A 144,179-nucleotide genomic window follows, 5' to 3' on the forward strand; every position below is an offset into this window, starting at 1 on the left:
CTTCCCACCCTGATCTGCAGCACCATCCACCCTCCCCACCCTGATCTGCAGCACCATGCACACTCCCCACCCTGATCTGCAGCACCATCCACCCTCCCCACCCTGATCTGCAGCACCATCCACACTCCCCACCCTGATCTGCAGCACCATCCACCCTCCCCACCCTGATCTGCAGCACCATCCACACTCCCCACCCTGATCTGCAACACCATCCACACTCGCCACTCTGATCTACAGCACCATCCACACTCCCCGCCCTGATCTCCAGCCCCATCCACCCTCCCCACCCTGATCTCCAACACCATCCACACTCCCCACCCTGATCTGCAGCACCATCCACACTCCCCACCCTGATCTGCAGCACCATCTACACTCCCCGCCCTGATCTCCAGTACCATCCACACTCCCCAACCTGAGCTCCAGCCCCATCCACACTCCCCACCCTGATCTGCTGCACCATCCACACTCCCCACCCTGATCTGGAGCACCATCCACACTCCCCACCCTGATCTGGAGCACCATCCTCACTCTCCACCCTGATCTGCAGCACCATCCACACTCCCCACCCTGATCTGCAGCACCATCCACACTCCCCAACCTGATCTGCAGCACCATCCACACTTCCCGGCCTGATCTCCAGCCCCATCCACACTCCCCACCCTGATCCCCAGCACCATCCACACTCCCCACCCTGATCTGCAGCACCATCCACCCTCCCCACCCTGATCTGCAGCACCATCCACCCTCCCCACCCTGATCTGCAGCACCATCCACCCTCCCCACCCTGATCTGCAGCACCATCCACACTCCCCACCCTGATCTGCAGCACCATCCACCCTCCCCACCCTGATCTGCAGCACCATCCACCCTCCCCACCCTGATCTGCAGCACCATCCACCCTCCCCACCCTGATCTGCAGCAACATCCACCCTCCCCACCCTGATCTGCAGCACCATGCACACTCCCCACCCTGATCTGCAGCACCATCCACCCTCCCCACCCTGATCTGCAGCACCATCCACACTCCCCACCCTGATCTGCAGCACCATCCACCCTCCCCACCCTGATCTGCAGCACCATCTACACTCCCCACCCTGATCTGCAGCACCATCCACCCTCCCCACCCTGATCTGCAGCACCATCCACCCTCCCCACCCTGATCTCCAACACCATCCACACTCCCCGCCCTGATCTCCAGGACCATCCACACTCCCCACCCTGATTTGCTGCACCATCCACCCTCCCCACCCTGATCTGCAGCACCATGCACACTCCCCACCCTGATCTGCAGCACCATCCACCCTCCCCACCCTGATCTGCAGCACCATCCACACTCCCCACCCTGATCTGCAGCACCATCCACCCTCCCCACCCTGATCTGCAGCACCATCCACCCTCCCCACCCTGATCTGCAGCACCATCCACACTCCCCACCCTGATCTGCAACACCATCCACACTCGCCACTCTGATCTACAGCACCATTCACACTCCCCGCCCTGATCTCCAGCCCCATCCACCCTCCCCACCCTGATCTCCAACACCATCCACACTCCCCACCCTGATCTGCAGCACCATCCACACTCCCCACCCTGATCTGGAGCACCATCCACACTCCCCACCCTGATCTGCAGCACCATCCACACTCCCCACCCTGATCTGGAGCACCATCCACACTCCCCACCCTGATCTGCAGCACCATCCACCCTCCCCAGCCTGATCTGCAGCACAATCCACCCTCCCCAGCCTGATCAGCAGCACCATCCACACTCCCCACCCTGATCTGCAGCACCATCCACCCTCCCCACCCTGATCTGCAGCACCATCCACACTCCCCACCCTGATCTGCAGCACCATCCACACTCCCCACCCTGATCTGCTGCACCATCCACACTCCCCACCCTGATCTGGAGCACCATCCACACTCCCCACCCTGATCTGGAGCACCATCCTCACTCTCCACCCTGATCTGCAGCACCATCCACCCTCCCCACCCTGATCTGCAGCACCATCCACACTCCCCACCCTGATCTGCAGCACCATCCACCCTCCCCACCCTGATCTGCAGCACCATCCACCCTCCCCACCCTGATCTGCAGCACCATCCACACTCCCCACCCTGATCTGCAACACCATCCACACTCGCCACTCTGATCTACAGCACCATTCACACTCCCCGCCCTGATCTCCAGCCCCATCCACCCTCCCCACCCTGATCTCCAACACCATCCACACTCCCCACCCTGATCTGCAGCACCATCCACACTCCCCACCCTGATCTGGAGCACCATCCACACTCCCCACCCTGATCTGGAGCACCATCCACACTCCCCGCCCTGATCTCCAGCCCCATCCACCCTCCCCACCCTGATCTCCAACACCATCCACACTCCCCACCCTGATCTGGAGCACCATCCACACTCCCCACCCTGATCTGCAGCACCATCCACACTCCCCACCCTGATCTGGAGCACCATCCACACTCCCCACCCTGATCTGCAGCACCATCCACCCTCCCCAGCCTGATCTGCAGCACAATCCACCCTCCCCAGCCTGATCAGCAGCACCATCCACACTCCCCACCCTGATCTGCAGCACCATCCACCCTCCCCACCCTGATCTGCAGCACCATCCACACTCCCCACCCTGATCTGCAGCACCATCCACACTCCCCACCCTGATCTGCTGCACCATCCACACTCCCCACCCTGATCTGGAGCACCATCCACACTCCCCACCCTGATCTGGAGCACCATCCTCACTCTCCACCCTGATCTGCAGCACCATCCACACTCCCCACCCTGATCCGCAGCACCATCCACACTCCCCACCCTGATCTGCAGCACCATCCACACTCCCCACCCTGATCTGCAGCACCATCCACACTTCCCGCCCTGATCTCCAGCCCCATCCACACTCCCCACCCTGATCCCCAGCACCATCCACACTCCCCACCCTGATCTGCAGCACCATCCACACTCCCCACCCTGATCTGCTGCACCATCCACACTCCCCACCCTGATCTGGAGCACCATCCACACTCCCCACCCTGATCTGGAGCACCATCCTCACTCCCCACCCTGATCTGCAGCACCATCCACACTCCCCACCCTGATCTGCAGCACCATCCACACTCCCCACCCTGATCTGCAGCACCATCCACACTCCCCACCCTGATCTGGAGCACCATCCACACTCCCCACCCTGATCTGCAGCACCATCCACCCTCCCCAGCCTGATCTGCAGCACCATCCACACTCCCCACCCTGATCTGCAGCACCATCCACCCTCCCCAGCCTGATCTGCAGCACCATCCACCCTCCCCACCCTGATCTGCAGCACCATCCACCCTCCCCACCCTGATCTGCAGCACCATCCACACTCCCCACCCTGATCTGCACACCATCCACCCTCCCCACCCTGATCTGCAGCACCATCCACACTCCCCACCCTGATCTGCAGCACCATCCACCCTCCCCACCCTGATCTGCAGCACCATCCACACTCCCCACTCTGATCTGCAGCAACATCCACACTCCCCACCCTGATCTGCAGCACCATCCACCCTCCCCACCCTGATCTGCAGCACCATCCACACTCCCCACCCTGATCTGCAGCACCATCCACCCTCCCCACCCTGATCTGCAGCAACATCCACACTCCCCACTCTGATCTGCAGCAACATCCACACTCCCCACCCTGATCTGCAGCACCATCCACACTCCCCACTCTGATCTGCAGCAACATCCACACTCCCCACCCTGATCTCCAACACCATCCACACTCCCCACCCTGATCTGCAGCACCATCCACACTCCCCACCCTGATCTGCAGCACCATCCACACTCCCCACCCTGATCTGCAGCACCATCCACCCTCCCCACCCTGATCTGCAGCACCATGCACACTCCCCACCCTGATCTGCAGCACCATCCACCCTCCCCACCCTGATCTGCAGCACCATCCACACTCCCCACCCTGATCTGCAGCACCATCCACCCTCCCCACCCTGATCTGCAGCACCATCCACACTCCCCACCCTGATCTGCAACACCATCCACACTCGCCACTCTGATCTACAGCACCATCCACACTCCCCGCCCTGATCTCCAGCCCCATCCACCCTCCCCACCCTGATCTCCAACACCATCCACACTCCCCACCCTGATCTGCAGCACCATCCACACTCCCCACCCTGATCTGCAGCACCATCTACACTCCCCGCCCTGATCTCCAGTACCATCCACACTCCCCAACCTGAGCTCCAGCCCCATCCACACTCCCCACCCTGATCTGCTGCACCATCCACACTCCCCACCCTGATCTGGAGCACCATCCACACTCCCCACCCTGATCTGGAGCACCATCCTCACTCTCCACCCTGATCTGCAGCACCATCCACACTCCCCACCCTGATCTGCAGCACCATCCACACTCCCCACCCTGATCTGCAGCACCATCCACACTTCCCGCCCTGATCTCCAGCCCCATCCACACTCCCCACCCTGATCCCCAGCACCATCCACACTCCCCACCCTGATCTGCAGCACCATCCACCCTCCCCACCCTGATCTGCAGCACCATCCACACTCCCCACCCTGATCTGCAGCACCATCCACCCTCCCCACCCTGATCTGCAGCACCATCCACACTCCCCACCCTGATCTGCAGCACCATCCACCCTCCCCACCCTGATCTGCAGCACCATCCACCCTCCCCACCCTGATCTGCAGCACCATCCACCCTCCCCACCCTGATCTGCAGCACCATCCACCCTCCCCACCCTGATCTGCAGCACCATGCACACTCCCCACCCTGATCTGCAGCACCATCCACCCTCCCCACCCTGATCTGCAGCACCATCCACACTCCCCACCCTGATCTGCAGCACCATCCACCCTCCCCACCCTGATCTGCAGCACCATCTACACTCCCCACCCTGATCTGCAGCACCATCCACCCTCCCCACCCTGATCTGCAGCACCATCCACCCTCCCCACCCTGATCTCCAACACCATCCACACTCCCCGCCCTGATCTCCAGGACCATCCACACTCCCCACCCTGATTTGCTGCACCATCCACCCTCCCCACCCTGATCTGCAGCACCATGCACACTCCCCACCCTGATCTGCAGCACCATCCACCCTCCCCACCCTGATCTGCAGCACCATCCACACTCCCCACCCTGATCTGCAGCACCATCCACCCTCCCCACCCTGATCTGCAGCACCATCCACCCTCCCCACCCTGATCTGCAGCACCATCCACACTCCCCACCCTGATCTGCAACACCATCCACACTCGCCACTCTGATCTACAGCACCATTCACACTCCCCGCCCTGATCTCCAGCCCCATCCACCCTCCCCACCCTGATCTCCAACACCATCCACACTCCCCACCCTGATCTGCAGCACCATCCACACTCCCCACCCTGATCTGGAGCACCATCCACACTCCCCACCCTGATCTGCAGCACCATCCACACTCCCCACCCTGATCTGGAGCACCATCCACACTCCCCACCCTGATCTGCAGCACCATCCACCCTCCCCAGCCTGATCTGCAGCACAATCCACCCTCCCCAGCCTGATCAGCAGCACCATCCACACTCCCCACCCTGATCTGCAGCACCATCCACCCTCCCCACCCTGATCTGCAGCACCATCCACACTCCCCACCCTGATCTGCAGCACCATCCACACTCCCCACCCTGATCTGCTGCACCATCCACACTCCCCACCCTGATCTGGAGCACCATCCACACTCCCCACCCTGATCTGCAGCACCATCCACCCTCCCCACCCTGATCTGCAGCACCATCCACCCTCCCCACCCTGATCTGCAGCACCATCCACACTCCCCACCCTGATCTGCAACACCATCCACACTCGCCACTCTGATCTACAGCACCATTCACACTCCCCGCCCTGATCTCCAGCCCCATCCACCCTCCCCACCCTGATCTCCAACACCATCCACACTCCCCACCCTGATCTGCAGCACCATCCACACTCCCCACCCTGATCTGGAGCACCATCCACACTGCCCACCCTGATCTGCAGCACCATCCACACTCCCCACCCTGATCTGGAGCACCATCCACACTCCCCACCCTGATCTGCAGCACCATCCACCCTCCCCAGCCTGATCTGCAGCACAATCCACCCTCCCCAGCCTGATCAGCAGCACCATCCACACTCCCCACCCTGATCTGCAGCACCATCCACCCTCCCCACCCTGATCTGCAGCACCATCCACACTCCCCACCCTGATCTGCAGCACCATCCACACTCCCCACCCTGATCTGCTGCACCATCCACACTCCCCACCCTGATCTGGAGCACCATCCACACTCCCCACCCTGATCTGGAGCACCATCCTCACTCTCCACCCTGATCTGCAGCACCATCCACACTCCCCACCCTGATCCGCAGCACCATCCACACTCCCCACCCTGATCTGCAGCACCATCCACACTCCCCACCCTGATCTGCAGCACCATCCACACTTCCCGCCCTGATCTCCAGCCCCATCCACACTCCCCACCCTGATCCCCAGCACCATCCACACTCCCCACCCTGATCTGCAGCACCATCCACACTCCCCACCCTGATCTGCTGCACCATCCACACTCCCCACCCTGATCTGGAGCACCATCCACACTCCCCACCCTGATCTGGAGCACCATCCTCACTCCCCACCCTGATCTGCAGCACCATCCACACTCCCCACCCTGATCTGCAGCACCATCCACACTCCCCACCCTGATCTGCAGCACCATCCACACTCCCCACCCTGATCTGCAGCACCATCCACACTCCCCACCCTGATCTGGAGCACCATCCACACTCCCCACCCTGATCTGCAGCACCATCCACCCTCCCCAGCCTGATCTGCAGCACCATCCACACTCCCCACCCTGATCTGCAGCACCATCCACCCTCCCCAGCCTGATCTGCAGCACCATCCACCCTCCCCACCCTGATCTGCAGCACCATCCACCCTCCCCACCCTGATCTGCAGCACCATCCACACTCCCCACCCTGATCTGCACACCATCCACCCTCCCCACCCTGATCTGCAGCACCATCCACACTCCCCACTCTGATCTGCAGCAACATCCACACTCCCCACCCTGATCTGCAGCACCATCCACCCTCCCCACCCTGATCTGCAGCACCATCCACACTCCCCACCCTGATCTGCAGCACCATCCACCCTCCCCACCCTGATCTGCAGCAACATCCACACTCCCCACTCTGATCTGCACTCTGATGGGCGGCACGGTGGCACAGTTGTTAGCACTGCTGCCTCACAGCGCCGGAGACCCGGGTTCAATTCCCGCCTCAGGCGACTGACTGTGTGGAGTTTGCACGTTCTCCCCGTGTCTGCGTGGGTTTCCTCCGGGTGCTCCGGTTTCCTCCCACGTTCCAAAGATGTGCAGGCCAGGTGAATTGGCCATGCTAAATTGCCCGTAGTGTTAGGTAAGGGGTAGATGTAGATGTAGATGTAGATGTAGATGTAGGGGTATGGGTGGGTTACGCTTCGGCGGGGCGGTGTGGACTTGTTGGGCCGAAGGGCCTGTTTCCACACTGTAAGTAATCTATCTATCTATCTATCTATCTAACATCCACACTCCCCACCCTGATCTGCAGCACCATCCACACTCCCCACTCTGATCTGCAGCAACATCCACACTCCCCACCCTGATCTCCAACACCATCCACACTCCCCACCCTGATCTGCAGCACCATCCACACTCCCCACCCTGATCTGCAGCACCATCCACACTCCCCACCCTGATCTGCAGCACCATCCACCCTCCCCACCCTGATCTGCAGCACCATGCACACTCCCCACCCTGATCTGCAGCACCATCCACCCTCCCCACCCTGATCTGCAGCACCATCCACACTCCCCACCCTGATCTGCAGCACCATCCACCCTCCCCACCCTGATCTGCAGCACCATCCACACTCCCCACCCTGATCTGCAACACCATCCACACTCGCCACTCTGATCTACAGCACCATCCACACTCCCCGCCCTGATCTCCAGCCCCATCCACCCTCCCCACCCTGATCTCCAACACCATCCACACTCCCCACCCTGATCTGCAGCACCATCCACACTCCCCACCCTGATCTGCAGCACCATCTACACTCCCCGCCCTGATCTCCAGTACCATCCACACTCCCCAACCTGAGCTCCAGCCCCATCCACACTCCCCACCCTGATCTGCTGCACCATCCACACTCCCCACCCTGATCTGGAGCACCATCCACACTCCCCACCCTGATCTGGAGCACCATCCTCACTCTCCACCCTGATCTGCAGCACCATCCACACTCCCCACCCTGATCTGCAGCACCATCCACACTCCCCACCCTGATCTGCAGCACCATCCACACTTCCCGCCCTGATCTCCAGCCCCATCCACACTCCCCACCCTGATCCCCAGCACCATCCACACTCCCCACCCTGATCTGCAGCACCATCCACCCTCCCCACCCTGATCTGCAGCACCATCCACCCTCCCCACCCTGATCTGCAGCACCATCCACACTCCCCACCCTGATCTGCAGCACCATCCACCCTCCCCACCCTGATCTGCAGCACCATCCACCCTCCCCACCCTGATCTGCAGCACCATCCACCCTCCCCACCCTGATCTGCAGCACCATCCACCCTCCCCACCCTGATCTGCAGCACCATGCACACTCCCCACCCTGATCTGCAGCACCATCCACCCTCCCCACCCTGATCTGCAGCACCATCCACACTCCCCACCCTGATCTGCAGCACCATCCACCCTCCCCACCCTGATCTGCAGCACCATCTACACTCCCCACCCTGATCTGCAGCACCATCCACCCTCCCCACCCTGATCTCCAACACCATCCACCCTCCCCACCCTGATCTGCAGCACCATCCACACTCCCCACCCTGATTTGCTGCACCATCCACCCTCCCCACCCTGATCTGCAGCACCATGCACACTCCCCACCCTGATCTGCAGCACCATCCACCCTCCCCACCCTGATCTGCAGCACCATCCACACTCCCCACCCTGATCTGCAGCACCATCCACCCTCCCCACCCTGATCTGCAGCACCATCCACCCTCCCCACCCTGATCTGCAGCACCATCCACACTCCCCACCCTGATCTGCAACACCATCCACACTCGCCACTCTGATCTACAGCACCATTCACACTCCCCGCCCTGATCTCCAGCCCCATCCACCCTCCCCACCCTGATCTCCAACACCATCCACACTCCCCACCCTGATCTGCAGCACCATCCACACTCCCCACCCTGATCTGGAGCACCATCCACACTCCCCACCCTGATCTGCAGCACCATCCACACTCCCCACCCTGATCTGGAGCACCATCCACACTCCCCACCCTGATCTGCAGCACCATCCACCCTCCCCAGCCTGATCTGCAGCACAATCCACCCTCCCCAGCCTGATCAGCAGCACCATCCACACTCCCCACCCTGATCTGCAGCACCATCCACCCTCCCCACCCTGATCTGCAGCACCATCCACACTCCCCACCCTGATCTGCAGCACCATCCACCCTCCCCACCCTGATCTGCAGCACCATCCACACTCCCCACCCTGATCTGCAACACCATCCACACTCGCCACTCTGATCTACAGCACCATCCACACTCCCCGCCCTGATCTCCAGCCCCATCCACCCTCCCCACCCTGATCTCCAACACCATCCACACTCCCCACCCTGATCTGCAGCACCATCCACACTCCCCACCCTGATCTGCAGCACCATCTACACTCCCCGCCCTGATCTCCAGTACCATCCACACTCCCCAACCTGAGCTCCAGCCCCATCCACACTCCCCACCCTGATCTGCTGCACCATCCACACTCCCCACCCTGATCTGGAGCACCATCCACACTCCCCACCCTGATCTGGAGCACCATCCTCACTCTCCACCCTGATCTGCAGCACCATCCACACTCCCCACCCTGATCCGCAGCACCATCCACACTCCCCACCCTGATCTGCAGCACCATCCACACTCCCCACCCTGATCTGCAGCACCATCCACACTTCCCGCCCTGATCTCCAGCCCCATCCACACTCCCCACCCTGATCCCCAGCACCATCCACACTCCCCACCCTGATCTGCAGCACCATCCACCCTCCCCACCCTGATCTGCAGCACCATCCACCCTCCCCACCCTGATCTGCAGCACCATCCACACTCCTCACCCTGATCTGCAGCACCATCCACCCTCCCCACCCTGATCTGCAGCACCATCCACACTCCCCACCCTGATCTGGAGCAGCATCCACACTCCCCACCCTGATCTGGAGCACCATCCTCACTCTCCACCCTGATCTGCAGCACCATCCACACTCCCCACCCTGATCTGCTGCACCATCCACACTCCCCACCCTGATCTGGAGCACCATCCACACTCCCCACCCTGATCTGGAGCACCATCCTCACTCTCCACCCTGATCTGCAGCACCATCCACACTCCCCACCCTGATCTGCAGCACCATCCACACTCCCCACCCTGATCTGCAGCACCATCCACCCTCCCCACCCTGATCTGCAGCACCATCTACACTCCCCACCCTGATCTGCAGCACCATCCACCCTCCCCACCCTGATCTGCAGCACCATCCACCCTCCCCACCCTGATTTGCTGCACCATCCACCCTCCCCACCCTGATCTGCAGCACCATCCACCCTCCCCACCCTGATCTGCAGCACCATCCACCCTCCCCACCCTGATCTGCAGCACCATCCACACTCCCCACCCTGATCTGCAGCACCATCCACCCTCCCCACCCTGATCTGCAGCACCATCCACCCTCCCCACCCTGATCTGCAGCACCATCCACACTCCCCACCCTGATCTGCAACACCATCCACACTCGCCACCCTGATCTGCAACACCATTCACACTCCCCGCCCTGATCTCCAGCCCCATCCACCCTCCCCACCCTGATCTCCAACACCATCCACACTCCCCACCCTGATCTGCAGCACCATCCACACTCCCCACCCTGATCTGGAGCACCATCCACACTCCCCACCCTGATCTGCAGCACCATCCACACTCCCCACCCTGATCTGGAGCACCATCCACACTCCCCACCCTGATCTGCAGCACCATCCACCCTCCCCAGCCTGATCTGCAGCACAATCCACCCTCCCCAGCCTGATCAGCAGCACCATCCACACTCCCCACCCTGATCTGCAGCACCATCCACCCTCCCCACCCTGATCTGCAGCACCATCCACACTCCCCACCCTGATCTGCAGCACCATCCACCCTCCCCACCCTGATCTGCAGCACCATCCACACTCCCCACCCTGATCTGCAACACCATCCACACTCGCCACTCTGATCTACAGCACCATCCACACTCCCCGCCCTGATCTCCAGCCCCATCCACCCTCCCCACCCTGATCTCCAACACCATCCACACTCCCCACCCTGATCTGCAGCACCATCTACACTCCCCGCCCTGATCTCCAGTACCATCCACACTCCCCAACCTGAGCTCCAGCCCCATCCACACTCCCCACCCTGATCTGCTGCACCATCCACCCTCCCCACCCTGATCTGCAGCACCATGCACACTCCCCACCCTGATCTGCAGCACCATCCACCCTCCCCACCCTGATCTGCAGCACCATGCACACTCCCCACCCTGATCTGCAGCACCATCCACCCTCCCCACCCTGATCTGCAGCACCATCCACACTCCCCACCCTGATCTGCAGCACCATCCACCCTCCCCACCCTGATCTGCAGCACCATCCACACTCCCCACCCTGATCTGCAACACCATCCACACTCGCCACTCTGATCTACAGCACCATCCACACTCCCCGCCCTGATCTCCAGCCCCATCCACCCTCCCCACCCTGATCTCCAACACCATGCACACTCCCCACCCTGATCTCCAGCACCATCCACACTCCCCGCCCTGATCCCCAGCACCATCCACCCTCCCCACCCTGATCCCCAGCACCATCCACACTCCCCGCCCTGATCCCCAGCACCATCCACACTCCCCGCCCTGATCCCCAGCACCATCCACACTCCCCGCCCTGATCCCCAGCACCATCCACACTCCCCGCCCTGATCCCCAGCACCATCCACACTCCCCGCCCTGATCTGCAGCACCATCCACTCTCCCCACCCTGATCTGCAACACCATCCACACTCGCCACTCTGATCTACAGCACCATGCACACTCCCCACCCTGATCCCCAGCACCATCCACACTCCCCACCCTGATCTGCAGCACCATCCACCCTCCCCGCCCTGATCCCCAGCACCATCCACACTCCCCACCCTGATCCCCAGCCCCATCCACACTCCCCACCCTGATCTGCAGCACCATCCACACTCCCCACCCTGATCCCCAGCACCATCCACTCTCCCCGCCCTGATCCCCAGCACCATCCACACTCCCCACCCTGATCCCCAGCACCATCCACACTCCCCACCCTGATCCCCAGCACCATCCACACTCCCCGCCCTGATCCCCAGCACCATCCACACTCCCCACCCTGATCCCCAGCACCATCCACACTCCCCACCCTGATCTCCAGCACCATCCACACTCCCCGCCCTGATCCCCAGCACCATCCACACTCCCCGCCCTGATCCCCAGCACCATCCACACTCCCCGCCCTGATCCCCAGCACCATCTACACTCCCTGCCCTGATCCCCAGCCCCATCCACACTCCCCGCCCTGATCTGCAGCAACATCCACACTCCCCACCCTGATCTGCAGCACCATCCACCCTCCCCGCCCTGATCCCCAGCCCCATCCACCCTCCCCGCCCTGATCCCCAGCCCCATCCACCCTCCCCGCCCTGATCCCCAGCCCCATCCACCCTCCCCGCCCTGATCTGCAGCAACATCCACACTCCCCACCCTGATCTGCAGCACCATCCACCCTCCCCGCCCTGATCCCCAGCCCCATCCACCCTCCCCGCCCTGATCCCCAGCCCCATCCACCCTCCCCGCCCTGATCCCCAGCCCCATCCACCCTCCCCACCCTGATCTGCAGCACCATCCACCCTCCCCGCCCTGATCCCCAGCCCCATCCACCCTCCCCGCCCTGATCCCCAGCCCCATCCACCCTCCCCACCCTGATCTGCAGCACCATCCACCCTCCCCGCCCTGATCCCCAGCCCCATCCACCCTCCCCGCCCTGATCCCCAGCACCATCCACCCTCCCCGCCCTGATCCCCAGCCCCATCCACCCTCCCCGCCCTGATCTGCAGCAACATCCACACTCCCCGCCCTGATCACGGTCTCCTACTGTCTGGGAGGGTCCGCCTGTTGTGGGCGGGACTTTCTCCACGCGCTGCCACAGGCCCTCTCACCGATTGGACAGACCGGGCGATGGGGGCCGTTCCTGATTGGGTTGATGACCATCCTTGCCTCCCATTGGTCGACGATCTGTCAATCAGCAGGTCAAGGCCTGGAGTCCGGACATGGAGCGGGGAGCCGGGCGCCTTCTCTCGGACAACTCATACAAGGTAGGCCTCAGCTCGGGCAGGGGGCTAGGGTAGGTTTGACCCACCACCCCCTCTCCATTGTCCCTGTCTCTCCCCCCGCACCACCACCTTCACCCCTTTCCCTCCCCTCCCCCTTCCCCTGGGGCAAACGTCCCAACTTCATATACTCGGGGTTTTTTCTGCCCGTTTCCCCTGATGTATTTACTGAACAAAAATAAAATCTCTATATCAGATTTAAAACTAACAACTGATCTCAATTTAACTGCTGTTTGTGGAAGACAGCTCCAAACCTAGACTACCCCTTGTGTGTTGATGTGCTCCCTCAATAGTCTGGCCCTAATTCTCAATAAACTCCCTAGTTCTAGAATCCTCACCTGGGAGAAATAGATTATCTACCCTGCCTCTTCCTCTCAATGTACTGGAGACTTTAATCAGGTCATCGTTTTATCTTTCTAAGTTGTAGAGGAAAAGAAATCCTAATTTATATAACCTCTCTTTACATGCTTTGCAAGTTAAGTTCAAAGTTAACTCTGCAATGCCCCTGCTAAATGCTCAGGGCGGGTACAATACAGGTTTAGATACAGTAAATTTCTGCCAACATTGCTCCCATCAAACACCCCCATGGTAGATGTAAAACTTTCTCACTGACCAAGATGTTCTTGAACTTTTTGCCACTTCTTCCTATAGCAGTTGACTGACTCTCATTCCCATTCTCTTCCCATGACCCCTTTTTGTACACCCCATTTCTCCATGAGTTAGTGTAGTGACATAGGATAAAGCTGTTTTTGCCCTAGCTGCTTCCTTCAAAACTTTGATCAATCAGCTTGTAGTGGAAGATTTGTTTCTCTGACATGGACTAACAAAGTCCCTGTTCTCTATACTTTGCTGTGTCAAGAATATGCCTTCATTCTCAGCATGCAAATGACCCATCATCTGCATTAACGTAGAACTGTACAGCACAGGAACAGGCCCTTTGGTCCATGGTGTTGCAATGAACATGATGCCAAATGAAACTAATCCTTTCTGCCTGCCCTTGGTCCATATCCCTCCATCCTTTGCGTATTCATGTGCTTATCTAAAGCTCTTAAATGCCCTTGTTTTATCTCCTTCCACCACCACTGCTGGACTTCCAATACTCTGTATGTAAAGAAAACTTGCCCCTCACATCTCCTTTGAACTCTACCCCTCTAACCTTAAATTCATGCCTGTATTCGATTCCAGCCTCTGGTGACTGTCTGTGTGGGTTTCCTCTGGGTGGTCTGGTTTCCCCCTGCAATCCAAAAATGTGTAGGTTAAGTGAATTGGCTATGCTATATTGCCCATAGTGTTCAAGGATGTGTAGGTTGCATGCATTAGTCAGGAGTAAATGTGGAGTAATGGGCAATGAGTTTAGGAAAGACCATAAGAAATAAGAGTGGAAGTAAGGCCATTCGGCCCGTTGAGTCCACTCTGCCATTCAATCATGGCTGATGGGCATTTCAACGCCACTTACCTGCACTCTCCCCGTATCCCTGTGAGATTAAGAATTTATCAATCTCTGCCTTGAAGACATTTTCACTGCGTTCCGTGGCAATGAATTCCAGAAGCCCACCACACTCTGGCTGAAGAAATGCCTCCTCATTTCCGTTTTAAATTGACCCCCTCTAGGGTAGGATACTCTTTGGAGAGTCAGTGTGAACTTATTGGGCTGAAGGGCCTGTTTCCACACTAGAGATTCTATGATTCTACTATTAGATATTTCAACTCTGGGAAAAAGATTTTGACTGTCAACACTATCTCTGCATCTTAATTTTATAGACTTCTATCTAGAGCAAATTATACGGTAAATGGAAAAGCCCTGGGGCAAATTGATGTACAGAGATCGATCTGGATGTCCAGGTCCATTGTACCCTGAAGATGGTAACGCAGATCGATAGTGGTCAAGAAGGCATACGGCATGCTTTCCTTCATTGGACAGGCTATTGAGTGCAAGAGTTGGCAGGTCATGTTACAGTTGTGTAAGACTTTGGTTTTGGTTTGACCATATTTGAAATATTGCATACATTTCTGGTCGCCAGATCACCAGAAGAATGTGGATGCTCTACGGAGAGGGTGCAGAGGAGGTTCACCATCTTGTTACCTGGTGGTTGAGTAGGTTAGGATTATTTTCATTAGAAAGGTGGAGGTTGATGGGGGATTTGATTGAGGTCTACAAAATTATGAGAGGTATAGACATGGTGGATAGCAAGAAGCTTTTTCCCAGAGTTGGGGACTCAATTACTAGGGGTCGCAAGTTCAAGGTGAGCGGGGAAAGGTTTAAGGGAAATATGCGTCGAAAGTTCCTTACGCAGAGAGTGGTGGGTACCTGGAACATGTTGCCAGCTGAGGTGGTAGAGCCAGGCACGATAGCATCATTGAAGATGTATCTAGATAGATACATGAATGGGCAGGGAGCAGAGGGATAAGATCCTTGGAAAATAGGTGACAGGTTTACGTAGAGGATCTGAATCAGTACAGGCTTGGAGGGCCGAAGGACCTGTTCCTGACCTGTAATTTTCTTTTTTCTTTGTTCTGTCAAGTCTCCCCTAAACCTCTGCTGTTCAACAGAAAACAACCTGAGTTTTTCTAGCCTCTTTATACATCTCATACCCTCTAATCCAGGCAGCATCCTGGTAAACCTCCTCTGCACTCTCTCCAAAGCTTCCACATCCTTCCTATAACGTGGTGACCAGAATTGAATACAATGTTCTAAGTGTGGCCTAACCAAAGTCTTATAAAGCTGAATATCTTATATCCTCCATCTTCTCCTTCAATCTCCATTGTGTATCTATCTTCTCTCACAGTACTTCATGCACACAGTCCTGTGAGAGCTGCAGTTTCCTCCAGTTCAATTTTGTGTTGTCCAAAACCACTATCATGACTCTCCCCCTCCATTAGACACAGCAAATTTCCTTACATTTAAAGCGAATATTAATGTGATTTAAGTGAATTGATACCTCTGAAGGGGTAAGAGCTCTACTTGTCAAAAATAATGACCCTGAACAACTAAAGAGACAATAAATACAATAAATCCAAAGCTAAAGTGTACAAAAACAGTTAGAAAGTGTTTGGTATGCTTGCCTTTATTGGTCAGAGCATTGAGTGTAGGAGTTGGGAGGTCATGAGGCCACGTTTGGAATACTGTGTGCAACTCTGCCTGCTATCGGAAGGATATTGTGAAACTTGAAAGGGTTCAGAAAAGATTTATAAGGGTGTTGCCAGGGCTAGAGGGTTTTTGTCGTACCGAGAGGCTGAATAGGCTGTGGCTGTTTACTTGGAGTGTCAGAGGCTGAGGGGTGACTTTATAGTGGCTTATGAAATTGAGGGCCTAAGGGGCAGTTTATTTCATGCAGATGGTGGTAAGTGTATGGAATGAGCTGCCAGTGGAAGTGGTGGAGGTGGGTACAATTGCAACATTTAAAAGGCATTTGGATGGGTATATGAATAAGAAGCTTTTAGAAGGATGAAGGACTTTTGCCTGAAACGTCGATTTCAAAGCTACTTGGATGCTGCCTGAACTGCTGTGCTCTTCCAGCACCACTAATCCAGAATTGGGTTTCCAGCATCTGCAGTTATTGTTTTTACCTGGGTAAATAAAAGTGTACTGAAACAAAATAAATCCTTGGGCACAGTGGTTAGCACTGCTGCCTCAGCGCCAGAGACCCGGGTTCAATTCCTGCCTCAGGCAACTGACTGTGTGGAGTTTGCGCATTCTCCCCGTGTCTGCGTGGGTTTCCTCCCACAGTCCAAAAATGTGCAGGTTAGGTGAATTGGCCATGCTAAATTGCCCGTAGTGTTAGGGAATGGGTCTGGGTGGGTGCACTTCGGCGGGTCGGTGTGGACTTGTTGGGCCGAAGGGCCTGTTTCCACACTGTAAGTAATCTAAGTAAATCTAATCTTGCATCTGCAGTGGTGATATTGTCATTGAAAATAAGGAAATGATATGCATGTTGTGACATTAGTTGCTGAAAATGTGTTGCTGGAAAAGCGCAGCAGGTCAGGCAGCATCCAAAGAACAGGAGAATCGACGTTTCGGGCATAAGCCCTTCTTCGGGACATTAGTTGGTCTTGTTTACAGAGGAAGTGGTCAACATGTCATACAGTCCAGTCCTGTTTGGCAGAGAGTTTGATTTTGATCCAGCAGAAGTGAAAGATCAGTTATGTAGTTCGAAGTTCAAAAACGTTTGGCTTGGAGGATAACTTGCAGGTAGTGTTCTCCTGAGTCAGTTTCCTGGCAGATTGTTCCATTGAATTTTGTGTGGTACACAAGTGCTGCCAGTCTGTGCTGGTAAAATTGCAGTACCTAGGCAAGCAGGATTGTTCCATCACTGTCCTGATTTGTGGATAGTGGATAGGCTTTGGGGAGTCAGGTGGTGAGCTGGTAAGTCCCCAGAATATTGATGGAGGATTTCAGTGATCGTAGCACCGTTTATTGTCAAGGGGCACTGGTTACATTCTCTCGTCAGCCCAAACCTGAATATTGTCAAGGGCTTATTGCAGAGCCGATAAAGTGTGGACTCTGACTTTCCAAAGACTCTGATTTTGGACAGTTCCCCCTCTCCAAAATCTTACTGCAGTTTGACATGGTATCTTTAGTTGCAAATAGTACTGAACATTGTGTAATCATCAGTGAATGTTCCACTGCTAATGATATGTTGGAAGAAAAGTCATTTCTGAAACAGCTGAAGATAGGTAGGACTAGGACAGTACCAAAAGGAACTGAAAGGGTTGTTGTGGTACTGTGGTAATGTCTGTACATCTGATCCAGAAGGCCTTGATTCATGACCTCACTGTTCCAGAGGTGTGTAAAAACAATTCTAAATAGATTGATTAGAAAATATCAATCATGAGGAACTGAGGGGTTTCTAGTTGTGCTGTGATAGTGTCCCTACCTCTGAGCCAGAAGACTGTCTTCAAAACCTGCCACCTCAGGGGGTGTGTAATAATAAATTTATTAGAAAATATCTCAATTTCTCTTTCGACTGTTATGGTACAACGGGAGTGTTCCTACCTCTGAGTCTGGAAGCAGGGCTTCAAGCCCCACCTGCTCCAAAGGTATGCCATAACACAACTTGATTAGGAAATAAATGTCCTGACATCATATACTACAGAGATGTTCCAGAATTGAGATCTCTGATCTCTTAAAAACCACATTTTTTAATTGTACTAGCTATGACCCAGCCAGGGTTCCTTGATGCAACACTTGGTCAAATGCAGACTTGACCTCAGGGGCTGTCACTCTCACTTCACCTCTGGACCTCTGCTCTTTTGTCTATGTTTAAACCAAGGCTGTCATAATAAGATCAGGAGTTGAGTGGCCTTGGTATAATACAAACTTGAATGCTAGTGAACAAACAATTGCTCAGCAAGTGCTGCTTGATAACACTTTTTTTGATTACCCTTTCCAACTTTTCTCTGATGGGGTAGTAATAAGCCAGGTTTGATTTGTCTTGTTCTTTGTGGTCAAGATATACCTGGGCAATTTTTCACATTGTAGGGTAGATGCCAATGTTGTAGCTGCATTGAAACAACTTGGCTGGGTGTGGCATTTTTTTGGATCACTAGTCTTTAGTACTATTGCTGAAATGTTGTCAGCGCACATAGGCTTATCCAGTGTCCTCCAGCCATTTCTTGATATCTCATGAAGTCAATCAAATTGACTTATGTGTGATGTTTCTCTTGTAGTTTAGGGTTGAATACAATTCAGCTGCTGCATTTAGCCTAAAGCACCTCATGCAAGCCCAATCTTGAAAAGGGAGATCCTGGTCTATCCATTTGGATCATTACAACATGCAAGTTTCGTTCTAAGCTCTGTACTAACCAGGCTTGGAGAAATATCACTGTTTCTTTACTGTCATTTGAGTAAAAATCTGATAATCATTAGGAAAAGAACGGAGAGTATATGTACACAATATTGTTATGGACCAGACTAAACCCCCTCAAAATATATTGAGAAGATAGCCTTGACACCATCATTTACTTGTTTTTAAAGGCAAGCCTGAAGTGTTATGCTCCATGAGCAATTTGATTGGTCAAACTACTGGGCTTGAAGCACAACATACTTTATTCTTACACAATAGTTGGAAAATATAAACAAATGAAAGAAGAATTGGAACAACTCAACTCTGTTGGAAAAATTAACAAATAATATATTTTTAAAACTACTAAACAGCAACTGTTCCAATACAGTAACATCCCATATACACATCTTTGGCAAAGGCAAATTGCCGACAGCTCTCTTCCCCAACCCGAGACCTCCATCCAAGGCCCCAAAGGTTCCTTCCACATCTGACCAGATTCACCTGTACTTCCACACACGTCACCTACTGTGTCTGTTGCTCTCGATGTGGTCACCTCTACATCGGGGAGACGGGACGTCAACTTGCAGATCATTTCAGAGAGTGTCTCTGGGACATCCGAACCAAACAACCCCACCGCCCTGTGGCTGAACACTTTAACTCCAGGCCCCCCCCTCTCCAACTCCTCCACAGGCATGCAGGTCCTGGGCCGCCTCCACATCCAAATGCTAACCACCCGATGCCTGGCGGAGGAATGACTCATCTTCCACCTTTGCACCCTCCAACCATATGGAATCAATGTAGATTTGACCAGTTTCCTCATTTCCCCCCCCCCCCCCCCCCCCCCACCTTATCTCAGGTCCAACCTTCCAACTCGGCACTGTCCTACCTGTCCATCTTTGTTATCACCTATCTGCTCCACCCTCCCCTCTGACCTATCACCTTCACCCCCACTTTCATCTACCTGTCACATTCCCAGCTACCAGGCCCCCATTTATCTCTCCCTTTAGGCCACTAACATCATCCCTTCGTTCCTGATGAAGGGCCTATGCTTGAAACATCAACTCTCTTGCTTCTTGGATTCTACCTGACCGGTGTTGCTTTTCCAGCACTATTCGACAAAGGCAAATTCAGTAAAATAGATTGTGTCTCATCAGGAGGGAAGAATGCCAAGGGAAAACTCTGTACATGACAGATTGCAAGTATTTTGCTGTAGCAGGGAGATATGTGCAGCAGCTTCCAAACCCTAACAGCTACTGAAAGTAAAACTAAAGTCATGTTCTGTGGGAGCTTGATCCCACCTCATCATGCTGTTTCTAAGGGAATTTAGGATGGGCAGTATGTGCTGGGCCAACTTGTGATGCCCACAACTCATGAAGAATGAAAACAATTAAGCACAGTGGTTGTGCCACACAACACTATATGGTGTCTTCATTGTGAAGATGGGATGTAGTTTCCATAAGGACTCTGTGGATGTCACTCCACCTCATACTAAATTGCAGATTCTCCTGAAGTGATGAGGATGATGCCAGGTAAACCTCGTGTTAGGTTTCAATCTAGCAATTGCAGCTTTTTGCTGGGTCATTAATGGTGCAGTTGAGCCATTCTTGGTGATGGACATTGAGGTCCTCCACATAGACTGTGCTCTGTACCCTTGCTACCTTCAGTACTTCCTTCAAGTGGTGGTCAATGCAATGAGGTACAGATTCATCAACCAAGGGAGTAAGGTGAGGTTGCTGTAGATGGTAATTAGCAGTTTCTTAATCAGTGTTTGATCTGAGGCTGGGAGATTCCAAAGGGTCTGGAGTCAATATTGAGGGGTTCTATTGCAATTCCTTCCTGTCTATGTTTTCTGGTGGGTCTATCCTGCAGGGCATCGGCAGAAATATGTCTAGGACATTGACTGCAATGTATGATCCCATGAGTATCACAATGACAGACTGTTTCTTGACTTATCTGTGTGAGAGCTTTTCTAATATTGGCACAAGCCCCAGATGTTAGTAAGGACGTTTTTGAGTTTCAGACAGGTTTTTTGTTGTTTCTGGTGCCTTAATCATTGACCATGAGATGGAGGAGCAGAATTAGGCCATTTGGCCTATCGCATCTGCTGTCCTTTGGATCATGACTGAAACATTTCTCAATACTATTTTGTGCCTATTCCCTGTAACTCTTCATCTCCTTACTAATCAAGAGCCTATCTATCTCAGCTTTAAATAGACTCAATGACTTCGTCTCCACAGCCTTCTGCATCAATGAGTTCCACTGATTCACCATCCACTGATTGAAGGAATTCCTCCTTATCTCAATTCTAGAGGTTTGTCCCTTCACTCTGAGGCTGTGCCTATGGGTTCTAGATTCCCCTGGATAGGTCATGGCCTAGACCCAGCTCAGGTTCTGGGGATCTGAGTTAGAATCATACCATGGCACGTGTGGAATTTGAATTCAGTAAGAAAAAAAATTCTGGAATTAAGAATCTACTGATCATCATGATATCATTGTCGATTGTTGGAAAAACCTATCTGGTTCATAAATGTCCTTCAGGGAAGGAAATCTGCGATCCTTACCTGGTCTGGCCTGCATGTGATTCCAGACCCACAGCAATGTGATTAACTCTGATATGCCCTCTGAAGTGGCTGATCAAGCCATTCAGTTGTACCAACCACTACAAAGTCTCAAAGAAATCAAACCGGAAGAATCACCTGGCATTGACCTAGGCACCAGAAAAGGTAACGGCAGAACCAGCCTTGTTGACCTTACAAAGTCCTCCTCTCTAACATTTGGGGAGTAGTGCCAAAATTGGGAGACCTGTCTCTCAGATGAGTCAAGCAACAACCTGACATAGTTATACTCATGGAATCACACCTTATAGACAATGTCCCAGACACCACCACCACCACCGCCATCCCTGGATATGTACTATCTTAACAGCAGGATAGACACAGCACAGGGGGATGCTCTGGGAATCCTCAACATTGACTCCAGACATGATGAAGTCTTATGGCTTCAGGTTAACACTGGCAAGGGAACCTCCTGTTGATTTACTATGTACCGCCATCCCTCAGATGGTGAATTGGTGTTGAACAATACTTAGAGGAAGCACTGAGGATGGCAAAGGCACAAAATGTACACTGGAGGATTTCAGTGTCCATTAGCAAGGGTGGCTCGGCAGCAGCAATACAGGTCGAGCTGTTTGGGTTCTAAAGGATACAGCTGCTAGACAGGGTCTGTGACAGGGAACTGACTAGGGAAAAATATACTTGATGGCATCGATACTAATCTGCCAGCTGTAGTATCAGTAACGGTGACCACTGCACAGTCCTTGTGGAGATGAAGCCTCACCTTTACATTGTGAATGACATCCATCATGTCATGTGGCAGTCTCATTGTGCTAAATGAGACAGACTTTGACTAGGTTTAACAACTCAAGACGTGGCATCCATGAGGCGCTGTGAGCGGAACTGTACTCCAGCACAATCTGTAACCTCATAGCCTGGAATATCCCCACTCAACCATTACCATCAAGCCAGGGGATCAACTCTGGTTCAATGGAGAGTGTAGGAGGCCATATCAGGAGCAGCACCAGGCATACCTGAAAGTGAGGTGTCAGCGTGATGAAGCCATTGTTATGGGGAAAATCACCAGTCTCTGAGTCAGAGTAGGAGTTTGATGACAGAGTTTATTGTACAAGGAAATACCGGAGCTCTGGGGAGAGAAAGACGCCCAGTGGTCAGCTGTGATTCCCCTCTCAATCCAGAACACATGTCAAAATACCTTTATACATCTTGTGATACAACAGGTCAGTGATGAGGTTATTGTCTTTGTAACATGATTTGTTTATGCTGGTGTTAGACTGGGGTGTACAAAGTTAAAAATCACAACACCAGGTTATAGTCCAACAGGTTTATTTGGAAGCACTAGCTTTGAGTGCTGCTCCTTCATCCACCTGACAACCACCTGATGAAGGAGTGGCGCTCCGAAAGCTTGTGCTTCCAATTAAACCTGTTGGACCACAACCTGGTGTTGTGATTTTTAATTTGTTTATTGTAATCATTGCAGACTCATAGTTTCGATACAGTCATTGTCAGTTCCAGCGCAGCCTTTGTTAATTTCAGCGCGATTTGTTGTTAGTTTCAATGCAGACTTCAGTTTCAATGTCTGCGTGGAAGTCCATTGCTGTAGTAATGAGTGCTATCACCCTTCCTGAGAAGGACAGTTACTGCGGCCCTGGCTATTATCACTTTATATTGAGTCTATATCAAGCTGTTAGCATTTCTATCAAAGGTGTTGGCTGTACCCAGACACTTCAACAGGCAGTTGAAATGTCAGCGGATAATGCGATGTACACTGAAATTGGTGGGGTGGAAGGTGAGGACCAGGGGTTCTGTCCTTGTGGTTGGAGGGGTGGGGTTCAAGGGCAGAGGTGCGGGATGTGGATGAGGTGTGTTGGAGGGCATCTTCAACCATATGGGAGGGGAAATTGCGGTCTTTAAGGAAGGAGGCCATCTGATGTGTTCTGTGGTGGAACTGGTCCTCCTGAGAATGGGGATAGTATTTTGCAGGATGCAGGTGTGAGGAGGTGTAATTCAGGTAGCTGTGGGAGTCGGTGGGTTTGTAGAAAATGTCTGTGTTGAGTTGGCCACCATTGATGGAGATGGAGAGCTTCAGGAAGGGGAGGGGGGTGTCAGAGATGGTCCAGGTGAACTTAAGGTCAGGGTGGAATGTGTTAGTGAACTTGCTGAACTACTCAACCTCCTCGCAGGAGCACGAGGTGGTGCCAATGCAGTCATCAATGTAGCAGAGGAAAAGGTGGAGAGTGGTGCCAGCGTAAATCCGGAAGATAGACTGTTCTACATAGCCGACAAAGAGGCAGGCATAGCTGGGGCCCATGTAGGTGCCCATGGCTACCCCTTTCATCTGGAGGAAGTGAGAGTATTCAAAGGAGAAATTATTGAGGATGTGGAACAATTCAACCAAACGAATAAGTGTGTCAGTGGAAGGGTACTGGTGGGGATATCGAGAGAGTAAGAAACGAGGGCTTGGAGGCCCTGGTCATGGCAGCTCGAGGGACTGGATGTCCATGATGAGACGTTGGGGACTGGGGAAATGGAAGTGTTGGAGGAGATGAAAGGTGTGGGTGGTGTCCCGAACGTATGTGGGGAGTTCCTGGACCCGGGGGTAGGATAGTTTTGAGGTATATGGAGATGACTTCAGTGGGAACAGGCTGAGACGATGGGTCACCTGGGGTGGTCAGACTTGTGGATCTTGGGTAGGAGGTAGAATCGGCTCGTGTGGGGTTCCCAAACTGAGGTTGGAAGCTGTGGGTGGGAGATTCTTTTGAGGTGATGAAGTTGTGTACGGTCTGGGAGATGATTGTCTTCGAGTTGGGTGCCTGGCTTCAGCGGTGTAGAGGTCAGTGCACCAAACTATCACTGCATCCCCCCCTTTGAACACTGGTTTAATGTTGAGGTTGGAGCGGAGGGAGTGGAGGGCTACGCGCGGTGATGCTGAGAGGTTGGAGTGGGAGAGGGGGTGGACAGGTTGAGGCGGTTAATGTCTCGGCAGCAGTTGGAAATAAAGAAATCGAGGGCAGGTAACAGACCAGCACGGGGTGTTCACGTGGATGGGGTGTGTTGGAGGTACGTGAAGGGGTCCTTGGATGGTGGGCAGGGGTCTTGATTGAAAAAGTAAGCTCAGAGACGGAGGTGGCGGAGGAATTATTCAACGTCACAACGTGTATTGAATCAATTGATGCGTGGATGGAGTGGGATGAAGGCAAGGTCTTTGCTGACAACCGATCGTTCTGCTCAGTGAGGGGGAAGTCTGGGGGAATAGTGAAAACTTGGTAGGGCTGGCAACTAGGACCTTATGTATCAAGTGGCCAACTGATGGCTTAGCAGCCATTTTGTGTGTCTGTGTGCCGAGTGTCACCCTGACTCATGCCATCTCCCACTTCACCACTAAACAGGATTACTTGCATGCCAAACAGTATAAACAGCAACTATTAGAGCTAAGCAATCCCACAACCAGTGGATCAGCTCTAAGCTTGAAGCCGCATTTAGTCGTGAATGATGGTAGACAATTAAACTGCTTACTGGAGCAGGAGGCTGCATAAATATCCCCATTCTCAATGATGGAGGAGCCCAGCACATCAGTGCAAAAGATAAGGCTGAAGCTTTCGCAGCGATCTTCAGCCAGAAGTGCCAAGTAGATGTTCCATTTTGGCCGCCTTCAGTGGTCCCCAGCATCTCATAATCCAGTTTTCAGCCAGTTTGATTCACTCCATGTCATATCAAGAAATGGCTGGAAGCAGCGGATACTGTAAACGCTACTGGCCCTGATAGCATTCCAGCAATAATACTTGTGCTCCAGAATGTGCCGCTCCCCTGGCCAAGCTGTTCCAGAATAATTACAACACTGGCATCTTTCTGACAATGGGAAATTGCTGAAGTATGTCCTGCTGCAGGACAAATCCAACCCGGCCAATTACCACCCCATCAGCCTACTCTCGATTGTCAGTAAATTGATGGAGGTTGTCAGCAGTATAAAACTTGCTCAGCAATTACCTGCTCAGTGACGCCCAGTTCAGGTTCTGCCAGGGCCACTCTGCTCTGACCTCATTACAACCTTGGTCCAAACATGGACAAAAGAGCTGACATCCAGAAGTGAGAGGAGAGTGACAGCCCTTGACATCAACCATTTGTGGCATCATGGAGTCCTGGTCAAACTCTCCACTGGTTGGAGTCATTCCTTATACGTAGGAAGATAGTTGTGGTTGTTGGAGGTCAGTCATCTTAGCTCCAGGACATCTCTGCAGGGGTTCCTCAACGTAGTGTCCTAGTCCCAACCATTTTCACCTGCTTCATCGGCGACCTTCCCTCCACCATAAGGTCAGAAGTGGGGATATTTGTGACTCCTCAGATACTGAAGCAATCCGTCTTGTTCAAATGCAACGAGCTCTGGATAATATCTTGGCAAGTCATATTCATGCCACACCATCACAAATAAAAGACAATCTAACCACTGCCCCTTGGCATTCAATGGGGGTGTTACCATCACTGAATCTCCCACTATCGACATCCTGGGGGTTATGATTAATCAGAAACCACATAAACACAGTGGCTATAAGAACATGTCAGAGGATAGGAATACTGCTGTGAGGAACTCACCACCTGCCTGCTGAAAGCCTGCTCACCATCTACAAGGCACAAGTCAGGAGTGTGGTGGAATATTCCCCACTTGCCTGGATGAGTGCAGCCCCAACAACAGTTAAGAAGCTTGTCACCATGTGCTTGATTGGCACTACACCCACAAGCATCGACTCCCTCCACCACCAATGCTCAGTAACAGCAATGTGTACTACCTACAAGATGCAGTGCAGAAATTCTCCAAAGATTCTCAGACTGCACCTTGCAAATGTACGACTACTTCCATCTAGAAGGACAAGGGCAGCAGGTGCATGGGAAAACCATCAACTTCAAATTCCCATCAAATTCAATCACCATCCTGACTTGGAAATATATCACTGTTCCTTCACTGTTGCTGGGTCAAAATCCTGGAACACCCTCCCTAATGACATTGTGGACAACCCACAGCAGGTGGACTGTAACAGTTCAAGAAGTCAGCTCACCTCCAAATTCTCAAGGGCAACTAGAGATGGACAATAAAGGCTGGACAGCCAGTAACACCCATCTCCTACAAAATGAATAAAGTTTTAAAAAACAATTGGAAATATTTTCTCCACTGTCCTCTCTATCCAGGCTTCTCAGTATTATCTAAGTTTGAAAGATTCCCCTCATCCTTCCATCTTAAACCCGATTGAATATTGACCCAGAGTCCTCAACTGCACCTCATATGACAATCCTACCATTCCAGGATCGTTCTTGTTAACCTCCTCTGAACCGTCTCCAAAGGCAACATTATCCTTCCATAGATATGGTGCTCCAAATGTGGTCTGACTAGAGCCTGATAATGCCTCAGGATGACATCTCTGCTCTTGTATTTTAGCCCTTGTGAACTGAATGTTAGTATTGCATTTGCCACCTTAACTGCAACTGAACATGCATGTTAACCTTAACAGAATTCTGAACTAGGACCTGCAAGTCCTTTTGTGCTTCAGATTTCCTATTTAGAAAATAGTTTACACTCTAATCTTCCTACCAAAGTGCACAACCTCACACTTGCCACATATTAAGATGACAAATGGAATTTTGCCCTTTATTGCTAAAAGGGTTGAGTTTAATAGCAGACTGGCTATGTTGTAGCTGTATAGGTGGCTGGTGAGGCCACATACCTGAAGTACACCATGCAGTTTTGATCTCCATGCTTGAGAAAGAATGTACAGGCACTGGAGGGCATGAAAAGGAAGTTCACCAAGGTTGATTCTGGAGTTGAAGGGATTTGCTTATGAGGAAAGACTGGGATTATAATGAATATAAATTCATTGGAGTTTAGAAGAATGAGGGGACACATTATAGAAACAAAATTATGAAGGGATTAAATAAGGTGGAAGTAGAGAGGATATTTCTACTGCTGGGTGAACTAGGACAAGAGGGCATAGCCTCAAGATTTAGGGGGAGCAGATTTAGGACTGATTTGAGAAGGAACTTCTTCCACTAGAGGGTTGTGAATCTGTGGAATTCCCTGCCCAGTGAAGTAGTTGGGGCTTCCCCAGTAAATGCTTTTAAAGCTAAGATAAATGATTTTTTTTAATTGTAAAGGAATTAAGGGTTATAGTGAGAGGGTGGGTATGTGGAGCTGAGCCCCTGAAAAGATCAGCCATGATCTTATTGAACAGAGGAGCAGCCTCTAGGTGCAGCTGGTCTACTCCTGTTTCTCCTACTTATGATATTCCATCTGTTGCTACTTTGCCATCCTCCTAGCATGTATAGGTCCTAGGTCCTTCTGTTGTCCCACATTCCCCCTCCCCTGCCTCAGTCAAAGCAAAATGCTCAGAGACACCATATGGCTCTACCTCCTTCATCTTTATTGTGTGCTGTGGAGGGAGAGAGAATGATGGCCCATGTGCACAGGGACACTAATTCACGGTCTTCTCTGGAATAGCAGTTACTTGATGATTTATATAGACATTTTACAGGGAGGAACATCCAGATAAGGCCACATGCATATTGGTTGGGTGACCGTGACAACCAGCGAGCCTCAACAGTAAAGGTTAATAAGCCATCTGCTATTACACAATGAATGTTCTTAAACTTTTTAACTGGCTTCTCATAATGCATACTTTTCACCTTGTTAACTGAATTTACAAACTGAAAGCTTCCAATATTGTTAAATGGCTCTACATAATGAGTGCTTTTCCATCTTGTTAACCCATTACCCTTGCCTCCAGCACCCCATTGTTAATTGTAAGTTCTTATCTGATCAGAGTCAAGCTCAGCTGAACCTCTTGTTTCACAAAACTCAAAACTTTACTCTTTCCCTACCTCCTCATACCTGATACACATTCTCACTTCTGCATCCTTCCCATCTCATTACTGTCTGTCTCTCCTCCATCTTTGTTGCTAAGTTTGCTGATGACAAAATGCCCTCAACTCCTTTGTCCAGATGATTAATATGAATAGTTGTCCCAACATTGATCCCTGCGGAGCTTCACTAGTCACTGGCTACCATCCTGAAAAAGGCCCCTTTATCTCAACAAAAACTAATAGAACTGTGGATGCTGGAAATCAAACAAGAATAGACATTGCTGGAAAAGCTCAGGTCAGGCAGCATCCGTGGAGAAAAATCAGAATTAACATTTCGGGTCCAGTGACTTTCCTCAGAATTGATGACAGGAAAGAAAATGTTGGTTTTTAAGCCGAAGATAAGGTCGAGTGAAGGGATAAAGAGTAAATGATTTGTGGTGATGCACCACGAACAGAGAAGAATAGTTCGATAGATAAAAAATGGATGCCAGTCAGGCTAGGAAGTGAATGGCTGTTAATGGGGACTGTTAGTGACCAGTGTGTAATACCAGACCATGTGATAGCAAGGCCTGGAGTGCGGAGGTTGGGGTAAAGACATGAGAGAGCTAAGGCCCAAAAATTGTTGAACTCAGTATTGGTGTGGTGAGAATGGATGCTTATAGAAACGGCGCCAATCAAGCGGGTTGCTTTGACCTGGATGGTGTCAAGCCTCTTGAGTGTTGATGGAATACTCCGTAGTTGCAACATACTCCTGACTTGTGCCTTGTAGATGATGGACAGGCTCTGGAGAGTCAGGAGGTGAATTACTCACTGCAAGATACCTAGTCTCTGACCTGCTTTTGTAACCACTGGTTTTGTTTGGTGAGTCTAGTTGAGTTTCTGGCCTGTGGTAACACCCAAGGTGCTGATAGTGGAGAATTCTGTGATGGTAACATCACAATGTCAAGGAGCAGTGGTTAGATCTTCTCTCACTGGAAATTATCATAGCCTGGCCTTTGTGTGATGTGAATGTTACTGGCCACTTGTCAATCCAAGTTTGTGTAGTTTTTGACTTCTTATTATAGGTTGTTTGACTGTTTTGGAGGGTAGAATAGAGTAAACCACATTGCTATGAGTTTGGAGTTGCATGTAGCCCAATCTAGCTAAGAGGGCAGGATTCATATGTTCAGGGTCATTAGGGAAGCAGTGGACTTTTATGACAGAGGTTTTCCTTCCATGTTGAACTACAGACCACCATTTGGCTACAGATTTATTAATTAGTTGAATTCATATTATGCTACTAGATTACTTAGTGTGGAAACAGGCCCTTTGGCCCAACAAGTCCACACCGACCCACTGAAGCACAACCCCCCCCATTCCCCTACATTTACCCCTTTACCTAACACTACGGGCAATTTAGCATGTCCAATTCACCTAACCTGCACATTTTTGGACTGTGGGAGGAAACCTACGCAGACATGGGGAGAATGTGCAAACTCCACACAGACAGTTGCCCAAGGTGGGAATTGAACCTGGTTCTCTGGCGCTGTGAGGCAGCAGTGCTAACCATTGTGCCACCGTAAAAATTTTAAAATCAAGAGGTTTGCATATAAATGTCCACTGAGCACTTGCCTAGTGGTTGAGCAATTTAAATTAGGTGTGTGAGAATAAGCTGTGTAGAACAGGCCTTTCATTTTTCTGAATTCCAGAGAAAGTAGGTGATTGTATTAAAATAAAATTTTGGGAGCGTAGAAGCTAAAAGGCTGAGTGAAGAGGTAATGAGGTTTTAGTGCTTTGTTATCTAATTCTGAGCACTGTTGGTGTTGGAGCTGGCTCTGTCACTTGCTGACTACTTCTTGTTTTCATTAACAGGAAAATCTGATTGGAACGTTGTTGGCCATCTTTGGGAATCTTGTCATCAGCATCTCTCTGAATGTGCAGGTGAGTTTCTGCTTTGGGAATTGAGTTCTAAGTTGTTTGCTGATATTGATCCTTTTGGCTGTTGTAGTGCCTGTGCATCTGAACACTAACACCTGCTGGTGCATGGAATGAATTCTGGAGAAATGAGGTGTGTTTGCATTTTACATGTGGTTAAAGCATCTTTCATTTATTTCGCTGGACCAAGTGTGTCTCTGCATAGGTACTTAAAACAGCATTAGCTAGCACAATGCTGTCTGTACCTTCCTTGCAACTTGTATTTATATGCAAACTTCTTGATTTTAAAATTTTCCCAATCTTCAGGGCTCCCACTAATCTATGCTTCTCCAGCATCTTCAATTTTAATCTATTTACTTGCTTCACTTCAGTTAACACTGTCCTCATGTGATTGTAATTGCCTTTGTTTAATTTGGAGACATTAGTTTCAGACCAAAATTTCTTGCCCTCAAACTGAATGACACTTGGTCTAAGCTAGAGGACTTCACTTAGTCCTGTTGGATTATGCAGTACCAGGTCTATAATTTGTTTGGTTCCAGAATGTAGTGTTCTAGAAAATATCCCAAATATACTTGTCAGTTCATCCAGGCTACTATCGCCAACTTCATTTTTGCAATATATGGGGAGATTTTATTCTGATACCACCTTTCAAGCACTCTTTAGTTCTTCATTTAAACATTAATGAAGGGATTTGTGAATGTGCGAGGAAATGGCCTGAGAATGACTATTTATCCTTAATTGATTGTATTGAATTTATAATTTGATATAAATTACAGAAAACTCCCTGGCCAGGCTGCAGTCATTCCAGTTTTAAGCACTATCTATAGTAAGGCTATGGAAGAATCAAGGAAGAGCAAAATAGATTCTTGAGGATTGTTCCAGAACTGAGATACAATAATTGAGAAAGATTCAACAGGACCTTTATTACTTTTTTTAAAAAAAAGTTGAACAAAAGCACTTGAAATTGTGAAAGTAAAACCAAGAACTCCCGAAGGGTCTGTTTCTGTGCTGTACTTCTCTATGACTTTATGACTCTATAACTGCATATGCTCGAAGTCTGCAGTAGAATTGAAGGGTCAAGAAGGGCACAGATGAGGTGCTGGAAGACTGGATGCTGTTGGAGGGAATCCTGAGAGACATGATTTACATAAATTTGGAAATGCAGAGACTGACTAGGTATAGTCAAAAGGCTTTGTGCATGGGAAATTGTGTCTCACTAACTTGATTGAATCTTTCGAAGAGGTAACAGAGGATTGAGGGCAGAGCGGGAGACATGATCTATATAGATTGGATTAATGCGTTCAACAAGGTTCCGTGTGGCAGACTAGTTAACAAGGCTAAATCACTTGGAATTACAGGGAGAGCAAGCCATTTGGATACAAAACTTGCTGGAAGATAGGAGACAGAGGGTGGTGGTGGAAGGTTGCTTTTTGGACTAGAGGCCTGTGATGCAAGGATCTGTGCTAGGTCCACAGTTTCTTGCAATTTCTTTAAATGATTTGAATGTGAATATAGGAGGTATGGTTAGTAAGTTTGCAGATGATACCAAAATTGGTGGTGTAGTGGACAGTGAAGAAGGTTATCTCCAAGAATAACAGGCCCTTGATCAGATGGGCTGAGAAGTGCCAGATGGAGTTTAATTTAGATAAATGTGAGGTGTTGCATTTTAGAAAGGCAAATCAGGGCAAATTGTACACTTAATGGTAAGCTCCTGGGGAGTGTTGCTGAAGAAAGAGACCATGAAATGCTGGTTCATTGTTCCTTGAAAGTAGAGTTGCCAGTAGATAGAAGAGTTAAGGCGTTTGGTCTGCTTGCCTTTCTTGGTCAGTGCATTGAGTATCAGACTTGAGAGTACAAGTTGCAGCTGTACAGGACATTTAGAATACTGTGTTCAAATCTGGTCTCCATGCTCGAGGAAGGATGTTGTGAAACCTGAAAGGGTTCAGAAAAGATATACAATGTTGCCAGGGTTGGAGAGTTTGAGCTATAGGGAGAGTCTGAATAGGCTAGGGCTATTTTTCCCTGGTACGTCGGAGTCTGAAGGGTGACCTTATTGAGGTTTATGAAATCATGAGGGGCATGGATAGGGTGAATAGTCAAGGTCTTTTCCTCAGGGTAGGGGAATCCAAAACTAGAGGGCATATGTTTAAGGCGAGAGGGGAAAGATTTAAAAGAGACCCAAGGTGCAACGTTTTTGTGCAGAGTGTGGTACGTGTGTAGAATGAGCTGCCCAGAGGAAGTGGTGAAGGCTGGTACAATTACAACATTTATAAGGCATCTGGATGGGCATATGAATAGGAAGGGTTTCGAGGACTTTGGGCCAAATGCTAGCAAATGGGATGCGATTAACGTAGGATATGTGATCGGTGTGGATGAGTTAGGCCGAAGGGTCTGTTCCATGCTGAGTGTCTCTATGACTGTAAGGGTCACTGGACCCGAAACATTTACTTTTTTTTCCCCAAGTACTCCAACAATTTCTGTTTTAGTCGATTAAAAGTATGAAGGAGTTCTGCAAGGTAGATGTGCAGGAGGTGAGATTTGTTCTGTAGTGCCTTGTTTCTTGGTCAGTTTCTGGATTCTTTGGTTCTAAAATGGCTCCTCTCACTTGGGCTGACCCTTGTGAGGTGGAGTTGACTAGATGACATTCCTAAAGAGATTAGTGCGCACATAAGGCATGCCAATATTATGTAATTCAGTTTGATTTGTGACATTAATCAGTGTGCAATGTTAATTGAGTGTTTGCACTGCTAATTTGGAGTTGCATGTTCCAACTTGTCCAGGCATTCATTGCAGTTAAATGGCCGTTAACACTATTTAGAGCTATTTACAGATTGGTTGGTATAGTGACTCTGGCACCTTAGAATTCTATATGATTTTAGCACTTTTAAAAAAGTTTGAGGTTTGCAGAGCGTAATGTAGCAAGCAGTAAAGTATTTCCAAGTACTGATTCCTCAGTCACCAACACAAAAGCAGATTATCTGGTATTTATCAGATTTTTGTTTCTGAGGTTCCTCTGTGTGTGAATGGCTGCTTTGTTTCTTACATCGACACAATGATTATACTTCGTAAGCTGAAGGTGATTGGAGGAAGGTATAGGGGAGATGTCAGAAGTAGGTTCTTTACACAGAGTGTGGTGGGTGCGTGGAATGCACTGCCAGCAGTGATGGTAGAGTCATTAGGGACATTTAAATGACTCTTGGATAAGCACATGGATGATAGTATAATGAAGGGTATGTCGGTTAGTTTGATCTTGGATAAAAAGTTGGCCCAATGGCTGTAAAGCACATTTGTGCTCATGTGATCCACGTAAGTACAAAGCCTTTTTTGGGACTTCTGCACTCCATGCTGCATACATTTTTGTTTTCTACCCAAGGCGGATGATATGGAGAGGATGTTCCTTCTTGTGTGGACATCTGAAATTAGGGGCCTCTGTTTAAATAACAGGCAATTGACCACTTCATTTGCGAAATTCTTTTCTATGAGCAAAGAAGGTGGAGAAGCAGAATTCTCGACTATTTTTAAGACAGTGATAAATAGATTCTTGTTAAGTAAGTGGTGAGGGGTTATTGGGGTAGAAGATAACGTCACCATTGTCCCAGAGAACAATAGGGCTATTCTCTGATAAGAGAGAGATGACTTGTGGTGGTTTAACCTGAGGGTTACCAAGCTTCAGAAGAGGGAAGAGGTTGAGAAGGCCAATTTTTTGTGGTGACCTCAGCCAGTGTGGGAGTTGAACCCTTGCTTATCAGGTAGACTGATGTGACTCTAAGGTGACAATCGGATCAATTTGGCAGAGCTGATTTGAGAGGCTGAATGGTCTATCCCTACTTCATGTTTGTTTAATAGATTTGACTTAGAGGGATTACAGTATTTGATTTTTAGAGTAACAGGATTGTTCTTTCAGGAGTAATTGAATAGCATGGAACTGTAACATAGAACTAGGAGCAGGAGTAGGCATTTTACTTTGAGCTTGGTCTGCCATTCAATTATCATGGCTGCTCTAGTCCTGCTTTTTCCCCATACACCTTGATACCTTTTTAAAATTTACAGATGTGTTTATATTCTCCTTGAGTATGCTAAATGACTTGGCTTTGCAGCCTTCTATGGTAGAGAATTCCACCGCTTCACTACTCTGAGTGAAGTAAGTGTATCCTCATATCAGTCCAAAATGGCTTACCAATATCCAGAGACTCTGAAGCTTGGTTTTAGACTCCCACAACCAGGGAAACATCTCCCATACATCCAGTCTGTTGAGCCCTGGTCAACTTTCAATAAGACAACCTCTCCGAATTATAGAATCTCTGTAGTTAGAAAGAGGCCATTTGACCCATTAATTCTGCACTGAACCTCTGAAGAGCATCCAATATAGATCCAGCCCCATATCCTATAACCCCACATTTGTAGTTAATCTACCTAGACGATATATCCCTGGACACTACACGGCAATCTAGCATGGCCAATCCACCTAACCTGTAAATCTTTGCACTGTGGGAAGAGACCGGAGCACCTGGTGAAACCCCATGCAGACACTGGGAAAATGCGCAAACAGCACGGTGGCTCAGTGGTTAGCACTGCTGCCTCTCAGTGCCAGGGACCCAGGTTCGATTCCAGCCTTGGGTGACTGTCAGTGTGGAGTTTGCACGTTCTCCCCGTGTCTGCGTGGGTTTTCTCCGGGTGCTCCGGTTTCCTTCCATGGTTCAAAGATGTGCAGGTCAGATGAATTGGCCATGCTAAATTGCCCATTGTGTTTAGTGCATTAGTCCGAGGGGAATGGATCGGTGTGGACTTGTTGGGCCAAAGGGCCTGTTTCCACATTGTAGGGAATCTAATAAAACAAACCACACAAACGGTGACCTGAGGCGTTGAGGTTGCAGTGCTAACCCACTGAGCCATCATGGTGCCCCATCCTTGTAAACTGTCGTAAATATAGACCCAGTCAAACCTCTTGTCATAGAGATAGTCCTGCCACCACTCCCGTTCTCCTTTTGGGATATCCTGCCATCTCCGTATGTGTCACATGAACTTCTGCTGCACACTCTCGATGGCAAAAAAATGACTGAGCAACTGAAATCATACTTTAGTTCTGTCTTCCCAAAAGAGGACACAAATCAGATGCCAGCAATATTGGAGAATGCAAGATTTAGTGAGAAGGAAGAACTGAGGGAGATCAATATTAGTAGAGAAATGATGCTGGGAAAATTGATGGGATTGAAGACGGACAAATGTCCAGGGCCTGCAATCTATATCTCCTCTTCCACCCATTTAGGGGTGGCGATGGCCTACTGGTATTATTGCTCAACTGTTAATCCAGAAATCCAGAATAATGAATGCTAATTTAAAAAAACCTGGAATTAAGGGTCGACTGATCACCATGAAACTGTTGTCAATTGTCGTAAAAACCGATTCGCTAATGTCCTTTAGGGAAGGAAATCTGCCATCCTTACCTGTTCTGGACTGCATATAATTCCAGAGCCACAGCAATGTAATTGACTCTCAACTGCCCTCTGAAATGGCCTAGTAAGTCACTCAGTTGTATCAATCACTAGAAAGTCGCAATAAAGAAATGAAACCACGGAACTGGCAAAGACACCGGCAAAAACACAAACAGCCCTGTCGAACATGCAAAGTCCTCCTCCCCAACATCTGGGGACTAATGCCGAAATTGGGAGAGCTGTCTCACAGACTAGTCAAGCAACAGCCTGACAGAATCATTCTTACAGAATCATACCTTACAGATAACACTCCAGACACCACCATTACCATCCCTGGATATGTCCTGTCCCACTGGCAGGACAGGTCCAGCAGAGGTGGCAGTACTGTGGTATACAGTTCAGAGGGATTTTCCCTGGGAGTTCTTGACATGGACTCTGGACCCTATGAAGTCTCATGGCTTCAGGTTAAACATGGGCAAGGAAATCTCTTATGTACCATCCTCCTTTGGCTGATGAATCTGTACTGCTCAATGTTGAACAACACTTGGAGGAATCACTGAGGGTGGAAAGGGTACAAAATGTACTCTGGATGGGGGATTTCAATATCCACCACCAAGAGTGACTCAGCAGCAGCATTACTGATCGAACTGGTCGGGTCCAAAATGATATAACTGCTAGACTGGGTCTGCAGCAGGTGGTGAAGAAACTAACAAGAGGAAAAAACATGCCTGACCTCATCCTTCTAACCTACTGGCTACAGAAGCATCTCTCCATGACAGTATCGGTAAGAGTGACCACCTCACTGTTCTTGTGGAGACGAAGTCTGGCCTTCACATTGAGAACAACTTCCATCAGGTTGTGTGGTACTATCACTGTGGTAAATGGGACAGACTTCGAACTGATCTAGCAACTCAAGACTAGGCATCCATGAGGCGATGTAGGCCATCAACAGAACTGTACTCCAGCACAATCTGTAACCTCATGACCCGGCATATCCCCCACTCGAACATTGTCATCAAGCCAGGAGATCAATCCTGGTTCAATGCCGAGTGTAGGAGGGCATACCAGGAACAGCATCAGGCAAACCTAAAAATGAGGTGTCAACCTGGTGAAGCTACCAAACAGGACTACTTGCGTGCCAAACAGCATAAACAGCTAGTGATAGACAGAGCTAAGCAATCCTCTAACCAAATAGATCAGATCAAAGTTCTGTACTCCTTCCACATCCAGTCATGAATGGTGGTGGACAATTAAACAACTCACTGGAGGAGGAGTCTCCACAAATATCCCCATTCTCAATGATGGAGGAGCCCAGCGCATCAGTGCAGAAGATAAGGCTGATGCATTCAGAACAGTCTTCAGCCAGAAGTGCCACATGGATGATCCATCTCTGGCTCCTTCAATGGTTCCTCAGCATCACAGATACCAATCTCCAACCAATTCAATTCACTCCATGTGATGTCAAGAAATGGCTGGAGGCACTGGTTACTGCAAAGACAATGAACCCTGAAAACATTCCCACAATAGTACTGAAAACGTGTGCTCCAGAACTTGCCGCTCTTCTGGCCAAGCTCTTCCCGTACAGTTATAACACTGGCATCTATCGGACAATGTGGAAAATTGCCCAGGTATGTCCCTGTACACAAAGCAGGACAAATCCAACCCGGCCAATTACCACCCAATCAGTTTAGTCTCGATAATTAGTAATGAAAGGTGTCATCAACAGTGCTATCAAGCAGCACCTGCTCAGTAATGCCCAGTTTGGTTTCGCCAAGGCCACTCAGCTCCTGATCTCATTACAGCCTTTGTTCAAACATGGACAAAAGAGCTGAATTCCAGAGGGGAGGTGAGAGTGACAGCCCTTGATGTCAAGGCCACATTTGACTATCAAGGAGCCCTGGCAAATATGGAAACAATTGGTATCAGGGGGCAAGCGCTCTGCTGGTTAAAGTCAGACCTGGCACAAATGAAGATGATCGTGGTTGTGGAGGGTCAGTCATCTCCGCTGTAAGACATCTCGTCAAGAGTTCCTCAGGGTAGTGTCCTGGCCCTACAACCTTCAGCTGCTTCATCAATGACCTTCCCTCTGTCATAAGGGATGTTCGCCGATGATTGCACAGTGTTCAGCACCATTCGCAACTCCTCAAATACTGAAGCAGACTGTGCTCCAATACAACAAGATCTGGACAATATCCAGGTGTGGGCTGACAAGTGGAAAGTAACATTCATAGAACAATACAGCGCAGAACAGGCCCTTCGGCCCTCTATGTTGTGCCAACCTGTGAACTAATCTAAGCCCATCCCCCAACACTATCCCATTATCATCCATATGTTTATCCAAGGACTGTTTAATGTGGCTGGGTTAACTGCATTGGCTGGTAGGGTATTCCAGGCCCTTACCACTCTCAGTGAAGAACTTGCCTCTAACATCTGTCTTAACCCCTCAATTTGCAGCAAAGCCCCCTCGTCCAAGCAGATGTCATCATCTTAGGAAAAGTCTCTCACTGTCCACTCTATCTAAGCCTCTGATCATCTTGAATGTCTCTATATATTAAAGCCCCTCTTAGCCTCCTTCTCTCCAATGAGGACAGACCCACATCCCTCAGCCTTTCCTCATAAGACCGTCGCTTCAGACCAGACAACATCCTGGTTAACCTCCTCTGCACCTTTTTCCAATACTTCCACTTCCTTCTTATGATGGGCCTGTTCTGCGCTGTATTGTTCTATGAATGTTACTTGCCACTTGTTAGCCCATGCCTGGATATTGTCCAGATCTTGTTGTATTGGAGTACAGTCTGCTTCAGTATTTGAGGAGTTGCGAATGGTGCTGAACATTGCAATCATCGGCGAACATCCCTTATGACAGAGGGAAGGTCATTGATGAAGCAGCTGAAGATTGTTGGGCCAGGACACTACCCTGAGGGACTCTTGAAGAGAAGTCTTGGAGCTGGGATGACTGACCCTCCACAGCCACAATCATCTTCATTTGTGCCAGGTCTGACTCTAACCAGCAGAGCGCTTTACCCCTGATACCCATTGTTTCCATATTCCACAGTACTCTAAATGAGGCTGCACCAGCATTTTGTACATTTGCAGCATAACATCACGGCTCCAGAACGCAATCCCCCTACCAATGAAACCTAACATACTGTATGCTGCCCTAACAGCACTATCAACCTGGGTGGCAACTTTCAGGAATCTATGTATGTGGACACCAAGATCCCTCTGCACATCCACACTACCAAGAATCTTTCCATTGACCCAATATTCTGTCTTCCTGTTGTTCTTCCAAAAGTGCGTCACCTGCATCGAACTTCGTTTGCCACCTTTCAGCCCAGTTCTGAAATTTATCCAAGTCCCCCTGCAACATATAACATTCTTCCACACAGTCCACCATTCCACCGACTTTAGTATCATCTGCAAACTTACTAACCCATCCTGTGTCCCAAGTCGTTTATAAAAATGACAAACAGCAGTGGTCCCAAAACAGATCCTTGTGGCACACCAATAGTAACTGGACTCTAGGCTAAATATTTTCCATCAACCACCACTAGTTGCATTCTTACAGAAAGCCAGTTTCTAATCCAAATTGCTAAATCACCATCAATCCCATGCATCCGCATTTTCTCCAGTAGCCTACCATGTAGAGCCTTATTAAAGGCTTTACTGAAGTCGGCCACATCAGTAAGAGACACTCTAAACACTGTGCCTTGACATTCACTGAATCCCCTACTGTCAACATCCTTGAGGTTGCCATTGACCAGAATTTCAACTGGACTCACCACATAAACACAGTGGCAACAAGAGCAGGTCAGAGACTGGGGATACTGCAGCGACTAACTCACCTCCTGACACCCCAAAGTCTATCCATCATCTGCAAGGCACAAGTCACTTGTCTGGATGGGTGCCTCTCCAACAATACTCCAGAAGATTGACACCATCCAGGACAAACCAACCCGTTTGATTGGCACCACATCTGCAAACATTCAATCCCTCTATTGCCGGCCCTCAATAGAGCATTGTGTGCTATCTACATGATGCATTGCATAACTTCACCAAAAATCCTTAGACAGTATCTTCCAAACCCATGACCACTTCCATCTAGGACTAGGACAGCAGGTACTTGGGAACACCAGCACCTGCAAGTTCTCCTCCAAGCCACTCACCACCCTGTTGTGGAAATATACCGCTGTTCCTTCACAGTCATTGGGTCAAAATCCTGAAATCCTTCCCAACCGGCATTGTGGGTCTACCCACAGCAAGTGGACTGCAATAATTCAAGAAGGCAGCTCACCATCATCTTTTCAAGGGCAAGTAGGGATGGGCTATCAATGCTGGCCAGCCAGCGACGCCAAAGTCCCACAAAAGACTAATGAAAAAGAGAATACTTATGGAAGTGGATCTAGAAATATTGGATGCATTGGTGGTCATCTCCTAAGATCCAAAGGCTCTGAAACAGTCCTTGCAGATTGGAGGGTAGCTAATTTCACTCCAATATTCAAAAACAGAGATAGAGAGAAACCAGGGTATTGTAGACCAGTAAGCCTAACATTGTTGTGGGGAAGTTCTTGAATCCAAGGACTTTATAGCAGAGCATTTAGAAAGCAGTGGCAGGACCGGACAGAGTTAACATTGATTTATGAAGGGGAAATCATGTTTGACAAATCTGTTGGAATTCTATCAAGATGTAACTAGTAGAGTTGACAGGGGGAAGTCAGTAGATTATGGTATATTTAGCCTTTCAGAAAGCATATGAAAGAGTCCTGCATAAAAGATTATTGTGCAAGATTGAAGTGCATGGGATTGGGGGAAGTGTATTGAGATGGATAGAAGACAACTTGGCAGAGAGGAAACAGTAGGAATTAATGGGTTCTTTTCAAATTGGCAGTTAGTGCCATAGGGATTGGTGCTGGGACTCTAGCTATTCACTATATATATTAATGATTTGGATAAAGGAACAAAATGTAACATCTCAAGTTTGCAGATGATGCCAAGTTGGGTGGTCGGGTGAATTATGATTATGATGCAGAGATCCTTCAGCATGATCTAGACAGGTTGGATGAGTTGGGCACATCAATGGCAGATTCATTTTGGAAGCAAAAACAAGGTGGCAGATTACTACCCGAACGGCTGTACGTTGTGAGAGAGGAGTGTGCAATGAGACCTGGGTATCGTTGTGCACCAGTCACTGAAGGTCAGCATGCAGGTGCAGCAGGTGGTAAAGAAAGCAAGTGGGATGTTGGCCTTCATTGTGACAGGTTTCGGGTACAGGAGCAGGGATGTGTTGTTGCAGTTATACAGAGCCTTGGTGAGGCCACACCTCGAGTACTGTGTGGAGTTTTGGTCTCCTTCTCTGAGGAAAGATGCTCTTGCTCTCTAGGGAGTGCAGCAAAGGTTTCCCAGGCTGTTTCAGGGGATGGTGGGACTGACGTATGAGGAGAGATTGACGAGTTTAGGATTGTTTTTGCTCGAGTTCATACAAATGAGGGGAGGGTCTCAAAGAGAATTATAAAATTCTAACAGGATAAGACAGGGTCGATGCAGGGAGGATGTTCCTGATGGTGGGTGGGTCCAGAACCAGAGGTCACAGTCTGAGGATTTCAAGCAGACTGGTTAGGACAGAGATGAGAGATTTCTTCACCCAAAGAATGGTGAGCCAACGGAATTCATTACCACAGGAAGTAGTTGATGCCAAAACAATGAATGTTTTCAAGAGGCAGTTAGAAATAGTATGTTCCTGATTGAAGGGCTTTTGCCCGAAATGTCGATTTTCCTGCTCCTCAGATGCTGCCTGACCTGCTGTGCTTTTCCAGCCCCACTCTGATCTAAACTCTGGTTTCCAGCATCTGCAGTCCTCACTTTTGCCTAGTTAGATATAGTACTTGAGGCAAATGGGATCAGAGGTTCTGGGGAGAAAGCAGGATTAGGCTATTGAGTTGGATGATTAGTTATGATCGTGCTGAATGGCAGAGCAGGCTCAAAGGGCCAAATGGCTTCCTCCCGTTCCTATCTTCTATATTTCTATACTTTAAATCTGCAATCAATACTCCAGGTGTGGTCTCGACAAACCCCTTTCTAACTGCATTAAGAGATCCTGCTGCTGAATGCAAATCCTCCTGCAATGAATGCTGAGTATACCAGTTGCGTACTAATTAATTGCAGCATCTGCCGTTTACTTTTATTGACAGGTGTACAAGGATACCTAGATCTATTTATACATTCACATTTCCCAATATATCACACTTTTAAACAATACTCTTCCTTTCAGTTTTTCACACTGAAGTGTATACTTGACATTTAGCCATGTTATACTGCATCTGCCATGTGTTTGCCCACTCATTCAACTTATCCAAATCACTGTTACAGCTTCCTTGCATTCTCCCTTCAATCTTATGCAGCTTTGTATTGGTACTTGGGAGAAGAAAAACTCATCTATTCCTACTATTGTTTATTTTCTGTCAGCCAATTTTTGATCTGTGCCAATATATTGCTCCTGTGCTCACGACATTGCTCACTAGCCACCTAATGAGGGGCTTACCAAAAGCCTTCTGAAAATCCAAATACACCACATCTACTTATTCTTCTTTTTATACTCGATTAATTACATCCTCAAAAAGTTCCATTAGGTTTATTATTAATGGATAGGCAGTGGCCTAGTGGTATTATTGATGGACGCATTAGTCAGAGGCTCAGGTAATGCTCTGGGAATCTGTTCAAATCCCGCCACAGCAGATGGTGAAATTTGAATTCAGTAGAATTGTGGCTGATATTCTATCTCCCCTTCATTTAAATTACATCTTATGGAACCATAAGATTCTGACAAGGCTGGAAGCAGAGGCAGAGATGATGTTTCTCATTGCTGTGGCAGACAAGAATAGGGAATTATGGTCTCTAGATGCACAGTAGGCAACTTGGGTCTGAAATGAGATATTTCTTCACTGGGTAACTCTCTCTGTAAGTTGTGCAGCCATACAGCCACTCTGAAGGGTCTGCCCACACCGAATCCATTCACAGCATTGGCTTTGTTTCAGAAGTTGCAGCTACGCACACATTTGAGGTTCACCAGGAAGAAAACAAAATTAGAGGAAATTTTGCCACAGAGGTGTGGTACCTTTGAAATTCTCCACTGCAGAAGGCTATGGAGGCAAAGTCACTGAATATATTTCATAAATTTCTGGAAGCTGAAAGTGTGGAATGATATGGGAGGATCAGCTATGGCCATATTGAAAAGGTGAAGTGGGCTGAATGGCCTGCTCCTATTTTCAGTTTTTCTGAATGTTTGCTCCCTGTATCTCTCAATTGCTGAAGGCTAAAATCAGTGCATCTTAAACATTTGGGCTAAATGGGCTGAAACTCCACAATGTGCACCTTGTCCTCTCCCCATCTTGCTATATGTGCCTTTCTCATTTTTCTGCTCTCCATCTTGCCGCCCCGTCTGTCCTGTCCCTCACCTTTCACCTCTCTATGCTCTTCCAAACCCCACAACCCTGTGTTCCTCTGTTGCTCTTAGTGTGCTCCGTGCCTTCTGTGGCCCTTCTGCAAACTCTCTCCTTGCCTCAAACCCGTAGCATTGCCCACCCCTCACCACCTTTCTGCTAGCCCACCCCACCCCTTACTAATCATCATTCTTTGCAGTAATGTTCTTATTATCTCTTGTTGCAGAAATACAGCCATGTGCGGTTATCAGGCACCAAAGACCCTCGGTCGTATTTCTGGACGAAGACTTGGTGGTTGGGACTGGTGCTGATGTTACTAGGAGAGCTGGGAGTCTTCATTTCATATGCCTTTGCTCCACTATCACTTGTCACACCACTCAGTGCTGTGTCCATTGTTGGTATGAAATTGTTCTGAATGATTCGTTTCGTGTGGGGCAGACTATATCTCGAGCAAGGAAAGCAATTGTTTCGCACAGGATCTGCAGGGAGCAGTGATACCTACAATGGGAGAAAGTATCTCAAAAAGTGAGGATTCTGTTGAGAGGATATGTCTCATGGCAGAGTGAGGGAGAATGGGGGGTGCTCAGTGCTTATTGGGAGGCAAGTTCTGGGATGGTAAGGTTACATGTGTGAATGGGTAGATGCTGAGCTCCATTCATCTTTATATTTATATCTTTTATCTCATCAGCCAGTTCAATTTTAGGAATTCTGTTCCTGAGGGACAAGTGGAAACCCAAAGAATTTCTGCGTAAGTTTTGAGTGAGAAAGTATCTTTTACACTGAATTCTTGTTCTGTAAATGTTGGCATGTTTTGATATTAATTTATGACTTAAATTTAGATTCACAGGTACAATTTTGACATTCATAGACATTCTGATGAAACTTGTAAGAATAACAAACAGTGTAGAAGATAATAGACTAGAAGGACAGGTTTTTTTTTAACAACAATTGGTCAGTGTTTCATGGCTGTCATTAGACTTTTAATTTCAGATTTTTATTGAATTCAAATTTCACCTTCTGCTTTGGTGGGATTCAATTGCAACATCCCAAAACATTAACTGGGTCTCTGGATTACTGATCCAGCAATAAATGCGACTGTGCTGTAACAGCCCCTGTCAGATGGTGATCATTGGCTGACAAGATGTGGGCATTCAATAAATGGCAATTTGAAATGGAAAACGAATAAATAATTCAAGTTGCCACTTCGTGTCATCTTAGGTACAAAGGTACCTTTGTACAAAGCTTCATTTACAGATTAGTGGGCGGCACGGTGGCATAGTGGTTAGCACTGCTGCCTCACAGCTCCAGAGACCCGGGTTCAATTCCCACCTCAGGCGACTGACTGTGTGGAGTTTGCACATTCTCCCCGTGTCTGCGTGGGTTTCCTCCGGGTGCTCCGGTTTCTTCCCACAATCCAAAAATGTGCAGATTAGGTGAATTGACCATGCTAAATTGCCCGTAGTGTTAGATATAGAACATAGAACAATACAGCACAGAACAGGCCCTTCGGCCCACGATGTTGTGCCGAACTTATAACCTATATTAAGCACCCATCCATGTACCTATCCAAATGCTGCTTAAAGGTCGCCAATGATTCTGACTCTACCACTCCCACGGGCAGCGCATTCCATGCCCCCACCACTCTCTGGGTAAAGAACCCACCCCTGACATCTCCCCTATACCTTCCACCCTTCACCTTAAATTTATGTCCCCTTGTAACGCTCTGTTGTACCCGGGGAAAAAGTTTCTGACTGTCTACTCTATCTATTCCTCTGATCATCTTATAAACCTCGATCAAGTCACCCCTCATCCTTCGCCGTTCCAACGAGAAAAGGCCGAGAACTCTCAACCTATGCTCGTACGACCTACTCTCCATTCCAGGCAACATCCTGGTAAATCTTCTCTGCACCCTCTCCAAAGCTTCCACATCTTTCCTAAAGTGAGGCGACCAGAACTGCACACAGTACTCCAACTGTGGCCTAACCAAAGTCCTGTACAGCTGCAACATCACTTCACGACTCTTGAATTCAATCCCTCTGCTAATGAACGATAATACTCCATAGGCCTTCTTACAAACTCTATCCACCTGAGTGGCAACCTTCAAAGATCTATGTACATAGACCCCAAGATCCCTCTGTTCCTCCACCTGACTAAGAACCCTACCATTAACCCTGTATTCCGCATTCTTATTTGTTCTTCCAAAATGGACAACCTCACACTTGGCAGGGTTGAACTCCATCTGCCACTCCTCAGCCCAGCTCTGCATCATATCTAAGTCCCTCTGCAGCCGACAACAGCCCTCCTCACTGTCCACAACTCCACCTATCTTCGTATCATCTGCAAATTTACTGACCCACCCTTCGACTCCCTCATCTAAGTCATTAATAAATGAAGGGGTAAATGTAGGAGAATGGGTCTGAGTGGGTTACGCTTCGGCGGGGTCGGTGTGGACTTGTTGGGCCGAAGGGCCTGTTTCCACACTGTAAGTTATCTAATCTAATCTAATCTAATCTAATACGTCACCCACACACAACACCATCATAAAGTACAGAGTACCTAAATACAATCCTTAGTTACATAATAGAGAAATGAAGAAAAAATGTTAACTTACAGCTCTGCTCAGTATAATCATAGGTCAGAGAAACAAAAAGCAAAGTTAAAAAGACAAACATTATGATCTCTATCCAAGAGTGCAGCAGACCAGTCCAGGGGGCCTCCATTTTGATTTGACTGCTGCTTTCTGTCATGGTCCGCACTGCGGCGCTGTCGCCACACTCTGCCCTGGGCCTCTGGTCGCTGGTGGGCCAAATTACTGCCTTCTCTGCTATCTACCATTATGATTTGGTGTTGCTGTCTTTCCATTATGTAAGCAATAGTCCAGGCAAGGATTGCAGCTCATTGCCTATTGTTTTCCCTTCTGTTGCAGGGCGTTACGTACTGTCATTCCTTGGCTGCGCTTTGACTGTGATAGGAATCTATCTGCTGGTCACATTTGGACCAAATACTCATGAGCAGCTCTCCAGCAGGAATCTGGAACTGCACCTTCTAGGATGGCCATTCCTCCTCTACCTGGTAAGGACTAGGATAGCTCTGGAGGAGAGGTTGGTGACAGAGGGAACGACCGGTATGAAAGGTTGGAGGATGGCAGGGTTGGAAAGAGGTTTGGAATGGGGGCATGTTGCGAAGGTAAAAAGCAAGTCGCTGAGTGAAACTGATTTGGGAGATGCGGGGGTGTTTCTGACTTTGAGGAGCCATACTTGTTTGTTTGTCAATTCATAGCACAGATAACACTCAATATTTCAGAAAGGATTCTGATTTAAATGTTCCAATTTCACATCACTGACCTGTTCTTTTCCTTATCTCAGCTTGTGGTGATCGTTATTTTCTGTCTTCTCCTGTATTTCTACAAAAGACAAAATGTGGCCTACCTTGTGATTATATTGCTGCTGGTGGCTCTACTGGGTAAGTGCAGAACTCCCCTGTCTTGGATCAGCTTCCATTCTCCTGCTTATTCTTGGATTCCTCCCTCAGTGAATGTTCAATCTGCCCAAGAAAGTGTTTTTTTTTAAAAGAATTCATCCATGTGATGTGGATATTGCTGGCTGAACCAGTATTTATTACTTGTCTCTAGTTGTCCTTCAGAAGGTGGTGATAAGCCACTGCAGTCCATGTGCAGAAGGTAAACCCACAATGCTGTTGGGGGGTTAGTTCCACAATTTTGACCCAGTGACAGTGAAGGAACAGGAATATATTTCCCAATCAAGATGGGGAAACATTTGGAGAGAAATGTGCAGTTGGTGATATTCATTCCTATGTACCTTCTGCTATAGTCTTTCTAGATAGTAGTGGTTGTGGTTTTGGTAGGTCCGGTCTAATGATCTGGGGAGTTGGGAGGCATGTTACTTGCTGCAAGGCAAATCCTTTTGGTCTCTGTCATTGTGAAGCTGGTCAGTGTGGCATATCATCCTTGTGCACTGGGCCCGATCACATGGCTGCAAAGTAGCTGCATTTGCCTGTCTGCACCTGAGGTTTTGCGGTTAGTACCCTTGACTAAAGTGTGTTCAAACCTGTTCGCTGCTTATCCCTGGGCTCTGTTCAGCAGGGCAAAGTTATCACTGGGAAACAGTACACTGTAGTTTACTGTGACTGGTGTGAATAAAATTCAGTGACTGCATTAGTATCAATCACGAAATAGTATCCTCCATTCAGTCAGACTGTATGACTGAGACAGCCAGACTGAAGGAAGCAAATGGAATTGCCTTTAGTTGTTACTTGGCCCTTCAGTGGGTTACGACCTCCTTTGTCACTCAACCTCTCAATTGTGTTCTGTACCAGCAAACCAGTTTGTGAAGGGTAGAACTAGAGCCAATTATACACAGTTTATGGTGGCATGGTGGCATAGTGGTTAGCACTGCTGCCTCACAGCGCCAGAGACCTGGGTTCATTTCCCGCCTCAGGCAACTGTCTGTGTGGAGTTTGCACATTCTCCCCGTGTCTGCGTGGGTTTCCTCCGGGTGCTCCGGTTTCCTCCCACACTCCAAAAATGTGCAGGTCAGGTGAATTGGTCACGCTAAATTTCCCATAGTGTTAGATGTAGGAGTAAATGTAGAGGAACGGGTATGAGTGGGTGTGCTTCGGCGGGTCGGTGTGGACTTGTTGGGCCGAAGGGCCTGTTTCCACACTGTAAGTAATCTAATCTAATCTAGTTTACAGAAATGCACATTAAATACACCGTGCCACTGTAATACACATTAGGGCAGCACGGCGGCTCTGGTTAGCACTGTTGCCTCACTGCACTGGGGACCCCCGTTTGATTCCAGCCTCAGGTGACTGTCTGTGTGGAACATAGAACAGTACAGCACAGAACAGGCCCTTCAGCCCACGATGTTGTGCCGACCGCTAATCCTCATGTATGCACCCTCAAATTTCTGTGACCATATGCATGTCCAGGAGTCTCTTAAATGTCCCAATGACCCTGCCTCCACAAGTGCTGCTGGCAACGCATTCCATGCTCTCTCAACTCTCTGTGTAAAGAGCCCGCCTGTGACATCCCCTCTATACTTTCCTCCAACCAGCTTAAAACTATGACCCCTCGTGTTAGTCATTTCTGCCCTGGGAAATATCAACTCTGTTTATGCCTCTCATTATCTTGTATACCTCAATTAGGTCCCCACTTCTCCTCCCTTTTCTCCAATGAAAAAGTCCGAGCTCAGTCAACTTCTCCTCATAAAATAAGCCCTCCAGTCCAGGCAGCATCTTGGTAAATCTCTGAACCCTCTCCAAAGCATCCACATCTTTCCTGTAATAGGGCGACCAGAACCGTACGCAGTATTCCAAGTGCGGTCTAACCAAAGTTTTATAGAGCTGCAACAAGATCTCACGACTCTTAAACTCAATCCCCCTGTTAATGAAAGCCAAAACACCATATGCTTTCTTAACAACCCTGTTCGCTTGGGTGGCCATTTTAAGGGATCTATGTACCTGCACACCAAGATCCTTCTGTTCCTCCACACTGCCAAGAATCCTATCCTTAATCCTGTACTCCACTTTCAAATTTGACCTTCCAAAATGCATCACCTCGCATTTATCCAGGTTGAACTCCATCTGCCACCTCTCAGCCCTTCTCTGCATCCTGTCAATGTCCCACTGCAGCCTACAACAGCCCTCTATACTGTCAACGACACCTCCAACCTTTGTGTCGTCTGCAAACTTGCTGACCCATCCTTCAATCCCCTCATCCAAGTCATTAATAAAAGTTACAAACAATAGAGGCCCAAGGACAGAGCCCTGTGGAACACTACTCACCACTGACTTCCAGGCAGAATATTTTTCTTCTACTACCACTCGCTGTCTTCTGTTGGCCAGCCAATTCTGTATCCAGACAGCTATGTTCCCCTGAATCCCATTCCTCCTGACCTTCTGAATGAGCCTACCATGGGGAACCTTATCAAATGCCTTGCTGAAGTCCATATACACCACATCCATAGCTCGACCCTCATCAACTTTTTTAGTCACATCCTCAAAGAACTCAATAAGGTTTGTGAGGCATGACCTGCCCCTCGCAAGGCCGTGTTGACTGCATTTAATCAAGCCATGCTCTTCCAGATGGTCATAAATCCTATCCCTCAGAATCCTTTCTAACACCTTGCAGACGACAGACATGAGACTTGCTGGTCTGTAATTGCTGGGGATTTCCCTATTTCCTTTCTTGAAGAGAGGAATTGCATTTGCCTCTCTCCGGTCCTCAGGTACGACTCCAGTGGAGAGAGAGGATGAAAAGATCTTCGCAAGTGGTGAAGCAATTGCATTTCTCATTTCCCATTTCCCAAAGCAGCCGAGGACAAATCTGGTCCGGGTCTGGCGACTTGTCAATCTTAATGTTTGACAAAATTTTCAGCACATCACCTTCCTCTATCTCTATCCATTTCAGCATGCACACCTGCTCTTCAAAGGTTTCATTCACTACAAAGTTCGTTTCTTTCGTAAAGACAGAAGCAAAAAACTCATTTAGGACTTCCCCTACCTCCTCAGAATCCACACACAAATTCCCTATGCTATCCCTGATCGGCTCTACTCTTTCTTTGACCATTCTCTTATTCTTCACATAAGTGTAAAATGCCTTTGTGTTCTCCCTAATCCGTTCTGCCAAGCCTTTCTTGTGCCCCCTCCTGGCTCTCCTCAGACCATTTTTGAGCTCCTTCCTCACCTGCCTGTAATCCTGTAGAGCTGAGCTAGCTTCCTCCACCTTATGTAAGCTACCTTTTTCCTTTTGATGAGAAGCTCCACCGCTCTCGTCATCCAAGGTTCCTTTATCTTACCACTTCTTGCCTGTCTCAGAGGGGCACATTTATTCATCACTTGCAACAACTGTTGCTTAAACAGTCTCCACATGTCTATAGTGCCTTTACCATGGAACAATTGCTCCCAATCCATGCTTCCTAACTCATGTGGGCGGCACAGTGGTTAGCGCTGCTGCCTCACAGCGCTAGAGACCCGGGTTCGATTCCTGCCTCAGGCGACTGACTGTGTGGAGTTTGCACATTCTCCCCGTGTCTGCATGGGTTTCCTCCAGGTGCTCCGGTTTCCTCCCACAGTCCAAAGATGTGCAGGTTAGGGTGAATTGGTCATACTAAATTGTCCGTAGTGTTAGGTAAGGGGTAAATGTAGGGGTATGGGTGGTTTGCGCTTCGGCGGGTCGGTGTGGACTTATTGGGTCGAAGGGCCTGTTTCCGCACTGTAAAGTAATCTAATGTCTAATCGCATCATCGTTTCCTCTTCCCCAATTAAATATCCTCCCATTTTGCCTAATCCTCTCCTTCTCCATAGCTATGTAGAATGTGAGGCAGTTGTGGTCACTATCACCAAAATGTTCTCCCACCACAAGATCTGAGCACCAAGTTTAGAATGGCATCTCCCCTCGTCGGCCTGTCAATGTACTGAGTTAGGAAATCCTCCTGCACACACCTTACGAAAACAGCTCCATTCAAATCTTCTGCTCAAAGGAGGTTCCAATCAATATTGGGAAAGTTGTTGGAGTTTTGCACATTTTCCACATGTCTGAGAGGGTTTCCTCTGGGTGCCCTGGTTTCCTTCCTCAGTCCAAAGATGTGCAGGTTAGGTGGATTGGCCATGCTAAATTGCCCATTAGTTAGAGGGAAATGGGTATGGTTGGGTTATTCTTCGGAGGGTCATTGTAGACTTGTTGGGCCGAAGGGCCCGTTTCCTCACTGTAGGCAATCTAATCTAAAAGCATGCAACTTCTCACCCAGTCATTTTAGTTTCACTGTTTGTTTATACCTCTGACCACAAGTGAACCCTTAGTTAAAGTCCACCACCTGCATACAATTAAACAACTAATATTTAGTTGTGTAATGGGCTCTTGTGTGTGATAGTAGTGCCCCTGCCTCTGAGCCATCAGACCTGCATTCATGTCTCAACTGCTTCAAAGATGGTTAATAATATCGCTGAGCAGGTTAATAAAATGGAAATAGCTGGTGAAATTCAGCAGGTCTGGCACCATTTGTGGGAAGAAAGCAAAGTTAATGATTCAAGTCTGGTGACTTTTCATCAGAAATCACTGGACACAAAAATATTAACTCTGCTTGCTTTCTACAGATACTGCTAGACCTTCTGAGTTTCTCCAGCTGTTTCTTTTTGTTTCAGATCCCCAGCATCCATTGTTCTTTGTTTTATGATAAGAAAATGCCTATGTAGTGACACTGCCAGAATGCAGCTTACACATTAGCTGTGTCATGGACTCTTGTGACACAATGGTAATACTTCTGAGCCAGGCAGCCTGGTTTCCAGACCCATCTGCTTCATAGATGTGTAAAATAATCTCTGAACAGTTTGATTAGGAAAATATCTTGGCTGCACAGTATAAGGGCTCTTGTGATCCTGTGGTAGTGTCCCAACCTCTGAGCTAGGAAGCCTGCATTGAAGTCCCACCTGCTCCAAAGGTCAAAGATGATATGTGCACATGTTGATTTGAATATTTAAGCTAGGAAAGATTGATTCCTTGTTAATTCAGCAGGTAAAGGATAACTAGCTGTGTAACTATTGTGAGTTCTTATTCTCATTGATATTGTGTCGTTTGCTCCTCCAGGATCAGTGACTGTTGTTGCAGCAAAGGGCGTGTCAGGAATGATCATTCTGTCGATCCAGGGGAATGTGCAGCTGGTTTATCCTATATTCTATGTGATGCTTGTGTGTATGATTGCAGCAGCAATTTATCAAGCAGTGTGAGTTAGTGTTTTCACTTTTTTCCATCATTTACCATTTATTATTTGCCGTTTGCATTTGCTTTCTTGGGCACTGAACACTTCCCTATGATTCAGTTCCTCAGAGACTGAGTCACTATCTTTTTACCACAATTGAATATTAAATAGTTACACTTTTTCATGAACAACTGTTGTCTCAGTGCACTTGGACCATAAGAAATAGGATCAGGATTAGCCATTTGGCCCCTTGAGGCTGCTCTACCGTTCAACAGGATCGTCATTGATATGACATTCCTCATATCCACTTTCCTGCTCTTACCCTATAACCCTTGATTCCTTTACCCCCACAACTGTTGCATGGAATTCCAAAGTCTCAACCCTCTGAGAGAAGAAATTCTTCATCATTTCATTCTTAAATTCCTTTATTTTGAGACTTTACAGACAGTGAAGCACTTTGGTAGCTTTGGAAAATTGCATCCAACAATTCTCAAACTTCAGTGTGATTTGATGTTTTTGTGAAGTTGACTGAGGGAAAATATTGGCTAGGGTAACTCCCCTATTCGTTGAACTGGTGCCAAGGGATCTTATGCATTCACACAAGGAGGCAGATGGGCCTCTGAAACATGACCTGTCAGACAGTACAATACTACACCGAAGTGTCAACCTTGAGGTTTGTACTTGTTCCCTGGAGCAACTTTGTGACTAGGAGGTAAGAGTGATACCAACTAAACCACAGTAAACACTGAGCAGTCAACTGAGTGGGACAGTGAGTCACTTCTGACCTTTTGGGCTGTGCAACAGTGTGTCCCAGGTGTTGCTAGGCAATAATGAACAAAGGGTTCAAAGCTAGGCTTTCCCATTAATTAAAGTGATCAACCCCATTACTCCTTGAAATTTGCTTAGCTGCTTCTCCTAAGTTAATTCATTTCCAGAAAAATGGCAGGTGGCTGACAGTTCACGATAAAATATTGGCTCCAAGATATCACATCGTAACCCTTCTCAAATCCGACAATGTCCAAACAGACCTAAATCTGCCAGTTTTTGTCCTGTTTGTTCTTAAATATGAATATCTATTCTGAACATTCTGGATGGTAGGACTCTGACCCTCTGTACCCTCAGGCAGTGGTTCAGCTTATGGTCTGGGTAAAATGGGGTATTCAGTGTCAGGATATCAGTGTTTAGTGTTGGAGAATGGGACTGAAATTGGTCTTTATGTCATTTGAAGGTTTCTGCGAGAGGTCTCTGAGTTATACGATGCATCCCAGATTGCTAGCCTCAGCTATATTCTATCCACAACAATTGCTGTCATCGCTGGTGAGTATTGGTGCTGGCCTTTCAGTATCTGATTGAATGGAACTCGATAATGCGGTGTCTGTGTATGATTGCAGTATATTAATCTCCAGAAGTTGGTGAGGAGTCTGTTCCCAAGGTATTGACTCAAATGTTCTTCCTTAAACCAATTAAATGTGAATTAGAACAAAGAATAAGTGCCTGGGTGTGATATCTAGTGCTGCAAGATCTTCTAACATGCTTCCATCTCTAACATTTGTCTGACTTTGAGTGTCCTAGTGCGTGAATCACATGTTTAGTGTACAGCTGCAGCAAGTAATTTGGAAAGCTAATGGTATGTTATACTTTATTATGAGGGGCATTCAGTTCAAAAGTAATGGTGTTTTGCTTCAGTTATATGGAACCTTGGTGCAACCTTATCAGGAGCTCTGTGTACAATATCTGTTCAACTCAGTTGGCTGGATTATTGGTTTACAGAGCAGTGTGATGCCAACAGCGTGGGTTCAGTTCCCATCACTGGTTTGAGGTTACTGTGAAGGACACTCCTCAACCTCTTCCCTCGCCTGAGGTCTGGTGGCTCAGGTTAAATCACCACCAGTCACCTCTCTCTAATGAGAGAACAGCCCCTTTGGTCTGGTAGGACTATGGCATTAGAACAAACAATATTGGTCTCTTTATCACTGTAGGCATTCTCTGATTCTAAGATATAGTAAGTTTACAAGACTATGCATGGAATAGAAGGATTGTCTTGTGAGGGATGGTCAACCAGGCCAAGCTTGTGTCTGCTTTAGTTTGAAAGAGATAGACGTGACATGAGTGAAACATACTTGATCCTGAGAAGGTTGACAGAGGGGATATGAAGAGGATGTTATTCTTGTGTGGGAAGCGGGTGGGGGCAGTAAGCACTGTTTCAAAATTAGGTGTCACTATTTAAGATACATCTCAGGAGAAATACTCTCAAAAACATTGAGCCAATGCTTTCACCATCTATTGAGATTCACATCTATACGGCAGTGATAGTTACAGAGTTGTAGGAAGGGGCAGTAATGCAGTTGGTTAGATTGTGAGATTGGACGGTTGTGGATGGGCAGGAGGAGGGATGTGGTCAAATGGATTGTCACTTTTAGGGGAGCTGGGCCTGGATGGGTGTGATCTTTGGAGAGGAGGAATGTGATGGGGAGAGGGAGGATTGTCAGACTAAGAGGGAACATGGGGTGTGAATTTTCAAGGGACATGCTGGCTGCACCATTTTGATCAACTTGTTTTCCTTTCTAGGGGCCACGTTTTATTTGGAGTTCAAAGGTGCCGATGCTCTTCACATCTGCATGTTCATTTTTGGGTAGGTTCCTGCTGAATCACATGTTCAAGTCATCTTCAGCATAATGTCGAGGCACTAATGTGTGGCTCTGAAAGCAAATATGTGCTTCATTTTTCTGACGAAGCAACGATGTGTTTTTGCTTGCTGCTCTCCCTTTGACAAAGACCCAAACCATACCTTGTGCAGGTGAAGGTGCCAGTAACACCGGGTGTATGAGGCTGAGAGCTAAGATACATGGGCAGTCTAAGGAGGTTTGAGATAGTATGAGCGTAGTTGAATGGGATGTGGTAAGCAAATTTAAACTCTCTTTCTAAGCTAACACACGAGCTAATTTGACAGTGGCATCAACAGAGACCTCTCTCTAAAGAGGAGACATAGATCATCGAACTAGTAGTAACGAAGGGCACAGTAAAGATGAGAAAATGAGGTACATGTAATGTTATAAGGCTCCAGTATGTGACTTCAATTTGCTGTGCTTTTCCAGCACCACACTCTCTACTCTGATCTCCAGCATTTGCAGTCCTCACTTTCTCTTGCAGTCCTCACTTTGACTTCAAGTTATGTCTAGACATGGTAAACCTATTTACAGTAATGATGTGAAGGAAATGTTCCTAGTGTGTGTAGGAGAATGAGTTTCTGGAACAGTACATTGAGAAGCCACCTTGGGGTTTGGCTATTTTAGAATCAGTGTTAAGCAATGAAAAAATTAACTGTGTTTTAAAGGAGCCTTTTGGAAGTAGTGATCAAAATATGGGAGAATTTCACATTAAGTTTGAAAGTGATCAAAGAAAGTAAGGATGTCAGAAAATGTGGTAACTTTTGGGATTGAGAGCAATTTATTACCCAGCAAAAGATGACCAAGAAGCTGAGAAAAGAGGAAGTAAATGCAAACTCATGAGAAATGGTATGGCACAGTGGCTCAGTGGTAAGCACTGCTGTCTCTCAACATCAAGGATCCAGGTTCGATTCCAGCCTCTGGCGACTGTCTGTGTGGTGTTTGCACATTCTCCCCGTGTCTGCGTGGGTTTCCTCCGGTTTCCTCCCACAGTCCAAAGATGTGCATGTCAGGTAGATTGGCCATGCTAAATTGCCCATACTGTTAGGTGTATTAGTCAGAGGGAAATTGGTCTGGTTGGGTTACTCTTCGGAGGGTCGGTGTGGACTTGTTGGGCCAAAGGGCCTGTCTCCACACTGTAGGGAATCTAATCTAATCTAATCATTCCAGCCTTGGGCGACTATTTGTGTGGAGTTCACATGTTCCTGCATGGGTTTCCACCGGGTGCTCTTGTTTCCTCCCACAGAACAAAAATATGCTGGCTAGGTGAATTGGTAATGTTAAATTGTCATGTAGTACAGACTAGGTGGATTAGCCATGGTAAATGCAGAGCTATGGGGACAGGGCAGGGGGCTGGGTTTGTGTGAGATGCTGTTTGGAGTGTCAGTGCAGACTCAGTGGGCTGAATGACCTCTTTCCACATCGTAGAAATTCTATAATATAAGTGAGCTTTTCAATATGTGAAAGGAAAAGATTAGCCAGGCCATATTTGGGCTTATTACTTGTGTACAGTGAATTTAAAGTGGGAACAGCGAAGTTGTAGAGAAATTAAATATTACTTTTGCATCTATCTTAATGGAGTAAGATGCAGACAATCTCCCAGAAATGCCAGGCAAGCAAGAGATTTGTGAAACTGAGAAACTGGAAGAAATTAGTGTTAGTAAAGAGTTCTTGAAAAGTTAATTGGTTTGAATTTTCATATATCCGCTTTACCAGATGAGCTGCATTCCAGAGTATTACAGGAAATGGCACAGTGTATGACTGGCAATGTTCTTTCAAAGTCCAATAAATTCTGGAAAGTCCTTCAGACTGGAAATTAACAAACGTAATATCACAATTGAGAAGAGAAAGAGAGCGAATGGAAACCTACAGACAAATTAGTTTGACTTTGGTGAGAGGGGAAATGTTGGATTTCTTTGTAAACACAATAACAAGTAGCATGAGTCAGCAATTCAGCTTCTTGAGTCTACTTCACTGGTCACACTTTGGCCTCAACTCCACTTTGCCCACTCACTCTTCATCACCTGTCAACCCATTACTAATTAAAAATCTGTCAAACTCCTCAAATTTATTTAATGTCCCAACATCCACCATGCTCTGGGATAATGAATTCACAGAATAATGACCCTTTCAGAGAAGTAACTACTCCACATTTCTGTTCTAAATCTACCCCATCCTAAAACTATGACTTCTCATTCTAAATTGCCCCACATAAAGTAGTAGTCATATGACACAGAAACAGACCCTTCAGTTCAACCAGAGCGTGCTGAAAATAATCCCAAACTAAACTAATCTCACTTGACTGCTCCTGGCCCATATCCTTCCAAACCTTTCCTATTCATGTATCTACCCAAATTGTAATAGTAACCACTTCTGCTATTTTCTCAGAAGTACATTCCACATGCGAACCACCCTCTGTATAAAAAAAAAGCTTTTTATGTATTTTTAAATCTCTCTCCTCTCACCGTAACAATGTGCCCCCTAGTCTAGAAAACCCCCATTTTAGGGAAAAGACAATTACCATTATCTCTGTCTAATTCCCTCATTATTTTATAAACCACTATCAGATCACATGTCAACCTCCTATGCTCCAGTGTAAAAAGTCCCAGCCTAAACAGCCATTCTTTGTAACTCCCACCCTCCATACCCAATAGCATGATGGTAAATTTTTTCTTAACCTCATGCTTCCTATAACTGGGTGACCAGAACTGCACACAGTATTCTTGAAGAGGCCTCGCCAATATCCTCCATTCAATCAGATTCAGGGATCTGATTGTGCTTTAGCTTCATTTTCTTACCTGGCCCCTCAAATCCGTGATTTAATCAATGAAAATTCTGTCAGTACCTTCTTTCTAGAGAGAAATCAAAAACTAATGACCTTCCAGAGGGAAATAATTCCTTCTCATGTTTATCTGAAATAGGAGACACCTGATCTTGAAACTGTCCTGCCTAGTTTAGGTGGTGTCAGGAGGGGGGACATCCTCAGAGCCTCTACCCAGGCAAGCCCCTTCAATTTTAAATGTTTCAATAAGATCAGGAGGAGGACAATGGCCTGGTGGTATTATTGCTGGACTGTTAATCCTGGGGACTTGGGTTTGAATTCTGCCAGAGCAGCTTCCTGGTGGAATTTGAATTCAGTAAATATCCTGAAATGAGAATAGAGCATAGAACAATACAGCACAGAACAGGCCCTTCGGCCCTCTATGTTGTGCCGACCTGTGAACTATTCTCAGCTGATTCCCCTGCACTATCCCATCATCATCCATGTTCTTATCCAAGGATTTTTAAATCTTCCTACTGTGGCAGAGTTGACTACATTGGCAGGTAAGGCATTCCACGCCCTTATCACACTCAGATGTCAGAGGCAGGTTCTTTAATCAGTCTTAAATCTATCACCCCATAATTTGTAGTTATGTCCCCACGTACAAGCTGACGTCATCATCCTAGGAAATAGACTTCCACTGTCTAACCTATCTAATTGATGACCATGAATCCATTGTCAAATGTTGGAAAAATCCATCTGGTTCACTAACGTCCTTTAGGGAAGGAAACTGCCATCCTTACCTGGTCTGGCCTGCATGTGACTCCAGACCCACTGCCGTGTGGTTAACTTGTAGCTGTCTTCTGGACAATTACGGATGGGCAATAAATGCTGCCAAGCCAGCGATGCCATGATCCCTTGAATGAATAAAGGTAACAAAATTACTCATTCTGCTGAACCTCCGGAATCAAAGGCTAGCTTAACCTATCATAGTCATACAGCATGGAAATAGACTCTTCAGTCCAACCAGTCTACGCCAACCACATTCTCAAGCTAAACTAGTTCCACCTGCCGGTGCTTGGCTGATATCCCTCCAAACTGTTCCTTTTCATGAACTTATCCAAATGTCTTTCAAACATTGTAACTGTACCTGCATTTACTACTTTCTTTGGTTCATTCCACACACAAAATAATGTGATTTTAAAAATATGTTGCCTCATATTCTCTTTAAATCTTTCTCCTCTCGCCAAAATATGCCCTCTATTTTTAAATTCCCCCCAGCCTGAGGAAAAGACCCTTGTCATTCAACTTATCTATGTGTTTCATGATTTTATAAACCACAATAAGGACATCCCTCAATCTCCTACATTCCAGTTTAAAAAGTCTGCTTTTTTAAGTGTCTGAAACCCTCTGTTTCTGATAATATCTTGATAAATTCTTACTGAACCCTCTCCAGTTTGATAATATCCCACAACAGAGTGACCAGAACTGCTCACAATACTTGAGAAGAGACCTCACCAATGTCCTGTGCAACCTCAACATGACGGCCCAACTCATATACTCAAAGATCTGAGCAATCAAAGTATGTGTACTAAACCAACCTGTGATGTAAAGTTCAAAGAACCACTTATTTTAACCCCAAGTCTCTCTGTTGTACAACACTACCATTAATTGTATAAGTCCTGTCTTTGTTAGTATATTACCAAGATGCGATACCTCACATTTATCCAAATTAAACTCCGTCTATCACTCCTCAACCCATTGACCCAATTGATCAAGATCTCTTTGCAATCTATGGATAACCCTCTCCCCTGTCCACTATACCACCAATTTACAAACTTACTAGCCATGCCTCCCATATTCTCCTTCAAATCATTTATATAAATAACAAAACACACGTGGATCCAGTATCGATCCAGAAGGAACACCACTGCTCACTGGCTTCCAGTCTGAAAAACAATCCTCCACCACCAACCTCTGTCTCCTACCATAAAGCTAATTTTGTATCCAATTGGCAAGTTCACCCTGAATCTCATGTGATCTAACTTTATTGATTAGTCTCCCATGAAGAACCTTGCCAAAGGCTTCACTAAAGTCCAAGTAAACAATGTCTACCACTCTGCCCTCATCCATCTTTTTGGTTGCATCATTAAAAACTCAATCAAGTTTGTGAGAGATGATTTTCCTTACACACAACCTTGCTGATTATCCTTGTCTCTCCAAATGCATGTAAATCGTTATTCAGTGGAGTAGAGCATTCTCACTCAGATGTGTGTTTTCCTCAGAGCATTTGCTGTCACACTGATCTTTGAACTGTTTTCTCACAGAATAGACAAATATTCTCTTAGCATTTTCAAAGATTGATGACATTCAGCTCCTGATAAGTCAGGCAGTTGTCAAATCTTGAAATCCACTGTGGGCATCGCGGTGGTTCAGTGGTTAGCACTGCTGCCTCTTTGCACCAGGGTTCTGGATTCAATTTCAGCCTTGGGTGACTGTGTGGAGTTTGCACATTCTCCCCATGTCTGCGTGGATTTCCACGTGCTCCGGTTTCCTCCCACAGTCCAAAGATGTACATGTCAGGTGAATTGGCCATGCTAAATTGTCCATAGTGTTAGGTGCATTAGTCAGAGGGAAATTGTTCTGGGTGGGTTACTCTTCGAAGTGTCGATGTGGACTTGTTGGGCTGAATGGCCTGTTTCCACACTGTAGGCAATCTAATCTAAATCCAAGTCCATTCATATCCTGTGTCTGGGTTCAGTTCTCTTACACCTGACTGAAAATCTATCTCAAGCGTCCCATTAGACAGCTTTTTTTATTTCAAGAATCAACTTTTAAAACCTTCCTTGAACTGTTTCCAGTGCAAGTATGTCCTTTCTTTGGTAAGGAGACCAGAATAATACTAAGCACTCCATGTGAGGTCTCACCGGTACTCTGCATAATTTAGCAAAACTTCCCTAATTCTATGTTCTGTTTCTGTGCAATGAAGGCCAACATTTGGTTTCCTTAATTACTTAACTGCATAATAACATCCAAAATATCTTTCTGCAGTGTGTAGTCACTTCAGTTTCATAGATACCGTTGTAGGCACTTTATATCTGCCTCAACTTGCTGACTTTTTTGTTGTAAATATGCCTGAAGCACAGTTTGTCCCTTCGTCAGAGGCATTATTATAGGTTATACAGTAAATAGTTTGGTCCTATTGTTGATCCCTCTGGCGCTTGTATAGTTGTAGCTCGTCAGTATTAAAATGACTCATTTATTATGACTGTTTCCTGTTAATCAATCCTCTATTCTTGCAAATGTATCACCTGAAATCCTGAGCTCTTACCTTGTGCAGCAATATTTTGATGTGGCACCTTATCAAAGGTCAACTTTAAATTCAAACACATTTGAATTCCCCTTTGCTTGTTAAATCCTCAAGAACACTAACAGATTTGTGAAATGTTATTTATTTGCATTTTACAAATTGTTATCAACACGGTTCTGTTTAAGATTTTCGAAATATAGAAACACAGAAAATAGGAACAAGAGTAGGCTATCATCCCTTCGAGCCTGATCATGGCTGATCATCCAGCTCGAGCTTGTTCCTACTTTTCCACCATTTCCTTTGATCCTTTTAACCCCAACTGCTATATCCAACTTCTTCTGCCCCCCCCCCCACCCCCATTATCAGGAACAGCCTTCATTCATTAACCTGATGAAGGGCTTTTGCCCGAAACGTCGATTTCGAAGTTACTTAGATGCTGCCTGAACTGCTGTGCTCTTCCAGCACCACTAATCCAGAATCTGGTTTCCAGCATCTGCAGTCATTGTTTTTACCTCTGTGTTCATTAACCCTGTCTAATTGTTAGAATTTCATCGATTTCTATCTGATTCTGCCCAATCTCATTCTTGAGGTCCAATAAATATAATCCTAACTGATTCAACATCTCATGTCAATCCTATCACTCCAGAAATTAGTCTAATCAGCCTTTGCTGCACCCCTCAAATCCTGCATACACTGTCCCAAATACAATCTCGCCAAGATCCTGTATAATTGCAGCAAGACATCCCTTCTCCTATACTGAAACCTCTTGTTATGAAAACCAACATACCAATTGCCTCCTTGACTGTTTGTACACCTGCATGCTTATTTTCAGAGACTGATGTGCAAGGACATCTAGGTCTTGCACATTTCCCTCTCTCAATTTATAGCCATTCAGATGATTTTCCACCTTCCTGTTTTTATCTACATTATCCTCATCTGCCATGCATTGACCTACTCATTTGACTTGCCCAAATCAGACTGAAGCATCTCTCCATCTCTATTAAGCTTACTCTCCAAATGAGAGGGTTGAACAATAAAGGGAGAACTAGCCATTTGGATACAGGACTGGCTTGAACATAGGAGACAGAGGGTGGTGGTGGAGGATTGAATCAGACTGGAGGCCTGTGAACAGTGGTGTGCCACAAGAATTGTTGCTGGGTCCACTACTTTTTGTCATTTAATTAAATGATTTGGATGTGAACATAGGAGATATGGTTAGTAAGTTTATAGATGACCCTAAAATTGGTGTAGTGGACAGCCAAGAATTTACTTCACAGTAAAATGGAATCTTGATCAGATGAACTGAGAAATGGCAGATGAAGTTTAATTTAGATAAATGTGAAGTGCTGCATTTTGGAAAGGCAAGTCAGGGCAGGACTTCTACACTTAATGGTAAGGTCATGGGGAGTGTTGGTGAACAAAGATCTTGGAGTGTAGGTTCATAGTTCCTTGAAAGTGGAGTGGCAGGTAGACAGGGTAGTGACAAGGTATGCTTTCCTTTATTGGTCAAAGCATTGAGAACAGGAGTTGGGAAATCATGTACAGGACATTGGTTAGGCCACTTCTGGATTACTGCGTTCAGTTCTGGTCTCTCTGCTATAGGAAGTGTGTTGTGAAACTTGAAAGGGTTTAGAAAAGATTTACAAGGATGTTGCTAGGGCTAGAGGGTTTGAGCTGTCGGCAGAGGTTGAATAGGCTGGAGCTGTTTTCCCTGGAGGGCCGGAGGCTGAGGGGTGACCTTACAGAGGTTTATAAAATCATGTGCGGCAGGAATAGGGTGCATAGATAAGTCCTTTTTCCTGAGGTGGGGGAGTCCAGAACTAAAGGGCATAAGTTCAAAGTGAGAGGGGAAAGATTTAAGAGACAGAAGGGGCAACATTTTCATGCAAAGAGTAGTGTGTATTTGGAATTAGCTGCCAGAGGATGTGGTAGAGGCTGGTACAATTAGTGTTTAAAAGGCATCTGGATGGGTACTTGGATAGGAAGGGTTTTAAGGGATATGGGACTAGATTAATTTAGGATAATTGGTCAGCATGGGCGAATGGACTGAAGGTTCTGTTTCGATGCTGTACAGATCTAACCGCAGATGCTGGAAATCGAACAAAAACAGAAATTGCTAGAAAATCTCAGCAGGTCTGGCATATCTATGGTGTGAAATCAGTTAACATTTCAGGCCCAGTGACCCTTCTTCAGAACTGATGGTAGCTAGAAGTTGGTTTTATGCCGACGATAGGGTTGGGTGAGGTTTAAGGAGTAAACAATAGGTGGAGATAGAGCCTAAAGAGAGAGAATAGTTGGACAGACAAAGGTGTGGGTAATGGTCAGTGTAGAAGATGCTAATGGGGACGATGAATGGCTAACAATGGGTAGTAAGTAATGGCAGACCAAGTGATAACACACTGGACCAGCTAATCTAATGTTTCCTGATTTCTTTCTCCTTCCCTTGGATGCTGTGCTTTTCCAATATGCTGGTACTGTGCAGAATTTAGGGAGTTTCAGAAGATTAAAACTAATGCACCACTGTCTTTGCAGTCACTTTCTTTCAGACCTTAAAATGTAGACAGTCAGGTCCAAAGTTGTCAGATTTTACTCTCATTAGTATTCTTTAATGACTTGTGATTTCTTTAAATAGCTTTTTTTTTTCCTCCTAGCTCACTGTCCCAAATGCTTTTGATTGAACTTGCAATGCTTTTTGTGTTTTATATTGTGAAGACACATACAAAATACTATCACAGAGTCTCTATCATTTTGTTTCTATTTCCTTTTCATTTTTCATTCCTTGGGCTCTCCCACTAAGGGGCATCTGCTCACTTTTGCTCCACATTTCCTTTTTTATGTACTGGGAGGAACTTTTTCGATATTTCTTCATTTTCATTGTACTCCAGAGTGTACCTGTTGATTTATTTTTTAGCCGTCCTACTGATTCGTCAGAATAGATAATCAGCAGGAGGTTTCCTTGCCTGTGTTCAACCTGAAGCTGTGAGACTTCATGGAGTCCAGATTCAATGTTGAGGACTCCCAGAGGAACTCCCTCCTGACTGTGTACCACTGCGCTGCCACCCTTACCTCAAGTTCACCTGGACCATCTCAGAAACTTTCCTCCCCTTCCTGGACCTCTTCATCACCATTTCTGGCGACAGACTCAACACAGGCATCTACTTCAAACCAACCCGACTCCCACAGCTATCTGGACTACAACTCCTCCTTGCTCCCAATTCCTCTGCCCCCGCCACATCTGCTCCCAGGAGGACCGGTTCCACTCCAGGACATTCCTTCAAGTGTCACAATTTCCCCTTCCACGTGGACAACAATGCCATACAACACATTATCCTCTGTCATTTCCGCCACCTACAAACAGACCCCACCATCAGAGATATATTTCGCTCCACATCCCTATCTGTGTTCCGCAGAAACCCTTGTTCTGTCCAAGCCCCCCACCAACCCACATTCCACTCCCAGTACCTTCCCTTGCCAAGCACATGGAGTCTTGGGCCGCCTCCACTGCCAAGTCCTAGTTACCCAACACCCAGAGGAAGAATGCCTCATCTTGGGCGCCTCCAATCACAGGATCAATATCGATTTCAATAGTTTCCTCATTCACCACCCCCAGCTAACTCGGATCCAACCCTCCAGCTTGTCACCGCCCTCTTGAACTATCCTACCTGTCCATCTTCCTTCCCATCTATCCATTCCACCCTGCTCTATGATCTAGCATCATCAGCCCCCACCTTCATCTACATATCGCATTCTCAACTACCTTCCTCACAACCCCCCCCCCCCCCCCCCCCCCCCCCCCCGCCTTCCTCCCATTTATCTCTTAGCCCCCTGGGGTCCCCCCACATTCTGATGAAGAGCTTATGCTCGAAACGTCGATTCTCTTGCTGCTCCTTTTCCAGGACCACACTTTTTGACTCTGATCTCCAACATCTGCAGTCCTCATTTTCTCCCACCTCTGCTGGATCTGTCCTGCCAGTGAAACAGGACGTATCTGAGGATATGATGGTTGTGTCTAGGATGCAGTCATACTCCTAGAACCATACGTTACAGATAAGGTCAGGCTGTTGCTTGACTAGGCTGTGAGACAGCTCTCCCAATTTTGCCACTGGCCCCCAGATGTTAGTGAGGAGGACTTTGCAGGGTCAACAGGGCTGTTTCTGTTGTCTTTTCCAGTGCCTAGCTTGATGCCAGGTGATCCATCCGGTTTAGCAATTGAGAGTCAATCACATTGCTTTTGTCTGGAGTCACACAGACCAGGTGATGATGGCAAATTTCCTTCCCTGAAGGACATTAGTGAACCAGATGGGTTTTTCCAACAATTGAACATGATTTTGTGGTCATTATTCAACCCTTAATTTCAGATATTTATTAAATTTAAATTCCACATCTGCCATAGCAGGATTCAGACACAGGTCCCCAGAACATTATCTGGGTCTTTACATAAATAGTCTAACAATACTACCACTAGGCCATTGTCTTCCCTGGCTGTGGAAGCATATGGTATACTTGTCTTTATTAGTAGAGTCATCGAGTTTAAGAACAGGGTAATTATGCTGAAACTGTATAAAACATAGCCACAGCTAGAGTACTATGTGCAGTTTTGGAATCCACATTATAGGCGGAATGTAATTATATTGTAGAGGGTACAGAGGAAAATTACGAGGATGCTGCCTGGGCAGGAGAGTTTCACTTGAGGAGTTTGGGGACAGAATTTGGGGTTGTTTTCCTTACAACAGAGTAGTCTGAGGGGAGAAATGAATGAGATGTATAAAATTGAGGGTGTTGGTAGGATCGACAAGAAGAATCCTTTCCCTTGATGGAGGGACCAATAACCTGGGGCAGAAGTTTTAGAGGGAATGTGAGGAGAACCTTCTTCACCCAGAGGGTGATGGCATTCTGGACACTGTCTATAAGGATCATAGAGACAGAAACTGTCATCACATTTGAGAATCATCTAGATTTGCATTTGTGATTCAAGACACAGAAGATAATAGGTCAAATGCTATAAAATGGGATTAGAATAGTTAGGTTTCTTTTGTCCATGCTGTTTGATTGGTTGAAGGGCCTTTATCTTTGCTGTAGATCTTCATTGGCTATAAGCCCCCTTTTTTTTGTAGTCCTATTCTCATTTTTACTGTAAACTAATAATCAGAACAAATGTGCAGCTCCTTCCTGGCCCAGCACTTGTGCCAATGTCCCATTAAGTTGTATACCTCCAGCCTTGGACCTGGTGTTACCGCTGCTGCTCAATGCTGGTCAGTAGCTTTATGTAGGATGGGACCTAATTGGCACTTGATCTAGCTAGCAGTCAATCTTGCTGGTTGGGTGGGCAGGAGGGGAACAGGCCAGCCTACACTTTGTTGTAAAAATGGAAAGTCCATTCCCTGTCTCCATTTCTTGTCCTTCAGTAAATTTATGATAAGAGCAATCTGCATGAATTATTCTGACTTTTTTAATTGTGAGTCTTCATTTTCTTAGCTCCTGCATCGCTTTCCTAGGAGTATTTTTGATCACACAAAGTAAGAAGAAGAAGATGTTTGAACCATATGTCGTGATGGATGTGATTCCAGGTTAGTGACAGATAGTGAAGAGAGAGTGTGTCAATGAGATAGAGGAAAGGCCATCTACTATCAAAACCCTTTGTAATTTTTCAAATCTATATTCTCTGCTTTAAGTAGAATAATTGCAATTTGTCCAGTATCTCCACAATGATTAGTGTTTCATCTGATACCATTCTAGTTACTTCCTCTCTACGCTTTTTCCAGTGCTTTTGGCATTCATCCCAAAATGTGGTGTGCAGCTTTGGTTACAGTCCACCAGTTGATGATTCATATAAATTCCATATAAAAGACTCCTACAAAGTATCCTTGCATCTGTACTCTCTCTGTTCACAAAACTAAAGAGCCTGAATAATTTTTAAAATCAGTTTTATCAAATTGTCTTACCATCTTAAAAAACTTGTGGACGTGCATCTCTGGATCTTTGTTCCTACACCCCCTTATAAAATTGCAAAATTGACTAATATTGCCTGGTATCAGTTTTCATTCCAAAGTGCTTTTCAGCAATGTATCATTCAACATGTGTCTGCCCATTTCACCAGCTGAAGTTGCTATCTGTTGCTATCCTAACTGTGGTTTATAGCAAGTGAGTTCTGGGTTTACTGCAGACTTCCTAATGATGGCCTGGGATCCAAGTTATTGAAATCTATCAGAAGAGCAGTGTCTTAATACTGTCCTTTTTTTGAGTTTAGGTGGGGAGGGGCATCATAGCCTCTATTTGCACTGTTGGAATTCTGTGTGGCCCATTGAATGCACCGAATGTCCTAAAAGCAACGACCCCCACCATACTCTTTCCCTATGACCCTATATTTACCATAACTAATCCACCTAGCCTACACGTCCTCCTCTGCAGGCACTTTATCATAGCCGGTTCGCCTAACCTGCACACCGTTGAACAGTAGGAACCAGCTGGAACACCCAGCATGTCCACACGGACATGCTCCCCTCCAGTCTGAGAAATAAATTTGTCACTATTTGCATTCTATCCCTTAACTGATTTCCATTTCATGACTCTAGTCTTTTTAAGTATAGCTATAGTCTCGCAATATTAATACTTTGTTCTTTACAGCTTTCTGATTTCTACCTCCATCTCCTTTCCATTTGGTAGTATAATGTTTCCACATTACCATCTGCTCATGAAAATAGATTCTCTATTTTAGTCCTTGAGTTCATTATCCCTTTCTAATGGTGTAATTATATCTTTGATTAACATTGACATCTTCCATTCCCTGCATCATTTTTTTTACTTACACTGAATACATTGCAGCTGTAAATAATACATCCCTCCAGTTGATGTTTGAGTTAAGTTTCCAATACTGCTGACATATCATATTTCCATGTAGCAACTGCACTTATTTATCAAGCCAACCTTGGTCTCTCTAACATTTCTCGCTCTGATTGATCACTCCTATTAGTCAGAGTTTTACACCAAGGAGAAAGACCATCCTTTGAGCATGTGCAGCTGTGCCAGTCCATCACACTGAATATCACATTCCTCTGATCACTGCAATTCATCACAGTTGTTTGCTGTCAAATGCTGTGCATGTGTATGGACTGCATTCCCAGGCCATTGACACCTCATGAGTATTCTTTGTTTAAAAACTAGTTTGAGATTGTTGCAGTCAGGATTCCTGCACTGTCTACCTGTTCTGACCCGACTTGATGGCCACTTGCTCACTCAATTCTCCTGGACTCTGTAGCTGTGGGGTGACCACCTCCTGAAGTCTGTTGTTCAGGAAATCCTCAGCATGGAGCAAGGCCCCCACAGATTCTGGAAATCCTGGACATAAGTCAGAGCAACTAGAAAGGGGAGAGCTTTCTGCAAATGCAAGGTTCAAGGCAGAGCTCTCTCATTGCCATGAAACGTGCCAGGCACAAGTCTCTACTACCTATTCAACATATTCTGAAGTTGTAACCACCAAGTTCTAATATTTTTCCCCAATTTCCAATGCTTTAATGCTCCTTGGCTGTCTCTGCCCGTGTGCCTTTCCTTTCTTTGACAGCACTGCTTTGCTAAGACCTGGTAATATCTGAACCTTTTTGTTTCTCCAGGACTGAGGAGCATGTTTGATAAGAAGAGCCCAGTACAGCCAGAACTTAGTGGCTCCTTCTCCTATGGCACCTTGGAGAACAGTGGTAATCCTGCCAATAATCAGCAGCTACCAGAAGCTCATCAGGAACCAAATTCAGGTCACTCAGTCATGGAGCCAAAGTTGGAGTGAACTGAGCCCAACAGGAGATAGTGAAACCTGGCCCACTCCCAGTTTCTCGTGAATACTGCAGCCTGTGGTGGATGGAGCAGCATGACTGCAGATTGGACCAAGAGTGTCTCTTCAGCTCCTGTTCTGCTGCTCCCGGGTCTGTTGGCGCAACAGGAAATTTGTACTTGCACTATATGCAGAATGCAACCATGGACTGGGTCCTGGGTCCTGGATCCAGCCAGTGTTCTGAGATCCCCAGTCTACTCCTCACCCTCATTCAATTAGTTTATCTGCTTTACTCCTGGGTCTTGCCTGGTTACCTGGGTTACTGCCCAGCTCCTGACTTGACCAGTAGTCAGTCTCGAGCTCCTGCAAACAGTGGGGTTCTTTATTGAAAATGGAAAGCTTCAGGTTTATCAAGTTATTTAATGTATTTGCTTTGTGCTGTATGAAACAGTAGAGTTCCTGTTTTGATTTGGGAGCGTTCATGTTTTAGTTTTTTTATATATAAAGATTAGTGCTGATGGCTTTCTGCACTTAATCCCAGTGAATGAAGAAAACTGGTCTGAAGATTAGGGAGGCAAATAAATCAAAGTGAGCGTGGACTGCCGTGCACTTGGAGCTCATTGCATTCAAGGCAGAATCATTTGTACACAGTTAGTTGGCGTATATAGGAAAAAAAACAGATGAGAGGGAGGAGACAGATGGAGGGTGAAGGAGGGACATGATTGGAGATGTGGCATAAGAGATGGGCTGGTGGACATGGAGACCAAGAGTTGCATGTGGAGATGGATGGACGGCTACTGGGTAGCTGCAGAGGAGTGTGGGGATCATAGTGTGTTGGAGACTGATTTGTGTAGGAGAGGGTTAGGTGGCCCGGGTCAGTGTTCTTCTCCAGTAGCAAATGGCCTTTTGCTAGCTCTTTGCAAAAGCGTTCATTGACTTATGGGTAAGTCAACCTCAGCAGTTATATTCACCTCCCCTCTAGAGTTTTGTTCTTTTATCCTTTTTTGGATCAAGACGATGTTGTGGGACTTTTAGATGTTACACTTTAAGGGATAAATGATACTTTGACACTAAAAGCAATTTAGAGGCTAGTATCAATAGGATCTCTGTAGACCCTGTGTAGACAGGGAACGATACTAATGAAAATGTTCTAAGAAGGCCTTGGATGGTAACAGTGTAGGTCAAAGATTGAAAAATGAGTATTCAGCAACACCTGGGTTGAGATTGATTGATTGTTTATACCCTGACAGGTTGAAGGACATATGAACCAATAACACAGAAGGAACATCTTTATCTCTGTATGAAGGAAGATTGGAATATAGATGAGAGGGTGCTGATAGTATAAGGGTAAACATGCATGCTAAAGAAGCTTGCTTCAGTCTAATAACTCAGACAGATCTCTCCCTGCGTCGCTTCAATAAAACCTTCATAAAATCATTTTCTTAGTCTCCATTAAATTATCTTGTTATGGGCCAGGCTGGACCCACATTTCAAGGCAGCAGCTTGGGCCCCAACTTTGCTGGTTGTTTTAAGCAGGTGTAGAGTGCATATTCCAGGACTGATGCAGCTGGCCCAACCGCTTAGTTTTAAACAAAACAATTTATTGCAAGATTACCAAATGAAACACAAACAAAAGAGAACAGAATTCAGAATAACTTAATTTATCGGAAAACCCAATAGATTATCCCAACTTAATGGTCTTGTTCTAAATACTTGTCACAATCCCCATAAATGCCCCTTTGCAAAAAAGGTAAAATCAAACACAGGTTCTTACAGGAGAGAAGGCAGAGTGATTCAGCATGGAACACCTTTGACCAGCAGCCTCAAAACTGACGAGCAGCTCCAAACCCAAACCCAACCAGATCAGAGAAAAGCTGTGCTGGGAGAACTCTCACTTATCTTTCATTGTACAAGTTTGTTTTTAAACTTAAAAGCTTCTTCAAATGGATCAACTCCAGACATTTTGGAACCTGTGTCTTTATGACCTGCTGGGGAAAAAAAAATCAAGGACAACATAATCTTGTTAACGGAGCAGCATTGTCGCACTTTAAAAAGCAACACACCTGGAATGAGGTCAGCAGCTGAGTAGGCCCAGTAGAACCCCACAGAGTCAGTGAGCAGGTTATTTTGTTCAGGTGCTGCTTGACAACATGGTCGGTGACTCCATTGTCATTTTACTGGTGATGGAGTGGTAATTGGCAGGGTTGGGTTTGTCTTGCTTTTTAAGTACAGGTCAAACCTGGGTAATTTTGATTTTAAATGCTACTAACAGCGATGCTAAATGTATGCCCCCAAATGTATTAACCGGGGCCTCTGGATTATTTAATTCAGTAAGGTAAAAACAATGACTGCAGATGCTGAAAACCAAATACTGGATTAGTGGTGTTGGAAGAGCACAGCAGTTCAGGCAGCATCCAACGAACAGCGAAATCGACGTTTCGGGCAAAAGCCCTTCATCAAGAATAAAGGCAGTGAGCCTGAAGCGTGGAGAGATAAGCTAGAGGAGGGTGGGGGTGGGGAGAGAGTAGCATAGAGTACAATGGGTGAGTGGGGGAGGAGATGAAGGTGATAGGTCAAGGAGGAGAAGGTGGAGTGGATAGGTGGAAAAGAAGATAGGCAGGTCGGACAAGTCAAGGAGACAGTAACTGAGCTGGAAGTTTGCACAACATGGTTGAAGAGCTTCAGAGCAGAGGAAATGACCTGGGAGTTGCAGTGGGAGAGGGACTCCCTGAGATTCTTGTAGAGAGAGGAGGAAAACTTCTTCAAGGCAAGCATCCTTGCAAGAGGATTCGCAGTAGGGTTAAAATCAACAAGGTAAAAACAATGACTCCCTGAAGCTGCCTGAACTGCTGTGCTCTTCCAGCACCACTAATCCAGTATATTATTTAATTCAGTGACAATTCCACAAGGACATTTAAGTGTGTAGGCTGAAAGGACTTATTGTGAAGCTGTTATTGAGAACATCACCACCAACATCCAGACTGTCTGAAGTGTCAGTTTCCAGCTCTCCAGTAATGTCAACAAAAACAAAACCCTGCCCCTCTCAGAAACATTGAATATAAATAGAAACAGAGATACTCAGCATTGAGAGGGATGGGGCAGAGACACAGACACTGTTCCACCCGGATGACCTTTGCTCCCAGTTATTTTGGCTGAAACCTGAGTGTCAGTCAAATGGGGAGGGTTCCTGGTTGTGTGGCAGAGATTCGATATTCACACTTTCTGGTGTTATGTTGAAACACCTGTTGCCATTGCTGTTCTGAGGGTGTATCTTTGTCGGAACTGTGTAAATTTTCAGAATGACAGTGAAGCTTACAAAGCTGAGAGCTGGGTATGACATTGGTGCTCTGTGTGATTTATCTAATGTACAAAACAGCTTTTTGAAATACGATAGTGAATGCCTGAAAGCATTCCAGGCCGTGATATGCGCCTACAGTGAGTGACAGTCAACGGAAGCCAGCCTCTGTCAGCCCTCTTAATAGAGAGGGGGAGGAAATTCACAATTAATGTTCTACAAAGATAATCCCCAGTTTTAAAATGACCCGAGCTCTTCAACATACAGCATTGGCACAATATATGGCATTCAGTCAGTGACAGACCTTCGACTAATAACATTTAGTGCTGGTCGCACCACTAGTAAGGGCTACACGACAGAAAAACGGGTGAGTGTCAGGAAGACCAGTAAGTGTGGTCTGGCAGTGCAGGAGACCCCTGTGGCCAATCCCATCTCAAAACAGGTATACCATTTTGGATATTGTTGGATAAGTCCCCTCAGGAGAAAGCAGCAGCTGCAGCTAGATCTGTAGCACCAAGACAGCCACTATTGTATAGCGGGAAGGGTTGAAGTTTAGGCAAATGGTCGTAATGGGGGACTCTTATAGCCATGACAGGCATTTCTGTGGCTGTGAATGAGACTCCAGAATGGTGCACTGCTTCACTGGTGCCAGGGGCAAGTATGTCCCAGCGGGCACAGGATATTCTGAAGGAGGAGGCTGGGCAACCAGAGGTACTAATGACATAGGCAGGAAGAGAGTTGAGGTCCTGTAAAGGGATTTTAGAGAGTTAATTAGGAAGTTATAAAGCAGGACCTCGATGGTTGTAATCTCAGGATAACTCCCTGTGCCACCTGCCAATGAGGCTAGGAATAGTAAGATAATACAGTTGAACTGGTGTAGGAGAGTGTGCTTCAGAAATCTAGGTCACTGGTATCTCCTCCAGGCAAGTAGGACTGTTGCCCCTAAACTGAGCGGCACCCACATATCTGCAAGATTTGCTAGTGCCACTTGGCAAGATTTAAACTAGTGTGGCAAAGGGGGTGGGAACCAGAGCAGTAGGTCTGCATGTGGAATATTTGAAGAGAAGAGTAGGACTGAATGGTAGGAAGAACAGGCAGGGCCAGGTTAATGATCATGGTGGGTTGAGAGGTCTGAAATGTATTTTAATGGAAAGAGCATAACAGGTTAGTGAGAGACTGCATTAGTACATGGGGCTACAATGTGGTAGCCATTACAGAAACCTGTAAGAGAAGGGCAGGTCTGGTAGCTCAACATTCCAGGGTTTTTCAAGCAGATAAAGAGAAGTGGGAATTTGTATTACTGAAGAAGGTAAATGTCACAGCTGTGCTAAAAGAGGACTCCTTGGAGAGTTCATCCAGTGATGACATATGGGTAGAGTTCAGGAATTTAAAAAATGTGCAATCACTGTGAAAGCATTATACTATAGGCCTCCCAATGGCTAGCTGGGAAATGGAGGAACAAATATATGTCAGAACATCATGGAAAGATGTAAAAATAACAGGATGGTTATAAGGGGTGATTTTAACTTCCCCAGTTTTGACTGGGATCGCCTTAGTTCCAGGCATTTAGATGGGCCAGAATTTATTGGGCACATTCAGCTTGGCCAGATGATCAAAGTTTCAGTGGGGGGGCATTTTGGGAACAATGATCATAACTGTAGGTTTTAAGATGATTATGGGTAAGGATAACACTGGTCCTCAGGTGAAATTGATAAACTGGGAGAAGGTAATTACAACATTATTAGGCAAGGACTGGAGAAATTAGATGGGGAGTGGTGGTTTGAAGGTAAATCCAAATCTGACTTGGGGGAGTTTTAAAAGCCAGCTAGTTGATCAGAGTTCAGGACCAGTATGTTCCTGTGAGAGTGAAAGATTGCGATGGCAAGATTTGGGAGTTTTGGATGATAAGAGATACTGAAAGGTTAGTCAAAAAGCAAGTGTATATAAAGTTTAGGAAACTGAAATCAGACATGGCCCTTGAAGTATATAAAGGAAGCAGAAAAGAACTTGAATAAGGAGTCATGAAATGTCCTTGGAAAGTAGCATTAAGGAGAACCTCAAGGCATCTTGTATATGTATTAGGAGCAAAGGGTAACTAGGGAAAAGACAGGTCCATTCAATGACAAAGGGGGGAATTTATGCATGGTACCAGAGGAAGTGGGTGAAGTCTGTTTTAAACCAAGGGGAAAGATGATGGTAAGATAAGTATGTTGATATTAAGAAATGAGGTGTGTTGGGTGTCTTGAAAAACATTACTGTAGATAAGTCCCCAGGGACTGATGGAATCTATCCCAGGTTACTGAAGAAGGCTATCATAAGGACAGACTGACTGGCAGAGGGGGTGGGGTGGCCCTGTTGGTAAGGAATGATATTCAGTCCCTTGTGCGGGGGAGGGGGGGGGAACCTAGAATCAGGGGATGTAGAGTCAGTATGGATAGAGCTGAGAAATTCTAAGGGTAAAGACCCTAATAGCAATTTTCTATAGGCCCCCAATCAGTAGCCTGGATGTAGTGTGTAAGTTGAATAAGGACCTGAAATTGGCCTGTCGCAAAGATATTACTACAGTTGTTATGGGGGATTTCAACATGCAGGTAGACTGGGAGAATCAGGATAGTATTGGACCTCAAGAAAGAGACTTTGTGGAGTGCCTCTGAGATGGATTCTTAGTACAGCTTGTTCTGGAGCCTACCAGGGAGAAGGCAATTCTGGATCTGTCGGCTGCAGTGAAAAGTGTGTGGTCGGTCTGTTCAGGGAGTTCTTTCTTTTAAAGATGCATGTGAGGGTGTGTGAACAAGCATCATGGCAGAGGATAGGTGGCAATGACTTGGACAAGTATGTGGTTGAGACCTGACAGTGGAGAAGCATCATGTTTTTGCTTATTATGAATAGGATCCAAAATTATTTTCCCAAAGTAAGACTATTACAACAGATCTTTATTAAAAACAGTGAACCAAACACACTAATAAATGTATACAGTGAGAAAGTGATCTTTAATATTAATTTCAATATATATTATCTCTGCCTCGGTATACAGTTACAACCTTACAATGATAGCAAAAACTCTCTTGCCCATATCCTAAATCTTATCTAAAGAATTCACTACTGCCCTCCACTGGCTGAATGTTAAACTTCTCATTCTTATTTTGAGAAACCCTTATGGCCTTGTCTGTTGCTATTCCTGTAGCTGCACAATTTTCCACTAGCACTGCAGTCTTCAGCCTGAACTCCTGAGCAGCGTTTGGTTTTTAATTATTCTATCATTAGTGGTCATATCCTCAGTTTCCTGGGTCCAAAATTCTGGCGTTTCATCCCTATGACTCTGTTTCACTTAGCTTCTTTCAAACGCCAAGCTCTTAATTACTGCCTGAGGATCATCTTTTGTAGCTCGGTGTCCAATTTTATTTGACCTTCTGAAGTTGTTGAACGATCCAATTCCAGTGACATTTCCTGAATGCAGTAGTTCAGTTATGCAGTCCATGCTACAGCAATCAAACAAGCCATACAGTTCATTGATATTCCTGTAGTGTTGAGGCCATTATGTATCACTGACAATGATCCTGTGACACTGTCATAGCTTAACAGTCACGGCAACATAACTGATACTTTAATACAGTTGAATATTTGTAACATAATCACAATGATCCTGCAGTAACAATAATACTCTTTGCAAAATCACAGGAACACAGTAACGAGAGTAGCAAAGGGGCATAATAATGGTGAGTAAAGGAGGCATGTATTAATTCAGTCACACAATTGCATTGTCCCCTCTCCATGCCCTTCAGTTACAGCTCCCCAATATACTGGTAAGTGGTAAATATGAGCACCACTGTCACTGTGCCAGGAACACAATGAAGTGATGTATTATAACATCAAAATATTTGTTGGCTCAGTGGTTAGCACTGCTGCCTCACAGTGCTCGGGACCTGGGTTTGATTCCAGCCTCTGGTGACTGTGTGGAGTTTGCACATTTCCCCCCCATGTGTGTGTGGGTTTCCTCTTCGTGGTCCAGTTTCCTCCCAAAGATGTGCAGGTTAGGTGAATCAGCCATGCTCAATTGCTCATAGTGTTCAGGTATGTGTAAGTTAAGTGAATGTACTCAGAAGTAAATGTAGAGCAATAAGGTAGGGGAATGGGTCTGAGAGGGTTACTCTTCGGAGGCTCAGTGTGGACTAGTTGGACCAAATGGCTTGTTTCCACACTGTAGGGATTCAATGATTTGCTCAAACAATCCAACAAAGGAGCTGTTTTGTTCAGTGTTGGAAGTTCCACACACTGACTATGTTTAACATTTTAGTGCCCCCCCCCCCTCTCCTCCCACTGCAACAGCCTGCTCAGTGTTGCACATTCCAGACACATTTAAACTGTTAGAGCAGGGCAGCAGAACTGTACCAGAGAAAGGTAAGTGTACATCAGGCATAGCGATAAAGAAGCAAGCCAGGGATGTGAGGAGAAAGTGGGTGGATTTGACTAGTCGGGCAGATAGTGGATAAGATTCATTTTAGTCTTTTGAGAAATACAGACACCACTAGTAGGGCCTGGATTTATGGCACCTCCTTAAATGCCCTTAAACAGCTTGCTTTGCTATTTTAAAGGTTTCTTAGGACATCGGTCTGGGTGATGTGTCAGTCAGACCATGTAAGGACAGCAGATTTTCTTCCTTGAAGACCATCAGTGAACCTGATGGATTTGTACAACATTGAGTGGTCATTTCATGGCTACCATCACTGCAACTAGTTTTTAATATTGGATTGAAATGAATTTTAAAAGCACCAATTTGACCCCCCCCCCCCCCACCCAGATGTCCTTGAGGCGTGCTGGATTACTAGCTCAGTGATATTAGCACAATCTCGTAAATGTGAGGAATATGTGAGAAGCTGGTGAGCAGGTGGGATTGGTAGGGGAGGATTGGGGGGGGGGGGAAATGTCGACGTTGGTACAGGAATAATGAGCTGTTGGCTGGCTTTGTGTGTTCACCCTTGCCAGCTACAAGCTCAGGCTCAATCCCTGGTCCTTCACCTTGCCCCTATTTCAATCCATTTTTATTGATTCACGTTGAGTTGATGATTCAGCTGAAGCAGATTCCAGTCTCCTTGTGGCTGCAGCTAACTGTCATGGATGAATTTAAAATCAACATTTATATATAAATAGATATGCATTAGTTACAGTTTTAAAAATCGTTAAACAACTGCTACAGTCATGATTCAATAGCCTTCCAGAAGCTTCTCTGAAGCTGAAGATCAATGCTTTGTACTTGTTGATAGAACTGGAATAAAAACTATTTATGTTAGAAAGTGCCAAGGTGACACATTGTCTCTAAAATAAAGCCCAAACAATAGAATTGTAAATTCTCCAATCTTGTCAACGGCTTGCACTTAACCGCCAAAATGGGCTACTGAAAAACTTTGTTTTGATGCTTTTTGCCAGAACTGCCCTGTCCCACCCCAATCCATCCCAGGGAGGTTGGGTCACAGGACTCCCACAGAGCTGAACCTGTTTATACAAGGGGTTTATGCTGTGTTATACAACATTTACTAATGATATCAAACCCCTAATTTTGCACTTTGAAGGAAAACCCTTTGGCTGTAAAAAAAAAGCAGCCAAACCTGTGCTCTCTGCAACTGAATAAAGCAATTTCATCAAAACAGAAAAGCAGCAATTAAATTTCAACAATATTCCTTGGAAAATCTTTGAATAAATTTTAAACTTTCCATGACTCCTGATCTGCCAGCTAGCTGATCAACCACAACCACAAAGGAATTCCAGACTCTGGTTTTATCTTTGCTAATTGAAATATTCCATTATCCTTTTTGATTTGATCTCTCCTTGTACATATTTGCAAATGTGCCTAGGAAGCAAAATACCACCAGCTCCAATTTATGGCGTGTGCGAAATAAACCCAACTTCTAATTTAACAGTGTGGTTGCAGTCCTAACAAAGTCAGAATCCACAAGCACAGAGTGTGGGGAACTGTGCCCACACTGTTCACACGATTTGAAAGGGGGAACAAAAAAAATGTTTGCAGACAAGTGGTGAGAATAGAGAGTGAGATTTGTTTAGAGAGGGATCTGGGAGTGCTAGTCGAGGATTCTCTAAAGGTCAACATGCAGGGTGAGTCCGTGATTAAGAAAGCGAATGCAATGTTGTCATTTATCTCAAGAGGGTTGGAATATAAAAGCAGCGATGTGCTACTGAGACTTTATAAAGCTCTGGTTAGGCCTCAGTTGGAGTACTGTGTCCAGTTTTGGTCCCCACATCTCAGGAAGGACATACTGGCACTGGAGCGTGTCCAGCGGAGATTCACATGGATGATCCCCAGAATAGTAGGTCTAACATACGAGGAACGGCTGAGGATCCTGGGATTGTACTCATTAGAGTTTAGAGGTTAAGGGGAGATCTAATAGAAACTTACAAGATAATACATGGCTTGGAAAGGGTGGACACTAAGAAATTGTTTCCATTAGGTGAGGAGACTAGGACCCGTGGACACAGCCTTAGAATTAGAGTGGGTCAATTCAGATCAGAAATGCGGAGACATTTCTTCAGCCAGAGAGTGGTGGGCCGGTGGAATTCATTGCCGCGGAGTGCAATGAATTGGTAAATTCTTGATGTCACAAGGAATTAAGGGCTACGGGGAGAATGCGGGTAAGTGGAGTTGAAATGCCCATCAGCCATGATTAAATGGCAGAGTGGACTCGATGGGCCGAATGGCCTTATTTCTACTCCTATGTCTTATGGTTTTAATGTCCACAATCTGAATGCAACACAGCCAATATGCTGTTTCCATGGTCTCCACTTCCAACTATTTGGAAAGGTTTGGCCATGGATAGAGAAGAGCCTGTTACTTTGAGTCTTGCTATGTCAAATATTACTGCATACTTAAATAAACTGCTACTGATTGAAGCTGTAAATTGTTGCAGCATGCTGTGGGCGGTGCTCATTCCAATGCCTCATATCAAATGCAACATGCAATGAACAAATCCACACAAAAGAATCACATTGAAAGGAGATTTCACACTCCTTTAATCAGTTCCATGTGGGAGCAAGTTACCGCAGATGCTGGGATCTGTACTGAAAACAAAAGATGCTGGAGATCACACTGGGTCAGGCAGCATCTATGGTGAGAATTGTTTCGAGTCTAGGTGACTTCACCAAAGCTCTCATATCCTGGAGTTTTTGCATGTTTTCTATCATAGGATTTTTTATAATGAGATATTTTAACAACAGATTTCCCATGTTGTAACTTGCTGAGTCTGCAGGAACAGCACCCAGTGCCAAGTGGGCACCTCAGGATGTACACGCATTGTAGTTCCACACACCTGAGACACCGCAGTAAGAAAATCAAACTCCTATTGTTACCCCAGATGCTGGGATTGTGTGAGATTGTGAGAATGGGAGCGGGCTGTCTCAGGGTGAGATGTTGGGGAGGGTGAGTGAGGTGGGAAAGGGAGGGTTAGGTAATTGGTGGTTACTAGAGGGTTCAGCAAGGAACTGGTTTTAGTAGCGAATAAATCACAGCAGCAAAAGCAGTATGTGAGACTGTGCAAAAACATCAAAGTATGGGTCATGGATCCCAAGGTTAGAGCTAAATGCTAGCCCCATTAATCCCTACTCCTCTACCTTCTTGTATCTCTGACTAACTCCATAAGGAACATGGGCTGCAATGGTGCCTAACTCCTTTGCACCTTCCACATGAAACATTTGATCGTCAAAGAAAATGTGCGGTCGGATTTTCTGCAGGAGTGGCCCCTTTGGAGCACCAGCCAGGAACAGAGCTTCATCCGTCTCCAACCCCCAGCTCCGCAAAGTCTTCAGAGCACGAGCCCCCGAGCTGGCAGCACTGCGAGCTGTGACCAAATAGGTGCGGATTGGGCACTTCAAACGCTGACCTTTGGTGTAAAATTTCTTCTGCAACTTTCCCAGTGATTCCAAAAATCCTTTCAGAGGCCCCTGTTGAAAATGTATAGGGTACATTAGACTGAGCATCTAAAGATTATACCTACACATTGTCGAGTTTCACAGACCTAGTATATAACACCCACAGTGTATTGAACTGGTGTAAGGAGCACAATTTAGAGCCCATGTCCAATGTGAAATGTCCACACCCAGTATCGAGCTCATGTTCATGGTAGAGTGCCCATGTGCAGTGTGCAATGTTTGCAGCCAGTGTACAGCATTTAATGAAACTCATTTGCACTGAATGAACAGTATTATGAGGGAATCAATGACTAACAGTAAAATAAGCAGGTTACTGGAATCCGTCCAACTTCCTAGCTTCTGATTTTCTGGTCAATGCCCCGCTGTACAGGAACTCTACTGTCTCACTTCATTGTCAACATAATTTTCCATCTTGTTTAGACATTTTATTTACAGCACATCTTACCATCGCCAATGGCTTGTTCTCATTCGTCTGCTCATGCTCGAAGAATTTATCTAGTCCAAGTTTTTTGACAATCTGCTCAGATTCATCTGAGAAAAGCACAGCATCTCCATCAAAAGCCACCCTCAGCTGTCTCTCAGAGACATTGACATCTTTATTGGGACTGAAGATTGTTGCAGCAGCAATACCTGGAGAGCAAGAAACATCAGACAGTGTCTCAGAGAGTGACCAAAACATCATTAAAATAGGGATGTGGCTGGGTGAGGGGTGGTGCCAGTCCTGTGAGGGGTGGAGGTGAAGTAATCTGTACTGGTCAGTGGATGAGGGAGGGGGTGAGGTACTGTGTCGTGGTCAGTGGGTAAGGGAGGGGGGTGAGGTACTGTATTCAGGTCAGTGGGTGAGGGAGGGGGTGAGGTACTGTATTCTGGTCAGTGGGTGAGGGAGGGGTGAGGTACTGTGTTGTGGTCAGTGGGTGAGGGAGGGGGTGAGGTACAGTGTTGTGGTACTATGTTCTAGTCAGTGGGTGAGGGAGGGGGTGAGGTACTGTGCTGGTCAGTGGGTGAGGGAGGGGGTGAGGTACTGTATTCTGGTCAGTGGGTGAGGGAGGGGTGAGGTACTGTATTCTAGTCAGTGGGTGAGGGAGGGGGTGAGGTACTGTGTCGTGCTCAGTGGGTGAGGGAGGGGGTGAGGTACTGTGTCGTGCTCAGTGGGTGAGGGAGGGGTGAGGTACTGTGTGCTGGTCAGTGGGTAAGGGAGGGGGTGAGGTACTGTATTCTGGTCAGTGGGTGAGGGAGGGGTGAGGTACTGTGTCGTGGTCAGTGGGTGAGAGAGGGGGTGAGGTACTGTGTGCTGGTCAGTGGGTGAGGTACTGTGTTGTGGTCAGTGGATGAGGGACAGGGTGAGGTACTGTGCTGGTCAGTGGATGAGGGAGGGGGTGAGATACTGTGCTGGTCAGTGGGTGAGGGAGGGAGTGAGGTACTGTGTTGTGGTCAGTGGGTGAGGGAGGGGGTGAGGTACTGTGTTGTGGTCAGTGGGTGAGGGAGGGGGTGAGGTACTGTGTTGTGGTCAGTGGGTGAGGAAGGGGGTGAGATACTGTGTTGTGGTCAGTGGGTGAGGGAGGGGGTGAGGTACTGTGTTGTGGTCAGTGGGTGAGGGAGGGGGTGAGGTACTGTGCTGGTCAGTGGGTGAGGGTGGGATGAGGGTGGGGTGAGGTACTGTGTTGTCAGTGGGTGAGGGAGGGGGTGGGTTACTGTGTTGTCAGTGGGTGAGGGAGGGGGTGAGGTACTGTGTTGTGGTCAGTGGGTGAAGGAGGGGGTGAGGTACTGTGTTATGGTCAGTGGGTGAGGGAGGGGGTGAGGTACTTTGCTGGTCAGTGGGTGAGGGAGGGGGTGAGGTACTGTGTCGTGGTCAGTGGATGAGGGATGGGGTGAGGTACTGTGTTGTGGTCAGTGGATGAGGGAGGGGGTGAGGTACTGTATTCTAGTCAGTGGGTGAGGGAGGGGTGAGGTACTGTGTGCTGGTCAGTGGGTGAGGGAGGGGGTGAGGTACTGTGCTGGTCAGTGGATGAGGGAGGGGGTGAGTTACTGTGCTGGTCAGTGGGTGATGGAGGGGGTGAGGGACTGTGCTGGTCAGTGGATGAGGGAAGGGGTGAGATACTGTGCTGGTCAGTGGGTGATGGAGGGGGTGAGGTACTGTGCTGGTCAGTGGATGAGGGAGGGGGTGAGATACTGTGCTGGTCAGTGGGTGAGGGAGGGAGTGAGGTACTGTGTTGTGGTCAGTGGGTGAGGAAGGGGGTGAGATACTGTGTTGTGGTCAGTGGGTGAGGGAGGGGGTGAGGTACTGTGTTGTGGTCAGTGGGTGAGGGAGGGGGTGAGGTACTGTGCTGGTCAGTGGGTGAGGGTGGGATGAGGGTGGGGTGAGGTACTGTGTTGTCGTCATTGGGGAGGGAGGGGGTGGGTTACTGTGTTGTAAGTGGGTGAGGGAGGGGGTGAGGTACTGTGTTGTGGTCAGTGGGTGAAGGAGGGGGTGAGGTACTGTGTTATGGTCAGTGGGTGAGGGAGGGGGTGAGGTACTCTGCTGGTCAGTGGGTGAGGGAGGGGGTGAGATACTGTGTCGTGGTCAGTGGATGAGGGTCGGGGTGAGGTACTGTGTGTTTGTCGGTGGATGAGGGAGGGGGTGAGGTACTGTGCTGGTCAGTTGGTGAGGGAGGGGGTGAGGTACTGTGTTGTGGTCAGTGGGTGAGGGAGGGGGTGAGGTACTGTGCTGGTCAGTTGGTGAGGGAGGGGGTGAGGTACTGTGTTGTGGTCAGTGGGTGAGGGAGGGGGTGAGGTACTCTGCTGGTCAGTGGGTGAGGGAGGGGGTGAGATACTGTGTCGTGGTCAGTGGATGAGGGTCGGGGTGAGGTACTGTGTGTTTGTCGGTGGATGAGGGAGGGGGTGAGGTACTGTGCTGGTCAGTTGGTGAGGGAGGGGGTGAGGTACTGTGTTGTGGTCAGTGGGTGAGGGAGGGGGTGAGGTACTGTGCTGGTCAGTTGGTGAGGGAGGGGGTGAGGTACTGTGTTGTGGTCAATGGGTGAGGGAGGGGTGAGGTACTGTGTGTTTGTCGGTGGATGAGGGAGGGGGTGAGGTACTGTGCTGGTCAGTGGGTGAGGGAGGGGGTGAGGTACTGTGCTGGTCAGTGGATGAGGGAGGGGGTGAGGTACTGTGTTGTGGTCAGTGGATGATGGAGGGGGTGAGGTACTGTGTTGTGGTCAGTGTATGAGGGAGGGGGTGTGGTACTGTGTGTTTGTCGGTGGATGAGGGAGGGGGTGAGGTACTGTGCTGGTCAGTGGGTGAGGGAGGGGGTGAGGTACTGTGTGTTTGTCGGTGGATGAGGGAGGGGGTGAGGTACTGTGTTGTGGTCAGTGTATGAGGGACGGGGGTGAGGTACTGTGTGTTTGTCGGTGGATGAGGGAGGGGGTGAGGTACTGTGCTGGTCAGTGGATGAGGGAGGGGGTGAGGTACTGTGCTGGTCAGTGGGTGATGGAGGGGGTGAGGTACTGTGCTGGTCAGTGGGTGATGGAGGGGGTGAGGTACTGTGCTGGTCAGTGGATGAGGGAAGGGGTGAGGTACTGTGCTGGTCAGTGGATGAGGGAGGGGGTGAGATACTGTGCTGGTCAGTGGGTGAGGGAGGGGGTGAGGTATTTTGTGCTGGTCAGTGGGTGGGGGAGGGGGTGAGGCACTGTATTTTGGTCGGTGGATGAGACAAAGCTGAGGTACTATGTGCTGGTCAGTTTTCTTTTCTCATTTGTGATATGCGGGCATCAGTGACTGACCAGCATTGATTGCCTGCCCCTAGTTGCCTTCCCCACCTTATTGAATCGCTGCAGTCCTACAGGTTGACCCACAATGTTGTTGAGGAGGGAATTCCAGGATTTTGACCCAGAGACAGTAGAGAGGAATGCCGGTGAAATATGTCCAAGTCAGAATGGTGAGTGGCTTGGAGGGAACTTGCAGGTTGCTGGTGTTCCTATATATCTGTGGCCCTTGTCCTTCTCGTTGGGAGTGGTCGTGGGTTTGGATGAAGCTGTCTGAGGATGAAATTCTGCAGTGATCTTGTAGATCTGGATACAGCGCATTCCTCTCTGCCACTTCCACTACCTACAACTTTTCAAAGTGCTCAGCAAAAGTATATACCAGTGAAAAGGAAGGACTGTAGGAGAAGGAGTAGTCTGCCATGGATGTTTTAGAGAAAAAGGGAGACTAGCAAATTGAAAGATAAGGCATCCAAAGTGGCAAAGACCAGGGGGAAACCAGAAGATTAGGAAAACTTTAAAGGTCAAGAGAAAGTCACAAAAAAGGTATAAGTTAAAGTAACATAGATTATGAGGGTAAACGAGCTCAGAATTTAAAGACTTGGCAACAATTTCTACAAATATATAAAATGAAAAAGAGTGGCTATGGTAAATATTGGTCCTTTAGAGGATGAGAAGGGGGTTTTAATAATGGGAAGTGAGGAAATAGCTGTGGTACTGAGCAGGTATTTTGTGTAAGTCTTCACAGTGGAGGACACAAATAACATTCCAGTAATGACAAAGAGACAAAGCTAGATGAGGACCTAGAAATGGCGGCACGGTGGCTCAGTGGTGAGCGCTGCTGCCTCACAGCGCCAGAGACCCAGGTTCGATTCCAGCCTTAGGCGACTGTCTGTGTGGAGTTTGCACTTCGCCCTGTGTCTGGGTGCTCCGGTTTCCTCCCACAGTCCAAAGATGTACAGGTCAGGTGAATTGGCCATTCTAAATTGCCCACAGTATTAGGTGCATGAGTCTGAGGGAAATGGGTCTGGGTGGGTTACTCTTCGGAGGGTCAGTGTAGACTTGTTGGGCCGAAGGGCCTGTTTCCACACTGTGGGGAATCTAATCATCATCTAATCATCTACAATCAGACCCCACCACCAGAGATATATTTCTCTCCCCAATCCTATCTGCGTTCTGCAAAAGCCATTCCCTCCATGACTCCCTTATTAGGTTCACACAACCGCACCCCCCACTCCCAGCACCTCCCTTTGCCACCACAAGAGGTGTAAAACCTGCACCCACACCTCCCCCCTCACCCCCCCATCCAAGGGCTTAAAAGGATCCTTCCACATCTGGCAGAGATTTTCCTGCACATTCAAACACCTCATCAACTGTCAAAAAGTGTGGCACTGGAAAAGCACAGCTAGTCAGGCAGCATCCAAGGAGCAGCAGAGTTGACGTTTTGAGCATAGGCCCACCACATTCTTGATGAAGAGCTTATGCTCGAAATGTTGATCCTCCTGCTCCTTGGATTCTGCCTGACCTGCTGTACTTTTTGCCTCTGATCTCCAGCATCTGCGGTCCTCACTTTTTTCTACCTCATCTACTCTGTCCGTTGCTCTTGATGTGATCTCCTCTACACTGAGGAGACAGGATGCCAACTTGCAGAATGTTTCAGCGAACATCTCTGGGACACACACACCAAACGACCCACCGCCCTGTGGCCGACTACTTCAACTCCCCCTCCCACTCCCCCAAGCACATGCAAGTCCTGGGCCTCCCCCACTGCCAAATCCAAGCCACCTGATGACTGGAGGAAGAACACCTCAACTTCTGCCTTGGGGCCCTCTAACCACACAGCATCAACATAGACTTCACAGTTTCCTTATCTCCCCTCTCTCCACCTTATCCTAGATCCAACCCACCAACTCGGCACTGCCCTTTTGAACTGTCCTACCTATCTATCTTCCTTCCCACCCATCCATTCCACCCTCCTCCTGACCTATTTCAATCACCCCTGCCCCACCTGCATCTACCTATCGCCTTCCCAGCTACCTTCTACCATCCCACTTTCCTATTTATCTCTCAACCCCCTTACCCCTCCTCCCTCCTCCCCCACATTCCGAATGAAGGGCTTATGCCCAAAATGACAATTCTCCTGTTCCTCAGATGCTGCTTGACCTGCTGTGCTTTTCCAGCACCACACTTTTCAACTTGTGGATAGTATACATTGCCAGTACTGAGTGTTAGTGGTGTATGTTTGTGGATGTAGTACCAATCAAGTGGCTGCTTTGACCTGGGTGGTGTCAAGCTTCTTGAGTGTTGTTGGAAGTGCACCCATCCAGGCTATTGGGGAGTATTCCTTCACACTCCTGACTTGTGCCTTGTAGATGGCGGGCAGGCTTTGGGGAGTCAGGAAGTGAGTCCTGGGCCTCCCCCACAGGGAGTGGGGGAATACCGCAGTATTTCTAGTCTCTGACCTGCTCTTGTAGCCACTGTGTTTACATGGTGAGTCCAGTTGAGTTTCTGGTTAATGATAATCCCAAGGATAATGATAGTAGAGATTCAGTGGTGGTAATAGTGGAAGTGGTTAGATTGTCTCTTCTTGGTGATGGTCAAATCCTGGCATTTGGGTAGTGCAAATGTTACTTGTCACTTGTCATCTCAAGCCAGGGTATTGTCCAGATCTTAATAAAAGCAAATTACTGCGGATGCTGGAATCTGAAACCAAATTGTCCAGATCTTGTTGTACTTGAACATAGACTGCTTTAGTATCTAGATTAGAGTGGTGCTGGAAGAGCACAGCGGGTCAGGCAGCATCCGAGGAGCAGGAAAATCAATGCCTGATGAAGGGCTTTTGCCTGAAGCGTCAATTTTCCTGCCCCTCGGATGCTGCCTGACCTGCTGTGCTTTTCCAGCACCATTCTAATCTAGACTCTGATCTCCAGCATCTGCAGTCCTCACTTTCGCCTGCTTTAGTACCTAAACAGCCGCGAATGGTGCTGAACGTTGTGCAATCACCGGCGAACATTCCCAAATCTGACCTGATCATGGAGGGAAGGACATTGGTGAAGCAGCTGAAGATGGTTGGGCCGAGGACACTACCCTGAGGTACTCCTGCAGAGATGTCCTGGAGCTGAGATGACTGACCTCCAACAACCATGACCATATTCCTATGTGTCAGGTTGGCTCCAACCAGCAGAGAGTCTGCCCCCAATACCCATTGACGTCAACCACATTGCTGTGAGTCTGGGGTAACATGTAGGCCAGACCAGGTGAGGATCGCAGATTTACTTCCCTGAATGATAACATTTTCATGGTCATCGACAGATTTTTGATTCCAGAATCTTTTTCACTGAATTCAAATACACCATCTGTGATGTGGGATTTGAACCCAGGTTCCCAGAATATTGTCTGAGTTTCTGCATTAATAATCTTGTGATAATACCTGAGGCCATTGCCTCCCCATCTCAATAGGTAAGGGGTGGGGGTAAGGATTGCCAGTAATGTAATGTGTATTGGTCAGTGGGTGAAGGTTGAAGGTGGGGTACTGTGTACTGGGCTGTGTGTAAGCCCTGGGGATGAGGCTTTGTGTGTTTGTCAGTGAGTGAGGGGTGAATGAGGTTTGGGTATGGCCTGGGCACTGGTTATGAAGATTCGGATTGAGGAAGTTTCTCATGCAGTGTTTCCTGAATATTTTCCCCAGTATGACACCCCTCTTCTGAGGCACAAAAATTGTCACAATCCCTAAGTGACAAAATGTGAGGGGGTGGGCTGTGAGAGTGAGGAGATTCCGGCGCAAATAGGGCCTTGTCCTTTACCCTGGGATACTCCCTCTGTCAGAGCAGCACAGGTACCTTTTAGCTCAGTCTGTGGTAAATGGTCTTTTTCCACCAATTGTGCCAGTTGTCTGCAGCTGTAAATGTGTTTGAGTTGCTATACAGAGGCAGTGGAAATGCTGCACTGTTGAAAGCAGGCTATGGTTACAACAATTGTGAGACAGGCAGCAGCTGGAGAGGAGGCTGGAGAGAAGAATCTGAAACATGTCAAACACTCATCATAGCATCCCAGAGACCAGGAGACCATTTAGACCACAATGCCCATCCCAACCCTATGAAAGGGCTATCCAATTTATCCCGCCCTTGAGCCGTATTCTCAAATCCCTCCAACTGCTTCTCCTTCAAGTGGGATCAGACCCCAGCAGCTGTCAGAAAATGCATTTATCCGACAGGCTTCTTTTAACACAGTGGTGTTCATAACATTGTCCATTGCCTATGGCAGCAACATGTGGCACAGCAACTGATGGTCTCAGGTCGAACCTGGCGTGGTCAATGCAGCACTGTCACAGTTCTGAGATGTCATTGTCACCACTGTAGCCTTGTAAAATGGTACAGATAGAGGAAAACAGTATATGAACATTGAAAGTGACTGTTCAGCCAGCACCTTGGAACATTAAGTTAAAGGTGCTATATAAATGTAAATTATTGCTATGATTTTCTCAGTGAAACACTGATTGAAACAATCTTTAAAGTGATCAACTACATCTTCACCAATTTAAAAAAAATACACAGACCATGAAGTCTGTGAATACACACACTCATTGACATGGGGAGGCAATGACCTATGTCGTATTATCACGACACCATTAGTCCAGAAACTCAGACAATATTGTGGGAACATGGGTTCAAATCCCATCATCACAGATGGTGCAATTTGAATTCAATGGAAAAGATTCTGGAATTAAAAACCTACTCATGACCATGAAAATGTCATCATTCAGGGAAGTAAATCTGCCATCCTCACCTGGTCTGGCCTACCTGTGATTCCAGACTCACAGCAATGACTTCTGTTCAGGACAGAAGAAAGCCATCTGTCCCTTTGTGGTTTTGCTGGTACTTTTCTAAATCTCTTCACTTTGTTCCACATTACTCAGCTCAGCTGGTTCTGTCTCCATTTATCTTGTTTCAACAAGAGGTTTTTCTACTTTTCAGATTATCTCATTTTCATAACAGCTGGCTTTGTCAGCTTCTTTTCTCTCTTCTTTTCATTTAAAATCTGTCTCAAAAAAGACACGCTTTAAAACCACAGCTTTCATCCCAACAATGTTAACTTTATCTGTGATGTGTGTTGAGCTAGGAATAAAAAGCAGTTTGTAGTTTTAGGTATCAATGAACTACCAAAATAATGTTTAGTTAGTGGTGTTTTAGTCATTCATTACAGTAAACATGTTGAAATGTGAAATAATTGTGTCGTTCTTTTAGTTATTAACAGGAAAATAGAATTTCTTTATAAAAGTTATAATTCCCTCCGCAAATGGCAACCTCAGCAAAACTTCCCAAATCTGAACAATCTTTATGAAACCTCCCTTAATTTTCCATTTTCTATGGGCACAGAGGGGAAGGATAAAGGTAAACAGGATCTTAGCGATAGGAGACATGATAGTTAGGGGAACAAACAGGAGGTTCTGTGGCTGCAAATGAGAATCCAGGATCGCGTATTGCCTCCTGGGTGTCAGGGTCCAGGATGTCTCAGAGCAGCTGCAGAACACTCTCAAAGGGGGAGGGTGAACAGCCAGAAGTCGTTGGCACAAACAACACAGGTAGAAATAAGGATGTGGTCCTGTGGAGTAGTTTTAGAGAGAGAGGAAAAACATTAATAACCAGGACCTTGATGGTAGTAATCTCCAAATTATGCTAGTGAGGGTAAGAACAGAAGGATATAGCAACTGAAAGCAAAGAACAACAAAGAACAAAGAAAATTACAGCACAGGAACAGGCCCTTCAGTCCTCCAAGTCTGCGCCGATCCAGCTCCTCTATCTAAACCTGCTGCCTAGTTTCTAATGATCTGTATCCCTCTGCTCCCTGCCCATCGTAAATGACGCTATTATGCCCGCCTCTACCACGTCCACTGGCAACGCGTTTCAGCCACCCACCACCCTCTACGTAAAGAACTTTCCACACATATCTCCCTTAAATGTTTCCTCTCTCACCTTGAACTTGTGACCCCTAGTAATTGAGACTCCCACTCTGGGATAAAGCTTCTTGCTACTCAACCTGTTCTTTGTTGTTCTTTGCATTCAGTTGCCATATCCTCCTGTTCTTACCCTCACTAGCACGTGGCACTGGAAGTAATCCAGAGATTACCACCTCTTGTGATTTTGTAGGCGTCAACCAAGTACCCTGCCTCAACCTCTGTCTTTCTAATGAAAATAATCCAAATCTCCTCAACTTCTCTTCATAGCTAGTGCCCTCCATACCAGGCAACACCCTGGTGAACTTCCTCTGCACCCTCTCCAAAGCATCCATATCCTTTTGGTAATGTGGCGACCAAAACTGTAGGCAGTTTTCCAAATGTGGCCGAACCAAAGTCCTATACAACTGTAACATGACCTGCCAACTCTTGTACTCAATACTCTGTCCAATGAAGAAAGCATGTTGTATGCATTCTTGACCACTCTACTGACCTGCGTTGCCATCTTCAGGGAACAATGGACCTGAACACCCAGATCTCTCTGTACATCAATTTTCCCTAGGACTTTTCCATTACCCTATAGTTTGCTCTTGAATTGGATCTTCCAAAATGCATCACCTCATATTTGCCCAGATTGAAATCCATCTGCCATTTCTCCACCCAACTGTCCAATCTATCTATATTCTGCTGAATTCTCGGACAATCCCTTTCACTATCTGCTACTCCACCAATCTTAGTGTCATCTGCAAACTTGCTAATCAGACCACCCATACCTTCCTCCAGATCATTTATGTACATCACAAACAACAGTAGTCCCAACACAGATCCCTGTGGAACACCACTGGCCAGTCCTCCATTTTGAGAAGCTCCTTTCCATTACTACTCTCTGTCTCCTGTTGCCCAGCCAGTTCTCTATCCATCTAGCTAGTACACCCTGGACCCAATGTGACTTCACTTTCTCCATCAGCCTACCATGGAGAACCTCATCAAATGCCTTTCTGAAGTACTTGCACATGACATGTACAGCCCTTCTCTCATCAATCTGTTCGAGAGGGATGGGTTACACCTGAACTGGAGGGGGACCAACATCCTGGCATCCAGCTTTGCTAAGGATGGTTAAAACTAGAATGCCAGTGGGCTGGGATCCTTAAAAGGAGGGAGGCAAGTGAAGGCTGTAATAGTGAATTGAAGAGACAGGTCAGGCTGGAACGTGACAGGGAGCAAGGAACGCCTGTTAGATTAAATTGCATCTATTTTAATGCAAGACGGCTGACAGGTAAAGCTAGTGAACTCAGGGCACGGATAGGTACATGAGACTGGGATATTATAGCCATTATAGAAACATGGCTGAGGAAGGGACAGGACTAGCAGTTTAAATGTGCCAGGGTATAAGTGCTTAAGGCGGGACAGAGGTGGAGGAAAGAGGGGAGGGGGAATTGCATTGTTGTATCACAGCAGTAGTCAGAGATGAAGTAACTGAAGGATCATCCAGTGACACTTCGTGGGTGGAGCTAAGAAATAAGAATGTGTGAGTTGGCTATAATTTAGAATTCCTAAAGTGTGGATACAGGCCCTTTGGCCCAACAAGTCTTCACTAGTCCTCTGAAGAATAACCACCCAGACCCATTCCCCTACCCTATTATCCTATATCTATGCCTGACTAAGGGATGGTGATGTTATTGGGGTTTTATGATAGGCCCCCAAATACTCAACAGGAAATAGATGAACAAATATGCAGAGAGACTGGGGGACTTACAGGAGCGATAGGCTTGTCATAATAGGGGATTTTAATTTTCCTAACATAACTGAGGACTGACAGAGCATTAAAGGGCGGCACGGTGGCACAGTGGTTAGCACTGCTGCCTCACAGCACCAGAGACCCGGGTTCAATTCCCGCTTCAGGCGACTCTCTGTGCGGAGTTTGCACATTCTCCCCGTGTCTGCGTGGGTTTCCTCCGGGTGCTCCGGTTTCCTCCCACAATCCAAAAAATGTGCAGGTCAGGTGAATTGGCCATGCTAAATTGCCCGTAGTGTGTTAGGTGAAGAGGTAAACGTAGGGGAATGGGTCTGGGTGGGTTGCACTTCGGCAGGTCGGTGTGCACTTGTTGGGCCGAAGGGCCTGTTTCCACACTGTAAGTAATCTAATCTAATCTAAAAGGCTGAAATGGGGTGGAATTTGTTGTGTTTTCAGGAAAGTTTCCTCAAGCAGTATATAGAAAGGGGCAAAATTTGACCTACTCTTGGGACAGGTGATTGGGGTGACAGTAGGGAAGCACTTTGGGACCAGTGACCATAGTTCTATTAACTTAAATATAGTTATGGTGAGGGACAAAACCCATCGACAGGTTCACGTTCTAAATTAGGGCAAGGTGAATTTTGATAGAATTAGACTGGAGCTCGCAGGGGTTGCTGGGAGTAAGGGGCCTTTAAAGTGAGATAGCTAGAGTTAAAGGTCTATATGTTTCTTTGAGGGTGAAGGGTAAGGTTGGCAGGAATAGGGAACCCTGGATGTCAAGGGATATTGAGGCTTTGACCAGAAAAAAAAGGAGATATGGCTCAATTATAGACAGTTGGGGTCAAGGGAATCCCTGGAGGTATATAGGGGATATAGGCATTTACTAAAGAAGGAAATCAGGAGGACGAAAAGGGGACATGAGATAGCCTTGGCTGAGAAGATTAGGGTGAATCCAAAGAGGTTCTTTAAGTATATTAAAGGAAAAAGTATAGCTATAGAGAGAATAGGACACCTCAAGGACCAAATTGGACACATATGTGTAGAACAGCAGGGGATAAGCAAGGTCCTTGATGAATACTTCTCCTGTGTTTACTGTGGAGAAAGACATGGAGACTTGGGAACTTAGTGGTCATATTTTGGGGACAGTCCATATCGCAGTAGAGGTGGTGTTGGATGTATTAGAATGCGTGAAGGTGGATGAATCTCCTGGTCTAGACCAGATATATCCAGGAACACTGCAAGAGGCAGGAGAGGGAATTGTGGGTGCCCTGGCTGATGGTTTTGCATCATCGTTAGCCATGGGTAAGGTGCCGGAAGACTGGAGGTTTGTGACTGTTGTGTGCCATTATTCAAGGGCTGCAAATAAAATCCTGGGAACTATAGAACAGCAAGCCTAACATCTATAGTAGGTAAGTTACTTGAGAAGATTCTGAGATATAAGATATACATGTATTTGGCAAGACAGTGTTGGATTAGAAGTAGTCAGCATGGCTTTGTGCATGGGAGATCATGCCTCACAAATTAAAGTTCTTTGAAAAAGTGACCAGGAAGGTTGTTGAGGGCAGGACAGTAGACGTGCTCTGGAAGGTTGATTCACATGGAATCCAGGTGGAGCTGGAAAATTGCATGCACAGTTGGTCCGTTGGTAGGTCAGGGGTCAGTACTGGGCCCACTGCTATTTGTTATCTATATTAATGATTTCGATGAGAATGTACACAGCATGGCTAGTAAGTTTGCAGAGGACTCTAAAATAGGTGGTATCATGGACAGTGAGGAAGATTCTCAGAAATTTCAACAACACCTTGATCAGCTGGGGAAGTGGACCGAGAAATGGCAAATGGAGTTTAATATAGATAAGTGTGAGGACTTGCATTTTGGAAAGTCAACTCAAGGTAGGAGTTTCATGGTGAATGGTAGGGCCTTAAGGAGTGTAGTGGAACACAGGGACCTTGGAGTTCAGGTGCACGGTTCTCTGAAAGTGGAGTCCCAGGTAGACAGGGCAGTGAAGGAGGCTTTTGGCACACTGGCCTTCATCAGTCAGGGCATTGATTATAGAAGTCGAGAAGTTATGTTGCAGTTGTATGGGATACTGTTGAGGCTGCGCTTGGAGTATCATGTTCAGTTTTGGTCACCTCGCTATAGGAAGAATGTTGTTACACTGGGCAAGAATATTGCCAGGACACAAGGGTCTGAGTTAAAAGGAGAGGTTGGACAAGCTAGGATATTTTTCTTTAGAGTGTAGGAGACTGAGGGGCGGATCTTATAAAAGTGTATAAGATCATGAGAGGCATGGATAGGGTGAATGCACTCAGTCTTTTTCCTAGTGTTGGGGAATTGAGGACTAGAGGGCATTGGTTTAAGATTAGAGGGGAAAGAATAAATGGGAACCCGAGGGGCAACTTTTTTTGACACTCAGTGGAATGAGCTGCCAGTGGATGAGGCAGGTACATTAACAACATTTAAAAGGCATTTGGCCAAATACATGGATAAGAAAGGTTTAGGAGGATATGGGCCAAGTGCAGAGAAATGTGGTTAGCCTGTACGGACATTTTGGCTGGCATGGACAGTTTGGACTGAAGAGCCTAGCTCCACACTGCAGGACTCTATGACTATGACACGAAAAGTTGCCTGTCATTCCTGTCGGCTTGCCTCAGAATTGTAGGACCTTTTTGTCAATCTCTCCTGTTTAATATCCATTCAACTATCCAGATTCTGAATCCATTTAAGTGATGGAATACTACCTTATTTTGGGCAGTGATTGTAAAAAGGTCAGCCATGTGGACCTCATAAAATATGTATTGCCTGATTGGACTGTTAATCTGGTCCATTTAGGGAACCCTGGCTGAGAGATAGCATCATGAGTGTCAGACATTCCGTTCACTCCACGAGCTGGTGCTGAGGGAACTGGATAAGTGTTAACGACTCACCACATGTAAAAGGTGACCTAGTGATGGGATATCATCCTCCAAAAGTTTATGATTTCAAATAAATCTGTTGGACTATAACGTGGTTTTGTTCAACTTTTGACTTTCTCCCATGAGTTCATGCAGCCATGGTGACTCTCCCATGAGTATACGCAGCTAGAGTCACTTTATAATATCCATAGAGCACCAGAATCTACAATCTCCAAAGACATGACAGAGCCACAGTCACTCTGCCATGAGTACATAACTAAAGTCACTTACCCATGAGGGGACACAGCTACACTCTCTCATGAGTCTACAGAATCAGAGTCACTCATCAATGTTTATACATAGCTAGATTCATTCTCCAATGCCTGCATACACAGCCATAATCACTTTTCAGTGAGCATACACAGCCACAATCACTCTACCTCCACTTTGGACAGCCTTGGGCCAGTAATTCCCAAGTGTCTGTGGGAGTGCCAAGGTCTCCCAGTGAGACCGTGAGGTTATAGCTGAAGCACTTTCTTTGTCCACCTGGGGCTCGCCTACCATTTCAAAGTTGCATCTGCTTGGGGAGTCTTGTGTTGATCATGTGGATGATGTGCCAAGCCATTGCAGATGATCAAGGGTTGCAAGTGCCTTGCTGCTGAGGATGTTGGCCTAGTGAAGGATGCTGGTACTGATAGAACTTCCTTTACAGCAGATTCATAGGAGCTGAGCAGGCAGCATTGGTAGTACTCCTCCCACTGCCTTGAGGGGTCTGCTGTGGATAGGCCACATCTCAGAGCCGTATAGACAGGCTGGAATTGCTACAGCTCTGTAAACCAGGATCTTGGTGTCAGATCTGATGTTGTTATTCTCAAACATCCTTTTCCTCAGGTATTTGAAAGCTGTGCTATCACACTGGAGGCAGTGCTGGATCTCTTCATCAAAAGCTGATTTGGCTGACAGGACACTTCTGAGGTATTGGGCATGGTCAATGTTCTGTAAGGCTTCCCCTTAGACTTTGATGATCAGGGGTTTGCTTCACAATGGAAGCAGGCCAGGTTGGTGGATGACATTCCTTTTGTGGATGCTCAGAATGAGACCCATTCTCTCACATAACTCTGTAAAAGGTGCTGATGATGGTCTGGAGTACATTCTCGGAGATTGCACATACACCAGCATCTGCAGCCCGATGACATTGGTTGGGATGACTTTGGTTTTGGCTTGGAGGTGGTGGAAGTTGAATAATTTCCCACTGGTTCTTTAAGTTAGCCTCACACCAGCAGGGGGCCTGTCAGCAATGAGGTGAATCATTGCAGCGAGGTAGATCGAGAACAGTGTCATGTGAATTCTGACTTTGTTTCCCCCAGTCTAACACTGGCACCTCCAAATCATCACAGAAATGTGGTTGAGTGAAGGGATGGACTAGCAACTTAACATTCCAGTGTATGACACCTTTAGGTGAGACAGAGGAGAATATAAAAAGGCTGTTAGGGTTGCCCATGACTGAGTGGTACAAAATGACCGATGGCTGTCCGTTACTAATGCAGTAGAACATAGCTGACAGTAGTTCGAGCGGTTGGGCAAATATTTGCTTCATGTAGCCTTCCCAAGTAGAACAATTGTAGCTCTGTATAATCAAAGTGCAGCTGCTGTTGCTTACTTGGGTAAGAACATTTCAGGCAAATTAGTTGTTTCTCTTGAATTATTTAATCAATCCATTATGGTACTGATTAGATTTTAGTTAAGATTCTTCAGATAATCATAGATATAGATTTTAAAGTAGTTAGAGATCCACATACATACAAAAAAAATCACTAAAAACATGCAAACTAGTTTCAGACAGTAAAAACAGCCTCCATATCATTCCAGAGCGGAATCAATCTTAGCAGACATTGGAATCAGGAGTGAATAAACACAATAGGACATAATTTGTTAGCTAAAGAATTCTAACATTAGGTGTAACCACATAACTTTGTTGGAACTGACCAAAAATTAATTATTTTGTGTTTCTTGTAATGAAGAGTGTTAAGGGTCCTGAAATAATAGGCAAGTATCAAATTAATTGGCAGTTAACACAGTACAGCTGGCAAACATAGCTTTAATATGTTTATCATTGTGAATAGCCTCAAGAAAGAAGATAAGAAGTTTGGGAAAACATCATGAAGGTTGAGGGGTGGGCCTCAAGCCTGTCTATCTTTTTATCATTCAATGATATGATTAGCTTAATTGGAAATACACTGAAATTGCTGATGCAAGCATGAACTGTGTAAGATTTATACGAACAAATCAACGGAACACCCATGGGCTCACCCATCTCTGGACTCATTGCAGAAGCGGTAATGCAAAGGTTAGAACAAACAGTCTTACCGCAAATTCAACCAAACTCTGGGTCAGATATATGGATGACACCTTTGTAATTATTAAAAACACAGAAATAGAGAACACACACCGGATCAACACCACACTCACAGGAATCCGATTCACGAGAGAGGAAGAAAAGGATAACCAACTCCCATTCCTAGACGTGATGATACAGAGAACACCAAATGGAGAATTCACCACAAAGGTTTACAGGAAAGCCACACACACAGACCAAGTCCTAAACTATGAAAGCAACCACCCCAACACACACAAATGAAGTTGCATAAGGACACTATTCAAAAGGGCCACAACACACTGCAGTACACCAGAACTGCAAAAAGAGGAAGAAGAACACCTATACAATGTATTCGCCAAAAACGGATACCCCCGCAATTTCATCGACAGATGCCTAAGGGAAAGACAATGGAACGAGGACATGCCGCAACCCAAAGGACTAGCCACACTACCATACATCAAAAACATTTCCGAACTAACAGCCAGAGTACTGCGACCACTAGGACTCATAACAGCACACAAACCATCAGCCACTCTCAGACAACAACTCACTAGAACGAAGGACCTGATACCCAGCATGAGCAAAACTAATGTAGGTACAAAATCCCATGCAAGGACTGCACAAAACACTACATAGGACAAACAGGAAGACAGCTAACGATCCGCATCCATGAACACCAACTAGCCACGAAACGACACGACCAGCTATCCTTAGTAGCCACACACGCAGATGACAAGCAACATGAATTCGACTGGGACAACACTACTATTATAGGGCAAGCCAAACAGAGAACAGCCAGGGAATTCCTAGAGGCATGGCACTCATCCACAGATTCAATCAATAAGCACATCGATCTGGACCCAATATACCGACCACTGCAGCAGACAGCTGGAACTGACAACCGGAAGCGGCAGAGACAAACCACTACAAATGCCGGAGGAATGATCCCAGAAGCGCTTCACAGGAGACTCCCAAGCACTGAGGATGTCACCTAGACAGGGGATGAAACGTTTGCAACACAAATTTCCAGCTCGGCGAACAGAACCACAACAACGAGCACCCGAGCTACAAATCTTCTCCCAAACTTTGTGTAAGATGCTGTACCACAGAGTGGTAACTCAATTACAAAGTGATAACTCAACACTGCTGACCAATGTGCATTCTAAGTTTGAACTGTATAAGATAACGCATTCTAAAGTTTTTTGTGTGCCTTATAGCTCTGAGAAATGAAGTTGTACCAAAAAACAAAGCTCAATAAAGGTTTCCTGACACCTACCGTGGACTCGGACTCTAGTTGGAAAATATGAGATGTATCAGTATCTCACTATTAATTACGGAGTCAATTACTGCAAGAAGGAGAGAGGATATCTTCGAAGGATCCTCAAACAAGGCTTTGTAGGTAACACTTAGGAATGTTAAGGGAGCATCTATTTTGCTGGGAGTTTATTATTATTCCCCAAAGAGTCAGAGGAAACAGAGAAGCAAACATGTAGACAGTTCACAGAGGTGTGTAAGAGTAATTGGGTAATTAAACTAGGTGATTTCAACTTTCTCAACATAAATTGGATAGTCTTAAGGTTTAGAGGGGGCAGATTTCTTCATATCTATCTCGGGGAGTTTTTGTAACAATATGTAGAAGGCCCAACAAGAGACATTGTAGTGCTGAGTAAAAACAATGACTGCAGATGCTGGAAACCAGATTCTGGATTAGTGGCGTGGAAAAGCACAGCAGTTCAGGCAGCATCCGCGGAGCAGTAAAATCGATGTTTCGGGCAAAAGCCCTTTTGGGGAAAGAAACCAGAGAATTGTTCGATGTGGCAGTTGGAGAACATTTAAGCAATAAGAGACCACAACACAGTATGGTTCAAACTTGTTCTGGACAAGGAAAAAAAAATGTCTGCAAAAGATGGCTTTGATTTTGGTGGCAGGGGCAGCTTTTATTAAAATAAAGCAGGATTTATTTACACTAGACTGCGAACAGATTTAAGTGGGTAGGTCTAAAGCACAACAACAGGGAGTTTTCAAAAAGGAACTGGGGAGAGTACAGGTCCAACATGTACCTCTTGGAGGGAAATGTAGGAGCAATAAGTTCAGAGAACCCTGGACGTCTGGGACAAATCAGGACTAGATAAAGAAAAGAAGTTGGGTTTTTAGCAAGTCCAAAGGGAGCAATTCAGCTGCGGCTCTAGATTAATACAGGAAGTGCAGGAGGGAACTGAAGAAAGCAATTCGTACAGCAAAAACGGGGCATGAAAAAGGACTTGCAAACAGGATTAAAGCAAAGAATAGAATGCAATATGGACAATGGGGACCACTTATGTGTGAAGCTACAGTATACTGGAAGGGTGTTAACTGAAAGGTAAAAACAATGAGTGCAGATGCTGGAAACCCTGCTTCTCGGACACTGCCTGAACTCCTGTAACTGAATACTTGTTTTCTGGAAAAGGAGAACAGAATTCAGGAAAACGGACTGTGAGGAACTTCACAGTTTGACATAGGAAATGAAGGAGGTCTTGAAGGTTCTGTTGGGCTTAAAAACAGACAAATCACCTGGCCCAGAAGAACTCCATTCCAGGCTGCTGTGAGAGGTGAGACAGGGAGTTGTAGGGACTCTGAACAAATTTTTAACTCCTCTTGGGCTAGAGGGGAAGGACCAGTGGACTGGAGGACAACTAATATGGTTCCATGTATTAAGAGGGGTGGTAGAGATGAGCCAAGGCCAGTGAGTCTCACATTAGGGGTAGGGAAACGATTGGAGAACATTCTGAAGGAGTGAATTAGTACCCACTTGGAAAGGCATGGGTTCATTAAAGATAGACAGCATGGCTTTGTTAGAGGGAGGTCATGTCTAACAAATTTGTTGGAATTTTTTGAAAATATGATCAAGTATGTGGATGAGGGAAGTTCAGATGACATAGGTTACATGGATTTGAGCAAAACTTTTGACAAGGTCCTACTTGGGAGACTGATGGAGAAGGTTAAAGCACATGGAACTGAAGGAAACTTGGCGAGATGGATCAGAAACTACCTTCGTCATAGGACACAAAGGGTTGTGGTAGAAGGCTGTTTGAGTGGCTGAAGGTCAGTGTCCAGTGGTGATACACAAGGGTCAGTATTGGGATTCTTATTACTTGCTTTATACATAAATGATATAGATAAAAATGCAGGGGAATGTTAAGCAAATCTGGTAGGGTGGTTAATAGCGAAGAAGATGTTGTAGATTACAGGAAGATATAGATGGGTTGGTCAGATAGGCAAATCATTGGCAGATGCTATTTAACCCTGACAAGTGAATGGTGATGCACTTTGGAAGAAGAAACAAGGTGAGGGAGTTTTTAATGAATGGCAGGACACTGGGTAGCTTAGAGAAACAGGGGGTAATCATTCACAGATCCCTGAAGTTGGCAGAGCATGTGAATAGGATAGTTAAAGCAGCAGATGGGACACTTGCTTCCATCAGATGTGGCATAAAGTATTAGAGCAATGAGAAAATATTGGTAAGGTCACAACTGGAGACCTGTTTACACTTCGGGTCACCTCACTATGGGAAGAAAGTGATAGCACAATAAGAGGTACAGAGGAGCTTCCTGGGATATTGCCTGGGATGGAGGTATTGAGCTGTAAGGAGAGACTAGATAGGCTTGGATTGTTTTCTTTACAGCAGAGAAGACTGAGGAGGAACATGATTGAGGTGTATAAGAATATAAGGGGTATGGACAGGGTGAATAAAGATCAGTTGTTCCCCTTGGTTCAGGGGTCAGTCACGAGATGGCTTTGTTTTAGGGTAAGGGGCAGGAAAGTCAGAGGGGATTTGAGAAAAAAAAACCTTTTCACTCAGGGGTGGTGGGAATCTAAGTAAACTGCCTACGAAGGAGGTGGAGGCTGGAAAACTTACAACCTCAAACAAAATTTGGATGAGCCCTTCAAATATAGCATTCAAAGAAGTAGGACAAGTGCAGGAAATTGAGATTAGTGCTGGTTATTGTTGGTAAAGGCTTGATGGGCTGAAGGGATTTTTTTGCGATGTATGTATCTATGAGAAACTCTCCTGTGAGTATGGAGAATCAGAGCTGCTGCCCAATGACTGTATACAGCCACTGTCACTCTCCAACGAGTACACACAGAGTATCTCTCAAATGAGTACACACAACCTGTTAGTACATAGATTCAGAATAAATCTCCAATGTCTATGCACAGCTACAGTCATTCTCCAATTTGTATAAAGTGCCAGAGACACTGTCCAATGTCTATACAGATCCATGAATATACACAGCAACAATTACTCTGCTATGGGTTCACACTGCCCAGAATCACTGTCCAAAGACTATAAACAATCAAAGTCACTCTCCAATGAATATATCCATTTGGAATCACTCTCCCATGTGTATACACAGCCAGAGTCACTCTCACATGACTTTACACAATCAGGATTCATTCCTTCCATTGATCAACAGGTCGTACCCCCTACCTGTCTTCACCTATCCCTACCTCACCACCCTGCCCCCACCACCCCCTTTATCTGCAGCTCCCCCCACACCCAGCCTGAGTCCTAAAGAAGAGTTACACCCGAAACATCGACTTCTCCACCTCCTAATGCTGCCTGGCTTGCTGTTTTCTTCCAGCCTCCTGCCTATCTGTCTACTTTGGATTCCAGCATCTGAATTTTTTTTTGTCTCTATACACAACCAGAATCACTCTCCAAAGAATTTACACCATCAGAGTGACTACCTCATGACCATATACAAGCAGAGTGACCCTCCCATAGGTACATACCGCCAAAGTCACTCTCCCATGAGTGTACACAGCATGTGTCACTCTTGGAGAAAGTGAGCACTGCAGATGCTGGAGGTCAGGGAGTGGAGAGTGTGGTGCTGGGAAAGCCCAGCAGGTCAGGCAGCATCTGAGGAGCAGGAGAATCGACAGTTTGGGTATTAGCTCTTCCCTCTTGTATGATTGTACATGACCAGAGTCATTCACCAACCCTCCCATGTGTACACCTGTTCAGTGTCACACTCCCATGAGTATACCCATTCAAAGTCACTCTCTGATGAGTATTCTATTCTCCCACTTTCTGATCACAGTTTTCAGGTATTAGTAAATACTTCTGGAGCAGGTAGATCATGGATCCAGACCTCCTGTACAGCAACAATATAATTCCACAATGCAAAATGCACCCGTATCTCCTCAATTTTTTTTTAACTATCTTCCATGCCTTCACATAACCTTATTCAGCCTTCATTACTTTCTCCCTTCCTGCAGCCCCCTATTAAGCTGCCTTTCCTAGCATTTTGCAAATCCTCAAATAACTTTCATATGATCTCTCCTGCATCTTCCACCCCAACAGCTCAAACAAAATGCTGTGCAGGGACTCAGTCCCAGCTCTGTGCAGCTACAGGGTGCTTGTACAGGTGCAACCTTCCCAGAGCTAGCGACAGTGTCCCAGGAATCTAAAGCCTCCCTGCCCCTGCAGTCATATGTTCATCTGTCTAACCTTCTTCTCACTTGCATGTGGCCCTAAGCATCATCTGCAGATTATCACATTTAAGATCCTGCTTGTTAATCTCCTCCCTGAACTCTGGCTGCAGACCACTGATGGCACCAACATGGACCATTTTATCTAGGTCTTATCCTTCTCCCAGATACATGTCCTGTGGCCTCTCGGTCACATCTTTAACTGTGGCAACATGAGTCAATGTTCATTCTGGAGTCATATCTATGGCTACTGAAATGCCTGTTACTCACTAATGACTCCTCTTTCAATATTTGCTTTCCACTGTCTTTCTTTCAGTCCTGTACAGTTTACATACCCAGAGCTATAAAGAGCTTGGGACTTCCTGCACACCTCTGAGGAAAGCTTTATCCCCATCAATATCCAGAATGGAAAATCTATTCCTGAGTGGGGTCTCCTGCACTACCTTCCTGTTTCTCGGGGACTGTCTGACAGTCACCCATTCCCTATCTTCCTGCATCTTTCTGTTGTTGTACTTCCTTGCATGTGGCACTCTGAGTCATTCAAAGATTACTATTTTTGATTACTATCTTGCTAACCATCTGCCTCGTTCGCTAAGTTCCAATTGCTGTTCCACATCCCCTTCCTGTTCCAGAGGCAAAACTGTTGGCCCATATAATAGGATTGGTTTTCATTCTGCATAGTTGGCCAGGTTACGGAGAGAAACTGACCAGTCTTGGTGAATAATCTATACCTTGTGCCTGATAACAGAACACTCCTTTGAGGCAGTGTATCCCTGATAGGATTCTGAGGAAGGCACTGGCTGTTTGTTCTGACCAACAGACCAAGAGGTTCAGCAGAAAGACAACATTGGCTGAAAGCTCTCTGGCACCTGAATGATATTTCCAGACTGCAGCAGTGGAAGCGCACAACTTAATGGCTGCTTACCTTGCTCAATGGCTTCTTGCACTTTTTCAGAATCAGCTGAGAGATAAAGGTTGGTGTGATATGCTTTCAGATACTCAATTGGACTCTTCCCACCCGTCATGCAGAATCTTTCAACAGACAGCCCTGGAAAGGAAGGAAGGATGGATACATCAGTGATTGTAGTCATGGAGAGGAATAGGAGCAGACGGAATGGGAACATATTTAATTGTGGGAGGGGGAATTACAATGCTATTAGGCAGGAAGTGTGGAGCATAAATTGGGAACAGATATTCTCAGGGAAATACACAACTGAAATGTGGAGGTTGTTTAGGGAGTACTTGCTGTGAGTGCTGGATAGGTTTGTCCCACTGAGGCAAGGAAGGGATGGTAGGGTGAAGGAACCTCGGATGACAAGAGATGTGGAACATCTAGTCAAGTGGAAGGTATAAGATTACTTCAGGTTGAGGTCTGATGAAGAGCTCATGCTTGAGACGTCGACTCTCTTGCTCCTTGGATGCTGCCTGAGTGATTGTACTTTTCGAGCGCCACACGTTTTGATTAAGCTTGAGGAAGTAAGGATCAGACAGGGCTTTAGATGGTAGCCAGGAAGGATCTGAAGAATGGACTTCGGAAAGGTAGAAGGAGGTATGGAAAAAACCTTGGCGAGTAGGATTAAGGAAAACCCCGAGGTGTTCTACACTTATATGAGGAACAAGAGGATGGCTAGAGTGAGGGTAGGGCCGATAGTGGAGGGAACTTGTGCCTGGAGTTGGAGGAAGTGGGAAGGTCCTTAATGATTACTTTGCTTCAGTATTCACTGCTAAGAGGGACCTTGTTGTTTGTGAGGACAACATGAAACAGACTGATTTGCTCGAACAGTTCCATGTTAAGAAGGAGGATGTGCTGAAAGTTTTGAGAAAAACATTAGGAAAGATAAGTCCCGTGGGTCAGATGGATATACCCAATGTTACTAAGGGATGCAAGGGAACAGACCATTGTGCCTTTGGCTATGATCTTTGCATTCTCACTGCCCACTGGAGTAGTGCCAGATGATTGGAGGGTGGCAAATGTTATTCCCTTGTTCAAGAAATGGAATAGGGATAACCCTGGGAATTATAGACCAGTCAGTCTTACGTCTGTGGTGGGCAAAGTATTGGAGAGAATTCTAAGAGACAGGATTTATGATTATTTGGAAAAGCATACTTTGATTAGAAATAATCAGCATGGCTTTGTGAGGGTCAGGTCATGCCTCACAAACCTTATCGAATTCTTTGAGGATGTGATAAAACACATCGATGAAGTTAGAGCAATGGATGTAGTGTACATGGATTTTAGAAAGGCATTTGATAACTTTCCCATTGTAGGCTCATTCAGAAAGTAAGGAGGCTTGGGATACACGGACATCTGGCTGTTTGGATATAGAATTGGTTGGCCACAGAAGACAGAGATTGGTTGTAAATGGAAAGTATCCAGCCTGGAGCTCAGTGACCAGTGGTATTCCACAGCGAACTGTTCTGGGGCTTCTGCTCTTTGTGATTTTTATAAGTGACTTGGATGAGGAAGTGGAAGGGTGGGTTAGTAAGTTTGATGATGGCATGAAGGTTGGTGGAGTTGTGGATAATGTGGAGGGCTGTTGTAGGTTGCAGCGGGACATTGACAGGATGCAGAATTGGACTGAGAAATGGAAGATGGAATTCAACCTGGAAAAATGTAAAGTGATTCACTTTGGAAGGTTGAATTTGAATGCAGTATACAGGGTTAAAGGCAGGATTCTTGGCATTGTGAGCTAATAGAAGGATATGTCCATAGATCCATCAGAATTTACTCAAGTTGATAAGGTTGTTAAGAAGGCCATAGTGTCTGTTGGATTTCATTAGCAGGGGGATTGAGTTTAAGAGCCGCGAAGTTATGCTGCAACTCTATAAAGCCCTGGCTAGACCACACTTGGAATAGTGCTTTCAGTTCTGGTCGCCTCATTAGAGGAAGGATGGGGAAGCTTTAGAGAAGGTGCAGAGAGAATTATCTGGACTGGAGGGCATATCTTATGAAGATGTCTTATGGAGCAAAGAAGAATGAGAAGTGACTTGATAGAGATGTACAAGATGATAAGGGGCATAGATAGAGTAGGTAGCTAGAGACTTTTTCTCAGGGCAGAAATAGCTATCATGAACGGACATAATTTTAAGGAGATTGGAGGAAGGTTTAGGGGAGATGTCAGAGGTAGATTCTTTACTCAGAGAGTGGTGGGTGTGTGGAATGCACTGCCAGCAGTGGTAGTACAGTCAGCTACATTAGGGACATTTAAGCAACTCTTGGATAGGCACATGGATGATTGTAAAATGAAGGGTGTCTAGGTTAGTTTAATCTCAGAGCAGGATAAAATTCAGCACAACATCGAGGGCCAAAGGGCCTTTACTGTTCTATGAGGCCACGTGAGAGATTAGTGGGAATCACTGATTGAGGGGTTAGTAAGTGAAGATGTCGGATTGTGAGGGGGGCAGTGATCGAAGGGTTAATAAGTGAGGGAGTCAGAGGGTGAGGGTTAGAGAGTGAGGGGGTCAGAGAGTGAGGGGGAGAGAGTGAGGGGGACAGAGAGTGAGGGGGACAGAGAGTGAGAGGGAGAGAGTGAGGGGGACAGAGAGTGAGAGGTCAGTGAATGACAGGTTAGTGGGTGAGAGTGTTCAGTGGATGAGGGGGTCAGTGGGTGAGGGGGTGTCAGAGAGTGAGGCATCAGAGAGTGAGGGGTCAGAGAGCGAGGGGATTAGTGAATGAGTCAGAGAGTATGCGGTCAGTGAGTGTGCGATTGAGATTGTGAGATCAGGAGAAGGAGGAATAATAATATAAGGAGCCTAGCCAGTCTTTTCTTGGTTGGTCTTTCCAGAAAGACTTCACTTGTCTGTGATAACAACTAAGACAAACCAATTCCCTATTTATCAAGCAACATACCTGTTTCCCTTTTACTCTGTCACTGACCATAAGAACAGACACAATATTAAATAAAAGCCACAACAAATCAACTTTATAAAGTTATTCATGAAGTATGAGTACAAATGACAGCTAATCACTTTTATGGGTTGCCTTATTGCCTGTCTCAGCCTGTCCTAGTGTTACTCCACAGTGCTTGGCCAGTGCCCACATTAGAACGCCTGAAATGTTAATGCCATTCAGTCAGAAACCAAGAACTTAGGCTGTCACTTGGTTGACAATCATCCTCAAGTAGTTTTGGCTGTAGAAAGCTCAGTTTTGGATTTCACTGCTTCAGCTTTGCTGGGTGGGTGACAGGAAACACAAAGACATTGGTAGAGTTGCAGTGTTAGGAAGATGAACAATAATAACACAGGATAGTAGGTTTGAGAATTTCAGAACCGTTTCTCTACCTTGGCTGATGGCTGTGTTGGATTATATCGAATGTTGGACTGCTGTGCAGGTCTGGAAGCCCCATTGGACATGGTGACCCACAGCAAGTATGGCAGCACACAACTTCTGTTTGAGTTTCCACTGCACTGCCAAAAAAGGTGCCACCTTCACTGACTGGTCACAGCATTGCTGGTTGAAACCCAAATGTAAAAGCAGAATTGGCCAAGGTCCCCTTGCTGCAGTGGATGAACACCAGGTTTTGTAGCAAACGTGTGCAGGACTTTACTCTGTTTGAGACCCTTGCTTTTTCTGATGTATACAAACAATTTGGAGATGGGTATTGAGGGCAAAAATTACAAAACTTACAAATGATACTAAACAAGGGGGAATTACGAGGATGATGCTGAGTGATTTCAGTGGGTGGCGCAGTGGCAGGGACCTGGGTTTAAATCCAGCCTTGTGTGACTGTCTGTGTGGGTGTCTCCCCGTGTCTGTGTTGGTTTCCTCCCACAGTCCAAAGATGTGCAGATTAGGTAGACTGGCCATGGTAAATGTGGAGTTACAGGGATAGTGTGGGGGGCTGGGTCAGTGTGGGATGCTGTTTGGAGGGTGGGTGCAGTCTTGATAGGCTGAATGGGATGATGACATTAACAAGTTGGCAAAGTGGGCAGACGCCTGGCAGGCGAATTTCCATGTGAGGTAACGTACTTTGGTAGATGCATCATAGAGAGATAATACAGGCTCAATGGTTTAACTTAGATGGGAGTACAGGATCCGAAACCCAGTTGAATCTTGGGGTTCATGTGCATGATTCTCTGAAGGTGGCCCGACAGGTTGAAACAGTTGTTGAGAAGGGTGATAGGAACGTTGAGTTATAAATAGAGGCATAAAGTATAAAAAAAAGGAAGTGATGCTATAAATCATTTGTCAGACCACATTTGGGGCATCCTGTTCAGTTCTGCGCACCTTATTTAAGGAAGGATGTTAAATCCCTGGAGAGAGTGCAATGGAGATTTATTAGAATGATATGAGGATGAAGGATTTTAAATACAAGGAAAGATAAGAGTAATTGAGCTCATTCTTTTTGCAGCAGAGAAGATTAAGAAGTGACAAAAACAGAAATTGCTGGAAAACCTCAGCAGGTCTGGCAACATCTATGGAGAGAAATCATAGTTATCGGTTTGGATCCAGTGACCCTTCCTCAGAACGCAGGGGAGTGTGGAGATTTATTCCATAGGAAGTTTCAAAAGACAGCTGGATATATATTTGAAAGTGATGAATTTTGAGTGCTATGGAATAGGATTAGAATCATTAATTGGTTGCTTTGTGCAGTGCAGACCTGAAGGGCCGAACAGCCTTTTCAGTGATGTCGACCTCTGTAACTCTACCTTCTCCATGGGGGATCAGAATATACAATCATCCACTTCCACTAGGTTTCTGCTTGTCCGTGAAGAGAGAAGACTATGTGTCAGCAAGTGTTTTGAGATGGTGTGCCTTTCAAATTGCTTCATTCTCAGTGTGTGTATGGTGAGAGTGTGAGGTGCATGTGTGAAAGTGTGGTGAGGTACAAGAATATTTGGAATATTAGTAACTATATTTTATAGATATGTTGATAGATGCGACAGAGTGTGCAGAGTGAGCATCTGTGTGTGAGAGGGAATGCAGAGTGTATGTGTGTGAGAGAGAGAGAGTGCGTAGTGAACATGAGAGAAAGGGAGAAACAGGAATGAGTATGTGATGTGTGTGTGAGAGAGATGGAGAGCAAGACAGCAGAGTGCGTTTGTGCGTGTGCAAGACAATGTGGGATGAGTGAGGGAGAGTGTAGAGTGTATTTCAGCAAGAGGCTGTATAGTGAGAGTGTGAGAAAATTAGAGACAATAGAGGGACAGTGTACAAGGATGAGAAACAATGTAGTGAGAATGTGAGAGAGAGACACACAATATAGTGAGACCGTGAGTATGAGTGCATGGGTTGATTCTGAAAGTTAGAGAGATTGTGAGAGACATCATGGCAAGTGAGAATCTGAGAGTGTGTGAATGTGAGAGTGTCAGAGGCGAGTATGACAGACCTGGTCAGAGTCTGAGTGAGTGTGAGACAGCAGTGTGTGACAATGACAGTGTGTATGAGAGATATCACAGAGAGTGAGCGATACTATAGGAAGCATGTGATAGATTGTGAATGTGAAACACATTATAGTGAGAGGGTGAGAATATGAGTGTGAGAGAATGTGCATGCAAGAACCCAATATAGTAAGCGTGTGAGTGTGACAACACAGTGAGAGAGTGTGAATGTCAGAGACATCGTAGTGAGAGGGTGAGTGTGAGAGAGAATGCGTGTGACAGAGTATATTGTGAGTAAGTGTGAGAGAGTAAGTGTGAGAGAGTGAGTGTGAGAGACAGCATAGTAAGAGTGCAAGTGTAAGAAACATCATAATGAGAGCACGAGTGTTTGAGAATGAATGTGAAAGACATCATACTGAGAATGAGAGTGTGTGAGAGTGAGAGTGTGTGAGAGTGTGAGTGTGTGAGAGTGTGAGAGTGTGAGTGTGTGAGAGTGAGACTGTGTGAGAGTGAGAGTGTGTGAGAGTGAGAGTGTGTGAGAGTGAGAGTGTGTGAGAGTGTGAGTGTGAGAAACATCATAGTGAGTGAGAGTGGATACAGGAGAAAGGTGTGTATGAAGATGCCTGGATATGAAGCTGGTGTGAGGATAATGCTCCACCTACCGTAATGGTTGATACTGTTGATAAGCCGCACTCCAACTTGTGCATGATTGTTAGTCACCAGAACAATATCAAAGAGCTCATCACTGGCTGGATACAGTTCACGGAGCTGCTCGTTCACAGATTCTACAGCCTAAAGAGAAACAAACACCAACTTACACTCATTACCCAGATCAGTGTGGACTGAGTGACAATGAGGATCACCATGCAGCAGTATGGATGGAGAGGGGGATGGGGAAAGGGAGAATGAGTTGAAGGAAATGGAGAAGGAGGGGGAGAGGGGAAAATGGGGAGAGAGGAGTGGGAAGAAGAGAGGGAGTGGAGAGAAAAGCGAGGGGAGGGAGGGCTGGGGAGGAGGGAGAAGAGAGAGGAGGAGAGGGAAGGAGAGACGGAAGGGCAGGAGGGGAGGGGGAGTTGAGGGGGAGGGTGGAGAAGGGTGAGAGAGGAATGGAGAGAGGGGAAAATGGAGGAGTAGAGGGAGAGGTCATGGGAATACAGTGAGACTGTGATGGTTCAATAATGGGCTCATTCCCCTTGACCCTACTCTCACTTGATGTCAGTGTGTGAGGTACTTGCATACACATACAACACACACCAAGGTACACACACTCACACTGAGGTCCTCACATTGACACAAATTCAAACTACAGTGCTCACACACAGTCACGCAGGTCCTTGCACACATGGATGCACACTGACATCCACATGCACATGCGTTCATACATTCTCCCATTGAGGTCTGCACACAGGCACAAAGTGACACTGAGGTCCGTATATGTGCTCATGCATGTGTGAACACAAACAGTTACACACAGAGGGCCTCATATGAACATTCTCTTGCTAATGTCCTCGCACACTCACACTCAGCTCCTCACAGACACATACTGAAACAAAGAGGTTCTCACACAGACACACAGATCCTCTCTCTCTCTCTCCCTCTCTCTCACACACACTTATTGAAAACCACTCATACACCCACATAGACAGACCCATTGACAGTGTGTGGATCTCAGTCTATTTGTTTGTGCGTGGAGCCCCACTGTGGTGCCCAAACGTACGCAGACCCTCAGTGTGATCTACATACCCAGACCCTCTCAGTGTGATCCACATACAATCACTCCCAACGTGATCCACAGATATAGGCACGCACGCGCATGCACACACACACACACACACACACACACAAAGTCACTCACTTACTTACTGCGGCACTCTTACACAATTTTCACACTCAGGTCTTTGCGCGCGCACACACACACATACTCACTGAGGTTCTCACAGAGACACACTCAGTCTCACTAAGGTTTTTGCATACACACACTCACACTGAGGTTCTCAGACAGACACAAACTGTAGTTCTCACAAATACACACTGGGGTCCTCCAACACACTGAGGTCCTCTCCCACTCTCAGTGAATATGTGTGTGTGTGTGTGTGTGTGTGTGTGTGTGTGTGTGTATATACGATGACCTCACAGTGAGAATGAGTGAGTGAAAGTGACAGAGTGAAAGAGAGAGAGAATGTGTGTGCGTGAGAGAGAGATAGAGAATGTGAGAGAGAGTATATCTGTGCGTGTGTGTCTGTGTGTATGGAGGACCTCAGGAATGATGAAGGGCTCCTGCCTGAAACGTTGATTGTCCTGTTGCTCGGATTTTCCTGTTTCCTGACCTGCTGTGCTTTTCCAGCACCACTCTAATCTTTACTCTAATCTCCAGCATCTGCAGTCCTCACTTTCACCTAAAACACATATCTGTGTAATTAAGGAAAGTGTAACTTAAGTACTCAATTTAGCACAGTAAATTTTATATCCACAATAACTCCTAACTTAATGAAGAAAATAATTAAAATAACCTAACAAAGTAGCATGAATATCAAAGGCAGTGCAAGGTGTCATGTTATATCGATGGAATGTGATACTGTTTTGAATGCTGAGGTAAGACCGGATAATTTGGACAACCCAAATACTGTTTGTGTACAGTGAGGGGGGATTGATACTGTTCTCTGCAGCAAAGAGCCTGAATCCAGGGGTTGTCTGGTTAGGATTTGGGACAAATGTTCGGGGTTAGAGAGATACTTACAGTGAGAGGGCAAAAACCAGGCATCAGAGTCCATTAAGGTTTCAATGAAAAAGATACAGCAGAGTAGCAAGGTGTAGAAGTCAAATTAATGGGCATAACCTCAAAGGATTGTTACCTCAGTGGATTGTTACCTAAGCTACATGACACAGGGTAAATCAGATTAGACAAATGAGTGTGTGGCTGAAAGATTGATACAGGCAAAGCAGGGTCTCATCTCTGGGGCACTGAAACCTCCACTGAGGAAAGTGAGATCTGTGCAAATGGGATGGTTTCCACCTGAACATGACCAATGTTCTTGCCAACTACAAAACTAGAGAGGTTGGGGTATCTTAAAATGAATCATGAAAAAGATAAGGCTGAAGGTTTTGCAGCAAAATTCAGCCAGAAGTGCCAAAGTGATGATCCCCTGATCCCCAGCATTACAGAAAACAGCCTTCTGCCAATTCAATTCACTCCATGTGATATCAAGAAACGGTTGGAGGCATTGAATACTGCAAAGGCTATGGGCTCTGACAACATTCTGTCAATAGTACTGAAGGCCTGGGCTTGAGAACTTGCCACCCACCTAGCCAAATTACAACATCTACATCTACCCGACAATGTGGAAAACTGCCCAGATATGTCCTGTATATAACAAGCAGGACAAATCCAACCCAGTCAATCACTGCCAGTCTGCTCTTGATCATCAGTAACGTGATAGAAAGCGTAATAAACAGTGCTGTTAAACAACATCTCTCAGCAATAACCTGCTCAGTAATGGTTTCCGCCAGGGTCCCACAAGCTCCTGACCTATTCCAGCCTTGGTTCAAACATGGACAAAAGAGTTCAATTCCAGAGGCCAAGTGAGAGTGACAGCCCTCACATCAAGGCCACATTTAATCAAGAGACCTGAGCAAAACTGGAGTCAATGGGTATCAGGGGCAAAACCTCCAGTTGGAATCACACATAGAACAGTACAGCACAGTACAGGCCCTTGATGTTGTGCTGACCTTTTATCCTACTCTAAGATCAAACTAACTGACACTCTTCATTTTACTGTCATCCATGTGCCTATCAGAGAGTCACTTAAATGTCCCTAATGTATCTGACTCTACTACCACTGCTGGCAGTGCATTCCACACACCTACCACTCTCTGTGTAAAGAACCGACCTCTGACATCGCCCCTAAACCTTCCACCAATTACCTTTAAATTATGCCCCCTCATGATAGCCATTTCTGCCCTGGGAAAAAGACTCTGGCTATCCACTCTACCTATGCTTCCCATCATCTTGTATCAAGTCACGTCTCAACCTTCTTCGCTCCAAAGAGAAAAACCCTAGCTACCGCAACTTTTTAGCATCCTGGGAAATTTCCTCTGCAACATCTCTAAAGCTTCCACATCCTTCCTATAGGGAGGTGACCAGAAAAGAACACAATATTCCAAGTGTGGTCTAACCAGGGCTTTATAGAGCTGCAACATAACCACACGGCTCTTAAACTCAATCCCCCTGCTAATGTAAGCCATCACACCATATGCCTTCTTAACAATCTTATCAACTTTGGTGGCAACGTAATAAGGGTTCTTTGAACATGGATCCCAAGATCCCTCTGCTACTCCACACAGCCAATAATCTTGCCTTTAACCCTGTATTCTGCATTCAAATTCAACCTTTCAAAGTAAATCACTTCACATTTTTCCAGGTTGAACTCCATCTGCCCAGCTCTGCATCCTGTCAATGTCCCATTGCAATCTACAACACTCTCCACACTGTCCAGAACTCCACCATCCTTCGTGTCATTGGCCAAAGTATTAACTCATCCTTCCACTTCCTCATTCAAGTCATTTATAAAAGTCACAAAGAGCAGGGGCCCCAGAACAGATCCCTATGGAACACCACTGATCACTGAGCTCCAGGCTGGATACTTTCCATCTACCAACACCCGTTGTCTTCTATGGACCAGCCAATTCTGTATCTAGACAGCCAAATTTCCTAAGCTTCCTCACGGTCTTAATGAGCTTACCATGGGAATCTTCATCAAATGCCTTGCTAAAATCCATACACACCACATCCACTATTCTACCCTCATCAATATGTTTTGTCACATCCTCATAGAATTCAATAAACCTACCCCTCACAAAGCCATGCTGACTATCTCTAATCAAACTATGCTCTTCCAAATAATCATAAATTCTGTCTCTCAGAATCCTCTCCAATAACTTACCCACCACCAACTTAAGACTGACTGGTCTGTAATTCCCAGGGTTAAAGAATTCTCTTTCTTGAACAAAGGAATAACATTTGTCACCCTCCAATCATCTGGTAGTAGTGCAGTGGACAGTGAGGATGCAAAGATCATCACCAAAGGTGCAGCAATATCTTCCCTCACTTCCATAGAAACCTTGGATATATCCCACGGGACTTATCTTTCCTCACATTTTTCAAAATATCCAGAACATCCTCCATCTTAAGGTCAACCTATTCAAGCACATCAGCCTGTTTCACACTGTCCTCACAAGCAACAAGGTCCCTCTCAGTAGTGAATATCAAGCAAAGTATTTATTAAGGACCTCCCCTACCTCCTCCAATTCCAGGCACAAGTTTCTTCCATTATCCCCGATCAGCCCTACCCTCACTCTGGCCAGCCACTTGTTCCTCACATAAGTGTAGAATGCCTTGGAGTTTCGCTTAATCCTACCCGCCAAGGCTTTTAAATATTTTTCTTCACATCCAACACCCCCCGATAGCCCCTTCCTATCCATTTGCTGGAGGTGTAACAACTGTTCATTTACCTCCTCCCTCCTCAGCATCCAAGGGTCCAAATATATCTTCCAGTGTAGCAGTGCTTTGCCTAGACTTCACACAATCTCATCTAAGGCATTCACTGCTCACAATATGGTCCTCTCTTCATTGGGGAAATGAAGCGTAGACTGGGTGTCCGCTTTGCAGAACAACTATGTTCTGCCGCAAAAATGACCCTAAGTTTCCCAATTGCCTGCAACTTCAACACATCATCCCATTCCCTGGCCAATCTCTCTGTCTCAGTCTTATTGCAGTAATCCAGTGAAGCTCAGTGTAAGCTGGAAGAACAGCTCATTTTTCGCTTGGAGTCCCTTCAAATTCTGGATTCAATTTTTTTTAGGTTAGATTAGATTCCCTACAGTATGGAAACAGGCCCTTTGGCCACACTGACCTTCCAAAGAGTAACCCACCCAGACCCATTCCCTGACATTTACCCCTGACTAATGTACCTAACACTATGAGCAATTTAGCATGGCCAATTCACCTGACCTGCACATCTTTGGATTGTGGGAGGAAACTGGAGCACCCGGAGGAAACCAGCGCAGACATGGGGAGAATGTGCAAACTCCACATAGAAGTCGCCTGTCTGCATTCAATAACTTTAGAGTTTGCTCTCTATGTCCTAGCCCCCACCTGCACACACCAAGCCTTGTTATCACATAGTCTGCTATTGCACACTACCCATTGTTAGCCACTAACGGTCTCCATTAATAACTATTTACCCACCTAGCCAGATTGTTATCCACAGCTTTGCTGGTCCAACTGTTCTCCTCTCTCTTTGAGCCGTATCCCCACCTATTGTTTACTCCTTAGCCCCTCCCCTCACCCGGTCTTCTGCATATAAACCAACAAACCGACATTTTCCTAGCTACCATCGGTTCTGAGGAAGGGTTACCGGACCTGAAACGTTAACACTGATTTCTCTTCACAGGTGCTGCCAGACCTGCTGAGGTTCTTCAATGGTTTCTGTTTTTGTACCTGATTTACAGCATCTGCAGTTGTTTCCATTTTTATTTCTCTATAAACAGATTTTGAAAGCAGCAGTCTTAGTGGGTAGGCTCCAGAGGACAGTCTTCAGGCAGATGGAAGATGGACCAGAAGAGGAGGAGGAAGATCGAGGGAAGAATTCCTTAGCCCCTCAGCTAGAGGGCAGGATTCTGCTCCGACCACTTTAATGCCACACTGAAATGTTCCACACTAGCAGCCTGCTTGTCCTCTGTTTCAGTGAACCATCCCCAACTAACAGTTGTACACTTTCTTTATCTAACTAACACAGAACATGGAACAGCACAGTACAGAAACAGGCCCTTCAGCCCCCCGTGTCTGTGCCAGCCACAATGCCATTCTAAACTAATCCCATCTGCTTGCTTGTGGCCCATATCCCTCTAATCGCTGCCTGTTGCTTGTGCATATCTAAATGCCTCTTAACCTTTCCTGTCATATCTGCTTCAACCACCTCTTCTGGCAGCACATTCCAGGAACATTCTGTCTTGTGTGGGAAAAAAAACTTGCCTCAAACATATCCTTTAACACTGTCCCCTTCTCTCGTAAAACTATGCCCCTTTGTTTTTGATATTCTCACCTTTGGAAAAAGACTATGAATATTTACCCTATGTACGCCTCTCATCATTTTATATACTTCTATATCAGGTCATCAGGAAATGTCAGGCCTTTGACACTTGAAAACAATCCAAGCTTGTCAAATCTCTCCTTATAGCTAATAGACTCCAATCCAGGAAACATCCTGGTAAACCCTACTTGCAGATTTTCCAAAACGTCCACATTGTTTCAAAAGTGCACATCAGAACTGCACATGATACTTCACAAATGGTCTGCTCAAAGTCTTGGATCATGTCTAAATCACTGCTTCTAAACAAACTTAAAAAACTAACAATAAATTCTTACCAATCTTTGGTATCGGTGAGCACAAACCCTGAATATCAATAAGATTAACAGGAGCCAAGGGGTTTTGTATTCAGATGAAGCATCGCATAGCAACAAGTAGTTGATTGGTCGATGGAGTAGTGAGCAGTTATTGATGACAAGAACATTTGTTTCCCAACAATTGTGCGATTGGTTCTCAATTAACTGAGCAGTTTAGAGCTGGGAACAAACTACAGAGGTGTTTTAACCTTCATCAAAACAGGAGCTCCGTCTAAACTCTAAACTAGTCGAACCAGGAACATTCCTCGTCACAATGAATGTTTCAGCACTCTACACCAGCATCTCACACAATGACAGCATCAACCTCAGTACTCAATACCAACAACTGCCAACCTCCTAGCACCATCCTTCAACTCATCTGCTTTATCCTCGATCACCTTTGGCAACCAGTTCTTCATCTAGACACACGGAACAGCCATGGGGACCAAATTTGCACCCCAATATGCCAACATTTTCATGCACAGGTTCGAACAAGACTTCTTCTTTACACAGGACCTCCAACCAACACTAAACACCAGGTATATTGACAACATTTTCTTTCTCTGGACCCATGGCGAGGAGTCACTGAAACAACTGCACAGTGATACCAACAAGTTTCATCCCACCATCAACTCACCAGGGACTACTGTCTACTATCTGTCTCATTATGGGACACATACATCTCCATCAAGGTTGGGCACCTCAGCACCTTACTCTACCATAAATGCACAGATAACCTCACGATGCTACACTTCTCCAGCTTCCACCTGAAACAGCCATTCCCTATGGACAAGCCTATGCATACATAGGATCTGTTGAGATAAGGAGGAACGTGACGGGCACCTGGAAGTACTCAAGGATGCCGTCACAAGAATGGGATAAGATGCTTAACTCATTGACCACCAGTTCCGATGTGCCACAGCAAGGAACTGTAATGACCTCCTCAGGAGTCAGACACGAGCTGCACCCAACAGGGTACCCTTTGTAGTCCAGTACTTCACAGGAAAAACTATGCCATATTCTTCATGGCCTGCAACATGTTATCAATGAGGATGAGCATCTCACCAAGACCTTTCCTACACCTCCACTTCTCACCTCTAAACAACCAGCAAACCTCAAACAGATCATTGTTCTCAGCAAACTGCCTGACTTTCAGGACAACCCTGCCATGGCAGATGTTGCAAGACGTGCCAGAGCGTGGACACAGATACCACCATTACACATGGGGACACCACCCACCATGTACGTGGCAGGTACTCATGCAACTTAGCCGATGTTGTCTAACTCATACGTTGCAGGCAAGGATGCCCGGACGCATGGTACATTGGTGAGACCGAGCAAAGGCTATGGCAACGGATGAATGGGCACCTCACAACAATCAACAGACAGGAGTGTTCCCTCCCAGTCGGAGAACACTTCAGTGGTCTAGGACGTTCAACCTCGGACCTTCAGGTGACCGTCTGCCAAGGCAGATTTCGGGGCAGGCAACAACAAAGAGTGGCCAAGCAGAGGCTGATAGCCAAGTTCGGCACCCATGGGGACTGCCTCAATCGGAACCTTGGGTTCATGTCACATTACAGGGGACCCCATTGCACTGTACACACACGCACACACACACAGACAGACACACACAGACACTCCTATACACACACACACACACACACTGCATAATTTATAAACTCTTTAATTTTTGTGACGATTCCAGGAAAAACCAGGCTTGGTTTCGCAATGAGGTTTAACATCGTCACAGGAATCAGTGCTGGGTCTGCAACTGCTTACAATTTATAAAAGACTTGGATGAAGGGATTGAGGGTATTTTGATGACACAAAAGGTAAATAGGAAAGTAAGTTGTGAAGATCACAAGGAAGTTACAGAAGGATATGGACAGGTTATATAAGAGGGTAAAGATCTGGCAAATGGAATATAATGTGATAAAATTTGAAATTGTCAATTTTGGTGGGAAGCATAAAAAAACCATATATTGTCTAAATGGTGGGGAATTACAGAACTCTGAGATACAGAATAATATGCAAAACCACGAATTGCAAATAGTTAGTATGCAGGTATAGCAAGTAATTAGGAGAGCTGATAGAATGTTATTGTTTATTATGGGGTGAACAGAATACAAAATTAGTGAAGTTATGCTTCTCCTATTCAGGGCATTGCTGAGAGCCCACAGTTGGAGTACTTAGTACAGTATTAATCTCCCTGTTTGATGAATGATGGACTGTACATGTGTTGGAGGCAGCTCAGCAAGGTTTATCAGAGCCGTACCTAAATTGGGCGGGTTACTCATACTTACATCACACGTGCTTATGACCATTGACATATCCAGGACATACCCACTGCCCGTACTGATCCCTGTTAATGGTATAATGCATGCTCTGGGCAAGCACTGTAGTGAGGGCTAATGGTTACTAATGATTGAACTTTTCGATCCTACCTGTACAAAGGGGAAAGCGGCACCTGGACCAAAAGGCTCATTCTCATGTTCCACTTGATATCGGACATAGGCTTCCACCCCGTCCTTATGGAAGATCTTTGTCTCCTCCTCCATGTTAAATAAAGCCCGTGATGAGACCGCGATTGTTGTAGCATACTGTGAGCTCGGCTGTAGAGTAATGGCAGTGGTAAAACTATCAGACACTGGGAAACCAGGATCTGAATAGTAGGAGGTAGACTTGATTCACTCTTTTACAACCTCATATTTTGAGTCATTCAGAAATATCAATAGAACATAGAACATAGAACAATACAGCACAGAACAGGCCCTCCAGTCCACGATGTTGTGCCGAACATTTGTCCAAGCTTAAGCACCTATACACGTACCTATCCAATTGCCGCTTAAAAGTCACCAATGATTCTGACTCTGCCACTCCCACAGGCAGCGCATTCCATGCCGCCACCACTCTCTGGGGAAAGAACCTACCCCTGACATCCCCCCTATACCTTCCACCCTTCACCTTAAATTTATGTCCCCTTGTAACACTCTGTTGTATCCGGGGAAAAAGTCTCTGACTGTCTATTCTATCTATTCCCCTAATCATCTTATAAACCTCTATCAAGTCACCCCTCATCCTTCGCCGTTCCAATGAGAAAAGGCCTAGCACTCTCAACCTCTCCTTGTACAACCTATTCTCCATTCCAGGCAACATCCTGGTAAGTCTCCTCTGCACCCTCTCCAAAGCTTCCACATCTTTCCTAAAGTGAGGCGACCAGAACTCCACACAGTACTCCAAATGTGGCCGTACAAAGGTCCTAAACAGCTGCAACATCACCTCACGACTCTTGAATTCAATCCCCCTGCTAATGAACGCTAATATACCATAGGCCTTCTTCCAAGCTCTATCCACCTGAGTGGCAACTTTCAAAGAGCTATGAACATAGACCCCAAGGTCCCTCTGCTCCTCCACCTTACTAAGAACCCTACTGTTAACCCTGTATTCCGCATTCTTATTTGTCCTTCCAACATGGACAACCTTACACTTGACAGGGTTGAACTCCATCTGCCACTCCTCAGCCCAGCTCTGCATCATATCTAAGTCCCTTTGCAGCTGACGATAGTCCTCCTCACTATCCACAATTCCACCAATCTTTGCATCGTCTGCAAACTTACTGACCCACCCTTCGACTCCCTCTTCCAAGTCATTAATAAAAATTACAAACAGCAGAGGACCCAGAACTGATCCCTGCGGAACTCCACTTGTGACTGGGCTCCAGGCTGAATATTTACCATCTACCACCACTCTCTGACTTCGACCGGTTAGCCAGTTCTCTATCCAACTGGCCAAATTTCCCACAATCCCATGCCTCCTGACTTTCTGCATAAGCCTACCATGGGGAACCTTATCAAATGCCTTACTAAAATCCATGTACACTACATCCACTGCTCTACCCTCATCCACATGCTTGGTCATCTCCTCAAAGAATTCAATTAGACTTGTAAGGCAAGACCTATCCCTCACAAATCCATGCTGGCTGTCCCTAATCAAGCAGTGTCTTTCCAGATACTCATAAATCCTATCCCTCAGTACCCTTTCCATTACTTTGCCTACCACCGAAGTAAGGCTAACTGGCCTGTAATTCCCTGGGTTATCCCTATTCCATTTTTTGAACAGGGGCACAACATTCACCACTCTCCAGTCCCCTGGTACCACCTCCGTTGAAAGTGAAGATGAAAAGATCATTGCCAACGGCTCTGCAATTTCCTCTCTTGCTTTCCACATCATCCTAGGATATAATCCCGTCAGGCCCGTGGGACTTGTCTGTCCTCAAGTTTTTCAAAATGCCCAACACATCTTCCTTCCTAACAAGTATCTCCTCTAGCTTACCAGTCCATTTCATACTCTCCTCTTCAACAATACGGTCCCTCTCATTTGTAAATACTGAAGAAAAGTACTCATTCACGACCTCTGCTATCTCTTCCGACTCAATACACAGTCTCCCACTACTGTCCTTGATCGGACCTATCCTTGTTCTCGCCATTCTCATGTTTCTCACATACCCATAAAAGGCCTTGGGGTTATCCTTGATCCTACCCGCCAAAAGATTTTTCATGCCGTCTCTTAGCTCTCCTAATCCCTTTCTTCAGCTCCCTCCTGGCTATCCTGTATCCCTCCAACGCTCTGTCTGAATCTTGTTTCCTCAACCTTATGTAAGCCTCCTTCTTCCTCTTTACTAGACATTCAACCTCCCTCGTCAACCAAGGTTCCCTCACACGACCATCTCTTTCCTGCCTGACAGGTACCTACATATCAAGGACACGTCGTATCTGTTCCTTGAAAAAGTTCCACATTTCAATGACATCCTTCCCTGACAGCCTATGCTCCCAACTTCTGCTCCTCAGATCCTGCAGCATCGTATTTACCCTTCCCCCAAGTGTAAAACCTTTGTCCCTCATTCCTAAAATCATTGTTCACCTCTCATTTTCCTGCATTTATTTAAGACAGTCTGCATTAGCTCTTGCTTTACCTTGCTTTTCCAGATCTCTCTCTCTCTCTCTCTCTAGTGCCTTGTAGACTGATTTCTCTTCCTCTCATTTTCTCCCTCTTATTCTAAAACTCTGATCTCTGGTCAGATCGCTATTTCCATCTCTTTCCATGTCATTCTTGTTTTTTTGTTTGAGGGGGGAGGGGGTGCCCTTTTTCTCCGAAGCGTTCCAGTAATCACAGCACTGAAGGAGACTATTTGACCCATCGAGCAGGTGCTAGCTTGAAGAGTAATCCTATCAGGACAGTGAGAGGCCCGGCCTCCCCTTCTTAAAATATTAATTTCACATTTATAACTGTGAAAGGAATGCAAGGATGGAGAGACGCCACTCAATCTGTCAGCTTCCATTCTCCTGCCTGTTAGAGTCTATGTGTCAGCTGATCTCTTCCTCCCCTTCTCTCTCTCTCTCTCTCTCTCTCTGTGTACCGCGGCTTGTCCGGGATACCGGCCCCATCCTATTTCCGGGGTCTCCCAGTCCCACTCCGGGCCGCAGCCCTCCCCCAGTTCCCCGACCACACATTTACCGTTCGTGGCTTCTTCTTTGGGGACAGGTTAGTGACAACGGCCGGAGCCGCGCTTTCTACAGCCGGCTCCATACAGGGGTCTGCGGCACTGACCAAACACCGACCGGGGAGAGGGAGCTGAGCAGCTCAAGAGGTGAGATAGACACCGCTATAAATAAATAACAGGGAGGGACTGCAGCCTGAGAAGGCAGAGAGCTGGCTGAGGGGGGGGGGGGAAATAAGAGAAAGCATTTGGTAAGACGCAACAAAAAGGGATTTTGTATCAAATAAGGGTTTAACTTGGGGGGGGGTGGGAAATTCTGAGGAAAGGCCGAGTGAATATGGCATTCTCATGTTGATAGGTGTCAGTAAGCTCCTGTGATTTCCATCCTATATAAGTGAGTGCCATGGGAGGGTTGGTGCTGTGAAATGGTGAGGTAGACGCCAAGAGGCTGGAAGAGCAACACTGGGACAGTGTGGCACCTCAAAAATGTGAACATTATCCAACAAAAACATGGAGTATCCAATTACTTCTTGAGTGATGACAGTGGGAATTGGAGTCTCAGAGATGTACAGCTTGGAAACAGACCCTCTCAGTCCAACACGTCCACGCCAACCAGATATCCTAAATTAATCTAGTCCCATTTTTGCCCATATCCCTCTGAACCCTTAAGAAAAACATGGATTATAAAGGTCCCAGCAAATTCAAACCATTAGGACTTTTAGTTCCTTCAGTGTCCCTGGGTCAAAATCAGGTAACTCCCCAACAGTACTGTGGGTGTCCCAAGGACTGCACTTGTTCAACAAGGCAGCTCACTATCACCTTCTGCTGGCTGGTTAGAGATGGACAAGCAATGCTGGCCTAGCCAGTGAAGCCCACGTTGCGTGGTTTGGAGAAGCCAGTGTTGGACTGGGGTGGACAAAATGAAAAAATCACACAACCCCAGGTTATAGTCCAACAGGTTTATTTGGAAGCACTAGATTTCAAAGTGCTGCTTCTTTGTCAGGTGGTTGTGAAGCAGAACCATAAAGCAGAATTTATAGCAAATGATTACAGTGATACAATTATACATTGCACAAACTGAGATTGTTAAATCATTCATCTTTTAGAATGGATTTGCTGATTTTGGTTCTTTAATATTTAAATTTCAAACTTCTTTTAAGTCACATTCTCAAGATAACTTAAGGTTTTATAACAAAAGGTGACATCTTAGCACAGACAATACCTTAAAGTGTGAGGTTAGAGGCTGTCTATATCCCAATCTTGAGTCAGACTGGTTCCATTTCCAAAGTGGAATTTATGAATATTTTATAGATTGCCTGCCAGCATTGACTGCTTGCAGGTTCTGCATTTTTTGCTTAAAAGTTCAGGGGTATGCTTGCACATAGACTGGAGGTGTTCTGTAGATAGTCACCCAATCTGCATTTGGTTTCTGCAATGTAGGCCACATTGGGTGGAGCGAATACAACACATAAAATTAGAGGAGGTGTAGGTGAAATGCTGCTTCATCTGGAAAGGCTGTTTAGGCCATGGATGGTGAGCAGGGAGGAGGTGAAGAGGTGGGTGGTGAACCTTCTGTGGTTACATGGGAAGATGTCATTGGAAGTAGGCCTGGTGTTGCTGGTCGAGGAGTGAATTAGGGTGTCCCAGAGGGAACGACCTCTGCGAAATGCAGACAGGGCGAGTGAGGGAAAGGTGTGTTTGGTGGTAGCGTTTCACTTGAGTTGTGTGAAGTGGCGAGGAATAATGCTTTGGATGCGGAGGGAAAAGTGAGAACAGCGGGAACCCAGTCATGCTGTTGTGAGTGATAGGAAGGGACAAGGGTGGAAGCACAGGTCTTGGGCCAAAAGCCTCAAAAAGAGTGTAGTGTAAATTTTAATTCTTGTAATTAAATGAAACAGAGATGCAGGGCCAGATAATGTGTTGTATCTGCATAATGTGGGAGCTGCTGGACCCCGTTGTGGTTCATAGTGACCAAATCTGTAGCCAGTGGGCGGCACGGTGGCACAGTGGTTAGCATTGCTGCCTCACAGCGCCAGAGACCCGGGTTCAATTCCCGCTTCAGGCGACTGACTGTGTGGAGTTTGCACATTCTCCCCGTGTCTGCGTGGGTTTCCTCCGGGTGCTCCGGTTTCCTCCCACAGTCCAAAGATGTGCAGGTCAGGTGAATTGGCCATACTAAATTGCCCCTAGTGTTAGGTAAGGGGTAGATGTAGGAGTATGGGTGGGTTGCGCTTCGGCGGGGCGGTGTGGACTTGTTGGGCTGAAGGGCCTGTTTCCACACTGTAAGTAATCTAATCTAATCTAATCAAATCAGTGTTGGTTGCTCGAGGAACTCTGGCTCAGAGTTGATGAGCTGGAGTCTGAGCTTTGAACACTGCAGCACAACAGGGAGAAGAAAGGTTATCTGAGGGCAGTCACACCCTGTAGGTTAAGTACTTCAAGTGTGGCTACTGGCTAGGGAAAGGAGGTTGTGAGTAAAAGTGAGGCAGTTGAGATATCCTGCATTTAGCAATAAAAGAACCTCAGCTTTTGACCTTGTTCAACAAGTATGAGGTACTTGCTCCCTGTATGGATGAGGAAATGGCCTGTTGGGAGTATAGTCAAGAGTATGGTGCTGGAAAAGCAGTCAGGCAGCATCCGAGGAGCAGGAGTATCAGCGTTTCGGGCATAAACCCTTCATCAGACTCCGAAGAGCAGGAGAATCGACATTTCTCCTGCCTGACTAGATGTTGCCTGACCTGCTGTGCTTTTCCAGCACCACACTCTGGACTCTGATCTCCAGCTTTTGCAGTCCTCACTTTCTCCCTGTTGGGAGTATAGGCAAACTGATCAATGCACCGAGGTACAGGAGGCTATTTAAGTAGGCGTGTTAAAAAGAGAAGTTGTAGTGATAGAGAATTCTATAAATAGACTTCCCATGAGCATACTTTGTAAGTAGCATGGAGAATCCTACATTGTGGGTTGTTAGACAGGAATTAAGAATTGTTGTAATTCATGAATAAGTTCTTCAAATATAAATCATTGCCGACCTGTTGTGAACCTGTTTTAGTGAGGCTCCCCAATCTGATCTTACCAAATTACATCTCGTGCCCTCTCAGATCCTTCCATTGATTGATTCAGGATCCCAATTTCAGATTCAACTACTTTACTCTCTCACCTGTGAATGGGTGAGTTAGTAGTTGAATGGATCAGTGAGTGAGTAAGTGAGCAAGAGAATGAATGTGAAAGTAGATAAGAAAGTGAGTGAATGCATGCGTGAATGAAAATGTTAGAGATGAGTGAATGGGTAGGTATGTTCATGTACCTGTGTCTGAATGGCTGAGAAAGTGGGTAAGAGGGTGAGTGTGAGCAGGTGAGTAAGTGGATTAAAAACTAAAAGAGGAAAGATAGCTCATTCGTTATGTACAAAAGAAATTAGGGATAGTATGAGATCCAAAGATGAGATATAAAATGCGGAATGGTGGCTCAGTGGTTAGCACTGCTGCCTCACAGCACCAGGGTCCCAAGTTCGATTGCTGCCTCGGGTGACTGTCTGTGTGGAGTTTGCACGTTCTCCCCGTGTCTGCGTGGGTTTCCTCCGGCTTCTCTGGTTTCCTCCCACAGTCCAAAGATGTGCAGGTCAGGTGAATTGGCCATGTTAAATTGCCCATAGTGTTAAGTGCATTAGTTAGAGGGAAATGGATCTGGGTCGGTTACTCCTTTGGAGGGTCAGTGTGGGCTTGTTGGGTTGAAGGGCCTGTTTCCACACTGCAGGGAATCTAATCTAATCTCAAAAATGCCTTGAAAAAGCAGCAAGCCTGAGGATTAGCAACATTTTAGATTTCATGAAAAGAGAACAAAAACAGAAATTGCTGGAAAAACTCCGCAGGTCCAGCACCTTCTCTGGAGAGAGAACAGAGTTAATGCTTCGAGTCTAGTGACCCTTTAGGACAAAAATAAAGTTTCAGTGGAAAATGCAGGGAGCATAGAAACTGTAAAATATGTGAAGAGACAAATGCAGTCAGAAGCTGGAGAAATTATAGTGGGGGAAGAATGTGAGATGAATTGAATACATTTTTTGGTTTTGTCTTCATAGACGCAAGTACAATAGCCTCTAGAAATGTTAGGGAACCAAGGGTCTAATGAGAGGGAGGAATTGAAGGAACCCGGCATGAATAAGTAAATATTGCTGGGAAAATTACTGAGTTTTAAATTACTAAGTCTGACAGATTCCAGAGCCTGACAATCTAAATCACAAAGTACAATAGAAAGTGCCTGTGGAAATACTAGATATATTGGTCGTCATCTTCCAAAATTCTATACCCTGGAGCAATTTCATCAGATTGAGGAGGGACCGAGAGAGTATTGTTACACCTAATCCAAGGGAATGGAGCCAGTCAAGTGGCTGAAGTTTCAATGGGCAAGCATTTTTGGGATACTGACTGTAACTCTATGTTTTAAAGTTGTTATGGAAAGGTTTAACATGATGCAGAAGTTGTGTCTAAATTGGGGAAAGTCCAATTTCAATATCGTTAGATAGGATCTAGAAGCTACTCAGAGGTAAGTTATATTTGGAAAGTGGGAGTCTTTTAAAAGTGCAGTGAGAGTTCAAAACCAGCATGATGTTCTAACAGTGAAGGGCAAGGGCAGCAAGTTCAGGGAACCTTAGATATCAAGAGATATCGAGACTTTGATAAAGAAAAAGAAGGAAGCATTGATTAGATACAAGGCATTGAAACTAGAGGAGGCCCTTCAAAACTAAAGAGAGTGTAGGGGATTAAGAAAAATTCCAACACATTTTAGAATTAGATTAGGTAGAAGTGAAAGAATGGGGCCTATTAGAGATCAAACGGGCAACCTCTGCATGGAACCAGTGAATGGAGGTGAGGTGTGATGCAGGAAAAGCACAGCAGATCAGGTAGTATCTGAGGAGCAGAAGAATCGGGCATAAGCCCTTCATCAGGAATTAGCATCTGCAGTCCTCACTTTCTAAGGTGTAGTCTTAATTGAGCATTTCTCATATGTATTCACAAAAGATTGTAGCCAGCGATTTCTACTGGGCCGGTGAGCTTCTAGAACATGTTAAGATAAAGAGGAGGTATTAGATGTTTTAGAGGGCATATAAAGGTACATGGATCCCCAGGTCTGATAAGATGTATCCCAGATTGTTCCAGGATTCAAAGGAAGAGATGGCTGGGTCCCTGGTGAAGATATTTAATGCTTTGCTGGCCACAGATGAAGTGCCAGATAACTAGAAGATAGCTAATATAGTCTCTTTGTTCAAATTAGGGAAATTATTAGAAAATAATTGGAGTAACAGGATTAATCAACCCTTGGAAAGGCAGGGATTGATCAGAGATAGAACAGATTTGTCAGAAGGAAATCTTGTCTGACTAATTTAGTTGAGATTTTTGAAAGGGTTGCCAAATATATTGATGAGGATAGTGCAGTTGATGTGATTTACGTGGACTTTGACAAGGTTGAATATGGAAGGCAGGTCCAAAAGATCCCAGGAAAATTTGCAAACTGGATCCAAAATTGGCTTACAAGTAGGAGGCAAAGGGTGATGGAGGAGTGTTCTTTTTGTGATTGGAAGCCTGGGACCAGTAGTGTACCACAAAGTTTGATGCTGGGACCCTTGGTGTTTGTTATTTACACCAATGACTTGTATGTAAATGTACAGAGTATAATTAATAAGTTGCACATGGCACTAAACTAGACCATAAGATGTAGGAGCAGAAGTCGGCTGTTCAATCACGGCTGATATGTTTCTCAACCCCAATCTCCTGCCTTCTCCTGTCAATCCTTGATCCCCTTATGAAGCAAAACCTATCTAAGTCTGTCTTAAATACAGTCAATGACTTGGACTCTGTGACAATATGTTCCATGGATTAACCATTCTCTGGCTGAAGAAATTCCTCCTTATTGCAGTTTCAAACAGTCATCCTTTACTCTGAGGCCGTATCCTTGGGCCCTAGTCTGTCCTACTAATGGAAATATCTTCTCCAAGTTCAGTCTATACAGGGCTGTCAGCGATCTGTAAGTTTCAATCAGACTCCCCCTTCATCCTAAATGTCACTGCATATAGACCGAGAATCCTGAACCGCTCCTAGTAAGAAAACCCCTGCATCCTCTGGACCTGTAAGGCCAACAGATCCTTCCTTATAGATGGGGCCCAAAACTGTTCACAATATTCCAAACATGGTCAGACCAGAGTCTTAGGGCTGAAAATGTTTTGCTGGAAAAGCGCAGCAGGTCAGGCAGCATCCAAGGAACAGGAGAATCGACGTTTCAAAACGTCGATTCTCCTGTTCCTTGGATGCTGCCTGACCTGCTGCGCTTTTCCAGCAAAACATTTTCAGCCCTGATCTCCAGCATCTGCAGTCCTCACTTTCTCCCAGACCAGAGTCTTATACAGCCTCAGCAGTATATAGAACATAGAACAGTACAGCGCAGTACAACACAACTCTACCGACCTTTGCTCTTCTATTCCAGTCCTCTCAAAATAAATGCTAAAGTTGAATTTGCCTTCCGTACTGCATGATAACCATAAGAGAATCCTGAACTAGGACTCCCAAGTCCTCTATTCTTCCTACCAAAGTACTTAAGCTCTCACTTTCCCACGTTGTATTCCATCAGCCATTTCTTTGCCCACTCTTCCAGCCTGTCCAAGTCCTTCTGTAGCCTGAGTGGGAGAGGGGATGAAGGTGATAGGTCAGGGAGGAGAGGGTGGAGTGGATAGGTGGAAAAGAAGATAGGCAGGTAGGACAAGTCCAGACAAGTCATGGGGCATCTGCAGTCATTGTTTTTACCTCTTCTAGGTCTGTAGATTAAGGTGCCTTGAGTAGAGCGATGTGCTCCTCCTGTCGCATGTGGGACTTTAGGGGGAATTTCAGTGTTCCTGATGATTGTGTGTGCCGGAAGTGAATTTGGTTGCGAATCCTATTGGATTGCATGGATGTGTTGGAGTGGAAGTTAAAGGCAATGAGAAATATACAGGAACCAGGGTGTGTGATAGATGGCAGTTTCAGGAAAGTAGAAAATCTGCAGATACAGTCAGGTGGATGGGTTACCTCGAGGGAAGGGGGGTATTTAGATAGGCAGGTAGTGCAGGAATCTCCTGTGGCTATCCCCATTTCAAAAAAGAATGCTGTTTTGGAAAATGTAGAGGGTGGTGGACTAACAAGGGAATGTAGCCAGGTTTCTGGTACTGAGACTGGCTCTACAGAAATAAGGGGTATGTCAGGATTCAAATGATCGATTACATTTGAGGACTGTCTAGACAAGGACACAGGAAAATCGACATTTCGGGCATAAGTCTTTCTTCAGGAATGAGGCTCGTGTGCCAAGAGGGCTGAGATAAAAGGTGGGGGTGGAGGGGGTAGTGGGGAGGTGGAATTTGGGGGAGGGGTACTGGGAATTCGATAGGTGGAAGGAGGTGAAGGTGAGGGTGATAGGCCGGAGAGGGGGTGGGGGTGGAGAGGTCAGGAAGAAGATTACAGGTCAAGAGGACGGTGCTGAATCCGGGGTTGGGACTGAGATAAGGTGGGGGAGGGGAAATGAGGAAGCTGGAGAAATCCAGTCTCTATACACTTCCATCTGCCATCACGAAGGCCTCCAAACCCTCTGCTTCTTCCTCTCCCACCGACCCAACCAGTACCCTTCCACTGACACCCTCCTTCGACTGACTGAACTGGTCCTCACTCTTAACAACTTCTCCTTCCAATCCTCCCACCTCCTCCAAACCAAAGGAGTAGCCATGGGCACCCGCATGGGCCCCAGCTATGCCTGCCTCTTCGTCTGATATGTGGAACAGTCCAGCTTCCGCAGCTACACTGGCACCATCCCCCACCTTTTCTTCTGCTACATCGATGATTGTATTGGCACTACCTTGTGCTCCCACGAGGAGGTTGAACAGTTCATCCACTTTACTAACACCTTCCACCCCGACCTCAATTTTACCTGGACCATCTCAGATTCCTCCCTCCCCTTCCTCGACCTCTCCATTTCTATCTCGGGTAACCGAGACATTTCCTACAAACCGACCGACTCCCACAGCTACCTAGATTACACCTCCTCCCACCCTGCCTCCTGTAAAAACGCCATCCCATATTCCCAATTCCTTCGCCTCCGCCGCATCTGCTCCCAGGAGGACTAATTCCACTACCGAACAGCCCAAATGGCCTCCTTCAAAGACCGCAATTTCCCCTCCGACGTGGTCGACAGTGCTCTCCACCGGATCTCCTCCACTTCCCGCACCTCGCCCTTGAACCCCACCCCTCCAATTGCCACCAGGACAGAACCCCACTGGTCCTCACCTTCCACCCCACCAACCTCCGGATACATTGTATCATCCTCCGTCATTTCCGCCACCTCCAGACAGACCCCACCACCAGGGATATATTTCCCTCCCCACCCCTATCAGTGTTCCGGAGAGACCACTCCCTCTGTGACTCCCTCGTCAGGTCCACACCCCCCACCAACCCAACCTCCACTCCCGGCACCTTCCCCTGCAACCGCAAGAAGTGCAAAACCTGCGCCCACACCTCCCCCCTCACCTCCCTCCAAGGCCCCAGTGGATCCTTCCATATCCGTTGCAAATTCACCTGCACCTCCACACACATCATTTACTGTATCCGGTGCAACCTCTACATTTGTCTCCTCTACATTGGGGAGACAGGCCGCCTACTTGCGGAACGTTTCAGGGAACACCTCTGGGACACCCGCACCAACCAACCCAACCGCCCCGTGGCTGAACACTTTAACTCCCCCTTCCACTCCGCCAAGGACATGCAGGTCCTTGGCCTCCTCCATTGCTAAACTATGGCCTCACGACGCCTGGAGGAAGAGCGCCTCATCTTCCGCCTAGGAACCCTCCAACCAGACGGGATGAATGTAGATTTCTCCAGCTTCCTCATTTCCCCTCGCCCCACCTTATCTCAGTCCCAACCCCCGGATTCAGCACCACCCTCTTGACCTGCAATCTTCTTCCCGACCTCTTCGCCCCCACCCACTCTCCGGCCTATCACCCTCACCCTCACCTCCTTCCACCTATTGTATTCCTACCCCCCCCCCCCCCCAACCTTTTATCTCAGCCCACTTGGCACACCAGCCTCATTCCTAAAGAAGGGCTTTTGGCCAAAACGTCGATTCTCCTGCTCCTCGGATGCTGCCTGGCCTGCTGCGCTTTTCCAGCACCACACTTTTCAACTCTGGTCTCCAGCATCTGCAGTCCTCACTTTCTCCTAGACAAGGACACAGACAGGCATTCCTGTGGCCGATAGTGAGACATTAGAATGGTGTGTAGCCTCCCTGATGCCAGTGTCAAAGATATCTTGGAAAAGGTGCACAATATTCTCCCGGGGAGAGTGACCAGCAGGAGGTCATTGTAAACATGAGTATCAAAGCCATGGAGTTATACAGTTATAACGAAATACAGCACGTAAACAGGCCCTTTGGTCCAAACTGGTCTGGGCTGACCAGGGTACCCAATCAGCTAGTTCCAATTGCTTTCATTTTGTCCATATCCCTCTAACCCCTTCTCATCCATATACCTATCCAAACGTTTTAAAAATGTTACTATTGTACCTGTCTCAACCACTTTCTGTGGTCGGTCATTCCATATAAGCATTAGTGTCTGCCTGAAGAGGTTGTTCCTCAGGTCCTTCTTAAATCTTTCCCCTCTCATCTTAAACCTTTGCTGTCTAGTTTTTAATTCCACATCCCTGGGAAAAAGACTATATATGTAAGAGAGGTCTTTGGTTTTTTTTTGGATAAAATTGAACTCCAGTTGTTTGTTTCCTTGTTATGCAACTGTACAAAACCAAACTTTGTTTCTGACTGTGTATATATAGGAAGAGATTTTGTTATGAATAAAGTATATTTTGGAATAAAAACAAATTTTGTGAGAAGTTAGTTCAGTCACCACAGCTGAACAATTGATTAAGGAAGAACCCCATCCTTTATAATAAATAGGAGGACGAGCATCCAATAGAGGGAGACAGAGAGACATCACTGAGGATCATTCTGGGGAGAAGTCAGCTCATTCGACATGACTGAACAGTGAATCGAGGAAGAATCTGGTGTCAAAGAATGGTAAACCCTAAAAATTACATCACTGTAGTGTTTCCATCTTTTCCTCTTTCTCTGAAAAAAGCTAAAAATGAGCAAGAAATTGGGAGAGGTTGTTCAAAGTTCGTTGGAGTCGAGAAGGCATTTAGAGCCATAGAGATGAACAGCACAGAAACTGTTGGTCCAACTCGTGCATGTTGACCTGATATCCTAACTTAAAATGGATCCATTTGCCAGCACTTGGCCATTATTCCTCTAAACCCTTCCTATTCATATACCCATCTGGATGCCTCTTAAATGTTGCATTTGTACCAGCCTCCACCACTTCCTCTGCTAGCTCATTCCATACATGCACCACCCTCTGTGTGAAAAAGTTGCCCCTTATGTTCCTTTTTCTCTTTCCCCTTTCACCCTAAACCTATACCCTCTAGTTCTGAGTTCCCCCACTCCGGGGAAAAGATCTTGTCTATTTATCCTATCCATGCCCCTCTTGATATTATAAACTTCTATAAGGTCACCCCTTGGCCTGTTTGTATAGATTGCTTGTAATTTAAGTAATCAGTTAATTGGAAATTACCAACAAAATAGTTTAAGTGGGGCTGCTGTGTGGTGGAAGTGCCACTGGGCGTTATACTGGGCTTCAGTGAGTAATGTGGGCATCAGAAATGCAGTGTAAGATTCTTTTATCTTTCTTAGTGTAAGGGGTAGAGATGGCAGTTAGGGCTGTGGCGTGCTCCTCCTGCCAGATGTGGGAGATCAGGGTGCAGTCTAGTGTTCCTGATGACTATGTCTGCAGGAAGTGTGACCAGCTGCAGCTTCTCACAGACTGCACTGTTTGGTTGATGCTGTGGTCTGACTGAGGACCGTACGGTGGCAGACAGTAAGATATACACTAGTTATAGGGAAGTGGTCACACCACAGATAGATGGGTGACTGTCAGAAGAGGCAGGCAGAAAATGCAGGACTCTGCTGTGGCTATTCCCCTCTCCAACAGGAATACTGTTGCGGGGGAATAGCCTCTCCGGGGAATGTAACAGCAGAAGCCAGGCCTGTGGCACCACAATTTGCTTTGTTGGAGAGCGTAGTTGGACTAGGTCCAAGCGAGCGATAGTGTTCAGAGACCTGCTAGTTAGGGGCACAGACAGGTGTTTCTGTGGCTGTGTTGCCTCCCTGATGCCAGGGTAGTCTGAGTGGTTGCCTGAAATTCTTAGGGAGAAGGGTGAGCAGCCAGAACTTATTGTGCAACTTGGTACCAATGAAATAGGTAGAAAGAGGGATGAGTTCCTGCAGAGTGAATACAGAGAGCTAACAAAGAGACTGAAAATCAAGGCCTCAAGGATAGCAATGTCTGAGTTCCTAACCATGCCACGTGCTAGTAAGGCAATGAAGAGAAGGATAGAATAGGTCGCTAAGCAGCTGGTACAGGGGCAGGGTTTCAGATTCTTAGATCATTGGGAGCTCTTCTGGGACAAGGCTGACCTGTAAAAGAGGGATGGGTTGTCCCTAATCTGTAGGGAAGCAATATCCTTGCAGGGAGGTTCGCAAGTGCTACTTGGGAGGTTTTACGCTAGGGTGGCAGGGGGTGGGAACGATAGCAGCAGGTCAGCAAGTGGAGGGATTGAGGGGAAGGTTGATTTTAAGACCAATAAGTTAGAAAAGAAGGACAGTCAGAGACAGGTAAATGAATATGAATGGTATTAATGGGCAGAAATGGGTTTATTTCAATGCAAGGAGTATTATAGGCAAGACAGATGAGCCTAGAGCCTGGATCAGTGCATGGGACTATGATGTGGCCATTGCAGAGACTTGGTTAAGAGAGGGACAGGATTGGCTCCTCAACTTTCCAGGGTTTTAGACAAGGTGGAGAGGAAGGTAAAAGAGGTGGAAGAGTTCCATGACTAATCAGGGAGAATGTCACTTCTGCACTCAGAACATACTGGAGGGCTCGTCCACTGCGGCAATATGGGTACAGCTCAAAAATAAGATGATTGCAATCACTCTGATTAGATTATGCTAGAGGTCCCCTCCAACAGCTACCGAGACATTGAGCAACAAATATGTAGACAGATGACTACATATTGACTAGAACTCCATTCGATCAAGAAGCTCAGACAGGGTAGAATTTGTAAGGTGTATCAAAGAGGGTTTCTTGGAACAGTAGATGGATAGACTAACTCAAGGAGGGGAACTTATATTGGCTATTGAGCGCAGCCGGGTGATTGGCCTTTCAGTGAGAGAGCATTTTGGAACCAGTGATCACAACTCCTTAGTTATGAATAGGGATAAGTCAGGACTTTGTGAAAAGACACCAAATTGGGGGAGAGCAAATTATATCAGTATTAGGCAGGAACTAGATAACGTTAATTAGGATGAGCTTTAATTGGCAAGTCCATATTTGAAATAGAGTCAGAAAGTCATAGAAACAGGCCCTTCGGCCCAAACTGGTCCATGCTGACCATGATGCCAACTCAGCTAGTTCCAATTGCCCACATTTAGTCCATATCCCCCTAAACCCTTCCCATCCATGTACCTATTCAAATGATTTTTAAATGTTGCTACTGTACCTGCCTCAACCATTTTCTCTGGCAGTCCAAACCGTATACAAACCACTCTTTTTGTGAAGAAATTGCCCCTTAGGTCCTTCCTAAATCTTTCCCCTCTCTTCTTAAACATATGCCCTCTAGTTTTCAATTCCCTATCCCTGGGAAAAAGACTATATGTGTTCATCCTATCTATGTCCCTCATAATTTTATACACCTCAATAAGATCACCCCTCATTCTCCTACATTCCAAGGAATAAAGTTCTATCCTCGTCAACCTCTCCCTATTAGATTAGATTAGATTATATTAGATTACTTACAGTGTGGAAATGGGCCCTTCAGCCCAACAAGTCCACACCGCCCCGCCGAAGCGTAACCCACCCATACCCCTACATCTACCCCTTACCTAACACTACGGGCAATTTAGCATAGCCAATTTACCTGACCTGCACATCTTTGGACTGTGGGAGGAAACCCACGCAGACACGGGGAGAACGTGCAAACTCCACACAGTCAGTCGCCTGAGGCGGGAATTGAACCCGGGTCTCCGGCGTTGTGAGGCAGCAGTGCTAACCACTGTGCCACCGTGCCACCCACAGGCCTACTATTTCTGGTAACATCGTTGTGAATTTTCGTTGCAGTCTTTCCAGTTTAACCATGTCCGCAGGAAGTATGTTTAGTTGCAACCAAAACTCCAAATGCATCTCACCAATGACATATACAATTGTAGTATAACTTCCCAACTCCTGTATTCAATGCCTTGACCAATGAAGGCCAACATGCTAAATGCCTTCTTCAGCACCCTGTCTACTTGTGATGCTGCTTTCAAAAAGCCATGTACTTGTACTTGTAGGTCCCTCTGTTCCACAATACTTCTCAAGACCTTACCATTTACTTTATAAGTCCTGGAGTAGAGTCGTGCTGGAAAAGCACAGCAGTTCAGGCAGCATCCGAGGAGCAGTAAAATCGATGTTTCGGGCAAAAGCCCTTCATCAGGAATACAGGCAGAGTGCCTGAAGGGTGGGGAGAGGGTGTATAAGTCCTCCCCGGTTTGACTTTCCAAAGTGCAACAACTCATATTTTATCTGCATTGGATTGCGTTTGCCACTCCTCAGCCCATTTCACCATCTGATCAGGATCCCTCTGTAATTTTTGATAACCTTGCTCACTATTAACAATATCTCATTTTGTATCATCTGCAAACTTACTAATCATTCACATCTAGATCATTTATGAAAATAAGAAATAATAAAGATCCTTAGAACGAGCCTGGTAGCACACCACTAGTCACAGGCCTTCAGTCTGAGAAACAACCTTTAACCACCACCCTCTGCTTCCTACCATCAAGCCAATTTTGGTTCCAATTAGCTAGCTCTCCCTGGATCCCATACAACATAATCTTTGTGACTAACCTGCTGTGTGGGACCTTGTCAAAGGCTTTACTAAAGTCTATATAGATAACATCCACTCTCCTGAAGAAGGGCTTATGCCCAAAACATCGATTCTCCTGCTCCTTGGATGCTGCCTGACCTGCTGCGCTTTTCCAGCAACACATTTTTCAACATCCACTGTCCTACCCTCACCTTACCTCTTGGTTACCTCTTCGAAAAACTCTAAATGATTTGTTTCACACACAAATCATGGCAGACTATTCCTAATCAGACCTTTAGTATCGAAATGTTGGTTGATCCTGACCCTCAGTATCCTCTCCAACAACTGTTGTCAGGCTCACTTGCCTGTAGTTCCCTGGCTTGTCTTTGCTACCTTTCCTAAACAATGGAACAACATTAGCCATCCTCCAGTCTTCCATAACTTCACCAGTGGGTAAAGATGAAGCAAAAATCTCTGCAAGCGTCTCTGTCATTTCTTGCCTAGCCTCCCACAGCAACTCCTCTCTAGTCCAATGCATCCCCATTTGTTTCCCCTATTTCCTTAGCCTCCATAAACGTGACTCTCCATAAACACTGAGGAGAAATATTTATTACAAATCACCCCATCTCCTGTGGCTCCACATATGGATGGCCATGCTGATTTTTAAGGGGATCAATTCTCTACCTAGCCACCCTTTCACTCTTAATAGAGCTATAAAATCTCTTGGGATTATCTTTAACCTTATCTGCCAGATCCATCTCATACCCTCTTTTTGCTCCTACACTTTTTATACTCCTCTAGGGTTCCACTTGAGCCTGGTTGCTCAAACCCAATATATGCTTTCTTCTTTTCCCTGATCAGGGTCTCAATATCCTTCGTCAGCCAGGGAACCTTTCACGCGAACAGGAACGTACTGTCCGCGGACTCTTGATATCATACTTTTAAAAGCCTTCCATTTCCTTTTCCTTCAAACAGACTCACTCAATTGATCTCTGCTAGATCTTGCCTCTTAGCCCCAAAACCGTCCCTTCTCCAGTTTAGCACCTTAACCTGTGGACCAGTTCTGTCTTTATTCATAATTATGCTAAAACTAAGAGAGTTCTGGTCACTGGACGCAGAGTGCACTCCAACTGAGATCACTTTTGCCTACTTCAGTCACTTGCTCAACCTCGTGTCCTAAGAGGAGGTCCAGTGTTGCACCCTTCCGAGTAGGGCTCTCTATACACTGATTTAGGAATCTTTCTTGGACAAATTCTACTCCATTCAAGCCTTTTACAGTCTGGATGGCCCAGTTAATGCAGGGGAAATTAAAATCTCCAACCAATACTATTCTATTATTCCTTCAGGTATCTGCAATCTGTCTGGTACTGGTTGGCTATTTGGGACTCTATAAAACAGTCTCAACAGAGTGACCATCCCCTTCTTGTTTCTAAGTTCTAACCATACGGCCTCATTTGATTACCCCTTAAGAATAATTTTGCTAAGTGCTGTTGTTATGTCCCCCCTTATCAAAAAGACTACTCTCTCTCCTCGCTTTCTTGTATTTCTGTCACATCTGTAGCTTCTGTATCCTGGAACACTGAGCTGCCAGTCCTGCCCTTCTCTCAGCCATGTTTCTGTTATGGCTATAATATCCCAGTCCCCTGAGCACATCTGCCTGACCAGTCCGGCCTAGTGCATTGAAATAAATGCACTTTAAACTAAAAGTATTTTCCCTCCCTTTACTGTGCCCTAGCTATCCTGAAAAGTAAACTTCTTGATGGCCTGTCTGTTAGTTAGAGTTCCGCCTCCCTGCCAAACTATTTTAAACTCTCTTGCGTAACACAGTAAGTAGGAAGAGAACAGGATAAGATTCTGAAGAGAGAATATAAGAAATTAGGTGGTTAAAAAGTAGGTCCTCAAGGTGAGTCATATCAGAATCACTCCTAGTGCTGCGTGACAGCAAGAGTATGAATAGGAGGATCCAGCAGATGAATGCATGGCTGAGGAGAAGGTGCAGGAGGCAGGAATTTGCATTAGACTCTCATGTATAAGAGACCTGTACAAGAAGTTTAGGTTGAACCTGAATTGGAAGGCAACCAATATCCTGGCAGGGAGATTTGCTAAGGCTGCCTAGGAGGTTTTAAATTAGTAAGGGAGGGGTATGGATGTATGGGGAGGTGGGCAGGGAGACCATGGGGAGCCCAGAGAGGTAGTGAGAAAGTAATATGTCTGAGGCTGGTACAGTTGAGAAGTTGAGCAATTTTCAAGGCTGGCAACACCAATGCAGCGAATGAGGTAGGAATGAAATATTCCTCTCCTTGAACTTGAAGAAGGTCTTTGACAAGGTGTCACACAGGAGGCTACTGAGTAAGATAAGGGCCTATGGTGTTAGAGGCAAGATGCTAGCATGAATAGAGGCTTGGTTGTCTGGCAGAAAGCAGAGAGTGGGGATAAAAGGGTCTTTCTCAGGATGGCAGCCAGTGACAAGTGGTGTTCCTCAAGACTCAATGTTGGGACCACAACTTTTCACTTTTTACATTAACGATCTAAATGAAGGAACTGAGGGCATTCTGGCTAAGTTTGCAGATGATACAAAGATAGATTGAGGGACAGGAAACATTGAGGACGCAGAGAGACCGCAGAAGGATTTGGACAGGTTAGGAGAGCAGGCCAAGAAGTGGTAGATGGAGTATAACGTGGGAAAGTGTGAGGTCATGCCGTTTGGTAGGAAGAACAGAGGGATGGACTATTTTATAAATGGGGAGAAAATTCAGAAGTCTGAAGTGCAAAGAGATTTGGGAGTTCTGGTCCAGGATTCTGTCAAGGTAAATTTGCAGGTTATGTCAGTATGAGGAAGGCAAATGCAATGATGGCATTTAGTTTGAAAGGACTTGAATATAAAAGCAGGGATGTACTTCAGGGGCTCTGTAAGGCTCTAGTCAGGCCACATTTAGAGTATTGTGCACAGTTTTGGGCCCCATATTTCAGGAGGAATGTACTGGCCTTGGAGCGGGCTCAGAGGAGGTTCACGAGAATGGTCCCAGGAAGAAAAACATACGAGGAACGTACACTCAATGGAGTTTAGAAGGATGAGGGATTTTCGTATTCAGTTTGTGGATGGACCTATTAGAGAAGGATCAAAACTTGACCTTCTCTTGGGCAATAAAGCAGGGCAAGTGACTGAGGTGTCAGTGGGGGAGCACTCTGGGGCCAGCAACCATAATTCTATTGGTTTTAAAATAGTGATGGAAAAGGATAGACTGGATCGAAAGGTAAAAGTGGAGGAAGGCCAATTTTGACAGTATTGGGCAAGAACTTTCAAACGTTGATTCGAAGAGGCTACTCTCTGGTAAGGGACGGTTGGAAAGTGTGAGGGCTTAAAAATGAGATACTGAGAGTAAAGGGACAGTATGTTGTGCGAAGGGCAAGGCTGATAGGTTTTGGGAATTCTGATCTCTAGAGAAATTGAGGTTCTTGTCAAGAAAAAGGAGGATGCAGGTATACACAGCTGGGATTGAGCAAATCCCTTGAGGAGTATAAGGGCAGGAGGAGAATACTCAACAGGGAAATCAGGAAGGCAAAAATGAGACATGAGATAGCTTTGGAAATTGTGGTTAAGGGGAATCTGAAGAGATTCTATAAATACACTAAGAGCAAAAGAGTAACTAGGGAGAGAATAGGGCCTATTAAAGATCAACAAGGCCACCTACTTATGGAATGGCGGGAGATGGGTGAGGTACTAAATGCGTATTTGGTGTCAGTATTTACCATGGAAAAGGATGTGGAAGTTAGAGAACTTTTTTTTTAGATTAGATTACTTACAGTGTGGAAACAGGCCCTTCGGCCCAACAAGTCCTCACCGACCCGCCGAAGCGCAACCCACCCATACCCCTACATATACCCCTTACCTAACACTACGGGCAATTTCGCATGGCCAATTCACCTGACCTGCACATCGTTGGACTGTGGGAGGAAACCGGAGCACCCGGAGGAAACCCACGCAGACACGGGGAGAATGTGCAAACTCCACACAGTCAGTCGCCCGAGGCTGGAATTGAACCCGGGTCTCTGGCGCTGTGAGGCAGCAGTGCTAATCACTGTGCCACCGTGCCGCCCTTGGAGAAATATAGAGTGATATCTTGAAACGTTGCAACTTCAAATATTACAGAGGCAGTGGTGCTGGATGTTTTCAACTGCATTTAGGTGGATAAATGCCTGGAAACTGATCAGGTATATCCCAGAACTTTGTGGGAAGCCAGAAGTGATTGCTTGGCCCCTTGCTGAAGTATTTGTGTCATTAGTAGCCATGGGTGAGTGTAGGAAGACTAGAGGGCGGTTAATGTCGTGCCATTATTTAAGAAAAAACAGGGAACTATAAACCTGTCAGCCTGACATTAGTGGTGGGTAATATGTTGGAGGGGATTCTGAAGGACAGGATTTACGTGTCTATCACTACACTGAAACAGCTCGTGATGAATTTAAAGGACCCGTACTAACAATCAGCAGAACAAACGTCATATGCAAAAGACCCTGCAAGGACTGCAACAGACATTACATTGGACAGATGGGCAGGGAACTAGCCACCAGAATACAAGAGCACCAACTAGCCACCAAAAGACATGACCAACTATCACTAGTATCCATACACGCAGACGAAGAGAGATACCAGTTCGACTGGGACAAGGCATCCATCCTAGGACAAAAACATACACGGGATTTCCTGGAGGCGTGGCATTCAAATCGGAACTCCATTAACAAACATATCGATTTAGACCCCATTTACAAACTTCTCAGAAACCGAACCAGAAGTGATATCACCCACCACAGCAGACCAAGACAGATAATTATCAAGCGGGACAGGACACCAGCACTTCATCGGAGGCTCACTGATGATGTTACCTAGCATGATGACGAGGCGTCTGAGAATACATTTACTAGCTCAGCAAGTAAAGTTACAACCCAAACAGGATTTACATGTATTTGGAAAGGCAAGAATTGAGTAGGGATAGTCAACATGGCTCTGTGCGTGGGAAAACATGTCTCACTGACATGATTAAGTTTTTTGAAGAAGTGACTAAGGAGATTGATGAAGGCAGAGTGATGGATGTTGTCTGTATGGACTTCTGCAAGTTCAACAAGATTCCTCATGGAATCCAGGTAAAGCTAGCTATTTGGATACAAATTTAGCTTGAAGATAGGAGACTGAAGGTGGTGGTGGAGGGTTGCTTTTAGCACCGGAGGCTTATGACCAGAGGTGTGCCGAAAGGACTATTGTTTGTCATTTAAATAAATGATTTGGATGTGAATGTAGGCAGAATGGTTAGTAAATTTGTAGATGACACCTACTCTGTGTTTCAGGTGACAAAGGAGCAGTGCTCCAAAAGCTCGTGATTTCAAATAACCCTGTTGAAGTATAAGCTGGTGCCAGGTAACCTCTGATTAAGGAAAAGGTAGAAGCACAAGTAGGTGACAGGGCTGATGGTTACCAGAAAATGAAAGGAAGAGACAGAGCAGGTGAATGTCTTATTGTGCCAAGGAATTACACAATAGGAAAATTGATAATAGGACAAACCTAAAGGCTTTGTCAGTGAATGGACATAGTATTCAGACTAGAATTAATGAGTTAGCAGTACAAACAACAAACGGAAGGGTGTGATTTGGTGGCAACTACTGAGGTGTGATTACAAGGAGAGCAGGTTTGAGAATTAAATATCCAGGGGTACTCCGTGTTTCATAAGAATAGGCAGCAAGGAAAAGGAGGTGATGTAGCTTTCTTAGAAAAGAGTGATCATTGCTGTAGTGAGAAATGATTTCATCATTGGGATTCATGATGATACGTCAGTGTGGGTAGAAATAAGAAAAACCATGGGAAAGAGGTCCCTGGTGGTAGGCATATATCCATTCCCTAATACTAATTTCACAGTGTAAACTAGGAAATACTTGGGGCTTATAAGAAAAGTCATGAGTGACTTACTAAAATCACCATTTTTTTTTCTTATGAACCTAGAGTGGATTAATCAAATTGGCAAGGATAGCCACGAGGGAGAATTCATTAAATAGATTAGATTGTTTCTTGAAGCAAAATGTTGGGAAACCAACCAGGAACCAGACTATTCTGGATTTGGTATTGTGCAATGAAGTGGGATTAATTAATAATGTCATGTTAAATTATCTTCTATCAAAGAGTGATCATAGCATACTCTAATTTCAAATTCAGTTAGAGGGCGAAAAGACTGGAGTCCCACACTAGTTTCGGTGTTAAATAAAGATAATTATATCGACATGAGGACAGATTTGGCTCTCGTCACTGGGTTGGAAGGCTAAAAGGTAGAACAGCTGATGAACAGTGGCAAACTTTTAAGGAGATATTCAATTTCTTCTAATTAAAATATATTGTAGAGGGGAAGAAAGATTTGAAGAGAGGGCGAAAGCACCCACGGCTAAGCAAGGTAACATTAGGGTAAAACCTAAGGCACATCATATTACAAAGATCAGTGATAGTCTGAACGATTAGGAAACTTAAAGACCATTAAAGGATTACGGAAAAAAGAAAATTAGAAACAAACGTGCAAAAAGTAAAATGGATAGTAAAAGCTCCTGTAAGTGTATAAAATGTGAGAGAACAGCTGAAGCAAATGTTGATCCCTTGGAGGACAAGTCTGGGGAGTTAAAAGGAAGAAACACAGAAATGGTAGTCACTAAATCAGTATTTTGCCTCATGTTTCATAATGAAGGACACTGAAACTCTCCCAATCGTCATAGGCAATGCAGAAATTATAGAAAGGGAGAAACTTAAAACACTGGAGAAAAATTACTGGCAAACTATTGAGAATTCCTCAGTGACTCATAGTCTATATCCTATGCTCTTAATGGAAGTGACAGCAGCAATAATGGCAATAATATTCCAAACTTCCATGAATTCTTTGAAGGTTCTAGTGGAATATAAAAATGCTAATGTAACACTTCTGATTTAAAAACAATAGGAGACTATAGACCAGTTATTTTAATGTCTGCCATTGGGAAAGTTTTGGAATTCAATATTAAGGATGTAATAACAGCACATTTGGAAAATCAAAATTTTCTAGAGTTCTTTGAAGATGTAGCAAGCAATTTCGATAATGGTATAGATGTGGTGTATCTGGACTTCCAGAAAGCATTTGATAAGGTGCTGCACAGAAGGTTAATACATAAGGTAAGGTCACATGGTGTTTGGGGTAATTTATTAGCAGAGTTGGGATAAATAGGTATTTTTCTAGTTGGCAAGATACAGTTAAAAAGATGCCACAGGTTCAGTATACACACTCTCAACTATTTACAACCTGTATTAATGACCTCCTGGTATGGAATGAACGATAGTCAAATTTACAGGTGACACTAAAATAGATGGGAAAGTAAGTATTGTGTATTGCTTTCGTCTCTTTACTTGACGGGGGATGTAGTTGCATTGGAGGCAGTTCAGGGGAGGTTCACCAGATTGGAATCAAGGAGTTTAGGTTTGTACTTGCTACTGTTTTGGGAGAATGAGAGGAGATCTAATTGAGAAATACAAGATGATAGAGAGTATTGACAAAGTAGACAGAGAAAGGATGTTGCCCCTTGTGGGTTAATCGAGAATGACAGAAATCATAGATGTATGTTAAGGAGTGCCAGTCTTCAAGCAGAGATGAGGAGAAATTACTTCTCTCAAAGTGTTATGAATATATGGAATTTACTACCCCAGAGTGTGGATGCTGGGACATTGAGTTAAATTTAAGAAGGAGATAGACATTGTTAAGTAATGATGGGCTGAAAGGTTATGGAGAGTGGACATGAAAGTGGAGTTGATACTGAGGTGAGATCAGCCATGATCATATTAAATGCCAGACCAGGTTTGAGCGGCTGAATTGACTACTCCTGCTTAGTTGTTATCCTATCTTGAATCAAATAAGAGAATTAAACATTTGAAGAATCACTCCAACCTGATGAGAATCTGATATTTAGTGTTTGTATTCTATTAAAATCCCTGTGGAGGAATTATAAATCAAAATCACTAAATTTACTAAATGAACAACCTCATTAACAAGACTTCACCTTTTAAGACTTTTTCACTTTGACATAATTCAGAGCCAGAATAAACTAAACACTGGTCACAATTTCCTTACCCCGCCACTGCCCCCACCCCATCTCCAAAGCAATGCACCACATCTAGCCTCACAATTCTTTGACAATTCATCTCCCCCAGCAACGTCCCTGTCTAACTGTCAGTGAAACTGGATTTGTCATGCAGCAGCTGCTGGCTCTAGGTCAGTGTACTGTCAGCTCTAGCAGGCTGAGGAAGCTTGCAACATATTGGAATCGAGAAAACAATCTTACTTCCCCTTTCCTAACAATTCAAGGAAGCTGTTTATCATCATTTAATCACTCCTCCATAATCTTGCAAATGAGTTGAGAGACTTGTGAGAATGACTGATAGATTGTGGCATGAACAGCTGCTTCCCCATGCCATTCCAATAGTCTGGGGCTTTTCAATCCCTGAAGTGTCGGAGGCTGAGGGGTAACCTTATTGAGGTTTATAAAGTCATGAGGGCATGGATAGCCAAGATCTTTTTTCCCAGGGTAGGGAAGTCCATAACTAGAGGGCATAGTTTTAAGGTGAGAGGGGAAAGATTTAAAAGGGACCTAAGAGACATTTTCATGCAGAGGATGGTGCTTGTATGGAATGAGCTGCCAGAGGAAGTGGTCAATGCTGGTACAATTACAGCATTTAAAACACATCTGGGTGGGTATATGAATAGGAAGGGTTTGAAGGGAAATGGGCCAAGTGCTGTCAA

General features: G+C 46.2%; 3 protein-coding genes across 5 annotated transcripts in view; 2 read left to right on the forward strand and 1 right to left on the reverse strand.

Moving 5' to 3' along the window:
• The first annotated feature begins 13,413 nt into the window (after positions 1 to 13,413).
• Positions 13,414 to 70,209, forward strand: nipal3 (NIPA like domain containing 3). The gene is made up of 11 exons (XM_072548657.1): positions 13,414 to 13,557; positions 30,626 to 30,694; positions 43,783 to 43,954; positions 44,245 to 44,304; positions 46,483 to 46,628; positions 46,922 to 47,018; positions 52,162 to 52,297; positions 53,502 to 53,590; positions 54,842 to 54,905; positions 66,486 to 66,577; positions 68,618 to 70,209. The coding sequence occupies exons 1-11, from the start codon at positions 13,513 to 13,515 to the stop codon at positions 68,785 to 68,787; spliced, it is 1,140 nt and encodes a 379-aa protein (XP_072404758.1). The 5' UTR covers positions 13,414 to 13,512; the 3' UTR covers positions 68,788 to 70,209.
• Positions 70,210 to 74,982: 4,773 nt separating this feature from the next.
• On the reverse strand, positions 74,983 to 121,605 carry LOC140453704 (cytosolic 5'-nucleotidase 1A-like). Its single transcript, XM_072548662.1, has 6 exons — positions 121,444 to 121,605; positions 118,374 to 118,541; positions 109,151 to 109,280; positions 103,093 to 103,215; positions 80,448 to 80,632; positions 74,983 to 80,014 (listed from the first exon to the last, which is right to left on the reverse strand). Exons 1-6 carry the CDS (start codon positions 121,513 to 121,515, stop codon positions 79,673 to 79,675), a joined length of 1,020 nt encoding a protein of 339 aa, XP_072404763.1. The 5' UTR covers positions 121,516 to 121,605; the 3' UTR covers positions 74,983 to 79,672.
• LOC140453703 (granulocyte colony-stimulating factor receptor-like) overlaps positions 121,416 to 144,179 on the forward strand; it is a 216,682-nt gene continuing 193,918 nt past the window's right edge. For 2 of the 3 annotated variants that reach the window (XM_072548659.1, XM_072548658.1), the window contains exons 1-2: positions 121,416 to 121,576; positions 131,381 to 131,500. The gene's annotated coding sequence lies outside the window, so the exon portion shown is untranslated. The remainder of the gene's footprint in view (positions 121,577 to 131,380; positions 131,501 to 144,179) is intronic. The other variant, XM_072548660.1, reaches the window with a different exon arrangement.

The sequence above is a fragment of the Chiloscyllium punctatum genome, chromosome 27 (assembly GCF_047496795.1).
Source record: "Chiloscyllium punctatum isolate Juve2018m chromosome 27, sChiPun1.3, whole genome shotgun sequence".
Classification (NCBI taxonomy): Eukaryota; Metazoa; Chordata; class Chondrichthyes; order Orectolobiformes; family Hemiscylliidae; genus Chiloscyllium; species Chiloscyllium punctatum.

What these genes read in the sequence shown, in the direction of transcription:
- LOC140453704 (XM_072548662.1), bottom strand. Translation starts at nt 121,515, where the DNA reads ATGGAGCCGGCTGTAGAAAGCGCGGCTCCGGCCGTTGTCACTAACCTG. An exon ending in CAAAGAAGAAGCCACGAACG is followed by an intron (nt 118,542 to 121,443) that starts GTAAATGTGTGG and finishes ATTACTCTACAG; the next exon opens with CCGAGCTCACAGTATGCTAC. An exon ending in AGAACAAGCCATTGGCGATG is followed by an intron (nt 80,015 to 80,447) that starts GTAAGATGTGCT and finishes CATTTTCAACAG; the next exon opens with GGGCCTCTGAAAGGATTTTT.
- nipal3 (XM_072548657.1), top strand. Translation starts at nt 13,513, where the DNA reads ATGGAGCGGGGAGCCGGGCGCCTTCTCTCGGACAACTCATACAAG. An exon ending in GGCCATTCCTCCTCTACCTG is followed by an intron (nt 46,629 to 46,921) that starts GTAAGGACTAGG and finishes TCCTTATCTCAG; the next exon opens with CTTGTGGTGATCGTTATTTT. An exon ending in AACAATTGCTGTCATCGCTG is followed by an intron (nt 53,591 to 54,841) that starts GTGAGTATTGGT and finishes TTTCCTTTCTAG; the next exon opens with GGGCCACGTTTTATTTGGAG.